Below are 144179 nucleotides of genomic sequence, written 5' to 3' on the forward strand. Positions count from 1 at the left end.
GTCAGAACTCTGTCTCCCCCTCTGGTCACCGGCACGAGCTTTCCCCAGAGTTCTAGCCGCACTGCAACTCCCAGCAACCCCCAGTGCACACGTCCTGAAAGCCGCACACCCGACTGTTATTCAATCAATCACAGCATACTTAAACACAATTCTGTCATCCTCACCAAGCATTATATTTGGACCTGATCTTCTGTTTCTTGACCTTGTTTCTGACTCTGTTTCCCTGCTGCCTGCCCTGACTGTCGCCTGGATTTGGACCCTGATTTAGCTTTGTGGACTTTTAGCTGAACTAATAAACCTGCTGGATTTGGTTCCAGCTGTTCTTGTGACAGTACCACCTGCAGGACAATGGTACGATCCGTTTTCATAACATCCCCTGAGGTGGCCGTATGGGCCTCAGGGGAACTGCATGACACACCTACACTACCCTTGAGATGATCTCTAAGATTATCCACAGGCCCGGACAGGGCTGCCCCCGTACAGGTGCATGTGACCAATCATCATTAGCTTTATAAAGGAGTGACTGCGCTGGGATGGAAGAGGATCCAAATTGGGGTAGGCAAGAACAACGTTTTAAGTCTGCATTATGAGGGGCCTAACTTCACCATTTTTTAAAAAGAGTTCCTCAAGAGCTCTAAAACATCACACAATTAGTGAACGTCTGTTTAAAGTTATGATATTTACCTTGCAGGCAGTGGTCAGCACTTGTTTCTCATTATACCGACCGAAAGGACAAAGATCTGGGTGGGGCTTTAAAAAGATACAAAAGGTCCTAGAAATCTTATCAGTGACTCTTTAGAACCAGCGAGAGGATGAGGCTGAAAAATAACAGATTGGTGAAATGTTTCACAAAGAATCCAAAGCAACAACAAAAAAGAAAGAATTCATGCATAAATAAACACAATTCCATAGATCAGTCAATTATACTGAGTTAAATATAAATACTCTCAAAAGGATAGATGAAGTGGCACACCAATTTTGAAGCCACATTTCTTTCTTCACACCATACTTACTCATCAGTTCAAGTTAATACTTAAACACCCGAAAGTTAATTTGAATAATTACAGACTTTAATTATGATGTAATTATTATTATTTAATTATAATTAGAATTACTGAAACTCTCTTGGATTGTCGAAAGATCTAAAATTTTGTTTCCAAATGCACTTTTTGCATTTTTTTATCGCAATTCCCCCGTAAATCCATCACAACATTTTTCAAATGTTTCTGCACAGAAACGTCAAACAAATGCCTCTGCTGGATGTCTAGAGTGTGTATTGATGTATTTATGTAGTCATGCACACACAAAGTTAAAGAAAGCTTTAGGTGTCTGTTGAAACTGAAGCTCAATTACCAGCTTTTCATAAGTGCTGATAGATTGCATCTACTTAAGCTTTTCACATATTTTCCAACATTAAACAAGCATTAACCTCATTCACCTGATGCTATGGAGACCTTTAATCTTAAACTGCGGATCTCAAGGGCATAATTGGCAACATAAAGCATCACATATGAAAATCTGTCCAAGGACACTGATTATTTGAGAAGCAAATGATACTTATACAGCTGCAGCAAGGTGTGAGGGAAAAGAATCCTTTACGTGGACGTTTTATTTTACAGACACACACTGTAGAAAAAACAATTTCTGTTGCAAAGTCATACTTATGTACTTGTCAGCTTTAGATACCAAGTTTATTTTGCCTACATACATTTATAGCAGGATTTTTTTCTTAAAATCTAATTTCTTAAAGATTATTTGGAAAAACAAAAGGAATACAACTATTGAATTTCAGAAATAGGCTTTGACTCTACACCTTTATATTCATAAATGCCAAATCAATCAATCATGTGACCTGAAAGCTCCTAAATGCATTTGAATGAGCTATTAAAAGACTATTCTCATCATACAAGGGTGCTGTGGGTGTTTTAATGAGACTGTGGCACAGAAATGACTTACTGGTACCTCCTTTTTGGCCTTGTGTGTCGCATTTGATGCAATCTGTCCTTGTCGTGTCTGACTTACTAAATTTCCTTCGTTTTCCTTTTCCACCTTTCCTTTACCATTCTATCTTTGAAGTAGTTGAGACGAGGCTGCATGGGAGGAAGCGCATCCTCCATCTTATCTGGTCGGGTAAAATTGACAGTGATCTTGTAATGAGATGAAAGAATTGTAAGAAGCCTTCCTCTTTTGCACAATTCAAAGAGACATTTCTCGCATCAGCTGATGCTGCTAACAATTTCCTGCCCCGTTACAGGAAGAGTCGATGATTATTTCATGTCTCCGCCGTCTTAACAAGGCTGCGCCCGTTAGTGGGCGGCAGGGAGGGTGCACTCTGCAACGCTTTGATATCCTACATTCAAGGCTGTGTCACACATTAATGACTTCTTTGAGCTGTGAAACGAGCATCATTATCTCTTTCCAAAAAAGGAAAAATGACAGATTTCAGATCTGTATGTAAAAAGACATGGGAGAGCCCTGGTCTGTCTGTGTGTATGTGTGCGAAAATGTGTAGCTGTGTGTTCATGAATGTGTGTCTGTGTATATTTATAAGTGCATTTATAGGTGTGTTTGAGTGTGTTTCCATGTGTGTGTGAACATGTGTGCAGGTGTTTATGTGCATTGTGTGTGTGTGTGCACGTTTTTGCATTTATGTGTGTACCCACACGTGTGAGTCTGTGAATGTGTGCTTTTGTGCATATTCATGTTTGTGAGTACCGCTTGTACACATGTATTTATGTTTGTGTGTACACACATGAGCATTTATGTCTGTGTGCGTGTGTCTGTGTTTGGGTGTGCCTCTGTTTCACTGTGTGTGTTTGTGTACGTGTACAGGTGTGAATGTGGATGTTAGTTAATGTTTACACATGTATCTGTGTGTATACATCTTTGTATGTGTTTGTGTGCTTCCTTGTTTGTGTGTCTGTGTGCGCACGTGTTTGCGTGTTTGTCAGTGGATGTGCCTGTGTTTCCGTGTGTGTGTGTTTGTGTAATGTGCATGTGTGGATGTGGTTGTTAGTTAATTTTACACATGTATTTGTGTGTATGCATGCTTGTATGTGTTTGTGTGCTTCCATTTGTGTGTGTAAGTGTGTGTGCGTGTTTGTCAGTGGATGTGCCTGTGTTTCCATGTGTGTGTGTTTCTGTAATGTGCATGTGTGGATATGGTTGTTAGTTAATTTTACACATGTATTTGTGTGTATGCATGCTTGTATGTGTTTGTGTGCTTCCATTTGTGTGTGTAAGTGTGTGTGCGTGTTTGTCAGTGGATGTGCCTGTGTTTCCATGTGTGCGTGTTTCTGTAATGTGCATGTGTGGATATGGTTGTTAGTTAATTTTACACATGTATTTGTGTGTATGCATGCTTGTATGTGTTTGTGTGCTTCCATTTGTGTGTGTATGTGTGTGTGTGTTTGTCAGTGGATGTGCCTGTGTTTCCGTGTGTGTGTGTTTGTGTAATGTGCATGTGTGGATATGGTTGTTAGTTAATTTTACACATGTATTTGTGTGTATGCATGCTTGTATGTGTATGTGTTTGTGTGCTTCCATTTGTGCGTGTTTGTGTCAGTGATCCAATACTTACGAGTCTGTGTTTGTGTATGTTTGTGTGCATTTGCACATACCAGTGTGTGCGTTTGCTCATTTGTGTGCCCAAGTATATGTTAGAACATGGACATGTGTTTTAAGGCAGGCGTGTGTGTGTGTGTGTGTGTGTGTGTGTGTGTGCACGTGTGAATAAAGTAATGAAGGGCCTTTGATCAGGTTTGCCTAACAGGAGAATCCAGTTTTTTCTTTCATCTGAAGTTCTGTTAAGGGCAGAAATGGACAGAATGTCAGTAGAAAGGATCTTTTCTTGGGCCTTTCTTCTTTACTAAACTGGATCTACTGGGTTTTCTTGTGAACAGCTTACACTCATTGTCCACCCACATTTATTGTCCTCCTCTGAGCCTGCATGGGGGAGCCTGGGTGGGGGCATGAGTTGTTCCTGGCCTTTCCTTTTTCACATTAAAACACAAGGCTGAGCAGAAAATGTTGTGTTGTAATAACCCAGCGTAAACCATCTTAGACATTCGCTTGGTAATAATTTATCAGCCATAACCGCTTTGACCCGGGAGCCTCGAGGGATCTTTTTTTTCCTCATCACGTTCAAACATTCAACTCTCACTGATCCATTTTCCTGAATTATCCTGTTTCCACAGTAGCCTGGAGCGGACCGGCGCGGCATGTATTTGTTGTTCTCTGCAGAATATTGATGATCTTTACATGTTTAGTTTTACCTTTTCTTTATCTGTCACATCCTTAAAGTGTGTATTTCTGTCCATCCAAGTGTATTCCTTTTTTCCTCCCACTTGTTGATTTAGTTGGTAAATATAACATTTGGTTTGAGTTAATGTCCTTAAAACAAGTTATAGTTTGTTGGACTGAACCTGAATTCATGTTCCATAAACAACTTTTCATAAAACTGGGAAAAACAATGAAAAATCTATTTAGCGAGCAGCAAATAAAAGATGGTTTAAAAAGACATATTTTTTTAATTGATCATTTTGTTGTCCAATTTGCTCACAAACCCACGGATAAAACTTCAAATACCTCTGTCAAGGTCCTCTGAAATTCAAGTGGTGGATTCATTTTTCACAAAGTACTTAAAAACATTTCAAAATAAAACAAAAGAACATCAACAGAGACGTGGCCTCCTTTGGTTTCTTGATCTTTTTTCATGCACTGCACGTTTTCTTTCCTTCTCTCCCAGATGCCAGAGTGTTTCATCCGTTTTTTTTTCCTTTTTAAAGAGAATTTTCATAGCCGTATCTATTCTCTCACTCCGCGGCCACATCCAAGAAAGGTTCGGAGGTTGCGGAAAAGTAGAGAGAGCTGGACCAATGAGAGGGTTGAAGTTCGTATGCAGAGTGGCGGATTTTCCATTCCCTAAGAAAACAGGAGCAGCCATTTGAGTGAAGGTCATGGACATTTCTTTGCATGCTGATGGAAAAGGGGGGGGGCATCAGAAGAGAGAAGCCTCTTAAAACCAAATGAACTAAAAGCTCTTGGTTTGAATGCTCTTCAGCTCAAATACAGCAGCATAGTCAGGTTTTTTTAAAGCTTTTAGGCTAACTCTCATTCCTACTTAAAATCAACTTTAGTTCCCATTTTTGAACAAGGCAAGACCTTTCTTTTTGCCCAGAAGGCTGTTTGTATTCAATTCATCTATATTAATGTTTTCTGTGAAGTGGATGATGATAATTTGTAAACTTGGTGAAAGAAATGCAAAAAAAGGTACTTCTTTTACAAGTCATATGGGAACTGCTGTGATTCCAGTCCAGTCATGTCTGTGTTGACTCATTTATTCATTTATTGTTTTTACAAATGAAAAATGTCAGTTAGATTAAAAGTGAAAGATAAAATACCTAAGACTTCTACTCAAACATAAAAAAGAAATGATGATTTGTTTTTCAAGCATTTAACAATTTTGATTTTTTCCTTGGATGTTTTTCAGATTTTTTTTCCTGAAACTATAAAGTTCTGTTGCTCATAAAAGCCAAAGAATGTGTGCAAAAACTGAATCTAAAAGATTTTTGTCTTGAAATAATAATCTTTTAATCTTACAATAAAAATAATTTTTTTTTTTAAAAGCAAAATACTATCAGCTTAAGAAAACATGACTATTGTTTTACAGATAACACATTTTCAGCTAATTTCTGGTAAATAAAAAATTGGAAAGAAGAAAAAATAATATTTTAGGTTGTAGATTTCTAAAGACAATATTGTTTTAATAATAATTTTACTTAAACTAATGGAAAGTCTCAAAAGCAGGTAGCATCTGCAAAGCCTTTCACTTTTTTTTTTTTTAATTTACGGTACAAGTATTTTAAACCAAAACGGAAACGTTTGACCTTCTGACACTTGAAAACTGTAAATACAAGCTACTGCTGATTCCACAATTCAGTGTAATACAATTCAGTGCAATACATCTAAAACCTCTTTAAGTCCTCCATTGACTGACATCTTTTGGTGGAGGTGTCATGATGGTGTGGGGCAGTAACATTCTCACAGGAAAAATGTAGTCCCTGGGGGTTTTATCAGCAGAACATGAAGACAAGCTTCTTCAACGTCAAAAACAAATCTCAAACTGGAGCTTGCTCCTATAGCAGGGATGGTTTCAAAATGTTTTATAACTACAGATGCTCAATTGACAAGGGAAGTGAACAGAAGAAGATTTATGGCCAAGGACTTTTATTACAACAGAGAAATCCTCTACAAAGCAATTTTTAGTTAAACTTTTAAATTCCAAGTTCAGTGATATAATGCACATTTCTGCTTTAAATGGTCCTAAATATTTTGTTTTTCTTCACACTTCTGTCAAATCTGTACAACAGAGTATTAGTGCAACCAATAAAAGAAAAAAAAGGGAATAAAGTTGTAAAATTATTAGAATTAAGTTGTCCTATTATGGTAAAATTTTAATTTGGCTTTAATTTTATTTTTTATTTTTTAACTTGTCCTGTCCAACAGCTGGGCAGACAGATGAGAGCTGAGGGCCTCTTGTGTTGGACATATTTTACTTTAACAAGAGGGGTTATTAATCTTCAGACAAACCAAAGGTATGTCTGAATAAACCCCTTTTGTAATTGAGGCCAAACTTTATTAATTTCAATCATGTCTGAAAATCTTTGGTGTTGGACCGGACGGAAAAGGAAAGAGGGGAAGAAGAGAGAGGGACGTTAGAGAGAGGGGGGGTAGGGGGTGATAATAGGAGGGGAAGGGGGATAAGACCATGAAGCAGCATAAAGCAACAAGTTTACTGGTTGTTAATCATTATGGTAAGGTTCAAATGTAGAAAAAATAAAATAAATAAATAATAAAAAAAAAAAAGGGTCGGAGCCTGTCCACACACACACTCAAATGTTATAAACACACCTGCTAGCTGCAAAAATGTCCACCTGTCGACATGTACACAAAACAGATAGTGTTCACACGCATACTTATGCCTTAAAACCAACTAGTGTGAAATATTTCAGTCATTCAGTCATGCAAACTGTTAGTGCAAAGGTGAGCTAACACCTGTGCTCAGGTGAGTGTTTATGTTCTTCTAAAATGGATGGTGGAACGTGAAAAGAAGGAGGGAGAGTGCCCAGCCATCCCCACCCCAAGACCCCCACCGCAGCAGCAGCGGCAGCCGGAATCCCCCCAACGCCACACGGGAACCGGCAGGGAACAACCGCTGCCCGGGCGACCAAGCCCGCCACCCAGGCCAGGGCCAGCAGGGCCGCCGCAAGGCCCCCAGAGCCAGAGGCCAGGGACGCACGGAGGGAAAGAGAGCGCCGCCCCAGCCCAACCAGGAGAGCAGCCCCCCCGCCGCGCCGGGAGAACCCAACGCAGGGCCCCACCGGAGAAGGACGCCCACAGCCCCAAACGAGCACCCCACCACCACCCAGGAGTTCCGGGCATCCCCCCGCCCCAACCCCAGGTACGAGCCAGGACCCCCCAAGGGAGACCCGCTCCGCACTCCAGGCAGCCACCCGCCCGGCCCACGGTTGGTCCAGGGAGGAGCGAGGCAGGGGCCCGCCGCCCCCGCCCAGGAGGGGGGAACCCCGGGGAAAAAAGAGGGCCCACAAGGGGTGTTGTAAATATGGCCCGACCAGGCTCGGCCACAGTTGGAAATTTGGCGGGGCCCAGCACTCAGGAGCAAGGACCAGAACCCACCCCCCAGGGACCAGACACCCCCGGCTCAGATGTAATGTGAACCCCCCTACCGCGCGGAGAGAGCACCGCCGGGCCCAGGAAGCCGGCACCCCGGGGACACGGCCGCCGCTGCAAAGGGGCCCGTACCCCCCACCAGGGAAGAGGCAGGGGACAGACGGACCCAGGTCCCACCTTCCTTGCAAAATGTGTGTGCGTGTATGTGTGTTTGAAAGGGTGTGTGTGTGCATGTGTGTGTGTTTATGTTGGGATGTATATATTGAGGGGGGAGGGGTGTGTGTACTAAGGGGGGTGCGGTTAAAATTGGCGTGTAGGGCACTAAAGGGACATCTCCTGATTACTCACAGTGACGTCCCACCACCCTCCCCACCAAGGGGCCCTAAATGTCTAAGGTGCGGTTAAAATCGGCGGGTAGGGTGCTAGGAGGACATCCGCTGCTTACTGGCAGTGATGTCCAAGCACCCCCCCTACCAAGGGCCCTACATGTCTAAGGTGCAAATAAAACCGAAAGAGGGGGGGCCCACTCCATACAGCAACCATAGGAGGGGGGCCACTGCTTAGTAACCCCCCCCCCCCCCCCCCAAGGCTCATCGCAGGCTAAGCCCCCCACCCCCTCACCCTATTATGAGGTTATATGAGGAAGGGGGTAAGTTGGGGACAGATGATAGACTGTCCCCCGGTGGTCAAACAGCTGTCCCCCCCCCCCCCCAGCAAGGGGGCCAGGCCCACCCAGCCCCGGGGCCCCACCCCCGGAGGCGCAGACACCCCAGGCCCAGCACCACCACCCCCACAGAGAGAGAGAGGAGCCAGAAAGCGCCGGCCCCCCCCGGAGCAAGCCCAGGCCCCCACACCCAAACGCCGGCCCTAGAAGAGCTCTGATCAGGCCTCGACGGGACCGAGGCAGATTTGGCTTTAATTTTAATTTGTGTGTTTAATTTTATTTCATTTAATTTGGTAAATATTTTTAAACCTTTTTTGTCATAATCGTTTAATTTTATTGCCTTTTGAATGTCTTTTTTATATACTCCATCATATAATAAATCTGTTAAAGACACAAATGACAGTATTTTTGTAAAGAGTGGTTTATAAATTGTACTTTTTATTATTATTAAACTTCTCTTGAATTTTCGATGCGCACCAGTCAACAGAAAGTTCGTGTATATGTCCAGCAGAGGGCAGCATAACAATTTTCTATATGAAACACTAACCATAGAAGAAAAAACTGCTAGGCTACCTAGCAAGCTAGCAGTTGCAAATTAAACGTTTTTATTGTTTCGAGAGGGAAAATGCTTCTGCAGTCTATTCGGCCGTGGCTGCTCCGCTATAGTGGGCTCCCCATGGGCTGCACAAGAACGTACTACGCCGACAGAGTCGCACGTCTCGGCTCTCAGCCCGACAAGCAGTCCTCTGACTATCAGGTAGGTTTGCTATTAGCTTAGCCTGCTAGCCAGACTGTGATGCAGAAAATCAGGTCGCTGCAAACGTTTATTTAGTTCGAGAAAAGAAAAACTCGCTTATGACGGACGAGCAGTCAGACACATGTTTGCAGATTCATGCTTCTAAGCTCAAAGTTAACAATTAATGTCGGAGCTCAGCCACAAAAAAGTTATGTCAGAGGTCAAAATTCCTCTATGTTGTGTTGGAATTGTCATACTTTTAATGTAAAAAAGAAAAAGAAAAATATGTTATTTGTGTTAAATAACCAGCATTAATTATTAGTTTTGACAGGTTCTCAACGAAAATAAAGCACATCAGTATTGAATTTGAATTATTAGCCATTAAATTAGCCAAAGTGCTAAATAAAACATACATTGAAATTAGAAAAATAATAATCTTTGTGTCTGGACACAAATAAATACTTCATAATTATGGTTAATCAATTTTACGTTAGATATGGACTCTCTTTAATTTACAAGAAAAAGAACATTGTAATACTTCAAAACACCAGTAGATGGCACTGTGGTCACACTGTCTTGCTGCTTAATATAAATATAAAACACACTGTACTTCGCACTTACTTTGATTTATTGCTAAATCCTTTACATTACATTACTCGTGATGCAGATTGCATTAGAATTGACTACTACTTTGATCAATTTTTATATTATAGCTTGTTTTATTGAACGATGAGGGAATGATATAGGCCTATATCACATTTGCATACGAAAGCAATTGGATTTTAAGTACCAGCTTATGCATCATCGGAAGCTCTCATAATTTGTTTCATGTTTCTGCATAATTAGTTGTCACATTATGGTTTGAGAAACTGCAACCCAGATCAAAGTATCTGAAATGTTTGTTTTATTTTATTCAGAATGGCCCCTTTTGCTCTGACTAACACAGAATCAGCCGAATCTAGTATATAAAAAAACAATTTGGATTAACAAAGCAATGTCAATCCACCCTCAATTTTTTCAGGAGAATTATGAGCGGATGAAGGCGCTCGTGGATGAACTGAAAAGCCGGACAGAGAAGATTAAATTGGGTAAGTGTGAGCATTTGAAAGATGAAAATCCATCCTGCAGTTTTCATTTCAGTCAGAGCTCAGGTAACCTCAGAGATTAGATTCAGTTTTTCTTTATAAAAGTTAGAGGTAAAACTATTCTAGGAGAAAATATTTCAAATTCTTTTGCTGTAAAAATACTTGGTTGTTATTTTGCCGTGAACTGTCCCTGAAAATCTGCTATCTGGGTGGAGTCTGGAGTATTTAGCAAGTTTGAGCTCCCACTGAGGCCGTCATGGGGGGCTGTAGCCAGACAAGTGTCCAACTCCCACTGAGGACGCCATGCTTACTGATGGGGGCCCTGGCCTCTGCGGGATGATATATCTCACAATGCTTCTGCTACTGCCAAGGGGCAGAGGGACAGGACTCAAAAAGCTGGTGGCATTTCAGGAGCTTTAATTAAAGCTTTGGGGAAGGGGGCAGCTTGTGACACTGCTTTAGCATTGGTTTGTGTGGGAGTGAACCGCCCCATTGGTTGCTGTTTTGACACTTTAAAATCCCACTCCGCTGATCTTTTGATCTAGTATCAAAGCGTTCCCAATGGCCTTATAATTATGATGGTGCTGCTTTTATCCATAATCAAAAAACGTGTCGTTTTCGAGGATACAGTTTCTATAGTGTGGCAGTAGTTGGCACGGAGCTACCCCCACCCCCCGTTCCCCTCCCCGTTGCTGAAAGTTCTGAGCGGGGAGGTCGTGGCCCACCCATCGTATTTTCTACGTCACAAATATGAACTTTTCCCAACGGCATTTTTTCCATCTGCTCCTGATTCACAACAATTTGAAAAAAGAAATAGTCAGAAATTCAATTTTAAGCTTAATTTCTGTATATATGCACGTTTACAAAAACACCCAAAACAGGATTTTCATTGGAGTGGGCCTTTAAACAGTCTTATTCTTGACCTTGTTGCTTCTTATACTCAGGTGGGGGAGAAAAAGCCAGAAGACTTCATACTTCTCGGGGGAAACTTTTACCTCGAGAGCGTATTGACAGACTCCTGGATCCAGGGTACGAACACGCCCTTCCTGCTTTGACAGAATCAGCATTGATGGTTGATTTCATTCAAATTTTGCACGAATTACTGAAACCTTTAGGTCAGATATGCACATGATAGAAAGCAGAAAATGATTTACCTGGGATTATCTTTCAGGACTCCTTTTTTAGAGTTCTCCCAGTTTGCAGCTTATGAGTTGTACGGAAAAGAAGAGGTCCCAGCAGGCGGGATCATTACTGGGATCGGACGGGTTTCAGGGTAAGACACACATTCACGATCTTACCATGTAAAGCTACTAGACCGTGTGTTATTTCAACCGTTTGATTTTACGTTTTCATCTTGACTTGCATCTCCAAAGGTGAAACATTTGAATTTGTTGCCTGATTCTGTTAAGATAAACCAACATTTTCTTCCTTAAACCAAGTTTCCTTCCTTTTTTTTTTTTAAAGGGTGGAATGTGTTGTAGTTGCAAATGACGCCACAGTCAAAGGAGGAACATACTACCCCGTGACGGTAAAGAAGCACCTTCGAGCCCAAGAAATAGCCCAGCAGAACCACCTACCTTGCATTTATTTGGGTGATTATTTCTATTTTTTTCCAGCAAAAGAGAAGTAGAGGAGTATAAAGGGGGAAAAAACTGTAATTGGCTGAACAGTAAATATAAATTTAGGTTTCAAGTTGTATAAAAATGTATTTTAGGGTTTTTGAAATTAGCCTCTGATGAGTTTGAAGGCTCCATTTGGGAGCAGCAGGCAGCAGTTCATGTAGGAGCGTAGATTTATTAGTGTCTGTTATGGCAGCCATGGGCCAAATGCTGATAATAACCAATTTGCTGATGTCTTGATGTCTCTCAGTGGACTCTGGAGGAGCTAATCTACCCAGACAGGCTGATGTCTTCCCAGACAGAGATCACTTCGGTCGCATTTTCTACAACCAGGCCAGGCTGTCTTCAGAGGCAATCGCACAGGTGATTTTCACAAAGCTTTTTTTGTCACGTTTACGACAAACAACATGCTGATTCTAGCAGACTTCCTTATAACAGGAACACTGCCCTGCTTTTAATATTCCACTACCCTGCTGTTATTTCAAATCTGCGAATAAAAGGAGTCCTTTAATAGTGCGTGTGTTTATAGCTAACTCTAGTTGTTTCCTCCGTCCTTGAGATTGCTGTGGTGATGGGCTCGTGCACCGCTGGAGGAGCGTACGTTCCCGCCATGGCCGATGAGAGCATCATTGTGCGGAAGCAAGGAACCATCTTCCTCGGAGGACCTCCTCTGGTCAGTGGATGTGACGGTTTGTTTAAGCAAGATGAGAGTTTGATAAAGCACGCATTAGTCTGAAGGCTTCATTTCACATAGGTCTTATTTTTAAAGTAGCATTTTTTTTTTGTTTGTTATGATTTTATTATAGCTCAGAAAAGAGCTAAGATGGAGCATGTTTTTCCCACAATGCATCTGCTGACATCTACAATGAAGTTAACTCAGTGGAGTTGTGAAAATTTACTGTTATTTGCCTTTTTTAAAAAAAAAAAAAAAATTTAAAAAAAGTATTCAGTCAGTCACCAATTGTGCAAGTTCTGCCACTCCAAAAGATGAGAGGCCTGTAATTTTCATCCTAGGTATGCATCAACTATGAGAGACAAAATGAGAATAAAAACCCAGTAAGTCACATTGTCTAATTTTTAAAGAATTTATGAATTATGGTGGAAAACGAGTACAGTGGTGATTAACAGAATTATTGATAGAATTAATGAAATAGGGCTGGACAAAAATGATGGTACCCATAACTTAATATTTATTGCACAACCTTTTGAGGCAATCACTGCAATGAAACAGTTTCTGTATTTGTCAATGAGCCTTCTGCAACTGTCGACAGGTATTTTGGCCCACTCCTCATGAGCAAACTGCTCCAGTTGTCTCAGGTTTGATGGGCGTCTTCTCCCCAAATTAGCATGTTTCAGCTCCTTCCACAGATGTTCAATGGGATTCAGATCTGGGCTCATAGAAGGCCACTTCAGAATAGTCCAACGCTTTTCTCTTAGCCATTCTTGGGGGTTTTTGGCTTCACTTTCTGTTTTCCATGATCAGTGTGGTTCACACCTTTTCACCAAACAGTAACGTGACTATTTGTCTCCCTTTAAATAGCCAGACTGACTGATTATGGGTTTCAAAACAGTTGTGATGTCAATTAAAGGACATACCTGAGTTCATCATGACCCCCTGGACTTTTATGGAGGTACCATCATTTTTGTCCAGCCCTATTTCATTAGTTTGTTTTTTTTAATTCTGTTAATCAACAACTCAAAAGTAATGGCTGCTTTTGATTATTTAATTTTCACTAAATTTTAATTTATTGTTACTTTTTAACGTTTCAAGTCATTTCAGTGAGCGTTGTGGACTTTCTTTCTTTAACTGAGGGGTACCAACAATTTTGTCTACCGCTGTATTTGGTCACTGACAAACAAGCAAGATTTCTGGCTCTCACATACCTGTAACTTCCGTCCTCCGTCCTCCCGGTTACCTGTATTGATGGCACCTGTTTGAACTTATTATCCATATAAAAGACACCTGTCCACAACCTCAAACAGTCACACTCCACACTCCACAAAAGAAAAGGAGGATAAGAGGATGATTATAGAAGGGAAGTAGATTCATAAGGCAACAAGTAACAATCTGCTGAACTTTTATAAACATTACTGTCAGGTGTAAATGTTATCTAAAAGAGGCGGGGCCTGTCCGTACAAACACTCGACTGTTACAAACATACCTGTTGGTTCCAAGGGGACAGAAGGTCCGAGGTCCCATTGTGGTGTGTGCGTGTTGGAGTGTTTATTGTTGTGGGGTAAAGGGTGTGTGTACTAAAGGGTGCAGTTCAGATTGGTGGGACGGGCACTGTGAGGACATCTCCTGATTGCTTCGCGATCATCTATTTCAAAAGCCCCTTCCGAGTGGAGTTAAGTGATGAAGGACTGTTTGTTTCCATCTGTCAGTGATTCTCTTGTCTGCAGGTCAAAGCTGCAACTGGAGAAGAAGTTTCAGCAGAAGATCTTGGTGGTGCTGATCTCCACTGCAAGTATGATCATCCAATCTGAGTCGTTTGTGTCTGAAATTAGCCTTAAAATCCTTAAACCATAGATGAGGCTCCAGTTTTTTATCGAGCTTTTGTCATTTTTGTCTACGTGGCGCAGGATATCAAAGCGTCAGAGCCACAGCTCCGTTTCTCTGATCACGATGCCACTTCCATTCAAATAGATTGAGCGGTGAGGCAGTGAAGTCGGAATGGAACTGCTCTTTTCTCCCAGGCCAGAATTCCTTCAGTGGGTTGTAAAGGAACTTATTCAGAAAATGATTTGCACTTACTGCTGTCAAAGGTGGCTCCTCAGATGCTGAGTCATGTTGGATCCAGTCACTGCTTCTGTAGTTTTTCTTCACTTTCAATTAAATAAATAGGATGTTATTTATCATGAATTCATATGATTACATTTAGGAGCACTTATGGGCCAGATATTCCTTTACAAGTCCACATTTTGGGGATTTAGGGTTTCATCTTTTCTTCTAGTTCAACTATATCAACTGATTTATGTACTGATGTATTTAGTTATAGGTGCTCCTTTCTGTTTTCATATCAATCTTTTTACTCATTCAGTTATATAATATAAATCCAGACAGATTTTACCTCACCTCCTTTAACTTACAACATTTCTTTTCTGGCTGCTTCCAGGAAAATGAAGACTGGAAGCTCATGACTGTGATTTTACAAGATGCTTTCTCCAGCAGCTTTTTACCTGGCTTGTTTTATTTTAAAAATAATATTCAAAGGCATGTATATGAAATTCTGCCAAGAGAGAAATGTTTAATTTAAGCCTTGATTTATTTATATTCAGTTGGTAAAGAAAAATGTTTTTGTCAGTCTCTGATTTTGCAAGATGTTTCACTTAAAAAGATGAGTCGAGTCTGGACCGTTTATTATAGAAACACTTCAACTGTTAGACAGAATGTAAAAACAAAACAAAACAGGAAATTAAATGTTATGATTCTTACACAAACTATTCATATAATAGAAAAACTGTGTATCTTCTACAAACAACCAAGAATTCTGTTCCTCACTGACCTGTTACTACTTCTTTAAGAAACTCTTCTATCCTCCACTGGTTACCTGTATTAATATCCCCTGTTTGATTAAGTTATATGTATAAAAGATGCCTGTCCACATCCTCAGTCAGACTGCAACCTCTCCACCGTGACCAAACCCAAAGAGCTGTCAGAGGACACCAGGAGCAACCTTGTAGACCTGAAATATGACTGAAATGAACAAGTCTAGAACAAGCAAACAGCTTAGAGAGGAGAGATCAACTGTTGGAGAACGATTACTAGAAAATGGAAGAAATAATAGATCCCTGACCATTTCCGTTCACCCGGAGCTCCATAAAAGTAGTTCTCACCGGGAGGGGAACAAATGATCTTGAGAAGGGTGAGGAAACCGCCCAGAACTACACAGGGAAACTGGTCAATGACCTGAAGAGAGCTGGGATCACAGTCAAAATGAAGCAGCAAAGGGTTAGCTATGTAAAAAAGCATTTCAAGGTTCTGGAGAGGTCTGCTAGCCTTTGGAGAGAAGTCTAATTGAGAATCTGTGGAGGGAGTTTAAAGTCCATGTTGGCTATCAACAGCCCCAAAGCATCACAACTCTTGAGAAGATCTGCATGGAAGAATGGACCAAAATAGTATGAAACCTTTAACCTCTGACATTGACAACTGGGTACATTTCAAAGTATTCAGGGGAACTTTTGTTTTCCCCAAATGCTTATTTTCTACTTGAGTCCATAATAACTACTTCATAATTTTTTTTAGGGTTAATATAATCTGAATATTGTAAAAAAATATATATTTTTGTGGAGATTTTTGTCTCTTTCATCCGTTGTTTGTTCAAAATTCCTGTAAAACTTTAAAATGTTTGTCTTAGCTTTTTTTAATTTGATCCTAAGTAATATTTCACTTTTCTAAGACACCAAATTTGTGCAGGATTGTAATTATTCTAATTCAAAACTAATCACCTCTTTGTGTAAAACTGAAACAATCAACAGATATGGACTTTTACAGGAAATCTGGAGTGACGGACCATTATGCCTTAGACGATAACCACGCTCTTCATTTAGCAAGAAAGGCCGTACGAAGCCTCAACTACAAGAAGGATGTGCAGGTACTTCACTGATCACCACCTTCCCGTTAGAGTGCACAGTCAGTTACCTCTGAATCTTTGGGGTTTCAGGTGACAGTGGAGCCCACAGAAGCCCCTCTTTACCCTGCCGATGAGCTCTACGGCATTGTGGGGGATAACTTGAAGCGTAACTTTGACGTCAGAGAGGTACTTTTGCTGCACATTTGTTTGTAGCTTCATTTTAAAATTCCACTCCGATCATTTTCTGATCTATTTTCAAAGCGTTACCAGTGTTCTTTTAGTTATGATTATGCTGTTTTGTTTAAGCCAAAATAGAAAATTCTGTAATTTTCCAGGACATATTTTCTGCATAGTTCATTAGAAATTTGCCTTTAAGTTGTGGGCGGGACCGTTGGCCCAAACAACCCCGCCCCGTTGCTGAGAGCTCTCTGTTAACACGCTGTCCTGCTAGCTTACAGCCCCCTCACACCCCCAACCTTGTCTGCTCTTGATTCTCAACGATTTTAATAAAGAAATACTCAGGCAGATTTGAGCTTAATTTCCTTTATACCTATCATCCAAAAAATCCCCCAAAAACATGTTAAGATCCTCAAAAGCATCGGTTTGGGTCTTTAAATGTTTCTGATGTTTCTCTGACGTGATGAAAATGTTCGAATGAGTGTGAGGTGACATTGTTGATTGATTTTCTCCTCATAGCTCAACTATTATTGGAAAAATGAACCTTCTTTTGACTCAGTGGTTTGCCCTGGATTTATAGGGAAATGCTGAAGCATCAGAAGGCTCTCAAAGGGAGTTCCACATGTCCGACTTTGAGTCAATAATGGCTGCTGGTGTCAGTCATTTTTCTTCCTTTTGATTGTTGATGTGAGAATTGCCGTCCGGTTGAGACATGCTGGAGTGTGTGCACAGGCAGCACCATCGGCTGTACGTTTAGGCAGAAACAGGTTTATTTTTGTTGTTTAAACCACCATGCATTAAAACGTTCAAAGAAAGTCTTTGTTGGATTTCAGGTGATCGCCAGAATTGTCGACGGCAGTAAATTCGATGAGTTCAAGGCTTTTTATGGAGACACGCTTATCACAGGTACGTGGACGGCTGATTTCTCTGAAATGTATTTTCTGTAGTTTTCTTTTTTCTAAATAGTGATTGGTTGTCTTTCTTTTCCTGTAAAACACGCAGGATTTTCAAGAATATTTGGCTACCCTGTGGGGATCATCGGTAACAACGGAGTTTTGTTTTCAGAGTCTGCGAAAAAGGTATTTATTCTTTCGACTCAAAGCTAAAGGTTTTGTACACTAGAAATCAATGCGCTCCCAGTTTGCTATTTAAAGCGGAGTCTGTCATTAAAGAGTAAATATTCTAACAGTCTGTGAAGATTTCGAACACAGTTCTGAAGCCGTGAACACCAGGAACGATTTGCTGTCTTCATCACTAAATAAAAGCAGGAGCTTCGGCTGCCTTGATGTTTGTGCTGCAACTTCTCACAGACTCGTCTGCAACACCTCAGAAGTACTCTGATTAGTTTAATTATAATAACATCACATTTAGCAACCACGGGTAAGGAGCAATCCCAGTTTTCTGTCTCTATAATTCACTTAATTTGCAAAGCAATTTGCCGTAAGTAGATGTGAACTTTGCACAGGCTTATTGAAGATGAAGAGCGGAATTTGTGATTAGAGACTTACGTTTTCAGAAACAGGCTCGGATTTTGATTATAAGCTTAACTTGGGGGGGAGAAAATATCTTCCCGCCATCCTTTCTCTGTGAGGTTTTCACATGACACTATAAGCTTGGGCTTTTGCAAGTAATTCGTGTTTAATTACCAGTAAATGCTGTCAGAAAACTATCACCCAGGCACCAAAGTGGAGGAGACTTTAATGGAGCATATTCAAGGAAATTCAATGCCGCACCTGCAGTTTAGCAGGCTTTTTGAGACGAGCACGGCTCCCTTTATAAGAGCTGTTTTAAAGCTTATGTTAAGGTGTTTGCTCTACTGCAAAAAGAGGAAATTCAGACAGAAGATGTTTTAAAGCTGCTTGTTATTTACCGGCCCCTGGTAACTTTGGCACCCAAGTTAATTAAGTTACTGTATTATTTCATCTTTTTTTTCTGCTTTGTTTTTCTGTTAAGTCATTTAATCAGGTTTATTTTGGCGTCAGAAAAGAAAAATAACAATTTTATCTTCAGGTCGTTTATATTGGTTTTTAAAATAAAGTTTTCTTTTCCTTCTTTTTCAGTTTAAGAACTTAAACCGACAGTAAAGGTTGAATTTGAAGTGGCTTTTTATTGTTGTAATGAGTTTCCTCCAAACTAAAGGCCATGTCACACAGCCACTACGTACATTTTGCGCATATTGCATGGATGAAAATAGTTCATACGTGAATATTCATGGAAAAAGGGAGAAAATTCGTGGACTTTATGTGTAATTTTCACAGATGTATCATGAATATGTCACGTTAAAACCACAGAAAAAGTACGGAGAAACCACGCAAAGAACACGTAAATCAACGGAAAACATGAACCGTGCATGATTGTTGAAATGCAATTTATTGGTGATTCGTGCATCAACTACGTAATTTTAGCGTGAAATGTGCACTTTATACGCAATATAAAAGTTTTACATCCGTGAGGTCTGTCAGTCACAAATTGTCGTATCCATCTCGCATAAATGTTGCACAATTGCATAAGATTTACGTAATAATTACGTATGAACTACGTAAAATACCTGTCAATCGTGTAATTCTCAAATGACCAAAAAAGGAAAAGGGCCTAATGAAAATCATAAACACGCACACACACATATATATATATATATATATATATATATATATATATATATATATATATATATTGTAATACAACAGGTTAATGCTAAAATCGATCTAAACATAATAAATTGACATATTGTCGTAGCGGTAATTTTAAGCAGAAGTGCAGTTATTCATATATTCTTCCCAAATGTCTGTGTGATGATGTCACACACAAAGAGCACATCTGTGTGCTGCAGCACATCTTCGTGATAAATCAACATAATATCAGGTAAAGATCCTAAATTTTCATCATCTCATAAAATCCCTTTCTCATCAAACATTTATCAAACTCATTGAAGCTTTTTGTTACTGCAGGGAATTCTTACCGTTATCGACTTTTAACAGAGCTGGAAAAAAAAAGACTTTCATAAATCTTCACCTAATTCAAAATGTTCTGATTGGAACCAGGAAGTTAAGTCCCTTTAATTACCGTTCAAAAACTTTATTTTATTTGCTCATAAATCCTTGCTGGCATCCAGGTGCAATGTAGCCTCCAAAGCAATGGATTCGGAGGAAGAGTAGACTGCAGCAGTTTGGTATTACCAAGAAAAAAACTATTCAAAAACATGAACTTTCATTGTATTCTAACCAATAAGCGGAACCAAATGCATGTCGTAGCACATGTAATCCTTTTTGTCCTTTAGCTAATTCAGGGCTCCAGACTAACTTTTTTCACTAGGAGCACTGTGGCCCCCAACTGAAAATTTTAGGGGCACAACCAGAAAATTTAGGGGCGCATACCGTAAATCAACATTCTAACCAGATCTACTAATTCTCACTGTATTACGAATAAATACTTTAATAATAGATGCAGAAATTACAATGTGCTGTTTCTAATTCAGTGTCACATTTTTTTCTGCACTTTTGAAGATGAAACAACGAGGTAAACTGACGGCACCATCGCTGTCATGACAGTACAAATAAGTAAACAAAATGCCATAAATTTAGAATTAAAAAAAGTTTTTAGTAACAAGTGATTACCGTAGTAACCTTTCGGTCATTTCACAGTTTCAAACAATACTTAAATGTATGTAAACATTAGGGGATGGAAATACATCTTCTGTCACTATTTTGTCTTCATGTTCTCACGCAAAAGACCAAGAGAAATACAAAATAAAAATAACTTGAAGCATTTTTGCAGCTGCTACTAAAATGTCAAACTCTGAAACAACATAGACATGATGGACCTCACCTCCGGCAGCTCTGTGCCAACGCAGTTCAATCTGCACGCCTGTAAATCACCCGCTTTTTATTTCATTGTAATGAAGGTTCCCGTTGTCAGGTTTTACCTCTTGGCAAGTTTTTCCAAGTCTGGAATATTCCGCACGTTGTGAATAATTGATTTTCTTTCCAGGGGACGCATTTCATTGAATTATGCTGCCAACGTAACATTCCACTTGTTTTCCTTCAGAACATCACAGGTTGGTGTCCATTTTTCTTCTTTATCTGGACCATCGAGTTCTTCCTTTTGGTGTTTGATAACCCTTGTGCTGTCTTGTGGGGTCATCTGGACCCCACAAGACAGCAGGCTGAACCTATTTTCTTTAATGATTTTTGATCTTCACTGGTGTCCATGGATGGACACCATGGATGCTTGGCTGTGGTGGAGCGGTCCCCGCCTGTGATGCTGCATTTGGCTGGTTATGCGGCTGTTCACAGAGAGGGACGTTCCATTTATTAGCGTTTACAACATCTTGTTTTTGTGCTCATCCTTTTTCTTATTGTCCTTCCCCATCAGTCAGGGGGTGGGAGGTGTGAAAGAAGTGGTGGGGTTGAGTAGGTTTCCGGGGATGGGGGCCCCTATTTTTAAATTTTGTATTTTTGTGCTTGTTTATTTTAGCTTTCATGCTTGTTTTTATATTATCTATTTTGTTTTGTTAATGTAAAGCACTTTGTTTTATACCTTTTATATGAAAAGTGCTTTATAAATAAAGTTTGATTTGATTTAGATTACATAAAATCCTCTCCACCTTTATCCCCCTTTGTCATGGTAGGGATAACGCATCAATGTAAGGGAGGGGTCATCTGGATCCCATAAGATAGCACAAGGGTTAAACACATGATTTCAAACTAATGCTGGGAAACAGAAAATTAAATAGTAACATCAGAGTTTAACTTTAAGATGATCACATGACACAAAACATAACTTCATTGTTCCAAAGAACACAATCTCAGAAATGAGATTTTTGTTGTTGTTCTTTTCTGTCATTTTGTCCTTCTTCATTTCAGGTTTTATGGTTGGGAGGGAGTATGAAGCTGGAGGGATCGCCAAAGATGGAGCCAAGATGGTTACCGCCGTTGCCTGTGCAAATGTGCCCAAAATCACAGTCATCATTGGAGGCTCATATGGAGCCGGCAACTATGGCATGTGTGGAAGAGCATACAGGTATGAAGCAGGGCGATTCATTTAAATTTGTTGTTTTAGACTATTTGTTTTTGGAAAAACTGAGATTTTATTTTCCCAGCTTTCTTGCACTTCTGTTGATCGGAGTGAAGTCTGTCCGCCAGTCTCTGGTAAAGTGCAGAAGTGAAAACAGCAGCAAACTAGCAAAGGGGAGCTTTTTCCTAACTTCTGCTAGTTTTCTCCGTGTAGCTTCAGTTTAATCCGACGAAGCAGCGAAACGTGAGGATTTAAACAACTGGACAATAAAGCTGTTGGACTTACAGCAGCTACAGAAAGTTTAAAAAAAGTATTGATTTGGAAACAGCTCTGTTGTTAGACACTGATGCTATGTTGCTATGCTAACGTAATGCTAAAAATAGCTGACCCCCCCCCCCCCCCCCCCCCCCCTTATGAGAGTGTTGCATCTTTACAGTCAATGGCAAGAATCCAAAACATGATTGTGTTTTTGTTATGATTTAATGTAAAACTGAATCAACTGGAGGCAAACTTAGAAAAAAGAATCTGCTCCTTTTTAGTAAATGTGTCCTTGTTTTCTCAGCAGGTTTGAATTTGACTTTACAGTTGGTTCAGACTACAGGTGACGGACTGAAACCCCTCCTCTCGTGGGGGCGTTTTTCAGCAAGAAAACACAAACCACTCATCTGTGATCGAAAATCAAACATTTCATAGACGGCAAAAGCAGAGAACAAAAGTTGATTATTAAATCAACACAGGAGTTCCTTAGAAAAAACTGTTGTTTTTATCTCTATAAGTGACCAGAAGACAGTTAAATAAATAAGTCATATCTATTAAAGATTGTTGGGATTCAACCTTATTCCAAGTTAATAATAATGTATTTGTTTTTCAGTCCTCGCTTCCTGTACATGTGGCCAAACTCCAGGATCTCAGTGATGGGGGGCGAGCAGGCAGCAACAGTCCTGGCCACCATCACTAAAGATCAGAGGGCACGCGAGGGAAAAGAGGTAACGCTTAACGGCGCTCTGCCCGCCCACACTGTGCCCTAAGCATAAACATAATGAAAAAGCCTTCTTTTAGCAAGCGTTTGGCTTGGCGGGGGTGAACCAGCATCAGTGCTGAGTGATGACTGCGATGACCTGCTCTGATTGAATGTCTGTCATAAAAGCGCCCGGGCTCCGCCGTTATGGGTTTATTAAGGGCGCAGTAACGCCTCCAGAATGACTCGTCACATCAGGACCCTGCAGACAGACTCTAACCGTGGGAACAAAGACCCAACATAAAAAAGAAAAAATCTAATTAAAGTTCAGGTTCTGAATATTATCTCTGGATGGTCTTTTCATTTTCTAGACTCATTTATCAGCCGTTTTTCAAAGTTAAACGTTAAAGTTAAACAAGTCTCTTATATTAAGTCACTGATATACATTCTAGTCTTTATTTAAAAAATACCCTATCATGCAGTTTCAGGACTATCGTTCTGAAAATATGTTATATGTTTATGTAAATATGCTATTTATTTTAGTTAGTGTGTTGTGAACAAGATAAAGGAAAGGTTTGTGGTTTTCAGAAAGTGCGTTAATGTGTAAAACCCCATTTCCCAGAAGTCTCTGCATCAAACCACAGTACATCAATGCTCATCTATACTGGCGAATGGGGGACAACAATGCATTGGGTCTGACAGATTGGCCCTAAGAAATTTAGTTGTAGTAGCAGCACCACAGAATAAGAGAAGAGACATGAATCTCACAAGTCAGTGATATGATGTGAATTTAATATTTTTAAATGCACTTTTTATAAATCATTTAGGTTTTTATCCTCAGAACACAGTATTTTAATAGATAGCCTTTTGTATTGTTTGTATTTATTAGGTTTTTACTTTTGCAAATGGGTGACGTGATAATTGCTGTTTATTTAAAAAAAAAAAAAAAAAAAGAAAATAGTCAGCATATGTCCAAATTACATCTGCATTCTGATAGCAGAGCAGCAGCGTCAGTCAAGCGACCTAAAGAGGCGGAAGAAGCTGTGAAAGAAGCCTGGTTCTGGTCTGGAGCTTCTGGAGATGATTGTTTCTAAGGAGGCGTTTTAAGTTGAAAACCATCAGGGAAACGTCTGAAGACCCACTTCATTACACAGTAACTCAGTAACGCTGGGTTCAGTCTGATTTTTAACTATTTTTGGACACAAAAATAAAATATAAGAATCATGTTCAGAATGATAAACAAATACTAAGTAACTTTAGGAGAAATAATTTCACAGTAGCACAGTAAATTGTTAAAAAAACAACAATAGAAAAAATAATTTCTATAGTTTATTGCTTTGTAGCAAACAGCTATAACACTTACAGACTCTGTTTACGTCCCTGCAGTTGATCCACTTTTAAAGACTTCAGCTTGATGGCAAACTCTACTATTGTTCAGAGGTTTTCTGTAAAATAAAAAAATAAACTGCATCCACTGCTGATTAGCAGAAATCCACTTTGGAAGGAAGAAATGAGTCAAAGGCAAAAAAATCTTAGAAAGCATGACATTACATGCATACGGACTCTGTGGTTTTATTTTATTCAAAGACATGAGCGGTTGAAATTACTTTTTGGAAGGAAATCTGTCAGTTCTGGAGGTTGGAGATCAGCAACTTGGGCAAAAAAGATAAGTGAGAGGAAGAAAGAGTGGTCAAAGTTTTGCTTTTCAAGACTTTTGTGATTTCCTAAAATTACTATAATAGACAGAAACCGACTAGAAAAGGTTAAGACCTCTTCAAAAATAAGAACGGACCATTGTTATATTTGCATTCAAATGTGTCATTAAGTGGTCATATTTACATCATATTCAAATATCAGTTGAAATACTTTTGAATTCATGTCAGAGCTGCCAGTTTTTCCCTCTGGAAACTCTTGAAAACATACATTTGAAACTTCAACAAGCATCCAGTCAATCACTCCGAAAGCATTCAGATGGAGACGTTCTGTGAAAGCAGACCCGATTCAATCAACAGGAGGGTGAAAATATTGTTTGTGCGGAGAAAAGCCTTGATTTTGTTGTCTGCATTTTCTCTCTGAGTTTCAGTGATCTGTAACACTGGGATGACTAAGAAGCAACACTGGAAAATAATTGTATAATTTGCCACACAGCAAGATGATCTTCATCAGGCACTATAAAAATGCGCCAGCACAATAATAAAATTCCTCAAAAATGGAAGTGTTTGTAAACCTTTTATAGCATTTTTTTTAACATTCATACAACTTTTTTGGTTTGGTAAATAATGAGTATCTTTATCATTTGAGACAATTGCCTGGACAGAAGTTTCAGTGACTTCCCTGTTTTTTTCCATTTTTTTTTTCCAAAAATCTGCTCTTCACGACAAACGAAGCGACTGTGTTTTCTCTGCTTCACATCTTTAATAATTCAGGCCACCATTAAAGCTTTCTGGCCTTATTCCTTTCTTCCAATTATTCATAGTTCACAGCGGAACAAGAGGCTGCCATGAAGGAGCCGATCGTGCGGCGGTTCGAAGAAGAGGGAAGTCCATACTTCTCCAGTGCCAGGTGAGATTCGTTTGGGTCGCATCTTCAGGCACTAAATCTTGGTGTTACTCAGAGAGAGTCGACTACGTAAGGCAGGAACAAATCATTCTCGTTCCCTTATTTACTCTGACATCCTCCACCGGTCTTCCTGTGATGCTGCAGCAGAACGGAGAAACAATAAGCCAGAATCTCAGCGTGGTAAGAGACGCTGCAGCGCAGCTGAAGTGTATTTGGTCTCCATTAGACGGCCTGCTGGTTTGTGTTTATTGGATTTTCATGTGATCATTATGTCTGTGAGCAGAGCACATATTAAGATGACTGGGTTGTTACAAAGATCATACGTGGAGAAAAGGCTTCTGCATTCCAAACATTTCTGGAAGGCATTGCAAAATGCAATTATTATGAAGTTTATTATGAAACTGAAGTGAGAAATGGAAATCACCTTTTTGCCAGGACCACTGCACTGCTTTAAGGACTCTTTGTGTTCTACTACAACTTCTTCAGAATACTTTGAAGTCCCACTCCGATCATCTTTTGATTTTCAAAGCGTTCATGGTGGTCTTTTAATTATGATTCACCAGTTTCAGCCAAAATCCAAAGACCTGTGTGGCTTTCTAGGACATATGTGTGAGCAATCCTGCTCTCTTTCACCTCCCTGTTGCTGAGAGCTCTCTGTTTACACGCTCTCTCGCTAGCTTACAGCCCTTCACACCCCCAATCTAACAGGACAGGTGCAACAAAGATGGCGAGCAGAAGTGGAACTATCTGCTCGTACAGTTTTGAGCCAGATGCCAGCTCAGGAAAACAAAGACGAATGCATCAGAATGGAGCAGAGCAGAGAGTTTGTGCCACACCCGGTCTATTTTCGACGTCACACATAAGCTCTCTGTCAAACGGCGTTTTTTGTCTCTGCTCCTGATTCCCAACGATTCGAATACACATAAAAGCAATTCAAGGCTTGATTTTTGTTGATATATGTCCTCCATCATGAGAAAAATGCCACAAGAACAGAAGTTTATCTTGCAGCATTCCGGTACATGGGTTCAGAAACTGTTGCCTCCTCTGAGAACATCCCAGAAATCCAGGTCTGCTGTGTCTGCTTCCTCAGACACGATGTCTGACTCATGCTGTCACACAAACCCCCTCACTCTGGGATGCCGTTGCAGCTGTCAGCTGCAGACATAAACTCCAGCACGAGGAAAACTAAAATTGCAGTGTTTTTGACTGATTATAGCCGTTCGTTCGTTGTCGGTAAATTAAATCAAATTAATTTCCCAGAGCTCATCCTAAAAATTCAAAACAATATTTAATGAGGTTTAGGAAATTGTATTCCTGCCATAAACCTTTGCATAGTTTTAGTGTGCAGGTGATTGAGTCGACCTTTAGTGTCTTCTCTGTGCAAAGGTCTCTCTGGGGTCACATAGTTTTAGCTCCTGTCAGCAGCCGGATCCGCAGACGCTGGGTTGCTTCTTACTTTGACAGATGTGATCAGTGTCAAAGACAAAGTTGTGTTGAATCAGCAAACTTTCCCTCTGATAGGTCATCATGTTTGAAAATGCATTTGCAGGACTTTAAAAATGTAAAATAAATCCACAGTACTTCTATACTTCAAAGTACTTCAAGTAATATCTTGTGGTGGGATGGCTGAAAATTCCAGCTAAACTATAAAAATCAATTTTATAGTGTTAGCATTAAATGAAAACTGTGGTTTGAAATTAAAAAGAGGAATTTGGGGGAAAAAATGATAAAGATTTTTAGAAAAGAAGAACTAAGATACAAATAAACCAGATAATAGTGAAAAAGACAGAAAGAAAGAAAACTATAGTAAAAAAGACAATAAATGATGGAACCAGTTGGTTGGAACTTGCATTTTAACTATATTTGACACATTTTAAATCATCTCATACAGCAAACTGTACTTAATTAAAAAAGACTTTACATATTTTACTGTTCTATCATTTGTTTTTTAGTTTTATAACATTCAATATGAGGAATATGCTAACAGGCCAAATATAGTAATGTTCTCGTAAAATGTTTCTTTTTTTTAAATTAAATGTTTTAGAGTCCTAACTGTTGATGCAAATATGCATCAAACCCATTTGGCTGCAAACTGGCCTAAATTTAGCATCGACATTAAAGCAAAATCGTGAGTCACATTCATTTTCTCATAGCTGGAAATAAATTCACTTTATAATTTATTGACTTCAATTAATGAATTATTGCATTCTAATTTATCCTCTAACTTTTTTTTCTTTACACATGAATGACCTTTTTTCTCAAATACACCTTCATGTTCAGACCTTTTTCATGAATGAATATGTGTTTAAATTGAACACAAATGACCTGACGGGTTATTCCCCTGTGGAATGGAAACTGCTGCATTTGTGTTGGAGCTGAAGCTCTTTGTGGTTCCCGCAGGCTGTGGGACGACGGCATCATCGATCCAGCCGACACCCGCCTGGTTTTAGGCCTGAGCCTCAGCGCCGCGCTCAACGCTCCCACCAAGAAGACTCACTTTGGAGTTTTCAGGATGTAGCTTTTTGTTCAGGTGTACAACTCTACTGTGTTTCTATCCATCTTTGTAGTTTGATTTGAGGTTCAGTTGAGCAAACCTTGGAGGAATAAGAAGATCAATCTCTAAACCATGAAAACCGGAGGATTTGGTCGTTGGACATTTCCACTATTAAAGCTGTGCCTTATCTGTCTGTCTCCTAAATCGGTTTACTTTTGCATATTTATTACAAGCTGTAAACTGAACTTTTTGTTTTAAGTCTGTGAGTCTAATAGTGTTTTTTTTTCATTAGAGGGCAGTGTTTAGTCAAAAATAAAAGCCTGTGCTCCGTGTGCTCAGATGCTGGTAGCAGTTCTGTCATTCTGATCCGATCCGCTGTTTCCTCTTCATATCTACAGCTATACAAACCTTTTTTTTTTTCTTTTTTTAAAACACTTGAATTAGACCTGTAATTTCATGGTGTGTGACAGAGCTCTGCCACTGAGTCATCAGCTGCCCTCTCATCCTCCTTCAGGTTTACCACATTTCCTAAAAATAAAAAAAAACCTCTTCTCACATCTTTGCGTAGACTTTCACCCTGATGACCAGCTTCATCTGCACTCCTCTGGACCCCCGGGGGGCAGAGATGTGATGCAGCTGAGGATTTACATGTTTGTCTGAAGCCAACTGCTTAAAGTGCTTAGCTGGAAGCCCTTCATGCTCCTGTGTGAATGACAGCGAGGCTGTGCAGCAGAGGCTCACCTCAGGGAGAGCAGAAATAACTCGGGGCATGATCTGCACCGAGGATGTGTGGTGTGTTTTTGCGCCGCCCACACATCTCCAACCAAAACAGCTCTGCTGGAAATGCCTGCATCCTCGTGCACCAGATGCCCCTATGAGAGCAACACCAAACACAGACATTCTGCTTTTTTATTTTATTTTAAATTGTAGTGAAGGAACCGAACTTTAAAAAAAAAAGACAAGATGCTTCCTAGATTCACGTTTAATGAGACACATCCACCAGGAAAATGTGGCCAAAATGGAGCACCTGTTTATTTAAAACGATTTTTTCTGCTCTTTGACATCTTGTTTTTGAATTTAAAAGCTGAGGTAACAAATTACCTTACCAAAATAAAAGCCTTGTGAAAAGTTTTGCCAGAAATTAGGCCAAAACAGAACAAAAACCAAATTCCACATGAGAGAGTCTGTTGGAGTCTGAAGGACTTCAATGAAAGTACATAATATAGTAAAAAAAACTATCTGATTTTATGTAGGAGGTTTTGTTTTTGTTAAATTCTCTTAGTTCCAGAAGAGAAGCACCTCTGCAGACACTTTATATATAAAAAAAAAAAACCTAGTTTACTCTTCAAACATTTACTGTGTGCGTTAGAGCTTTTGCTTCTTCTCAAAGCAAACCAATTCCTTGCATTTCTTTTCTAATTTTGTAAGTCCTAACTACCAGTTTTCGACCAGAAAAATTAGGAATTATTTGGTTTCAGATAATGCTTTTGGTTGACTAATTGATTTCCTTTTAAGTTCAAACACAAAATAACAGGGTTACATAAAAATAATAAACAGAAAAGGATAAAGTGCTCAAAAGAGAAGTGTGTCGAAGAAAATTTGTATTAATTTCTACTCTGTCTTACTATATAAAGACAGTAAGTTACTATATCGCATTCATTTTTACACATTAAACAAGACAAAGTGTTGAATTTGTTTCCCACAAAAACCGCAGAAGTTTCAGGAGCAGCAAATGCTTTGTCTAATAATTCTACTTCAAGATAATTGAAATAAAATATCTCTTTTACTCTTCCTTGTGTTTTTACAGGCTGATTGATTTTCTAATTTAAAGGAAAATGTCTACAAGTCTTGGTTTCCAACTTTAGTTGTGGATCACTCTCCTCCACTAGCAGATAGATGTTTTCATTTGATTTTCCCTTGTTCAAAAACAGCCTAAACTAAGTCCACCTAACTGTGAAGCATGTGACATCGTTGACACAAACCGATCCGGCATGAATACTTCTGATGAATCCCTACTGTGAGGCTTTTGTCTTCTTGGCAACTAAGTCAAATCTCGTGAAAACACATGCATTTCTAAAGAAACTCCAATTACATCACAGTTTTTTTTTTCCATACAGCTGCAATGGTTCAGTTAAATGCTCCATTCATGGCACATTAGAGGATCCAGGAGTTCATTCCCTCTTTGACAAATCAGTTATGACTCAGAACAGAATGTGCAACTGTACAAGGAGGGTCATCTGTCATGGGTTCATACAAATACTGATTGATTTCTTTTTTTTTTTTTTTTTCATTTGGAATCACTTACTGGAGACTAGATGAATAATTACAGCCCATGTTATTCTGACCTGTCTTTTATTGAGGAAAAACTTGTTTAACCATTGAAATTATCACTATAATCTTATTAATTTTGGATTTGCGCTGAAACCCCTTAATCCCTATGAATTCCTAAATTAAATTAAGATATTCTGAAAGTATATTTTCTAATGTTGCCGTTGATTCCAGCAGTTCTTGTAAAATAGGTCAATCTTAAGAAACACCTTTTTTGAAGATCCAAGTGGGACTTTTCCTGTTCTGACTTTGGAGTTTCTCCGTGATTTCCGGCGGGACGAGGACGTCTGATTCCGCCGCCCGCCTGTCCCGGCTCCCGGGGGAAGGAGGCCGCTGCCTCCGGGGGCATCTGCAGCCTCGGCGCGGCGCACCGGACGCGGAGTGACGGGGCTTCGTGCTGCATCCTGCGCGCGCACCGACGCTCGACTGACAGCGCGGGAGCTCCAATGAAAGCCGCCGACATATTGAGTCTGTCAAATCAAAGCCGGAGAGGAGGCGCTGTCCCGTCGTCGTCTGGGTGACGTCATGGCCAAACAGCTGGTCGTTGGCAAATATGTGAAAAAATGTAGAGCGGCGCAGACACTGCAAGCTACGGCCGGGCTCCAGCCCCTGACGGAACGCTCTGCTCGGAACGATGCGGCGGCCGGGGCGCCTGGGCTCGGGCTGCTGCCCCGCGGGGCTGCTCCTGCTGGTTTACACCTCTCTCTGCGCTGTTGGAGGTGAGTCTCCCCGTCCGCGCGCGCGCTCCGCTGTGATTCCCGGGGAGCTGTCCCCTTTGTCGGGGTGCTGAAATCCTCCCCGCTGTCGCTGCGGCGGAGGGTGCAGCGGCTCCGGGGTTTTGGATTCCTGACATCCTTCAGAGCCTTTAATCGGCGCAGACTGGCTTCAGTGAGTGTAGCACCAGGAAGGAGTCGCTGGGGGAGGTGGCACGAAACACTTCGGGGATGTTGCCAAAGGTTGCGGGTTGAAATTTTTGCTTATTGGACAGGATTCTTGCTCAAAGAAAACACAGGAGTTGCGGATCGGATAAATGGGCTGGACTCAGCCGGTCTGTTTCTGTAACTCACCAACTTTAGTGGGGATTAACACATTTAACTAGTAAATTATGTAGAATAACGCCCCATTGAAAACGTTCCAAAGGAATTGTTGTTTTGTGGTAAACAACATATAGAAATGACTGGTTTTCTCTGATGCTTCCATAAGGCAGGAATCCTCATTGCTGCATGTGGGACAATAGAACCTCTGGAACAGAAAGTCCTGGTTGTGGACATTTAGGACTATCAGGGTCAGCCGGATGATGCTGTAAACTTGTTGCTTCTTCTATTTGTTTTAACTTTTACCCTTTTCTTCTATTTGCTGCAGGAAGAACAAGTTAATTCTCTCTCCATGCGGTACCTGCACTCTCAGTTTGTCCACAATAAAAACAAATTCATGAACAGTTTTAGGTTGCAGTCATCTTCTGTGTTCATCAAACAGAGCATTTTGTAATTCTTGCTGAATCGAAGCTTGATGAAGCAGGGGATAGGGTGAGCAAAAAGGTGAACTTTGTCATCTGTCATTGTCAAAAGACGTTGCTTTTAATGGTTTTTTCTTAACCCAAATGGTTTGGATGCTGCATTTTTTCTGCTTAAAAAAGGAGAAAAAACAGTAAAAAGAGCCTTTTTTGCAGCTTCTGAAGGAAAGAAAGTTAAAAAAAAACAAGCAGTGTCAAGTATTCATGCATAAATCTCATGTTGAGATGACAAAAAGGGAGGATTATGTCTGTATTAAGCCTCCACCAGGGTAAAACAGTGGTAGGGAGGTGCTTATTGAAGAGATTACTGGATCCCGAATGGTGCTGTAAGAAAGCCTGTAAGTGCTCCGCTTCCTTTATCTTCCAATGAATGTCTTTATTTAGCTGGCAAAAAAACCAGGGTGTTTATATATTTTGCCATTTTTACAGCTCCACATTAAATGTGGCCTCTTTGTGTGGCTGCTGGATTACTTCTGAGATGGATTAAAATGTCTTGTGCTGAATCACAGGAGCAGGTTAAAAAATATGTTTTAGGCAGTTTATATTCAAAAATGTCCTCCATCTTCTGTTTATCCCAGAAACCTTAGGACCTTTATAGTGTATTTAAAAATAAAAAAGCAAACTAGAATACAACATCCGCTGAGCCTAATGAAGGTAGTTCCTTTGGTCATTTACAAGTTATGATGGAAAATAGCAGAAATAAAACGATGCACTGTTTGTTCTCTAGCGTGTCATTCAGATAACCCACTACATTAGGAAACACAATAGTTTTATTTGTCATTGTTGTTTCATTTTGACTGCAGGATGGAACTAAAGGTGTTCAGTTCGGACAAAACCGCTTAGCTAAAAGCCATTTTTGCACAAAACCCCTCAGTCCTGATGGACTCTGCCTGTTTTGAACAGCTCAGTCCTCAGCCACGAAGGGATCTCTGAGCATTTAGCCGTAGTTTGACCGAGTCTTCTATAAAGTTTTCCTGCTTTTTGAATAGATTAGCAAAACATATCCTATAGGAGTGCAGCCTATATCTTTCCCTCTAATATGATTTTGATACATGCTCCACGACTCGATACAAAAAAGATTTAACTAACTTTGTGGCGATTCAATACAGTCCAATACTTTTACATAAATGGATACAATCTATAAATTTGTTATTCCTTTATTCCATTAACAAGGAATGGAAGAATTGGATGATGTTTGAGAAATCAGGTTTATTTATTTTGAAGAGCTCTGCAAAAGCATCGCTTATCACGTCTCCATGTCATGATGGTGAGCTTCACCATCTACTGCAGAAGCGGCGCCTGAATGACGGACGCTTTCAGCTGTACTTCCGACTCTCTGTCACCCAGTTTGACGACTTGCTATCCTGCATTAGTCAGAGGACATTAAATATACAAGAAATAGAAAATCATAAAGTTTAGGAGGAGAACAATCAGATTCTCCATGTTGGTTTTGGACTCCACCCGCTGATCAGAATGAGCGGTGCTTCTTCTGCGTTGCTATCAGTAGCAAATACTTTAACCCACACCTACAGCTCCCTCTGGGTGTAAGTGGGAAAATAACCACCATTTGAGCCAATTTATTTTAAAAACAATCAAATATAAGTAACACCTCTGGCCAAACTATGCAAAAAACCACAACTTATAAAATTCTGTATTCACTTCCTGATCAATTTTATACCTTTTTACCAACATATTCTTGTTCATATTTATGATTGCTGCTTTTTATCTCAGCATTTAATACAGTCTTTGATATATATGTTTCCTCTATGTCGTCAATATCTTAGCTGATAGTGGTAATGAGTGAGTCAAACTCATTCATTTCAGTCTGGGAATTCCCAAATGTCCCTTTTATCTGTAAGTTGAAATCAAAAGAGGAAAAAAGATGTGGACAGGACTTCTATAGTACAGTCGGTGGTCAAGAGGAAAGCTGGAATTATAGTAGAGTAGTAGCTTTGGATGGGATTTGGCCACAAACATTTGCTTTTATTCTCCATTTCTGTGCCTTTAATAGTCAAGGTTGCTTTAGTACTGTATGTGAGAGCCAGCATGAGCTCCAGGAGCTGGTGTGAACGGGTGGGTGGAGCAGAAAGATTTTCTCCTTCCACACATTAGGAAATAGCATATTTATCTTTCAAAAACTCTTGTCAGCGAACAGAATCCTGTTCCTGAGAGCCAAAAACCCATTCAGCTTTGAATGACGGCATCTGCACAGACGTAGCTGTGGCTTTGGAGAGTAAATTGTTGATTTCCAATCAAAAGATTGACTGCTTATAACTCTTTAACAGACCACATTGTTATTCTGATCCGCCCTCAGAACACCGGTATTTTTTTTGTAGACACATTCTGCACAAATTGCTGGTGAGAAATATCACCCACAAACGTAGAGCTCAAATAAAGAGAGATGTCACTGCTGCCGCCGCCGCCGCTGCTGTTGCAGGCACAGACAGTAAGAGCAGTTGACATCCACAAAAACAACGAGAATGAGTTATAAATGGAAAACCGTCCCGCTCTGTGGAACATCAAGGTGCCTCCACAGTGTTCCCATGGAAATCTGTTGCCTCGCCTGTGTTTATAACACTTTTCCAGGAGATGTTGTACACTTTAGTGTGTCAGTTAAGTCACACGCAGTGTTTCCTGTGAATTTTGGCCACCTGCTGCTGCTTCTTGAAGCCAGCCCAGCTCGTGTGGCAGATTACACCTGCCACTTGTTCTGCTGATTTTTCATGTAGAAGCTCTGGTGGATTTAGTCCAACGATTTGATTTGATTTGATTTGATTTGATTTGATGCAGACTGAATGAGCACTCATTTGTCCATGGATTTCTCTCAGCTGCTTTAAAAAGCATTAAAGTCTTTGATCACATATTTAAATGATCTTCAAGCCATTTGCTGGGATCAAAGATGATCTTATCAGAGTGCAAACGAAACACCATTATGTTCTTGACTAGAATGATAGGGAAAGGGGGAAATGCCTGCACTGGCGCTTCGGCTTTTGCAAAAGAAATTACTATCAAAAAATATCCATGTCCATTTTGATGGGCGTCTTCTGCTGATTCATGCTCTGAACTTTTGATTTAGGATCAAATCTGTGGACGAGTCTTCAGTGGGTTGCCATGGCGCTCTGTTGTTGAGGTGCCTAAAAGTTCACAGCGTTCAGACTAATAAAAAGAGCTGCATCCAGAAGAGTGGACTTTCGGTAAACAGTAAAAACCTGCATGTTTTATAGAACCTGTATGTTTTATAGAAAATTGAACTGATAATACTTTTGACCATTTGTTCTTTCATATCTCATGCTATGCCTGCAAATGTGTAATGATTCACAGATCAAAATGTTTTAAAAAACACTGAAAAAACATCTATTCAAGCAAGATTTGTGAAGTGTTTCCATTTCCTGTAAAACACAGATGTATGTCAGTAATTTGAAGCACTGCAAAAAGATGAAGCCTAAAAATAGGAAAATAAAACACTAATCTTAAAAAGGAATTCACTGGAAAGTTGTAAAGTTATCTGTCCATAAAGCAAGTCATTTTTATTAGCAAGAAATCTTAAAATAAGATGTAAAAACTTGACATTTTCACTCAAAAAGGGAGAAGTAAGCTAAAAAAGCTAACTATTAGATAGAAATACTTCAAATTAAATGTTTTACCGCCCAATAGTAAGCATTTTTTTTGTTTTAAATAAATGGTTTGTATTATTTGTAGTTCAAGTGTAAAAAAAAAACTGTGTGATAAGTCAAAATGACTCAAGTTAAAAACAAACTGTTGTTTTTCTCATCAGTCTCACCAGGTCAAGGTTACTCATCTTCAGCTTTCTTCAATTAGTTAATTACCCTCAGTGTATTTAAGTGTCTGGCTCTTTTATTGCAAAACAATTATCTATCTTAAAATGAGCACAAAAAAAACCTACATCCAATTTTGGAGAATTCAGACTAACATCAGGTGAAATAATCTGCCGGTGCAGGAAGATATTTGAACTTAATAATATTTCTTAAAAATAGAAAGAAAATCTAAACTTTAGAATAGTAAGAAACATTCCAAGTCCATTATTAATCAAAATTAGTTTTACTGGGGCTTTAAGTGTTGTTTTCTTTATAAATTTAAAGGGAGACATTTTTCAAATAAGAGCAACTAAGCAAGAGGAATTTTTAATATTTAGAACTTTCACTATTAGGTTTTTTTTTCTTGAAATGAGAACGGACACATTTAATTATGCAAATTGACTCATAGCAGATTCAACCTTAATTTAGAATGCTCAAGCAAAAAAAAAACTAAATGCCTGAGAGCATGAATGTTTAACCCTTGTGCTATTCTAGGCACTTTAACGTTGAGAGTTGGGTCATCTAGACCCACTAGACAGTGCGCTGAACCTTTTTTCTTCAATGATTTTTGATCTTCACTGGTGTCCATGGATTTTTTTCTGATGTTGAGGAAAGCTTGAAAGGGTGTAGAGCAGAGAGAAGTAAAAAGAAACTTAACACCTGCAGCTATCTTGAAAGTCTAGAAAACAAGGTTTCAAATCTTTGCAAGTATCAAATGGTTTGCATTGCAGGAAGTGCTGTCACCAAAAGCAAAAATCCTCTACTGGCTGAGTAATAAACAGTACCTGGTTTTAGTTTGTTGTCTGAAAGAGAGTCAATACTGAAGCCGAAAGGTTCATGCTTGCTTTAACCAGATTACCATAATTTGGTTTGCACTAAATTTGGAAAAAAGGCTCCATGAATTTAATGTAATAATCTTAGTTTGCCACTTTATTCGTCTTTTTTCAAATCAGCTTAACTAAAATTTAAAACCTCTGGTACAATAATTTTAAAAATTTGAATTTTCAGTCCAGTGAGATTATTATAATCTAATCCATTTAAAATAAAATAATCATGATAAGTGTAAAGATTTTAGGGATTGAATTGAGCCGTTTGAATTCCCTTAACGGAAACTAAATTGGGCAAAAGATCAGTGAATGAATCTAACGATATTTATATGATTTGTCAGTAAAAAAACAAAAACAATAAGCGTGATAACTTTATTGTTTTGTTTCTTTTATTTTTGGTAGTTAATGGATTATTTAATCATAATAACCATTTCTGAGTGTTTCTCCACTGAATCAAAGTGACACATTTAAACTGATCCCAATAATAATTAACTTTTACAAAAAAACAGACAAATACACTGAATTAAACACAATATTTATGTGTCTTTAATTGGCACCATCAGTGTAAGTTAACAAAAGCTGTCATACTTAAGAAAACTTGATATTTAAATGCCCAACCTGATAAAAATTGTGCTTTTGGTGATTTATCATGTTCTTGTGGCATTTTTCAGGTGACAGAGGCTGTACTTACAGAAACTGAAGCTCACCATGACATTTCTGAGTATTTATTTATTCAAATCATTGTGAATCAGGAGCAGACTTTTAAAAGAGAGAGCCTCTTTGGGACGTAGAGGTTCTTTCTAAGGAATTTCTAAGGAACTCCGGCCGTGCCACAGAAACTATGTCCTAGAAAACGACACATGCTTTAGATCTTGGCATCATAATTAAAACACGACTGGGAACGCTTTGAAAAAATCTCAAGAGATCATCGGAGTGAATCTTTAAATGAGCAGAAAATGTATTTTGCAACCAAATAATCAATGAGGACAACCACTTTTGTCCCCACAGATTGCCTTTTTGTGACTGAATACTTCACCCGCACGCCTCGTAAGCTGAATGCTTTCAACTCCTTCGCCAGCGTGGAACTGTTCCACTTCAATGTGCCTGACGACACCATGATGGCCGTATGGAACCTCATCACCTTCAAGGAACAGGGGGGCACGTTTGGGGACAGCTGCCCCAACCGCAATGTGACAGTGTAAGACAGTGTTTGCTAAAATAATGCATCTCTGAGCGATTTGAAGATGTCCTGCCTTAAAAAACACATTATGCCTGTTTGGCTGAAGACTGGTATGTCAGAGGAGAAGTTACAGATAATAACGAGTCTCATAGCTGCGAAAAAATAGGCTTTAGCCGATGAGATTTGAGAAAAAGCTTATCATCCATATAGGATTTAATATTTATGTTTCACAGCAGTCCTGGACTGAAAGGACCAGATTGTTTTCTTCTCTCTTGCTGCGCCTTTGAGTGAACATTTCACCCCAGCCATATATACTCAAAACCTCATCAGAATTTGCACGCACCTAGTACCAGGTGAAAAAGAATTTTGGGCATAGGGAATGATATCACAGCGTGAGGAAAAGAAAAAAGAAAGGGGCCAAAATCTTACATGAGGCTGAAAAAAAAAAGTAAAACATTTAAAACCCACTAACAAAATCAAAAGAGAGATGGATATCCAAAGAAAGTTTCAAAATCATTAAAAGCCACAAGACCATTTTGTGTCAAACTTGATAACTTTACATTTTCAAACAATCTGGGGAAAAAAGCAAAAAACTTCCCAAAATTTCACAGACATGCAACCATAGCCGCAGTTTCGTTGACCTCTGGGAAAGGCTGCCAACTTAGAAGATGTTGCATTCAAACTTTGTAGATGTTGAACGGCGTTAGTGTGACGCAGAAGTGGTGGTCCCCTGTTGCTCGCACATGTTTTACCAGAATGTTGTGAAAATGTAAAACATGATTCATTGGCTCAATCTGAATAAAACTATATAACATAAGATATTAACATATTCTAAATGTGGATGTGGTTAAAAAAAAAAACAACTGAAAATTACCTTGACGTGTTCATCACCTCCAGGCGATCAAAAAATATAATGGTTGCTGAGGAGATAAAAACCAACAGCAAAGCAGTAATATTAATATATTACTTTCATCGTGTTTCTCTGTCATATGGTCTGCTGTGGTCCTATATTGGCCGTTCTGATTAAAGTGATAAACATTACTGGTCTTGCAGATTTTGAAACTTTAATTTTGTTGTCTGTTTTTATGTTGGGCTATGGCTATGGGTTATTTTTTTTTATTTAATTTATTGATTTAATTGATTTTATGCTGTTTGTTTTATATTTTTCCTGTGTTGTTTAGCATTTTTGGTCAGCTTCTGCTATTTTAAAAGCGCTTTATAAATAAAGTTAACTAGACTTGACTTGACTTGGGCAGAGATCTGCATGTTTTGATGAAAAGGCCTCATTTATTTATTTATTTATTTTGCCTAATAGGTATTTCAGGTCAGGCGCTCCTCCGGTAATCAATCCTCTGTACACCCGCTTCCCTCGGGATACGGTCGTCCCAGGGTCCTTCGCTCTGACTCTGACCTGGACGCTGCCAAACCGTACAACAGGCGCGTTCAACGTGACCAGCCCCCTCCCTGGAGACTGGTTCCTGGCGGCTCATTTACCCAAGGATGAAGGCAAGATCTCCGTCAAGGTGAGCGGGAATATTTATAACAACTAACGACCTCTTAGAGCTCCACCTGCAAACTCATCATGTGAATAAATCTGCCTTGATATTGACCCACTAGACCAATATTGCCATCTCTGCAGCTGTGCAGATAAACGCCAAAGAAAAAAACCAGAAGCCTTCCAGCATCGGCTGCATAAGGCAGCAAATTAAATGCCTGAGTTATTGCTATGATGTCCATCACTCACCGGTGGTGACTGGTAACATAGCTTTAATGGGATCTACTCCTTTATATATATATTTTTTGCATGGTTGCTTAATTCCTCGTTATGGATGGAAAAAAAAATCTAATAAATATGTTGTAAGTAGTTGCTGGGATTGGTATTCCAGCTCGCGCTGCAAAGCCTAAAGAGGCAGAACAGCGTCAGAGAGTTTTTCTTCATCTCATCATGTTCTCATATTTGGCTGCATAAACACCTGCTGATTTCCATTTCAGGCTATTTATTTGTGGCTGGCAACATGCTCTGTTGTGCTTCCTTTGTGGTTTTCACTGGCTGGCAAAAGTGCACCAAGAGTACACAACAATCAAGAATATCATCAGAAGTCGTCGTTGGCGTGGAGCGTGCAGAGGAATTGGGTTTTCTTTGTGGTGCCAGGAAAGGCTTCCACTCAATACATGGCAACAGCACATTCTTCTTCAAAAAGCAATTTCTTAGCAAATTAGAAGATTTTAGTTCAAGTGTTCAAGCGTGGCAGGCACGATGAGTAAGCAGTGAGATTCAGCAGCGGAAAAATAACAGATGGTTTGTAGTAAAATGTCTTCATTTGAGAGTTTGATGTTGATGTTTATATTTTTTTTTTCGCACAAAATACCATAAAAAAATATTCAACTTGAAGTTATTTTACCTAGTGAAAAGCATTCATTATTGCTTTGTGCAGTAAGCAAATACAAAATTGGTTTAATTGTTTAAAAAAAATATCTTAAATGTTTTTGCTCCCACATTTCTGCGTTCATATTTTTCCTGGAATATTTATAAAGAACAGGCAAATTGTTTCCTGTCAAGGTTTCAAGCAGGATTATAAAACAGTTTTTTTCCCTGAAGTGAAAAATGTGAAACATTTTAGAAATTGAGTCGCAGCTTAAAAAGTCAATTTAAGTCTTTAATTGTTTCCTTTGTATGTTGGAGGTCGTTTGTCCTTACCGTGCTGTCGTCTAAAACCTATTCGGTTGCACAAGCTGCAGCCAGATGGATGTTTTCACACTTTTATCGATTCACTTCCCATACTTATGTCCGCTTTTCAAGCACTGTTTGATACCAGTTTACAACACAAAACCCAAATTCTCAGAATCCAATAAAGCTGCACCTACCAAGGTTTCCTTTGTTGCTGTGCTGTTGCGACGGATTGCGTGATGTTCCTCAGATGCACCCAACAGACTGGAAACTGACGGCATACCCCAGAGTTGACCCTGAAAACGCTCAGCCTCGGTGGACATATAAGCAGCTAGTATAATGCAATTATTCAGGATTACTTTAGGGAATTTTTTACGGCTAATATGGAGTTTTAAAGGCTTTAATAACTCAACAAATCTGAGAGTAGACAGGAAATGAATGAAAGCTGTACTAGATATATGACTAAAACACACAAATAAAGTTTAATCCCAGCGTAATATCTTTAAAAAACAGACCACTTATCTTAAATTAAAATGTTATTTTAACTTTTCAGGGTCAGTTTTTTGCACAAAAACTTTGCACAGTTACTTTTAGGAAAGTACCTATAAAGGATTTGGATTATCGTTGATCGATTGATTGATTGGGTTTTATCAAGAAATTTTAAAATAAAGGAAAATAGACATTAAAAATTACAATAAAAAAAAGAAAACAATGCCATGTTCTTCACATATAATGACATATAATTCCTCTGAATCATTTACACCAACACAGTATGACATTGTTAGTACAACAGTATAACACTGAATTCACTAAGTGTCCTCAAAAAGAGAAATGATTGAAACAGAGTTGAAAGAAGTGATTTTTTAATCCCACTCCAATTTATTTCTTTTTTTTTTATGTTTGCTATTGTCGGATTCTTAAAGGACCTATTTCATGCAAAATCAACTTTTTGAGCTTTTAAGTGTATAATAATGTTAATTCCTCACAAAAACAACCCTAAAATGGCATCTTGCTCCATTCACGCATCTCTGAGCATTCCTCTAAAACCCTGTGCTCTGAGCACCATTTGTTGGATGAACATTATAAAACTATGGAAAGTATTTCCATCTAAATCACATGTGTTTATATTTCAATAAACATTTGTGTCAGGAGATCTGAATGCAATTTTGTTGGTGTAACATAAGGTGACACAAGGTGCAGATTTGAATAGATTATGGTAACACAGCCACATATAATCTCACATAATCTTGTTAAATCATCTCAACTAGAATTACAATAATAGATTTGAATTAATTGAATAGGGTTTTTCTCAAAATCAAAAGTAAAATAAACGAAACGATTTCAATTTTAAAAGTAGCTTTTGTAAATGTGAAAACGCAAAATACTTTAATAATGTGCTTGTGACCATTACTACCATACTTATTGATATTCAGTAATTTAAACATAAGTCCAATATTTAATTGGTTACGTAGTTACATGAACATATTTATTAACATATTTTTTGGAAATATGTTAATATAACAAACACTTGGTTTGATTATTTTGATTGCAGCTCTTCCCAATCCACGATAACAAGCAGGTTCTCAGATTGTGGTGTATACAAGTGAGGATCCGCCCCTTCCAGGAAGAGTCTGCATTGCTAGCCCCGCCCCCAGACTAACACACACACCCACTTTCTCCGCTGAGCTAGTGGTGATCGGCTAAACGCTTTTATTTTATATGCACAATATTCACATCCATCTCTGCAAATATTCAGATGCTGTGGGCAAAACGCAGACACGCTATTGAGGCAGACTCTAGGTTGACGTCATGAAATGGGCGGCACCTACAAAGAGCGAAAGGCGGAGCCTCAGAGATCGGGTCGTCGAAAATAACTCATATGTAATTAAAAACATTTGTTCTTTAGTGTGCCTAAGGTAATATCATGTATTGGGATATAGTTTATTCTGAATGGCTTAAGAAAAGCACGACATAGGCCTTACTTTTAACAAGAAAATACAATTTCAGTCCAAGTGCATATTATTTATCCAATAACAAAGATAACGTTTTTCTTGGTTATCATAAAAAAATATTAATACGTTATTCGTAAATCTGGGCACTGTATCATGTAACAAAGATGGCTTTCTTACTGATTATCATCACAAGATATTATTAGGGTTTTGCAGCAATCATTTTTAACTGTCATGCAACAAGAATTAGTGTTTGCGTTTCTGTGTTTTAGGAAGATTTAAAGACAAAGGATACATTTCTTCTTTATGAAGTGATCATATGTGATTTATCCAACCTCTGACCGGGATTAGATATGTAGCTCTTGTAGCTGAGATGACGTGCTCCATAAAAGACGTCTTGTTTTTGGACTGGAGTCAGACTCAGGGGTCGCTCGTAAAGAGGAAGTTAAACCTCCATATAGTAAAAAAGCAGCAGCCTTCAAAACCTATAACTAACAACTTTTAATTAAAACATAACTTGCTTGACACGACACTCGTCACAGCAAAAAGCTGTAATAAATCAAAGGGTCACCCTGGCAGCTCTCTGACTAATGACACGCCACTGTAATTGCTGCTCAATTGGGGTGGGGGGGGTGTCTACACATGGCCCGACAGGAATGAAGGACCTAATTTGGCTTTCACACCTGTCTTTCTGAATCAGGTGCTTATTTTCTCTTTACCAACACGTCGTACAGCAAACCATGTGTAGAAACAGCGCACGCTCCTCTGGCTTTGAAGCTTTTCTGGCGGCTTGGCTCATCTCACAGCATTAATGGTTAAGAGCATGAGTGAAATAGTGGCGACATGCAACCCTGAGAGAGGGCCAGAGCCGTATTAATCCAGCAGCCTGACAGGCTTTATGCACATTGTCCATTAGGAATTTTGCAGCCAGTCTGAAAGAAATCTCATATTTGCTTGCCCAGCCTTAAAGAAGTCTTGGTGAGTTAACTGGAAAAACAGAGTAAACGGGGCTGTGATTTCCTTTCAGGGTCTGTCGGAGGAATGCCAGTATCTGTTCCAACCTCAGCTCATTGTCCAGAGGCTTCACGGGATTTCTGTGCTTTATCCTGGATACTTCATTGACCAGATGATTCCGGTCCATAACAGATCGGCTCTCTACAAGTGAGGGAAAACAGGAATCACCAGCAGAACCTCAAAGACCCACTCCGATGAAAATGGTGTTTTTAGTGTTTCTAACACGTTCTTGTGGCTTTTTTTGGTGGTGGAGGACATATATAAAGAAAGTTAGGCTAAAAATTGCATTTCTAAGTAGAATTGTTGCTAATCAGTCCTAGACAAAAAACGTTGTTTGAAAAAGAGCTTATTTGTTAGGTAGAAAATACGCTGAGCGGGCCACAAGCTCCCTGCTCCGCTCCATTCCGATGCATCCATTTGCAGATAAACAGATCCATGTACGTCTTCGTTTTCCTCGTCTGAGCTGGTATCTGGCTCAAAACTGTAGGCTGGAGGGTAACTCCATTATTGCTCGCCCCTTTTTTGTCGCACTGCTAATGTTAGGCTGGGGGTGTGAGGGGCTATAAGCTAGATGGAGAGTAGGTAAACAGATGGATGACGGAAAGTAGGGGAGGCGTATGTTTGTGCCAACAGTCCTGCCCACAATTTAGCAGGGAATGTCTAATGAACTCTGCTGAATCTGTGTCCTAAAAAACAAAATAGAGCAAAATATGATCGGAGTGCGTCTTGTTTTGCTTTGATTCTTTAGATCATTCTTAGTTGTTTCAATGTTTGTTTCTTTCCTGAAATATTATGTAATTGTGCTTTAAAATCTTTTCATAGTTTACAAGAAAGCAAATCTAAAGTCTAATTCTTTAGAGAAAATAGAAGAATATAATTTAAGATGGTGAATTTGAAATTAAATATCAAATTTGAACCAACTCTGATTCTGAAATAAACTGTTTTTATTTATTAAGAAAGAATATTTATGAAACTGTAATAAATGCTGTGTTAATGTACATTTTGCTTATTCCTGTCGGTGTGTGTCTTTGTAGGGTGTTTATCCCCAATTATATATCAAAGGTGAAGGTCCAGCTGGTAAACTGCAGCACCAAGAACAAAAGTAGCGACAGCTGCCCTGTTGTGCTGAAGATAAGGGCGCGGGCGCCGCCAGTGCATAACTCAAGTGCGCTGGACTGCAGGGAATGGAGCCCCTGCGAATTAGTCTCCCATGTTCCTGCTTGGGAGCAATGGTACTACATCCTGGTGGAAAGATATCTCAGTAATTCAGACGTCTACTTTCGCATCGGAGTGCAAGTCACAGGTCAGCACGAGTGATTAACATTCTCTTTTCTTGCCTTTGGTCCTCGCTGAGGCTGTTTCTACTTTAAAACAGTGGTCAACAGAGTTTGCTCCATAATCTGGTTTTAATAAGAGCAAATGTGTTGTAAGTGAAGCCAGAAAACATTGTTTTTTAAATGTCAGCACTCAGGTTTTTTTGTTTTCTTTTTGTTTGTAAGAAAGTGAAACCTTGCAGAAAGGCAGATTTTGGAATCCCCTTGGACTGGTTTAGTCAGGGGGGAAAAAATTGTTTTTAAACATTGTTTCATTATCACATTTTCCTCACACAAAAGCTGCCACACTGATACCCAAATGATCATTCTTCCACCTCTGTGCTTGACAGAAGAACTCAACTGGAAATACTGATTGGTTTTTACCAAAAATGGTTCATAAACAATGATTGTCTGTGTTGTTTTTTGCAATGTTTTGGAAACAAACACTTGATACGCAGTTTCCATTTTAAATCTTATCAAAGTAGTTCGAGAACACACTATCATTCACATTTTTTATTTTTATTTAAAAGCAAAGAGGGGGAGGCTAGATTTTTTGTCCAACAGCTGAGCAAACAGATGAGAACTGAAGGCTTCTTGTGTTGGACATATTTAATGTTACAGTATGGGGTTATGACTCTACTGACACACAAGTGTATATTTGAACAAACCCCTTTTGTTATTTAGACTAAACCTTATGTATAATAATTATATTTGGATTGTAAAAAACGAGGGAGAGTGGTCAATCATCCCCACACAAAGGCCCCCGCCGCAGCAGCAGTGGCAACCAGGACCCCCAACACCTGCACAGTAGCAGATAAAGGAAAACCGCCCGCCGGCGAATCACCTGTGCCACTAAGGCCAAGGCCAACAGGACCGCCACAGGGGCCTCGTATGCCAGAAAGCAGAGATGCACAGGGGAACAGAGAGTGAAAGCTCCAGCCCGACCAGGAGAATAGCCCCCACGCAGCGCATGGGGGACAGAACATGGGGCCGCGCCCAGGCAGAGCACCCCCAGCCCCAGATGAGCAGCCCACCACTACCCAGGAGTTCTGAGCATCCCCCCACCCCAGCCCCAGGCATGAGCTTGGGTCCCCCAAGGGAGACCCAACCCCGCTCCAAAGCGTCTCCCCTGGGAGAGCGCCGGTCAGGAACCAACGGTACAGAGGCAGCCAATGCATTGGGGCAACCACCGATTGCCTCAGTGGAGACCCCAACCTGTCCCACCTCCAAGGTCCTGTACCGATAGTGGACCCAACCCCTCCCCAGACAGCCTCCCCAGGACAGGGCCAACCAGCCTGCCTAGCTGCATCCCTGTCCCATAGCCAGAGAAGGAGTGATCCCAGCCCAAGGTGCAGACGGGCAGCCAATCTGGCGCAGGCGGGGGGAAGGCTCGATTTTTGTATTTGCAAAACAATTCTTCAAAAAGAAAAATTAGGACAGTTTTATTCAAGAGTGATAAATTACTGTACTACATTATTTCTGTTCAGCAGTGAGAATGACGGCAATAAAGGGGAAATTTGGAAAATAAAGATCAGTCAGAAACATTTACTTTGAACAGAAAACAGCCAACAAAGCAGAAGAAAAGGCTTATGGGATATGAAAAGTGCACATTAGTGGAGGACGTTCACATTTGTAAAGACATCATTGATGCTTTTAGCCTACAAATGGAATTTTCTGCATCTGCATGGTTCCGTCATAAAAAATGGTATCTGCTATTAATATCATATACTGCTATTAAAGTAGATTTTTGACCTTCTTAACAAGTTTGACTCTTCACAAATAACAATGATGGCGGTGACGCTCAGAACTGTTGAGTGGCTTGATTCCCTTTTCAAGCGAGAATGGAAAAAACGTTCCAGTCTTTGCTTCAGCAGTTGATGCTCTGAGTTACTAAAACCTCCGGTGTTCAAGGAGGAGGTGACGCAACAGAGTAGTAAAGACCTGATAAAACCTTTTGAGTTATTATTTCACTGGTACAATAATCAAGAATGTTAAAATGTCTGAGTTAAAAGAATGGTTTCTTAGATTCCGTGATTTTTTTCAGCTAAAGATGCATTTTGTGTTCCGTTCTGTTTAAAATTGCATATAACTCAGCGTTTTTTAGCTATTCTGGCACCAATTGTTGTTGCCTTAGAAACAAATGTTTAAAAGTCTTTTCCACATCACAGCAAACAATTCCAGACGGCACTTAAAGGGGACACAGTGCTTTTAAAGGAAGTATTAGACAGGAATGGACTTTTCTGACATGTGTTTTGATGCGAAAGGCGGGCCCGTTACCGTTAAACTATTCAAAAGAGGCTTGTTTGAAGAAAAGCCCAAACTAAAGGGATTCATGAGGGATCTCTAAGAGGCCATGCAGTTATTCCACGCCTGAGTGCTACATGCTGTTTTTGGGTCGTGGACAGTGGAGATATTCTCTCGGTTCTCTCTACGGGAATGGCTCACAAATCTGTGGGAAGTTCTCTCCCATGTAGCAATCCTCTCCCTCTGTTCCACGCTGCACAGTGCACTTTGTCACCATGGCAACACAGACACTAATTATTCACACTCTGTCACTCCTTCTGCCTGCTAGGCAGATCTAACTTGACCTTTTGTGGATGTGAATTGAAGAACACCTCCAGTTCAGGAAGGAGACCATCTGAAGTTCTCACCTTTTCACGCTCACTTGATAACATTGGCTATTGTTGATATGAGCTGTCGGAGGAATGGAAGCGTGTGGCTTTATCTGAGTTCAGACCAACTTACAGTGTAGTGCATCGTAGCTCAGTTGCAGTTTATGAGTTGTTCTGTTTGTTTATGCAACCTTTTTGTTGCTGCTGCCTGTTTTATGCAATGGATCAAAGCGAAATTGAGACGTTTCTTAGAGTAGTCATATAAGGAAACATGTTTGCACAGACTCCCCTCACCCAGTCATCCATTTATATATGTGCTCTTGCACCTCCTACATTTTGCATACAAGTTGTAACGATTTTACACTTTCTTTACTTATTCAAAAGTCTCAAATGTGCAGTATTTTTGCTTCATGCGCCTGAAGACATTCCAAGATGTTTCCCGGTCTTTTGAAGGCAACCTTTTTCCAAATGAGGCTCAGCAAGAAAATCCAATGACGAGTAATTTTCCCCCGAGGATTGGTGGTATTTGATGGTACTCCGCGAGTTGCCATCAATGACCGTTTTGCACTGAGCTGGCCTTGTGCTGAGGGAAAGCGTACCATTTCCAATTACAGTGAATCTTTATCTCATTAAGAAGCTGTGTGTAGCTCAAAATCTGGCGGTGTTTGTTATGGAAACCGACTGAAGGTGAAGATATCTAACATGCTTGCTGAACATGGGTAAAAGGGAAATAAAATAATTTGTTTTAACCAGTTAGTTCGACTTTTTCATGGCTTGTTTAATTGCAGCATCCTGGCAGATGCATTTTTTGCATGTTGGAGAAGTTGGCTTGAACCTTTTCTTCTGATATCTGATCTTTTTTTTTTTTTGCATAAACAGATTGCTCCAGACCCAGTTTGTCGAAGGACCGAGCGCAGCCCAGCAGCTCCATGAACATGCCTCAGTCTTTTGGAACAGCGATGGGCTTCTCTCTGTCGGAGACGCTGCTGATGGCGGGCCTGCCGGACCTGTCACACAACACCAGTCACCTCCACACCTCGGAGGACAGCATCATTTACCTCGCCCCCACTGCAGACACTAATAAGTGCTGGCCCATCCGTCCGACGCTGCGCAATGAGCTGGACACTTTCTCTGTGCACTTCTACATCTTTTTTGGTCCGAATATATCAATTCCACCAGACAGAGCTGCAGTGTTTGCCATCAACCTGATGCCCGTTTTAGACAGTGGGGGAGTCCTTAACATGGAGCTCAAGCTGAACATGGTGAGTTCACATAAACTAACAACGGCTGGATGCTTTCAGGAATAAATGTCTGTATTTTATATTATTTCTGCATTTCATTTAAATAGACCTTTTTAGGTGCTTTAAACCAGTAGTCGCTAGTTGGTTCCGTGCCACAAAAAAAAAAAAAAATACAGCCTAACTATTTCTGTTTTATTTCTAATCTGATTCTGAAGGAAGTTTTATTTTGGAAAACTACTGAATTGTCCACCACATCCGACTCATTCAAGTCGTTCGGTCTCGTGTTGAAAACCCATCCACTAGTTCTTAAAGTGGCTGCTCCGAACACTGAATGGAAACCTCAGAGCTGGCAAATTTAACAAAAAACAAACACAGTTGGAACGTTTTTCTTGCAGAAGAGAGTCAGTGAGGAAATGGAGGAAGAACCTTTGACTTCAAAATAAAAGAAAGCTGCATTTAAGCGACAAAAACCAGGAATCTTTACTCCATATAGTTCTTTGTGACAATTGTTCCCTTACACCATAATAATGAGGCATCATTTTCAGCAACCAGCTGTCTAATGTTACAAGGATGTTGCTAATAAAGTTGCTCAAACTGTGGATTCATGTTTATTATTATATGTTAGAAAAATACAAGTTTTATGACCATTTGTCTTTGTGTGTAGCAGTATTAAGCAGCATCACATTTTACATGTCACATTTTAATGGTTCCTTGACTAAATCTGGAGAACAAATGAAGTTTATAGCAGCTGCAGAATTATTAACTAAAGATTAAACGTAACCCTCGAAAGTTAAGGGAAACTGGAGGCCAAAAAACAAAAAAAACTGATGCACACTTCAGCTTTTTTAAATGCAAGTCTGTGAAACTATGCGTTGGTTCAGAAACTTTTACAGTTACAAACTGAATCTCCTTTTTCCTATTGAGCATGAATAGTTTTGGGTGATGACCTTCTCTGTGTTGAATGCTCAACTGGAGTATTAGGACCAAGGCCAAATTTCTCACTTCTTTCTGTCTTTTAATTGGCGTTTGGTTTGGAAACCAGATCTCTCCATCCACAGAAACATTAATAAGAGGGGTGGGGAATTTAAGCATACAAAACCAGTGGGGTGCTTAAATGTTCTGCAGCTTCAGGTAAAGTAATTCTCTCTTTGTGAACCCTGTAAGCATATTTTCAGAAGAAAAAGTCTCTTTATTGCAGATTCGATGCAAAAAAATTGCCAGCAGCTGTTTGCTTTGGAGCTTAGATTTACTTCAAACATTTAAAACAATACAAAATAATCAATACAATGACCATCTTCAATGTTTAAGAAAAAAAATTGAGAAAATTGATGGCTCTTCCATTACAACCACAAATTCTGTTAAACAGGTTTTCAATGTTTAATCTTTGGATGATAATAAAAGTAGAACAGGACTGAAACAATAAGCACAAGTAAATACTGACCTCCACATCTGGAGCTTCAGTCCTAGAAAATTAATTGTTTCCACTTCTGCCCGGTATAAATACCCTAGAGGCAAGCTGTCCTTTACAGCTTATTAAAAGAAAATCTTAAAAAGTTCCTCTCATCAGCACAGCAGAAAGAATTACTAATTTCAGTCAGTGAATCCTGAGACGAGTGGCAATGTTTAGCGTCTGGAAGTGTTATTTCCAATCATTGTTTTAGGAAGGTGACTGTTGAGTGATTTGTTGTGACCATATAACACGAAAGCAAAGTATTCGTCTGAAAACCATGAAACGCCGCCTTTAAAGATAAACTGATGCAGGATGCTGGACATGATTGTGCTTTTCTCACTCTTTATGCACCGCATGCTCCTCCGCTGCATGAAATCAGATAGTAATCAGGGGAGTAAATATGGAGCAGTTTGTGAGGAGAAAATCCCCAGCTCACAGGGGTGATTAATTGGTCTCACAAACTGTCTGGCTCAGCTGCAGCCCACTGCTAAATATTAATGGACATATGGTCATGGACTTTTGCTCTGGGAAGCAGAAAAAAAGTTCACAACCAAACGAAGACCACTGTTTAGGCTACAGACCAGTGTCTCTGTTTGAGTTCAAGAGAAAAAAAGTGAGCATCAGGAAAGCGGGATTTGATAGTCTCCGTTCATCGGAGAGCCACGGCATTAGAAATGCACCTGCAGTCGCCCCAGAGGTCTGCGGGGAGCTGGGAAGCCACACGCTAACAGACAGGCTTTAAAACCTTTCAATTCTAATAGAAAATCAAGCCTGGAAGGGCTGAAATGAGACGAGGATGAAGCATTAGGAGAATATCTTTGACTCTTTAGTTCAAAAGAAAGTCCTGGCATTTAGGGAAGCATTTCCTCTTTGCAGGCTTTTAGAGAGTAAAGTCAGTTTTATCTCTGCATTCAGAAGACAAGCTGGTCAAAGCATCCCATCAGCCTGGCAGCATCAGAAAGAATATTACATTTATAAAGAAATGATAGCAATAAAAGGAATTGACTATTTTAGCCTTGTTTGTAAAGCTGACAGGTTTACGGTTGTTGACCTGCAACCTCCTCCATGCAGCCTCTGCCTGCCACAGGACTCCAAGATAAGCAGCATCCTTCATCTCTGCTCAATACAAAGACATGAAATAGATGATCAAACCCCTGTGTAGAAGGCAAAATGCCACACTTCCGGGAAATGTCACAGCAGAAATACACAAATTGTAGATGTTCGGATGGAAAAAAAAGCAATGTTATCAGTTTGTTTGCTGAATTATTGATTTTTACGTCCCATTTGCCCTTCTCCTTCCCCACCAGGCAGAATTTAATAATAATAATAATAATAATAATAATAATAATAATAATAATAATAATAATAATAATAATAATAATAATATTAAGAAGAATAAAAATGCTAATTATGATAATAATATCAATAATAATAATATCAATTCTAATTGAAAGCACCCTTCAAGAAACTGTACAAAGTATACAATAAAGGCACAATAAATAGCAGCTGACAGAAAAACACGGTGAATCAGAGAGAAAAACAAATGAGTTTGGAGTTTGATTTCAACGGCTGGTAGTGAGTCTTTGTTATGAAGGTCAGGAGGGAGAGAATTCCAGAGTTTTGGCAGCCGTGCGGCTGAAGGCTTGACTCCCCATGGCAACGAGCCGGGCCGGGCAAACAGGGAGCTGGACAAAACAAGAGGACCAGAGAGAACGGGAGGGAGTATTAAAATGGAGAAGGTCAAAAAGATAAGGAGGAGCCAGGTTAAGGAGGGCCTTAAAGGTAAACAGCAGGAGTGTGAATTGGATTCTGGAGGTCATTGGTAGCCAGTGCAGCTGCTGGAGAATGGGGGTGATGTGACCAAAGGAGGGGGGTTCTGGGGATGATGTGGGCAGCAGAGTAGGGGACCCATTGGAGTTTATTGAGGGTTTTGTGAGGGAGACCAGAGAAGAGTGAATTACAATAATCTAGATGGAAAGTGACCAGACTATAAACAAGAATAGAAGCAGAGAGGACAGGGAAGGCGATTAAAATGGGCAGACCACAATGTTATTGATATGGGATTGAAAAGATAATAAACTGTCCCCAAACTCGTAATTCTGCGGGGAAGGGAGGCTAAAGATGACTCAATGGAACGAGTTAAACTTGTAACATTCTAACCGACAAGACTTAGTTCAGTTTTATCACTACTGAGTTTCGGGATGTTTAAGGTAGACCAGTTTCTGATTTCAGACAGAGAGGAGCAGAGGGAGGAAGGTGGAAGAGAGAAGTTGACAAGATAAATGGAGCTGCGTTAAACAATGAAAATTGATATTACATTTTACAGAAAATATTGCCAAATACTGCCTATTATGAAAATAATAGGACCGGGGACAAAACCTTGGGGTACACCAGAAGTAGGGTTTGAATGGCACCTGTGATCTGTTCTCTGTTTGCATCTGCGTTTTCATCTACATCCCTGTTGGAACTATTTTCACATGGTCTACATTTTTAATTTTACTGTTCTTTGTTCCAAGAAAACAGCTGCAGCTCCCCTGAAAGCATAAAAATACAACCTTACACAAATTAAACCAGGATCAAATACGCAAAACTCACACATGAAACAGCAGGGGTCACAAATTGAGTTACCACAACAAGTGAATGTAGTTTATCTACTTCTAATTTCAGAAGAAATCACATTGAATTTTTCCTTCCATGAATGAAATGAAACCCCGTCACCTTTTCTTTCAGATCTCAGTGTGCCGGATTTATAAAGATTCACTGACACACACCGAGGGTTGCACATCTTTCCAACATTGTGCATGTGTGTGTGTGTACCATTTTCATGCACTAATCAGCTCTTATTGTCCTCACATCTGCATAATGCTTCACAGGCCATGCAGGGATCAGCTTCAGAGCCTCAGGCATCAAAGAGAAAATCCTTTAAATGACTAGTGTCCAAATATCCGAGCGCTCCTCTCACCTGTTTAACACAGCAGCCTGTAATCACAGTCACACCTCACTGCTGATACTTCGGCACATTTAACGGCCTTCGTTCCCTGTTTTAGTCAGAGGCAGACCGCTTTTTATTTAAAAAGTAGAATATGGTTGAAATAATAAAACAACCTTTTGTGGTCATACAAACAAAATAAGGTTTTTCGCTAGAAAAAAAGCATGCGAGCAAACAGAGTTCCTACTATTTTACTAAGCCGTTACCTAATCGAGAAAATGTTGTTTTTTAGAATTTGAAAGTTCAAAAAAAAGATTTTGAGGAATCTGTTATATACCTATTTTTAATGTGAGATTTTAAATTAGCTCATGGTATATCTTTTACTTATCATATTTTAATTGTGTTGCAATATGCCTTGAATACAACTTTTCTAATTATTTTTGAAAAAATGGTATAATAGTCACAAGGAACGGATCAGTAAGGGGAACAATTAAGGAATGTTTTCTGAATGATAATTACTCAGCTCATTAAATTTAACCAAAAACCAACAATAATAAACTGGTACTTCAAGGAGATTTGGTGAACAAAATTATTAACAAAGTCTTAAGGCTTTAGCTTTGACAAGGATGGGTTTATATTAAAAAAAAGCTGTGCAACTATGAAACAAAATTACCCAAACGTTCTTTTTTTAAATATTTTTTTTTGTCATCCCCTGTTACGTGTGTGAATGGCATGAAAAAAGAAAACATGATAAACAACAATTATAAGTTGACATATTTGGTTGGTAGCCAAACACTTAAGAGGTTTTTTTCTTTATGGACTAATATGATGCCGTTTTGACACGAATCGTTCCAACAACTCCTCTATGATCACACATTCCTTGTCTGTTGACGTCCAGTGGTCCTCTGTGATAATGAGCGGAGCTTCTAAGGCGGGCGATGTAAATTCGTCAGTGCATTGATAAACAAGCTGCTTCTCTCAGATTTAAAATCTGCAGAAGTCACAGAAAGTTCAGGTTGTGATGAAATCTGCAGTGTGTGATTGTTCCATACGCTGCAGGATGTATTCTTCAGAGAGACTGTCAGGGTATATTACAGCCTGACACCACCCCAGCTTCCCCCACCTCCGTGATGATCTGTCATTTGCTTGTCATGGGCAGCGCCGTATACTCATGTTGCCAGTGGGAGACTCTGGCAGATTTGCAAGCCTTCGGGAGACAAACGCCGGAGCTCCTCGTCTGCTTTTCATCATGCTTGTGCGGCGGTGTTTGAAGGTGACGCATGTGGCTTTTATTCCTGCATAAACCTCAGGTGGAAGTGTATGGATTTAATTGCTTCAGAGCCGTCTTTTAAAGGTCTCCCAAGACATGCCTTGTGCATAAAAATACTTTTTAATAATGTCATACTTTAGAATGTGATGTTGAGTTTTTATCAGTTTGCTTCTCTATCCTATAAGACACCAGGAATAGATACAAAACGTAATTTTTGATTTTAAAAGATGCATCAGTAAGTTTCTACATTTTGAGAAAATGACATGTTATGACTAATCACCTATTATCCACACACTTCAGACCTATGTTCAACTATGACAACAGTATACACACACAACTCATAATCAATATATATAAAACCATATTTAAATATCTAAACCCTTACTTTGCAGTGATTGGTTTAAGAATCTTTGGCAGCAATTAGGTTTTCGTTGATCCTCAAAGTTCTCCCAGCTTTTCTGTGAAGGTTTTTCTAATTCTTCCTGGCAGAAACATGTACGCTCAGCTCGGCCGGATTGGGAGTGTCAGTTAGCAGCCGATTCAGCTGTCAGAAATACTCGCTTCACGTTCAGGCTCTTTGTGGGTCACTCCAGGAGAGACGGTTCCTGATGATGCCCCTTTGTTACCTCTCTGTGAATCGTCATCCCTCTTCGGCTGAATGTAGGGCACTGCAATTCCAGTGTTTCAAGAAGCACAAAGAAGAGAAATGGGGATATTCTCCAAATTAGAAAGAATGTTTTTGCTGAGCGTAAACCTTTATTTTGGAAGTTATCCCTGGAAAATGACACATCGATGTCACAGAGTTTGAATGCTGCCAGACTCAGTCAACAATTCAGTTTCGGTTGATAGGAATAAACACAAAAGCTGTTTTTGAGACGCATTTGTTAACACAGCACAAATTATTCCAGCTTTTAAATTGAAATATAAACATTTAATGTTGCGCAGCATTTACTATTGATGCCTTTATATGGATTTTCTTTCAGCTTGGGCTGACTTTCAGCTTTCTTCTTACCTGGTTTCATCCACACTCGCTGCTGGGAATTGTGGTTGGAGAGTCCAATCTTTGTTTCATCAGATCAGAGGAGTTTGCCCAGCGGGCTGTCTCTTAGTGATGAATGGCTTCTGTCTGTCTAATCGAGCGTAAAGGTGTGACTGGTGGAGTGCTGAACTGATGTTGATCCTTCTGTAAGGGTCGCCCGCCTCCACAAAAGAACCCTGGATTTCTTCTATTGCGATCATTTGTTTCTTGGTTGCTTGTCTGATGAAGAGAAATCCTCCGTTTTTGGGTGTCTTGTGCCTTTCTCAGATACAAAATCCAACACGTTTGTTTCTGTCTAAATAGCTGAGTGTCATTTTCTGTAATAAAATCTAATGCTGTGCTGATGAACCTCTTTTATTCAATGACAAAACATCCAATTTTTGTTTTTTTTGTTTAGTTATTACTTTTCATTATAACTTCTGATTTTCACTTAACCCTTGTGCTATCCTATGGGGTCAAGAAGACCATCGACGTGTTCTCCCTACCATGACGAAGGTGGATAAAGGTGGAGAGGATTTCATGTAATCCATGGACACCAGTGAAGATCACAAATCATTGAAGAAAAAAGGTTAAAAAAAAAACGTTTAACAGAAAACGTGTCTTCTGTTAAAGTGCTGAGGATAGCACAAGGGTCAAATGCTTTGGTTAGGAATTTAAATTAAATGAATCAGGATATTTTACTGTTTTTGCGGTTGTTTTAAATCTCAGTAAAGCTTAAAAATAATAAAAAGGGCAAAAACTGAGATTGACACAGCGTTGGATCAAAAAATTGCAGGTTTTATTGTATTTTCATTCCGGTTTTCTGGCTAAGACAGCAGCACAGTCATTCAGATATCTGTGTTGACACTAAAAATAAGAACAAATTGATAACAGGTAATTTCAACAGGTAAAAAAAAAGAATTTAGTGCCCTAGTACTAGTAGTGTTCTTTCTCTGATTTTTATCTTGCTTTAACATTGTGAAGCAATTTTGTCAGTCGCTCTCTGAGAAAAGTGCTACTTACCGTAATTACTATTTACTACTCTACATAAGAAACGTACATTAAAAACATTACAAAACATATAAAGTAATGTAATGGTGGAGAAGAATAGCTAAAGATCACAGTGAAGCCAATTCTATAGCTGCTTAAGAATGATCAAGTGTCCTTTTTGACTTGATATTGAGTGGAAAAATAGTGACATTAACACTAGCAAGTAAAATAAAATAAAAAAAATTAAATTAGAGAAGTTAAAATACAAATACCTGCGAGCTTGTGTTCATGTAGGAGATTTTTGGACCTAAGATATCCAGATTGAAGCCATTTAAAATCCAAAAGTCATCAAAACAAGAAGAACCCAAAATTTTGTTCATTTGATGTGGCAACAATTGACACAAAAATATAATGAAATAAAATAAAATAAAAAACAGAAAATGATAAATAACACTTACATAAAAATTACAAAAATAAGACATTTTTAAAAAATGGCGTCCAAATCTGACCCCCATGGGTTTTTTCAGAGTTAAATCAAAATGATATCTGGTTCTTTAAGAACAATTGATCATAAAAAGGTGTTTTTGAATTGACTTTAGCATCCCTAAAACCTCCATGAATGACGTGGCATCAAATAAAACTCAACTGCATCATACTTATACAAATTATATCAAAATTATTATTTTTTTTATTTCAATGGATAAGAAAACTGAATTATTATAAAATACAATGCAATAAATTTCTAACACATTTTGAAAATGTTATGTTGATTTTTTTGGCATCATTATCCAGAAGAACCTTTTTGTTTATGGATGAACTCAATTTTTGCCACGTAGTACATGCAAATTTGACTTTCTCTTCCTTTAGCAAAAGTTGCACATCAAAACCAACCCAAAGACAACAACCACACAACACATCTTCTCTTGCTGATAATCAGCATTTTGTTCATAAATTGCAGCATAAACGTGAATCCCAATAAGATGAAGCAATTTCAGGATTCAGTCCTATTTGAGAGTTTGGGAACCAATATGTGCAGCTCTCGGAGCACATGTTGGCTTAGTGCATGTGGCTGCAGCAGATTGTGTTGTGTTTGTACGCCTTGATCATGTCAACATCATAACTCCTGGGAAATCTAGCAGAGCCACAGCCCCAGAAAACAGAAATGAACTGGCATTCATTTAAACTTTTTAATCTGGTCATAAATGGCTTTTCTTAGAATTGCTTTAGTGCTATTGTTATTCATGTCTTTAACTTTTATTTGCTTTTTTTATCGTAACTTCAAGATTCGAACAGGATCTAAATATTTTATAAAATAAGTTTAGCAAAGATCACAACAATGTTTTATAATCCAAGGTTTAGGAAATAAAAGAAAATGTTGTAGATCATTAAATCAACTTTTAATAGACCTTGAAGCAAAACAAGTAAAGTACCAGATATGTATAAAGAATGGAATAGAATAGAATAGAATAGAATAGAATAGAATAGAATAGAATAGAATAGAATAGTCACAGGTACAACGAAAAAAGTGCTTTCGGTTCCGGAAAATACTCCTACCTTAAGACAGTGTCACACTACTGACTCATACCATCTGTGGATTGTGCACTGTACATTGTTCAGTCTTCCGTGATAATTACGTGATATAGGTATAAGTGTTTCTTGTGTTCGTCAATTGTGGATGTGGGCAAATGTTGGTCAAGGGATTCAGCTGACGGGTCTGTACATGAATTCGGTTTTGGCCCGTTCAAATATTTTGGTCGGCTGCAGTTCATGCTTAAGTCTCTCGGGGGCGGTGTCCGGCGCCGTGCAGAAGGTGGGTCTGTAGCTGCGTGAAATTTTCAAAGATGTATCACGAAGGAACCACGTTAAAACAACAGTAGAAGTATGAATAAACCATGCAAAAAACACGTAAACCCGCACGTCATTGGATCCCTTCCCTTTGACACTCAGAGCACTGAGCAAAAATCATATCACAATCAGCACCATGGTCAGCTCCCGCCACAGGCCCTCGCGATGCTTTCTTTTAATTTAACAATTGGATTCCCCTGATCTGCTCCAGTTCTCCCACTGAGACGGGAGATCCCTGGCGGGAGCTGTAGCTGAGGAGATCCTGCTGTGTGTCCACAGTTGAATCCGCGCCTGTTGTAGGGACGGTTCATAACTGATTTGAAGTCGCTCGCGTCGTATTGGACCAGAATATCCCTGATTGATGGGAAGAGTGACACCTGCAACCCGAGACCGCGATGACGGAGCAAACTCTGTCCAGAGAAATGTCTTTTTAACACTAAAGATGATGAAAACCTAGCTGAAGAGGTTAAAGGAAAAACAGAACTTCACACACAAACAGAGGGAGGCAGTAAAAGCATGCAAGCAGATAGAAAATAGAGCAAGGTATTTTTCTTCTGCCTCTTTATTGCCTGCTTCTGTTTAGTGGACGAACACACAACTTCCTCCTCTGCCTTTCATGTGGCTACGCTTTGAAATAATCTTGCTTCCTTAATTTCTTGTTTCTTGGTAAACCAGGAAGTTCACACTAGATAAAAACAGAACAAGGAATTCCAAAATGCTCAATTTCCTATTGAGCTGCTTGTTGGTGCAGTGGTTAGCGCTTTCGCCTAACAGTCAGAAGGTTCAAATCCCAGATGGGACCTTTCTGTGTGGGGCTTCAATGCTCTTCCCATGCATGCATAGGTTTTCTCCGGGGACTCCGGCTTCCTCCCACCATCCAAAAACATGCTTCATAGGTTGATTGATTAGTCTAAATTGTCCCTTGGTATGACTGTGAGTGTTTGGCTGTGATTGGCGACCTGTCCTACTCCGCCTTTGCCCAACAGTAGTCAGGTTAGGTTCTGGTATCCCTGTGACCCCGAAAGGGATACAGTGGATTAAGAAAATGGATAAATGGTCTCTGTCAAGACAAAGTAGAAACAAATGCTTAGAATACAAACCCTCTGTAAAACATAGAACAGCCTAATCTTAAAGTGATGTCATCTAGATTAAAACAGATAATACATTTTTCTCCTACCATGTCGGTCACCCTCTGCATTTTTGATAAAACTGTACCTGAAAGAAAAAAACAAACAAACAAAAATTGTTCTAGACTATTCTCTTTACCCAAATAGAAATGTGGATCTGCCTTAAAGTTTTTATTTGTCTGATTGATTATATTTTACAGGAAAAAGTCCAATTTCTGTTTTACATGTTCATATTTAGGCTTAATCTTTTGTGCTTTAACAAAAATTGCTTTAGGAAATCTGGTTCAAGGTAACAAAGTAAATAAAATTAATACTCCATAATATAATATATTTTTTTATAAGAGTTTTTAAGAGTTAGTAATAAACACAGCAGATACAGATACAGGTCCCCTGAAGAAGAAAGAAGAAAATTACTTTGTAGCTCTTCAGTAATAAATCATGAACTAAATTGTTTTGAACTCTTGATCAAATGGTCTTGAAATAATTATGACAGTTAATGGTCCATTATAAACAGCAAATGATTAATTAATAATTAGGTAAAGTCTTTTTTTAGAATCTGAAAATGGAAATAATTCATCAAAGCTAATTACTGGTTAGCTAATGACAAACGCCTATTACATGATAATTAGTCCATAATGAAAATCTATTTTACTTTCAAATTGTTAGAGGAGAACTTTTGGGTTGAAAGTATTCAGCCTGTCAGGTGATGTTGTGTTTTCATTGTTAACCCTTTAACCTGCCCAATAGGTTTGGAAAAGTTCCAATAGTAAAAACAAGACATGTCTGTAACACAAAAAGGCATAGAACACTATGCTTTATTATTATTTCTATTCTTACAGCCCCTGTAATCAATAGTATTTTAGTGGAGGGAGTGTGATGGTATGGGCATCAGTACAGACTGTGTTTGATGAGCTTCTCTAAAAGTATCCATCTCAGATTTCTACTGAGAAATGTCACTATCTTTTAAATCTGGGAGTGGGGAGGATGGCCTGTTCCGCCAGCCAGCAGTCGTAACCTCATTAACACTGTGGAGGTCGGTTTGTGTGATCAACACAAACAATTTGGCTGACTTACAACAAATGCTGCTGGAAGAGTGAGGAGCCAGCTCACCTTGAGCAGGATGTCCAGGCTGTTTTCTCCGCATACGACACTTTCACAAACTTATCAGCCTTTTGTTGCTCTACCAATAAATGGTTACAGGGTCAACACGTTTGACTTCTTTGGAGCTAAATAACAAACCCACCAAAGAAAAGCAAACACAAGGTCATTTGAAAAGAAATTTGATTTATATAAGTAAGAAATATTTGGCAAAATGTGATCTTCACTGGTGTCCATGGATTACATGAAATCTTTCCACCTTTATCCACCTTTGTCATGGTAGGAATAACACGTCAATGCAAGGGTGGGGTCATCTAAAATAGCACAAGGGTTAAGTCCCTATGGCTTCTCCTTCAAAAAGCACTTTTGGACACCACTACAGCTCCAAATACCTCTACAATTGAAGCAGCAGGGAGGAGCCAGAGGGAAAGAATTCAGATTCGGCCTACTGTATGTCCTTTAACACGACAGAAAAAACCATAATCACAATTAATCAAAACCTCCGGGAAGGTTTTGAACTCCTTGATGCCTGAATTTATTTTCAGCTATGAAGAAAAAATTCACTTGTGTTTTTGCTTATAAGTTAATGCTAAACTGAGGTAAGTTTGCGGCAGAAATGGTTGATGCGTATTTGCATCAATGGGAGAATAAAGTTGCTCAAAAGACGATCGGAGTGGGTCTTTAAAACCTAATAGAAAGTAAACTCACACAATCTTAGTGATTGACCTTTAAAAGCTGTTAAAATGAAAAACAAAATGACACTTTAGAAACTTCTGATTCACACATACACGCTCCCTCTGTTTCTCACACATGAGTGCTCCTTCCTCAATCTTTCATCTTTAACTTGCCGGGATGAAAGCGGAGGAGGAACCGTTTCAAACTGCCGGTGGGTGTGATTTAGTCTATGAGAGCACAGGCCAGATGGTGAGTTTAGGAAGCCTAAAATCTCAGCACCTGGCAAAGCGCTCGTTAGTCATCCCATTAATCAACAACTTTGCAAACTCCCCGCATGTACGAGAGAAATCTTATTTATTCCAGAAATAATTGCCTAAAGTTGTTTGCTCCGATCAGGAGTATTTCCCCTTTGACAGAAAGTAAACGGTTTTGTTTTGCTGAGTCGTGGTTTGTGAAGTTTCTTCTTGAGATGGAGAGAGTAATTTTAAGTTCCCACAGCTGGATCACGTCTTCTGCAAACCTTTTAATATGTGAGCATGTTTATGCAAAATGGATGCTTCTTCATCTGTGTGCCTCTGGCAGACAGAGGAGAGCGGCTTCACTGCTTTGTCACTTTTAAAGTTTACTTTCTCGTACCAAAGCAGAGGCGAGGCCTGAGGACAGCTTGTTTGCTAATCCACAACAGCAGCAGATGGTTAATGATTTTACAGATGATTGATGTTTGCTTGTGTTTCTTCCTGCAGTCTACAGTGAAAGGAGCTAACCTCACCGTGTTCGGCTGCCTGAACCAAGGGATGCCCCTTTTCTTGCGAGAAAACGCATCTCTGAAATGTGAATCAGGTGTGTAAAAAGAAACAAATCTTTTAGTATTTTAGCACAAAAACCCTCACATTTGGCCACTGTTTGATGGTTTTGTTCTACTGTATTGTGAAGAGACTTTAGTCTTAATGTTATGTGGTTGTTTTTAGAATCAGCTGCTGGATTTTTCCTCTCTGTCAACGTTTCTGCTAATGTCACTAAACTGAGAATCCCCTACCCACAAACCGGCACCTGGTACCTCAGTCTGCGCTCTCTGTGTGCCACTGAACATGGGTAAGAGCCTCCATGGAGGCAGCTTCCTGCTACAGTACTTTTTAAGTTTTTGCAAAAAAAATTCTTGAAAAATTATATCTAATCCTAGAGAGCTACCTGTTTGAAATTTGGCTAGTGGTTTTTTAGTTTTAATATTCTTATTATTTTTTTCATTTCTAATCTTTGGCTGCTGTTAGTTTCTGCTACCCAAAATAAAGAACAAAAAATTGTTCTTTTGTTCCTTAGACAATCTTTTAAACGAAATTTTTTTTGCCAATGTTTATTGTTGCTACCCAAAATGAATAAACCAAAAAAATATCATCAAATTTGACCCTTTTCTCTTTCTTTAAATATATATTGTTATTAAAATTGTCTAATTTGGATGGGATTTTTTCATTTATTTATTTTTGGGTTTTTAAATACTTTTTAATTTCCTTTTTTAATTTTTTCATTTGTAATTCTTGGCCGTTGTAAATTACTGCCACACAAAATGAAAAAACAAAAAATGTTCATTTTGACCGTTATTATTTTTCTTTTACTACTTTTATTATTATTAATTTCTGCTACCACAAATGAATCAACAAATAAATGTGTCTAAAAAACTTCAAAAGTCAGAAAAAAAATAGTTTTTTTTTAGGGTTAATATATGTTTAGGAGCTTTTTGCAAAAATATCAGAATCTCCCTGACAACAGAAGACTGATTTCATCTTGGCGGGAGAGTAGCAGAGATTTCCCAAAACAACAACCTCTATTTTAAAGTAGAATGAACCTTAACAAAAAAAAAATCTGCCTTTTTTCTTTTCCAGTTTCTGAAAGCCATTTCTGAGAGATAACTGCCTGCATACAAGTGCACACATATTCAAACAGTAATCACGACTTTGTTAATCAAAATAAATAATTCAGCACTATAATGAAGAAAGTATGCTCCTGAAGCAGCATTTTCTCCATCTGTCGAGCAGCACATAAATCTGGCATTGCCTCATGAATATGTTTATGGAATCAAACAAACAGAGGGAGTGGAGTTGAAGGAAAATAGATCATCCATGTTTGCACACATCATGACGTTTGAATAAAAGAATCACAAAGACATTTATTTCTCTGCCCCCGAGAAACGTAAACATTAAGTAAAGTCATTTTATGAGATGTTTCCGACTGCTTTTATTGCTTTCACCCAACTGGAAATGTGAACAAAAAAATTTCCAAAACAAATTTTTTTTCCAGCTGGGCTCTTTCCGTGTTGAGCTTGCATGTTCTCTCCATGCATCCCTGGGTCTTGTCTTAGTTTTTCAATTAACTGGTGAAAAAACTAAAAAAAAACAACACCCCTCTCACCCTCAGCGGGTGGTTTCTCCTCCAAGCTCGGGTCCTCTACCAGAGGCCTGGGAGCTTGAGGGTCCTGCGCAGTATCTTAGCTGTTCCTAGCACTGTGCTTTTCTGGACTGAGAGGTCGGAGGTCTTTCCAGGTATCTGTTGTAGCCACTCCTCCAGCTTGGGGGTTACTGCCCCGAGTGCTCCAATTACCACAGGCACCACTGTTACCTTCACTTTCCATGCTTTTTCCAGTTCTTCTCTCAGTCTCTGGTATTTCTCCAGTTTCTCATGTTCCTTCTTCCTGATGTTCCCATCGCTTGGCACTGCCACATCCACCACAACAGCTTTCCTCTGTGCTTTTGCCACCCGTACAATGTCTGGTTGGTTCGCCATCACCATCCTATCAGTCTGGATCTGGAAGTCTCACAGGATCTTTGCCCTCTCATTTTCTACCACATTTGGAGGTGTTTCCCATTTTGACCTCGGGTTTTCCAGTCCATATTCTGCACACATGTTCCTGCTTCAGTGCTGTCCTGTAGGCCAGCCCTTTCTGGCCATTGGTAGAACTTCTTGATTTCAGCCACTTCAGTTATGGTCCGTTGGAACATCCCATACAGGGGTTTGTCCTCCAATGAGAATCTGTCCTCCAGCACTGTATCCTCTGCTCTCCATTGCCTGAGACATTCATTGAGCACACTGTCAGTTGGGGCCTTGAGCTTGATGTACTCATGCATCTTGGATGTTTCATCCTGGATAATGGCTTATACACTCACTAGTCCTCGGCCTCTTTCCTTGCGGCTAGCATACAGTGTCAGGGTGCTGGATTTGGGATGGAACCCTCCATGCATGGTGAGGAGCTTTCTTGTTTTAACATCCGTGGTCTGTATCTCTTCCTTTGCCCATCTTTTGTTCCTGCAGGGTATCTGATAACTGGCAGTGCGTACCTCATAGCTGGCCAACTCTGGTCCTCAAGAGCCACAACCCCATCTGGTTTCCAGCCCTCCTAGACTATCTTTCTGCTGATTGGCTGAATCAAGTGATTCCACATCCTGATTGACTGAACACACTTGGTTTAGGTAGTCAGCATCAAGAAGTCCAGGAAGAGTTGGAAACCAGGCAGGATTGAGGCTCTTGAGGACCTGGGGTTGGCTAGCTGTTTATTGCCCGGGTCTTATTTTTGCCATTGAGCTGGCTTCTCAGGACTTGCCTTACTCGTTGGAGGTATTTAGCTGTTGCAGCTTTCCTTGTTGCCTGCTCCAGGACACTTGTGCAAGTGTCTACACTCAAAATACTACAAATCCATATCTCTATTTGTATTTTGAGTCTAGTCTAAAATACTAAGTTTATGTAGTTATAACTTAAAAACAACACAGTAAGATTACACAAATCTTTGTGAAGAGATTGTTTTGTCGTGTGAGTAAATATAATTTTTGTGGTAATACATATTAAGAACAGATAAGGCTTTTTAATATGAAAACAGAAAGCAGAGACAATCGCATTTTATGCTCTGCTGTAAATCGTGGTACCGGGGGAGCATGACATTTCTAAAGCGGGGCTGGTTTTACCACTGCTGACCGAATGGCGGCCACTTTTCCGTGGGTAGCGCTCGAGAAGCGAATGGCAGGACTTGGCAGAATGGCTGGGTCAGACGGGGCGTCTCGGTCCCGCTCCATTTCGTGGAGGCACGTGGGGCCTCAGTACACGCTCCTACGGGCCAAACTGGTCCACCACCGGAGACCGGCGCGCATTGGGGCATGCTGCGGCTTTCCGATGGCAAAAAGAATTTGCGCTCAGAGTGACGTATGGATCAGGGGATGCTCAATTGGCCCTTCTGCATGAAATTCAGGTCTCGTACTTCCCGCTAAGGAAAATGATTCGTTTACGGACATAAAAAGAAAATATATGTATATATTTTAATGTCCCGTGATCTTCCCACATATCCTTCGCGATTGATCGATATAACGGGCACCCCTACTCTAAATTGTCCCTAGGTGTGAATGTGATTGTCAGTTTGTTTCGTAGTTACCCTAGACTGGGAGACTGTTCAGGGTGTTTAGCTGCTGGGTAGACTCCAGCATCCCCCCGCGACCGACCATCCATCCATCCATCCATCCATCCATCCATCCATCCATCCATCCATCCATCCATCCATCCATCCATCCATCCATCCATACATCCATCTTCCTCCGCTTATCCGGAACCAGGTCGCGGGGGCAGCAGACTGAGCAGAGATGCCCAGACTTCCCTCGCCCCAGCCACTGCCTCCAGCTCCTCTGGGGGGACCCCGAGCTGTTCCCAGGCCAGCCGAGAGATGTAGTCTCTCCAGCGTGTCCTGGGTCTTCCCCGGGGCCTCTGCCCAGTGGGACATGCCCGAAACACCTCTCCAGGGAGGCGTCCAGGAGGCATCCGGACTAGATGCCCGAGCCACCTCAACTGGCTCCTTTCGATGTGGAGGAGAAGCGGTTCTACTCCGAACTCTCCGCGGGTGGCCGAGCTTCTCACCCTATCTCTAAGGGAGCGCCCCACCACCCTACGGAGGAAGCTCATTTCAGCCGCTTGTATTCAGGACCTCGTTCTTTCGGTCATGACCCATAGCTCATGACCATAGGTGAGGATTGGAATGAAGATCGACCGGTAAATTGAGAGCTTTGCTTTTCGGCTCAGCTCTCTCTTCACCACAACAAACCGATACAGCGACCACATAATTAAAGACGCCGCTCCGATCCGCCTGTCGATCTCATGCTCCGGTCTTCCCTCACACATGAACAAGACCCCCAGATATTTAAACGCCTCCACCTGGGGCAGGGAGACTCCACCCACCGAGAGACCCCAAAGCCCCAAAAAGAAATTAGGCAGGTTTAGTCAACATATGGATGAAAGTGGAGGGCTCATTCCTGGTCCATTTCCTGGACCGGCAAGACCAGATCGGAGTGGGGATGTCCTTGTTGACCCTGCTGTGATGTCGTCCAGTTGAACTGCCATGTGTGAATGTGTCGCTGCCCCGAGAAGCTGTCAGGTGTAAGTACTTTATATATTAGAGGGTTCCCTTCAAAGACAGTGATGAAACTCCCACAAAGATCCACTCCATGATTATGGGTAGGGACCATTGGCGAGAAGCAAACCTTCCATCTTTCACTTTGTATTCAATTTGAACTCTTAGAACTTAGAACTCTTAGAACTGAGCTTTTGGCCTGCCCTTAAATGCAATCTCTTTTAAACTCAATGTTTTCATCTTGTCCTGATTCACAACAATTTGAATAAAGAAAAACACAGAAATGCAATTTTGGGCTTCTTCTTCCTTATCTATGACCATCATTATCAGCAAAATGCCACAAGAACATGTTAAAAGCACAATTTTCCATTTAACTGAAAATAAAGGTTTGGGAAAGACAAACTTGTGGTTCTCTCAAATTCTTTTTTTGTTTATTCGCCGTAAGATTGAAAGTACAACAGGGTGGAGTTTTCATCAAAAAAAGGAAGGAGTTTCTATAAATATGTCTCTTGAACAAAAAACAAATGTGTGGAAAGTCTGTGAAAATTTCTTAATATTTGTAGCCTAATTTTGCAGGTGTTCTGACCAACTCAATAATTCAGAATTTCCAGGAGAAATGTGTTAGTTTTGCACTTTTTGCTTTAGTATTGCGTGTTCATCAAGTTGCGAGTTGTTGCAGTCCGGCTTTCTAAAGATAAAGGCTTCTCCTGTCACTTCTAGTTTAAATACTTGACTTTCGGCTTTTGTGTCTTCAGACAGAAGCCTCCTTTCAAAATAATAATAAAAAAAACCTCATCAGTTGCAACATTATCTGATTAGTCAATTGCATGGCTGCCTTTTTGCCAGAAATTCAAACTGAGCATTAGAAGAAAGAATAAACGCAATTTAAATTATTTTTAATTTTAAATGTTGATTCCTGGCAGGAGGAATATCTTAGCTGTTCACAAGATTACAGTTGTATTACATATATTCACAGATCGGCTTAAAAAATGAACTCAGTGGTTGGGTTTATGGTCGAAGACACTGAAAAAAAAGTTTGTGTGAGCAGCTAAAAGTTATCCACTCTTGTGTTTTTCTGAATTGGTTGAGATTGAGTGGTTTTTCCAAAGCTTTGGTGACCTCAAAAAAGTAAACCTAATCACATTATGAAGATTATTTTTGGTCTTTGTGAGAGAAAATCAAATAAGAGATAGCAACAGATTGTTCGGGACGTGTACCTGTCGTCAAGCAAAAGCGTTCACATGGTGATGTGTTAGATTTCACACCTTTAGGCATGCTAAATCAGTCCAGTGTTAATGTAGAGAAGATATGCTGTGGTGAAAGACAGGTGCTCTGAAAAGCTACAGTTTTCCTGGTTGGTGAAGGTCGCAAAAAATAAGCAGATCAACAACTAAAAACCTGTTCTTTTTTCTGGAGTTTTACTCTCTAATTAACTTCAGAATCTTCTTGCCAAACAGTGTCAGAGATAAACAAATCATGAATAGATTCATGTGCAGTTGTTTGTGGGCTCCAGTCAACTGCATAGCAATAACCTCTGTCAGGCTGCGGTTTCATTTTGTTGGAAAATGCTCTCTGGAAATGTCAAACGTTGAGCAGGTTTCCATGGATCCAGTAGAAACAATGTGAACATTGTTCTATTCCGATTTATGAAAGACTCTGTGTTATAGAATTCCATCCGGGCACCAATAGGTATTTCTTCTTCATGATCAATTTTCAAATGGTTGGCACTAGCTTAAATTAAAAAAGATGTTACCCATACGTCTCTACCAAACCCGAGTCCCTGATTGGTGAAACTTCAGCTGGTTTAACTTTTAACGTGCGTTCACTGGCAACACATTTTGTATATACATCCCAAAAACAGTCGTAAAAACATGCGTAGCATTTCCACTTCCATGAAAGTGGTCGATTGAACATGCATTTCCCACATGCCTCAGGCATGTTTTGCACATTCAAGAACATGCTATACAAGTTTGTATGAATGCGTATTCACACCGGACCAGCACCGGACAAGCAGGGAGCGGCAGGGAGGGGTGTCTTCTTCTTTTGATTTTCTACTGTTTGCTGGTGAATGTCCGACACTTACAGTTGGGAGAGGCTTGGTATAAAATGTTGAAGTGGTGCAAATCTTGCTCCAGGCATTTTTTTTTTCAGAGCTCTATCCCAATATTTGAAAAGACTTGGTGTCACATAATTCTGGCCGGGCACAAATCGAAATGATACATTTTTTCCACCATGTTGATGTTTACGACCAGCTGGCACTTCCATGATTCAAAAAGGACGCCACTGCCAAATCTGAGGCCCTGACTTGTTAAAGTTCAGCTGTTTCAGGACTTAGCAGTCAGAAGTTTGACTGGTTGACCTTCCAGCATGTGATCAGTGGACGTCCAATTTATATGTAGAGTTTGAGGACAGACATCAAAACTTGCCAATGAGTTCTGAACACAGAGACCCAAAATGTACGTTAAATAGACTTTTCAGTGGAAGTGGCTGCTTGAACGCAAGTTGCTGCGGCCGGTGTGAATGTAGCCTTACAGCTAGAACTGTGCAAAGAACTCAAGATGATGAAAACGGAAAGATCACCTTTAATCCGGCATCTCATGTTTGGAACACAATGTTCTGCTCCCAGTTTTGGCTGCTTATAGGAAACACATAACAAGGAGGGGAGAGCTGTAGCGGGTGATCCTTCTAATTAAAACAAAAACGTTGTATCACTTTAATTAGGAGTCAATTCTCAAAAGCGAGACACCCCTTTTATTTGTGCCAGTGTTTATTTCTCTATTCTTCAGAAATGTTTAGGCCTGCATTCTTTCAGTTGCAATAACGATTAAAGTGTTTGTAATTATTATGTGAGCCGCCAATTAGCGTTTGGAGGATGTGACAGCCCCATCTCTAACTGCCTTTTCCCAGATTTGAGGCATGCCTCAATGTGACAGCGGAGGTGTACATGCGCGCGTATCTGACTCCATGCATCAATGACTGTGGGACGTATGGACAGTGCAAGCTCCTGCGCACCAACAACTACCTTTACGCCGCGTGTGAATGCAAAGCAGGTGAGCTATTTCTGTTGGATATCCGCCACTGTTTGTCGCATTGTTGTTGTACTTGTCAGGGTCTGAGTTGCTTTTCATCCGTCAAACTTTCGGTGAGGAAATGGGGTCGCCGCCACTGTAATAAATTTCTAATTTGTTGGAGAATACATCATGCAGAGTGACAAGAAAATGGAAGAGAGCCAGGTATGGTGGAGCAAGTCATTTTCCAGAAGTGTGCCGACAATGCTTTAATTAAATTCTGCGTCCAACCAGCCCTTGTGCTAATCTTCTAATATAAGTCTTTGTGATAAGACAGTTAAACATGCCTTTAATTATGAGCAGCTTTTAATTGGAGATAAGCTTGGGAATCGAAACAAAGCATGCCCTCTTTAAGCTTTCTTCCTTAAATCCTGCTGGCGATCGTCTTTCATTGCAGTCCGTTTCTTCTCAGCTGAGTTTATTGTTGTGCTTCACGTGCGTCTTGGCTTCCTGGCAGGCATCTGCATTCAGCACTTGCCCTCGGCACGTCTCGCACGGCAAAACCTCTGCTCAGCAGTGCTCACGAATATTTAATCTACACCGTCTGATCCAATCTGCCACTTGATAGGGATCCAAAGTGTGGCAAAGCAGGGGCGTGTTCAAACAGATGGAGCTCAGTCAAGGAGGCTTTATTGTGCCAAACAAACAACTTTACACAAATATACTTTTTTTTCTTTTCAGAAAAGGCTGATGCGTCTATATTTGTCTTAGGAGACATTCCATGAACTCAATGTTTGTATCTTTTCTTTAGGTTGGAATGGCTGGGGATGTACAGACAACTCCGAGGCCTACTCCTATAGTTTTCAGCTCCTGTCCACGCTTCTGCTCTGTCTCAGTAACCTGATGTTTGTCCCACCGGTCGCCATCGCCATCAGGAGCAATTATCTACTGGAGGCTTCGGTTTACATCTTCACCATGTTCTTCTCCACTGTAAGTGACTTTTAGAGGATTCTTGCAGCTACATTCACAATCAACACGATTGTGTAGCAGGAAAGTCCAGTTTCAATGTTATGTTATGTATGTGCATTGAGAGGTCCTGCTGCATGTTTGACTGCCAGGCTGGCTGAGTATTTTGGGCGTCGTGGCGCGATGTTTCCAGAGTTCAAATATCTCAACTGATCAAAAACTCAGCTTTGGCCTGTGTAGTATTGATGGCGTGATCAGTGGGCGGAGTCCTAAACAAACATTGATTGTTGCTGTTTGTTCTTCTCCCAAACTTTATGGGGCTCAAATTTATTCTTAAATTTCCTTTTTTCCGTCCTCTGACTAATGCGGGACAGCAATTCGTCAAAGTGGGTCACCGGGAGACAGAAGTACCGCTGAAAGCATTGGTCATTCAGACGCAACTATTTAACTGTTGCAATTAACATAATTCTAATGGATTCTGAAGCACAGAATCTTTGCATTAATATGCAACAATTTACAGTAGAGAAGAGCCGCTTTTCTCCGCCTCTGAATCTGGATTGCATTGCCAGTCAAAGAATTACGGTAGTTTGAAAAGCGTCTGTTAATATGCCGCCACTAGCGATGGTTCCAGTGTTAAAGTGTTATTTTCCTTATTATACTTAGATTTTATTTAAAAACTAAACATCTCTCAATAGTGTTATTTATCATTCATTCCTGCTCAGTGAAAATCGTTCTGTAAATTTTGTTAAACAAACCTTTTTTTCACAGAAGCTCAGATAAAGGCAAGAAGGACTTGATCTCCCTCATTCATAACAGAGACTAGTTCCTACAATAAAAGCGCTGAGCAGCATAAAGCAGCTTATTGCAGTTTGAAAGGTCTTCTTTCACGAGTCAGACTGAAATTCTGCTGCATATAAAGACCAAACATAGTCGTAATACTAGTCAATGTAAAGATTTAGACTGTGTTGAACTACTAAAAGCTTTGATCATAACCTTTAATGCACACAGGCTTTACTTTTATTTTGTTCATTTACTTTTATCTTGTGTCACTTTACTAGTCAGCCCAGTTTAAGATGAAATTCGGTAGTTACCTCTTTCAGCTGGGCTGGACTCCACAAGATGCCCTGAGAAGATTGGAATCATTCTTTTTTTTTTTCCTCGCATTTAATAATCATTCTCATTTTCCAGAAATTGACTTTAAATTGTTTGAAAATGGCCCGACAAATTGATGGCTAACAGCAGTTGCATCTCTTCTCTGAGATAATTGTTGACATCTTTCCTGAATTGTGTGAACACACACCTGAATGACCCAAATCAACAAACTGGCAAATAGGTTTTACAGAGGTCCCCACACTTGCTGCTTATTAATTAATCAAGCGTGTTTGATTAACAGCAGCTGCTGCCACTTATCCTCGGTTTTAAGTCGGTGCTTTGTCCAATTTTTGGCGTCTAATCGGTGTAATCCTCCATGTGCCGTTCATCACCTGAAGATGTATTTACCTCATTTAGGTGTGGTAAGGGCTAGCTTATTTATTTCTTTTCATTTCTAATTTTATTGTCCTTGTTTTGCAAGTATCCTAGAGCTCTAATGTGAGCTGCTGATAAACACACACAAGGAGATGTGCTAAACATCTGGTTAAATAAATTCAAAATTATTTACTGCTTGTTGTTTGCATACATTAAATACCTCATAAATTAAGATTAGAATGAGTTAACTGTACAATCCTGTTGTCTAATCTTAATTAGTAAATTTAAGGATCTCTTTCATTCATCTTCTTAACCGTTTATTCCCTTTCGGGGTCACGGGGTTGCCGGAGCCTATCCCGGCCACTTGGGCGTAGGCAAGGGATACCCTGGACTGGTCGCCAGTCTGTCGCAGGGTGGAATATCCTCAATCACACATCCATTCACTCTCACACTCACACCTATGGACAATTTAGAGTTGCCAATAAACCTATGTAGCGTGTTTTTGGACGGTGGGAGGAAGCCTGAGACCCCGGAGAAAACCCATGCATGCACGGGGAGAACATGCAAACTCCACACAGAAAGGTCCCCCATTGATGTTGTGTTTTTCATGTCCCCCAGCCGGGACTTGAACCGGGGGCCTTCTTGCTGTGAGGCAAGAGCGCTAACCACTGCGCCACCGTGCAGCCAATTTAAGGATCTCAAAATTTGAAATTAGAACTTTTGCTTGAATTTGCTAGCATCATTTAGATTGTTGTGGGGATGTCATTTAACATTAAATTTACATGCATAGACGCACAAACGAACAAATCTCCCATTTTTCTTAACGAGGCATAAATGGGTATGCCCCGTGGATAATTTGCTAGGCAGTTAGGCAGAAACCAGTGTATCCAGAATAGTATTTGATTGATTCATGGGGACAATGTTGTTTAAAACTGAGTTTTTGTCATATCTACTACTATTGTTGCTCTCTTTTGGAAATCCCCCAGTTCTACCACGCCTGTGACCAGCCGGGAATTGTGGTATTTTGCATCATGGAGTACGATGTCCTGCAGTTCTGTGACTTCCTCGGGTCGCTTATGTCTGTGTGGGTCACTGTCATCGCCATGGCGCGGCTCCAGTCCATCATCAAACAGGTGCGTTGATCTTTGTTAGTAACCTGTCATGAATAGTTTTTTTTGTAAAATTATGTATTTTCTGACTTTTCTAATTTGTCTTAAGGTTTTCTGTGGAAATGTAAGAAATGCAATTTGGAGCTTAAACCTTGTGCTATCTTAGATGACCCCACCCTTCCATTGACGTGTTCTCCCTACCATGACAAAGGCGGATAAAGGTGGAAAGATTTCATGTAATCCATGAACACCAGTGAAGATCACAAATCATTGAAGAAAAAAGGTTCAGAGCACTGTCTAGTGGGTCTAGATGACCCAACTCCCAATGTTAAAGTGCCTAGGATAGCACAAGGGTTACAACTACAAAATTGTTTGTTGTTGACAAATTAAAAAATGAACTCACTTGAATGATCTAAAATACAATGGCTTAATAAGAAATTTAAATGGGAAAACATTACTTTTTCAACTGTCCTCCTCTTCTCACAAGTTTGAAATTCTGTAATTGTTGGAGTTTGTTCTTTAAAAAAACAGATTTTATTCATAAGTATGCCAGTATAAACAAACGAAGAATAAAATAAATAGTAATAGGTAGGAGTATTATCTATAAAAATAAAGAAAATGATATCAATTGTAGTCTTTCCTTAACATTTGGATACTTGTTTCTGCATTTTTGTAATTTATACCTCACATAATGTTCCTTTCTTTAGCTCCTTTGGTTTTCCACCCTCTTAGGACCTTGTGTTAAATCTCAGAATAGAGAGATTTATGTTTTCCAGCTTTATAGATTTTATAGATAATTTGTGTTTGAATCATTAACAGTAAAATAAAACACCTTTGTGGTGGAATGAGTTGAGCGAGGCTCAAAAATAGTCTGTGGTTGTTGGCATATTGAGGAGCATAAACACTAACAGGTGCATGCTCTCCCTGGGTCGCCCTCTGGCTGTGTTCGTATACGGAGCGGTCTGAAGAAAAGTGTGTGTAAATCTGTGTAAGTGTGAATGCGTGACCCTGTCCATAAATGAGATGTGGGGGAGGGAGGGCGGACACGAGCATCTGCTGTCCTCCAGGGTTTTCATTTTTGCTTAGTGCTGCAGTATGTGGTCACTAATCAAATCGCACATGTCAGGACTGGCAAGGGGAAGTGTTTGTGTGTGTGGCTATGATAATGTCTGCAGCCATTGGTGCAGTAGAGGGTAAAGACCCCCCCGCTCCATATAGTGTGTGCGGTTTGCACACACATGTGACTTTTAAACCCACAAAGCCCCCAAATCCCACAGAAATGTCTGCAAAAGGACATTTATGACGAGGTCTGTATGTAAAAAAACTTCCCCTCGTCTGTCTCAACTTGATAAAGGTCATTGTGTACATTTTAACTATAAATATAAGCAACAAAGCTAGATAAATGTGTTTTATGGTTAATTTGCTGAAAGCTCTTACTACTTATTGCTTATAGCCTAAATAATAAGTTAGCACTGTGTTTTAATACCCTAAATCTGCTAAATGATATTGAAAATGCTAACATAAAGCTTGAACCATCAAAGGTCTTTAAAAATAAAAGCTTAAGAAAAAGGGAATTTTAACATTTGCAGAAGGTCAATTTAAAAGCATTGTTGAAATAAATTAATGGTATTCCATAATAATCAGTTAAAAAGTAGACAAATCTAAAAATGTGAAGCTAAAAATCTGTGAATGGTTAAAGAGGGATGAATTACGCTAATCAGGCATGTATCACAAAAGACCAAAATGATGTGCGTGGAAAATACGTAAAATGTATGTAGTGGCTGCGTGACCCAGCCTTAAGGGTGAATGCTAAATTAGTTAAAACATGCACACTAAAATTCCAGTTTAGATAAAGCCATTAAATAAATGAACTCCTAACTGAACAAATTGTAAGCTACACGTAACATTTGGCTAAAACTGTGAATCATATTGAAAAAATGTAAGCTGTTCAAAATAGTTGTTTGAAAATAGTCAATTATACATTGCATTAAAGTGTATTGCATTAAAAAACAACAGGTGACCTTAGTTTTAATTTTTTCGTAATTCCTGTGTAAATAGGATCCGCCTGATCTGAGCTTAAGGTTTGCTTTGACATTGCTGCTTGTGAAGCTGCAGAGCCAGGCAGGGACCGTCAATAAAGTACACAAAAACGCCCCAGACAAACCTTATGAATTTCTAAGCAACTCATCCTAAATAATCTCAAAAACATCACAAGAACTCATTATTGATGAAACAAACTCCACATAAACTCCTAAAATCATTACTCTGAGTTATTACTATTTGAAACATATTTTTTCTATCATTACTATTTGAGTAATGCATGTTGTAGACTCGTCCTTATCTTATCACTTTTGACTAAAACGGTCATAGTCCTTAGAAAATTATAACGAAAACAGAAAAATATTTGAGCACATAAGGGGGTGGAAAATATTGCGAAAAATTAGGAAAAAAAATCTCTAAAACAAAAAAAATTACTTAAAGAAATCATTACAAATCTCGATGAGCACATAGAACAGACATGGATCATGTCTACGACATGGACACATTGTGCCTTATAAACTTGTAACTGCAGGTCATCTTATATTTGTAACTTTAAATAAGAAAATCTAGAATGAAAATCATGGAAAAGCTGTAAAACAAAAGAAAAACACCACCATTTTATTGATTTATTTATTTGAATTAAAATGAAGATCATCCTTTTTTTTTAATTAAAGGCAATACACTTCCAATAAAAAAATCAATTAAAAAAATTTAAGACCTCCAACTTAAAGACAAAAAAACTCTAATTTATTTAATCAATATGTAAAAAAAATAAATTAGTTAAAACTGAATAGGAACATCAATCCTCAATTGCTTACAAATTCTTTAGTCTAATATAAAAGCTAATCTCTGAGTAATTTCGGTTAAAAAAATAAATAAATAAATTGGAATTAATCAAATATATTGTGAAACACCGTTAAAAATACTAAATGTTACATGAGTGAAAATAAGGTCTTTTTAAAGTTTATTTAACCCTATCCTATGCTATCCTAGGCACTTTAACGTTGGGAGTTAGGTCATCTAGACCCACTAGACCAGGGGTCGGGAACTTTTTTGGCCAAGAGAGCCATAAATGCCACATATTTTGAAATGTAATTTCGAAAGAGCCATACAATAATGTAGTGTCCCTTCCCCACACTGAGGCACGGAGACTTAACCTCTTTTAAAGTTCTTTATTCCGATTACTGCAGACCGCAACAAACGCCGTTCAATTAATTCAGCAACTCCTGAATCTCTCCCGCCGAGACGAGAGCGCTTCTCCCAACTTTATATTCACCTGCTCCCGCGTCAGCCCTCCCATTTCCCTTATTCGGCCCATAGCTGAACCCCATTGGTCCAAACTACCTAACAACAGGCTGAGCGACAGAACTGAGAGCCAATCAGATCTCTGCTTGACGCGTTCAATGAACTCCAGAACTTTTAACGCGGCCCAACAGCCATCCAACTCAGTCCGCGACAATTTGTTTAAAACTAAATATACAAATGAATGTGTGCATTTGATTTAATTTCAACATTTTTAAAGTACAATAAGTCTGTGGATTCTTTTTAATAACATTGTTATTCTGTTGCTAATAAATGATGAGTATTTCTCGTGGTAGTTTTGCTGATGGTCAGGGGCCTCATTTATAAACGTTGCGTACGCACAAAAGAAGGCGTACGCCACTCTCTACGCAATAGTTGAGATTTATAAAAAGCAAACTTGACGGGAAAATGTGCGGTCCTCCACGCAAGCTCTGACCCAGGCGTACGCACAAAAACGGGTGAAATGAGAAACGGCGACACCGTCGGCAGATCGAAGAAACACGTGAAAGTGACAGTGTGTGCCAAATCGTGCCGGCATGTGCTGTGCTACACAATGTGGCACAGCTTAAAAACGTGCCTCTACCCCCTGGCGCTGATTGCTGTGTTGGCCCCGACCCTGAACCCCATCCCCACGCATTTGAGCCATTTGCTGCTGCTGTGCGCCAGCGTTTGGAAGTGATGCGTCGCTTGTAAAGAAAAAGAGGTGTGGAAAATATTATTTATTTAAGAATTCCCTCATCGTGCAGTTTATTTCAGTCAGGGCGATCTTGATTTCGCCCAACTCCTTGGCCACCTCTCTGAGTGAACTAAGGACTTCCCTCTGCATTTCAAGGACTGCATCGGTGAGGACACGCCCACTGCTGGAGGGTTGAGAGCCGCGTGCCGTGGAGACGCTGGGGCCAGACGGCTGCTCAGCTGCAGCATCGTAACCACTGGCCCCGCTGGAACACCCAGCAACTAAAATAAAATTGTTCTATATTAATAATCTGTAATTGTGTAGCCTGCATACATGTGACTTGACTGCATTCATTTGAATTATTTCTCTTACCTGTGTCACCCTGACCCTGGCGCGTCGGCGTCCCCTCCGTCTCAGTCAGGTGACTGAGGCGGAGGAGGACGCCGATAAGGGGGACTTAATAGGGATTCCCCAATAATAGCGGCCAGTTTCTCATCAAGAGGGGTCAGCTCCGGTCCCCCCCCCGTGGCGGACACACTCTGCCGATGCAGCGCTAGACGTTTTTTTGCCTCGACTTTGATGTCCGATCATTTCTTTCATTTCTTTTTTATTTCGGCCACGGTCCGAGGTTGTGAGGCTACAGCATTTACGGCGTCTGCCACCGTTTGCCGCTCACGTGCCTTTTCGGCATTAGTAATGCCCACACTGTGCCCCAAACAACACTTTTCTCCTCTTTTCCACCTCGCCAACGATAACTTCTACTTCACATTGAGTGAAGTTACGTTTTTTTGATTTCCCCTCTGTGTTTGCCATGATTTAGCAAGCCATGAATATTAATTTGTGGGCGTTTCACGGACTATTTATGGGCAACTATGGGCGTGTCATGTAGCCGCAAAAGCTGCGCTGCATTTAGAATCGGTTGTGATTTATAAAGGGAAAGATGCGTAGGATGTGCGTGCGCACGGTTTTATAAATCCGAATATTTCTGTGCGTACGCACGTCCTATGTTTCATCCGTACGCCACTTCTGACGCAAATCCTACGCAAAGTTTTATAAATGAGGCCCCTGGTCTGGTTGATACGTGGTGAGTTTCTGCTTCGTGCAGGCGTTGAGACTTTAAACGTGATCGTAGGTCTGAATGTTCTGTAGATGTGAGAAAGACTGATCACATGCAGACGGGGAGCCAAACATATACTCACACGCCGCAGTGGGTGACAGGCAGTGGGTTTTACGTTTTTATAATCCCTGCGCGATTCACCTGCTGTCCCCACAACCCCTCACCCCCACCCTCTGCTTTCTCCCTCACACATCCCGTCCCCGCATCTGCGCGCTCTGTCTCAGAGACGGGAGCGCGCAGTTTTAGGCACGTCAATTCAAAGGTTTCCAGCTGGTACAAACTCTGTGAAATAATAGATAATAGTAACTGATAGCGCTGGCGTAGATTTCTCTCTCTAAGCACTGCTACTACTGCGCGCCTCTGGCATCGCATCCCGCCCGAGAAGGACTGGTCTAATGAAAAAAAAAACTATAATTAAAGATTTGTCTGCGAGCCACATGTGACCATCAAAAGAGCCATATATGGCTCGCGAGCCATAGGTTCCCGACCCCTGCACTAGACAGTGCGCTGAACCTTTTTTCTTCAATGATTTGTGATCCTCACTGGTGTCCATGGATTACATGAAATCCTTCCACCTTTATCCACCTTTGTCATGGTAGAGGAGAACATGTCAATGTAAGGGTGGGGTCATCTAAAATAGCACAAGGGTTAAATGATTTAAGTGTCAAATTTAAATAGGTTAAATCATTTATAACCTAACATTATATGACCAATGCCTGAGATTGCTAACGGTTTGTTAAGCAAAATGCAGGTAAATTATCGTTTTTAGGAAATCCTTAAAATACTTTGTTAGTCTTTGTATTTCACCTGCTACAGAATAAGCGCTAAACATCTCCTTAATAGTCAGACTGACTGTGAAATATAAACAGTGTGTAATATTTGTACCGTGGGATGCCGTGTCTTTTACTTTATGACTTTTGCTGCAAAATTAGCCTCAGTTTGGAGGCAAAAAGCTTTCTGCTGCAATAATAATTTTGTAATTTTGTTTCATTCTTTCCAACGTCTGCCTAACAAAGAGCTTAATAAATAAAAGGGTGCAGTGGCATAAACCTTTATTAACCACCTTTATGTTGCATGAAACTCAAGGTTATTAGCACTCTTACCAGCAGCCAATAACGGAAGTAGATCTTAACAGCATAAAGACCAATAAAATCAGCGCAACGACCTATAAAAGTTTGTGGTACTAAAGGAACACATAGGGCTTCAGCATGATTAAATTCTTAATAAGCTCTATGGTCCATTTAATGAATGACTTTGAGATTAGCTTGAAAGGTTGGATGTTCATATTAATTAAATCTTCTGTGGCTTCAGATGTGTTTGTCCCTTTGAGACAGCAGGCGCGATACGATGCATTTCACACATCCACAAGACTGCTCCGCCCTGTGCCACACTGTGAGCATGTAAATATGTGTGTCTGATAAAAATAGAGTTGCACCAGGATTTTTATAACCTTGTCTGTCACTGTGCAGAAGGCAGGCGTGTTTGGGTGCCTCTGTGTGATCCGGCAGCGCAGTATGACCGATGACTGTGCCTGCACACAGTCCTCGGGCCGCTTCACGCTGCTCCTTTTCTCCCTACTCTCTGCCAATTAGTCCTATTCTTCCACAGACAGGTTATTTCTCCCTGCTCAGAAATTCCCAGCTCTTTCTCACTTTGCTCATCCGACAGCAGACTGCAGACCTCAGACATCCTAAAGTCCTGCCAAAGCATATACAGATTATTAATTCTGTTTTTGTTTCCAACTTTTCATATTCTCTGGCTTTGTCTCACTGAGTATGAATAAAATAGCACAATGTTAACTAAACGCTACAATTACCTAAATTGTGGCTTAATAAAGCCTCAGGAAAATCGTGTTTTTAACAAGTTCTTGTAGCGTTTTATCTCATGGTGGAGGAAATCTATACAAAAAAATAATATAAAAACATTTCTGGAAATGTCTTTATTTAGATCATTATAAATAACGAGCAGATGAAAAAATGCCGTTGGAAAAAAATATTTCTTGTTACGTGGCGGGCCACAAGCTCCATGCTCCGCTCCATTTTGATGGATCCACTTGGAGGCAAATAGATCCCTGGATGTCTTTGTTTTCCTTATTTGAGCTGGCATCTGGCGCAAAACTTTACTGGTGGATAGCTTCAATATTCCTTGACATTATTGTACTTGTCATGGTAAGTTGGGGTTTCGAGGGGCTGTGAGCTAGCGGAAGGGCGTATGAACAAAGAGATGATGGGAAATAAGGGTGGCCTAACCCTGCGCCAACGATCCCGCCCACAACTTAGAGGTACATTTTAATGAACTACAGAAATTATATCATAGAAGAGCACTTTTTTGGTTTTGGCTAAAAATGACGTAATCATAACAAAATGACCACTGGGAACGCTTTTGCAATATTGCACCTATTGATCTATTTTCAAAGTATTTTCAAAGTATTCCATGTGGTCTATTAATTACTATTATTCTGGGGGGGGGGGGGGGGGGGGGTTCGCCAAAAAAAAGGTGTCATTTTCTAGGAGTTGTGACTTTTGTCAGGGGGCATCCCGCCCCCAATGGAGAGCTCAGAGCAGGCAGTTTGTGGCCCGCTCTGCAGTTTTGTGTCACAACAAAGCTTTTTTTTGCCCTACATTTTTTTTTGTCTGCAACTGATTCAAAAACAATTTTTAAAAGAAATACTCAGAAATGTAATTTTGAGCTAAATTTTCATAATTTATGTGCTCCGCCATCCGAAAAATGCCACAGGAATATGTTAAAAATCACAACTTTCCTTGGAAAGTACATAACATTAGGTATGGTACAACCTTAAACTGCAAATTATGTGAAAATACCTATGTTGTCTGGTTGAAGCACACCAGCCATCTCTTTCCTAATTTTAAGGGGTTCCCTATCACAAATCTGTTAAGACAACAAAAATTTTCAAAGCACCAAATTACCAAAGCCTTTTTTTGTTTATTTTTAACCAAGGACTGCACACCTGTTCATCATTAATTCATCAAGGGTTGATCATTAGCTGCACCTGCCTGCAACTTACCCTCCTAAATCCTCTGGGCTGCTGCACCTCTGCTCTGGCTCAGTAATTCATAAATAAATGTAGCTGGGATTTCCCAATAGAATACATAAAGCCTTTGCTATTATTTATCTGAGCTTGTATTTACCTAATTTTACTTGACTTCAATTGATTTTTTAATAATTAAAAGGGTTTTGAAGAGGAATTTTTTATAAGTGTGCGTAATTTGAAAAGTGTGTGTTTAGCTTGTAGTTTTTGCTCTGAGAGATGGAAAAAAAAAACTTCAAATACTCTGATATTAAAATACATTAAGATAAAGAGAGTTTACTTCTATTCCACTGTGAGTTTATAATCTAATTAAAAAAGGAAACGTATATTCTTCCAGACTGCTTTTAATTTGATAGAAAATCTGTCTGCAAATACTTTTTCTCACTATTACTGCATGATCGCTCAATCATCTTCCTCCTCTGGTGATTTAGTGACTGTCGGAGTTAATGACAGGTGTGCATTGACCCATGTGGCTCTTGTGCAGGTGCTGTATCTGCTGGGAGCCATGTCGCTGTCGATGGCTCTGCAGCTGGACCGCCACGGTCTCTGGAACCTGCTGGGACCCAGTCTGTTTGCTCTGGGCATCATGGCTGTGGCATGGGTACGTGTAATTCCCCTTTTTCCTCAGCTGCGGAGAAACATTTTTTTATAAATTGAAAATGTTTTATTTGTCACGATACTTCTGGGAAAGATAGATTGGAAGTATTGATGGCCGCTGAAGACAAAAGTACAACGAACGTGGTTGACTGTTGAAGCTTGTTTTGTTGCTCTTTCTGCCAGTAACACATTTCTAATCTGCGTTAAACTAACAGAACACCAGATTTCCCTTTAAAACTGTGACTTTCTGCCTGAAGATGCTATTTGACGTGAGCGTACGGTGAGTGGGGATTTGAAAGTTTTCCAGCTCATAGGTATTAGTCATGGGTTGTAGTTCCATTATAACTGCTTGTACTTTCACTGACTCGTCTATCCATAATGTGTTCCCTCAACTGAGAAGATAAAAATAATAAGTCTTTCAGGCAAAGTTTAAGGCCTTGGTGAAACATTTGAACGAAGGAATTTCTTTTTTATTTTATCTTATTTTTTGCTTTTGACAGTTTTGCCTCTGTTATTTGGAACATCCTGAAGTTTTAATGCAAAAGACAATATATTTACAGCTTAAAGACCCAGTCCAATGATCTTTTGACCTATTGTAAAAACGTATTCAGTGGTCTTTTAATTATAATTATGCAGCACCATAGGCACAGAGTAAGCCTGCCCTCATTTCCCATCCTCACTTTGTTTACACGCTCTCCTGCTAGCTTACAGCGCCTCACATTGATTCCAGCTCAGACAAGAAAAATGAAGAGATACACGGATCTATTTGTCTGCAAGTAGACGCATCAGAATGGAGCAGAGCAGGGAGCCCTGCATATTATGCACTTGGCGATTATGCTCTTTTTCAAATAAGCATTTTGTCATCCGCTCCTGAAACACAAGAAGTGAGGAAAAGAAATACTCAAAAATGCAATTTTGAGCTTAATAAAATTAAAAAAAAGTCCTATCATCAGAAAAATGCCACGAGAACATATTAAACAACAATTTTTATTGTTTTTAAACGTAATCAATATTGGTGCAAAATGATTATGCAATATGAAACAAAACAACCTATGCTCAAAAATATAAATGGAATTATAATTATGCAGATTTGTGTTCATTTTGACATTTCCTGAATGGAAATATTTTTACTATTGATTTCTAATACTGCAATAACAACTTGAACCACAAACAAGCATTTTGCGAGACTGTGGCAGCTTTTGAAGGTAAACCTGGGCTCATGCTTTGATTACACCACATTTAAATATTTATGAGCGGTTCAACAGAGTACAGCTGCTTTCTAACAGTTCTCCAGCGCTGCGCCTCTCAGTTTGAGTGCCACGCGCTTTCGACAAGAAGCCTTTTATTTCAGCTTGTCATGTTCCTGCGCAGCTTGGCATTCTGAATGTTCCAGACACAATGGAATTAGCTCACTGAAGCGAAGGGCGCAGCGCGTCTGCTGCTGTGGAGGGGCATCATCACCCACCAAAAAAATAAAAAGGAGTTTGGATCTGTCTAGGCCAAAAAACCCTAAATAACCCAAACTAAACGAGTGAGTGTGGAAAAACCATCTTGATCAGGTATGATTTGCTTTGAAAAGAAGCAGCTCAAATGTTTCATTAAGTTTTATTAAAATTATCAGATCTAAAGTAGATCTTATAGGAAAGTAATTACATCCACTATTCTGGAAGAAAATGTCACATTATATTTCCCATTTTGTGATAGATCCCCTGACAAATTTGGGATTTTTCTTTACTAAAATATTGTAGGAAAAATCCATTTCTATTTGAGTGAAAAGCTGAATATGGATTTTGTTTGTGCTGTGCTCTCAGAGCCCCATTAGGGACAGATCGAGCATATTCTCCTTGATGGCAGACATCAAATTTAGTCGTGGCCAAAGCTGATATGAGAATAAAAGACAAAGTAGATAGAGTAGCCTCACCAGTAAACGGCTCATAAGTTATTTAGTATCACTTTAAACTTGTCCAACAGACTTGTTTAACCCCTTGTGCTATCCCAGGCACTTTAACATTAGGAGTTGGGTCATCTAGACCCACTAGACAGTGCTCTGAACCTTTTTTCTTCAATGATTTGTGATCTTAACTGGTGTCCATGGACTACATGAAATCTTTCCACCTTCATCCACCTTTGTCATGGTAGGGAGAACACTTCAATGGAAGGGTGGGGTCATCTAAGATAGTACAAGGGTTACAGGTAAAGGTAGATGTTTAAAGATTTGAGAGAATAGGCAAGAGAAAAGACCCTTTTGTCTTTTAGTAATATACATATTTATTTCTATTAACTTCAAACATGTGTTCCTGCAAAGTGGGAAAATTCTTATGATTGGGTTTTTTTAATTTTATTTTAACAATTGATGATAAAAGAAAAAATAGTTTTTACATGAAAATAACATAGAATACACGGTTTAAATAATGTCTAAATAAATATTTGAAGGTTCTATATTCTAAGTGTATATGTATATATATATATATATATATATACTATATATATAATGTATGTATGTGTGTATTCATTAATTAATAAACAATCCCAAAGCGGTATTTTTATCCATTCACGTGTTTCCCCACTCTCTGAGCACCAACCCCCTCTCTATCCATGAAAACAATCAGGGCTTCACGTTGTGATGTCACAAAGTGAGGAACAGCCCCTTCAAGGAAGAGTCTGCACTGCCATCGGGCTAACGCACACACCCACAGTAGCGGTTTTAGAAAAAGTATGATAAAGAAAGAAAAGTATGGTGTGGGCCCTGTAAAAGAAACGTGTTGAAACTGAGTCAAAAATTGGTACAACATTTACACACTTTAATTAAATAACAAAGGAATGAAGTGTGTTTCCATTACATACAGAAATATAATTAAAAAAAACATTAGCGTATGTCTAAGTACATACTTGTTTGTAAATTTTTACATCACTTTTTTTTTTTTAGAAACCACAGCCATAAAACAAAAAATATGTCACATAAATGACCTACACACTTGTTTTAATCATACTATACTTCAAAAATGTTAGAAAATTTATAGCTATAACTTATTTTTGTGTAAGATAATGTAAATACTTTAACTCCATATCCAGACTGTTCCACAGTTTTACATCCCTCATCAAAGAAAAAATAGATCAAATAAAAAAAAAAAAAACATTTTTTTCTTGGTGGTTCATATGCTGCTAATCTTAAAATAAAAGGTTCTTCTTAAATTATGACCTTTTTATTTCTAAATCCTATACAAGTGGGTCTATTTTTTCAGTTTTTACGTATGTACACATACACATTCTATCAAAACATTTTTGTGAATTAAAATAATTAAGTATTGTGTTCATAATAGAATATCACAATGATTTGTATTCATTTATTTGTATTCAAACTACAGGACATATTTAACAAAAGTTTTTATTGTTGGAAACTCCTAAATGAAATGTGTCCTCTGTCAGAAAAGTGCATTTTGAAAATGCATACCTGCTCACTTAAAGCCCTTAAGATGGGGATTTTTATCATAACTAATTTTGTCATTTTTAAGACTCTTTTATCTGTGTTGATTATACTTTTTATTCATTTTTCTTTTGTATTTCTGTCTCCTTCAGCTGTTTTTATGTTTGCCTGGTTGCATTGAACCCAGCTGCTGCTTGTTGTCTTGATGAACCCTCAGTCTCATTAAAAAGCTCTGTGGTTCAGACTCAGATCTTTGTCTTGTCTTGGTGCTCCTCATGATTTGTTTAGTGTTGCACATACAGAGTCTTGATTTTTCTCAATCTCTGTCTATTGGATAATTTGACATTTCTGTAAACCTGCCTCCTGTCTCCTTGATTGCGTTCTTAAAACATTTCATTTAATGCTGCAGGTTTTTTAATGCCTTTAGTTCAGTCATCCACGTCTCAAATCAAATTCTGCAGCCAGATTGCTCCCCATCATGCTGGCGTAACAGTATAAACATTTGGCACATGTTCTATATTGATACTAATTGAACGTCTTTACATCATGGATTGAATTTTAAGTGATTTAGAAATACCAAACTGCAAAACGTATTGGGGCCAAAAATATGTAAGTGTAAATATTAGCGTAAATGTTGCACAAACATGTAATCTTATTTAAAATTGTTCGCCGAAAGATCTTTATTTGTTCCATTCTAAATCCATTCAGAAAATGAGACCATATTGTTTTCTTAGCTGAAAATGTGAACTTCTTCATTTCTGGAACGGAGAAAGTCGTTCTGAAAATAGACTTTCTTGTTTGTCTTGACACTTCAATTATGAATGCTCTCGTAATTCATCCGTGTTCTGGAAAATTGTAGGTTTTATGATGACACATAATTTAGAGAATGGAAAAAACAAACAGCTGCCCATCAATCGCTGACTGTGTCACAATAAATCTGTCCAGGTGGTCGTGTGTCATTTCAGGTCAGCTGTGAGATTCTTAAAGCACCATGAAACTTGAGCGCAAGATCGTCTTTCTATACAGAAATGGGGAAAAACACAATAAAAAAACATACTGCTTGAAAGGCTGCTTATGTTTGTCATGATTTCTGGATCAACTGCTGGAAAACTTTTTTTTAACTTTATTTTATTAAAAAAAAAAAGCCCATCTAAGGACAAATGCTGCAAATTCGCTTCTGCTAAAAGGATTGCAATTTGAGCATGGGACTGCTGTATTATTTCTGTTTTTATATCAGTCCTTATTCAATACACAACATCAATTTAATTGAATCTACCAGTATCTGCCAGGTTTAGGGAAACCAATTTTTCCCCCTCATTATTGTGGTTTATTTAACCAATTTGAACACAGTAGTTGCAGTTGGCTTTGGTGGTTCTCACATTGAACCGTGTGCAAAGTTCCTGCCACATGGTGTACAGCCCCCTTGATGATTTTCAAATATCTTCTCTAAACATCAAAAAGCATAATGTAAAGTGACCTGGTAAACAGATTGCATCTAAATATTTTAATTTCTTGTACCCATGTATGAAGGGACAGTGGAGAAAATAAATCAGTCCTCAGCAGATTGAGTAAAGACGGCCTGCTTTGATCATATGATATTGGTGAGAATAAAAGAGACAAACATTGTAACATCGACTCAATCAAACAAGAAAGACAAAAATTTGGTGCCTGACTGGCATAAACCGCATATTCATGGAGACTAAAGAGAGCAGAGTGGAATTTTTCTGCAAAAATGTCACCTTTTTTTGTTAACTTTATCAAAAAGAGATGTCAAGCCATGAGGGCAGATCGTTGGCATTCTTGGACACAAAAAGAGTCTACCGTCAAGACAAGATAAAATGTCCTTTTTTATTTTGGGTTCATCTTCTGGATTGTCCAGCCTTGTTTGTATTTAAAGCAAAGGCTTATTTTGTCTATTCCTTATATTTGAGACGCATTAGCTGCTTTGCAACTCTTCTGGTCTTTACTGCAGCCACAAGGGGGCAAAATTTATTTTTTTCATGTGCTGGTCTGAAGTTCGGGTGAATTCCGAGGGTGGTATCAGGAAGGGCATCAGATATAAAACTAAAGCTAAATCTATCATGCCAATTACAAACAGAACTTTGATACCCAATTGGTTGTCATTTGAGTTAGCAAGATAAGATAAGATAAGATATTCCTTTATTAGTCCCACAATGGGGAAATTTCCAACAGCCCAGCAACAGTTTTAGAGCACCATTGGTAATTGGAATATTGTTGGTTAAAGCATAGGACTTAGACCAGTGCTTTTTGAGTTTTTTTTTGTTTATTTTTTTTTTTTTTTGAGACGTGTTTATTTATAAATCCCAAGCACATTCCAACGAGACATGTGTATATACATTGAATTTCTTTAGGGTATATATATGTATGTATATATGTATGTATATGTATGTATATTAACAATATACAGTAATTCTTATCCAAGAGTATTGAATGAGAGGAGAACAAAATGGTCTTTAATAAATATTTGAAATTACGCTAATTGTTAAAACAGTTGACGAGTTATAGCGCTAAAGATCTGATAATCAGGGGTTAATCTGTTCAACAGTTTGAACAAACAAAGACCTCACTAGCAGCAGCAAATGATAAACTGCATCCACTGCTATCTGGGGGAAAAAAATGAAAGTGCAAAACAGCTGTTCTGCCTTTCACTGATAAAACACACTTTTTAAGTAGTTTGAGAAAAATAAATGAGAAATCAAAATGTTTGTCATTCTGAGCAGCAAAGCACTCATGCAGTTGCCTGAGTGGTTGCTGAGACATCTTACCCTGCAACATACTGTAGCAACTCATCACAGTATTTCCTTAAACTATGGATTTTAATTGGTCTCTGAAAGAAATTAAAACAAAGTATGTTTGGTGGGGGTGTAAGGGATACAGATATGTAGCGAACAATTGATTAGGGAGTATCGCTTGAAAACCATAAGTCCAATAAAGATTATGTTGATAAAACGTTATAAAAGTAAATGGGAAGTAAATAATCAAATCTAGTAAACTTTGTCAGTTTTTCTTCCTATTATGTGTCTCTGCTGTGTTTTTATGTACCGTGATGCAAACAAAAAGACGTCCAATCAGAAGCCAGCTCCTACCAAGTTGGGTCAATTATAATTGGCTGAAGGTGACCCACAGCGAGGGATGTGTGTTGTGTGCACTAAACATATGAGAAAACCCTTTTTTTCCACAGAATAATGTGTCCAAGACTGTCCAAATGAGGATAATTAGACCCCGTTGTATTGCCACAAAATTAGTTGAATCTTTTGTGTATCAATTTGAGGACGATGTATCAAGATTGGCATTGATTTGTGATGTGTGTTTGAGTTTGATAGCTGTTGCAAAGGCATAATCAGAGACAGCAAATTCACCTTTTAAACCACGTTCGTGGTAAATGTAGAACACTGTAGCAGAGAAAAACATTCTTGTTGTACTGTGTCCTTTCAGACTGTGCGCACCATCCGACGTAGGCGTTGCTACCCACCCACCTGGAAGCGCTGGGTGTTCTTCCTCTTCCCGGGCACAATGATCGCGACATCAGCTGTGGCGCTTTACGCCTTTGTGGAGACAGAGGAGAACTACTTCTACATCCACAGCATATGGCACATGCTGATCGCGGGGAGTGTGGGCTTCCTGCTGCCACCTCGCGCCAAGCCCGATTCTAAGGTGACCCCGCTGAAGCGCAAGCGGGGCTGCGGCTATCAGCTGTGTGTGAACGAGCACGAGGAATTGGGCCTGGTGGACCCAGCCATCATTTCCATCAACAGCATCTGTAAGAGCTGATAAACTTTTCACCCAGAGACACTTCATTGCCTTCTTTTAGTCGGTAAATTCACACATGGGAATTTAAGCCACAGAACTTGAAGAAAAAAAAAGGAAAAACCATGTAAATATTTAAATCCCAATGTGACACACGGGAATTCTTGTTTTTCTTTTTTGTTGTAATAGATCATCAGTATGTAATTATTATCCATAGCTGAAGTTCTGATGAATTGTGGGCGTACAGTGGCACACTGTTGTTTGTGAATATGTATTTAAAGTCAAAGTTGAACCACTGCTGCTATTTGACGGTGACTGTAAAACTGCTTCAAATGGTTCTTTTCTGTTTGTAAGCTGGCGACTTACTTTACTGTTTGAACAATGATGAACAAGGAACACGGTCCAGGCGATTCACCAAGGGCACGGCTTTTCCTGAAATTTTTTTGTGATCTATCTTTTGCACTGAGACACAAAAAAATGTTATTCTGTACATTTTTATAATCTAAACAGTGGGCACACCAATGTAAAACCTAGCTGTAATGTGGAATGTTAGACTGTCTTTTGCAAATGAAATGTATCACTTTTACACGAATGTGCTGATGCTTCACGGAGGGGAGGCAGGGGGACTCCAGAGACCTCAAGACCAACTCACCTCCCTGCTCTTTTATGACAGGACCTCTGTGACTCCGCATTCATGAACAATAAATGTTTTCTTTCTTGGCCTCGGTATCACTTTGCTGCTCCAGAAGCTTTTAAATGTTGCTGTTGCGATTTTTCACAAAGGCATCACATAGCAACCCCTTTGGCCCTAATGGAAGCTGCTGATCCTCACACGGTGAGACCAGAGACTGTCAACAGAATCCAGCCCAAAATAGAGAAAAAGATAAATAATTCTTGTGCCCAGCAGCAGCTGCATTAAAGCACCTTGAGAGCACGCTGTCGATGCGTAGACTTTCCCTTCTTATGGAAGAAAACGCAGAGCTGTGAGAGTTTTATGTCTCTGCTATATTTCTTTTAGGTGTGATCCATCTCTCCTTTTGTACTCTGGGTCTTTATTATGAGATGATTTCAGAGGATCAAATAATTTATCATTTTGCCAAATGCACATGTTTTAGTGCAAGGTGAGAGGTGATTGCAGCTGGACCACTGGCAGGAATTATTACAGCTCTTAAGAACAGTATAAGGTAGTTTGCCATTTTGGGACTCGCTCTCTTTGCTCAGTGACGGTCTTTGTGCCAAAACGTCTGTCCAGAATCTGTTGACTGAGAACAAGAAAAAAAATATGTTAGAATAAATGTTAATCTTATAAGTGTTGGGGTTTCTTTACTTTCAGATTTCATTGAGAGATGGATCTGGTCACAATTCAATTTCCAGTCGATTCCTCCAAGAATATTGAAGTCCCTCTCAAATCATCCTTCTAAGCTTCTTATTTGGCTTATGTGCTGCAAACAAGTCCTGGAGTTACTGTGTACGCAGTTAAAGTGTGACTCACTGGCCTTATCTCTGACTCTATTGTGTCGCTTGTAACGTTCTGTGCGCCTTATATATAACGTCATTTCAAAAATAGCCCGCTCGTTGATCGTGGGCCCTAAAGTGTGGAAAATATGGTTCTCAGAAATGCAACTTTGAGCCTCATTTTCTTTAAATGTGTCCTCCGTCATCAGAAAAATGCCATAAGAACATGTTAAAAACACAATTTTTATGGGAGTGGGTCTTTAAAGAGCTTGAATCTGCAGTCTGCTATTGTTTGAGTGTATATATGTAGGTCAGCATTGTTTAGTGCTACTGATTAAGCCGCTAACAACACATATCCAGAAAAGAATTCAAACCTTTTCTTTTGCACACCAAGCATTTATTTACAGGCTGAGGCCGGGGAGCCTCCCAAGCCCCCGCCGATGCAGATAATTATGCCGCACTTTTTCTAACCCAGATTGTGTCTGTTCAGCTTTGAAAATGTGATGGAACGAGGCCGGAGGAGAGCAAAGGAAATGTGAGATTCTCTGGTTAAATCTTTGTTCAGAAGGTCTTACAAATACAGAGTCTGTGTTGTGCTGCGTTGATGCTGTTTTTCTCCATAGCAAATGGAGGCAATACGACAAACAAAAGCTTTAGAGATTCTCTCTGTAATGCCTCTGTTGAATCATACATTGGTCTCCATGAGGGATCATAGATCAAAGTGAATAAGGTGCATGCCACTCAGCCCACATAGTCTTTTTTGTCACTTAGCTAATCAAAAAGAAACCTAAATTTGCTGTTTTTTTTTTACACATGAGCACAAAAGACGCTTGTGGTTTTATTCTGAAAGGATCTTAAAAAAGGAATAAATACTTGAAAATGTGTGTTTTTTTTCAATTACTCTAATTTGCAAGATGTATTATAAATACAGCCCATATACTTTGATGATTTTTTATGATTTTTTATGATTTTTATGATTACTTTTATGATTTCTTACCTTAAGAATACATACTCTTAAAGGGTTTGATCCTAACTAAATGCACAAATGTGCTTGATAAGACAACTTAGGTTAAGTTTTAGATATTGAAATAACTGGCACACTTAAAATCAAAGCAAACCTCCTTTTTTTTGCATTTATGAATTTTATACTAACATAAGAGGATTGATACTGTGAAAACACCGTGGCAGGAGCTCTAAGTAAAGAGTAGCTGACATTTGCTGCATTTTGGTCCTTTAGAATTGTTTTAGAAGACCAGTTCTTTAATTTTTTTAAAGAACTAGACGCTGCTCCTCCCAAAAATACTATTCTGTAACACTGACACATATGATGGTATGAAAATTTGCAAAGTGTTAGTTAAAGTTATTTATTTATTTGGTGTAAAAAAAAATTGAGTTCTTTAACATTTTGCCAAGAGATTCATGATTCTGGACACGCTTTTGAGCAATTTAGCCGTGACGCGTCATTAAAGAAATTAATAATTGTAATCTAAAGTGATTAAAACCTTTTATGAAAATTTGCTGCTTCATTAAGAAGGTTAAATGGGTCAAAAAGGGGTTTAATCAAAGAAAAGATGGGAAACAAAACAGCCTGCAATACTTAAAAATGAATCCGTCACGTCTTGACATTAAAGTTAGATGTTAGTAACAAAAAAAGGTTGACATCGCCTTAAGAAAATACTATACGATTTTTAACTTGGCCCTTTGAGGTCTAAAAGAGATGAATGAGGGTGAAATGAGACACAAAAAGAAGCAGAGTTTTGAGGCTGAAGTTGCTGTTTCAGCAGAAACTAGTGCTACAGTGATCAATAACTGTCGTGAATTGTGGAAAACAATATTGATTGAATATCTCTGTATCAGATAATGCAGAAATGGTTTGAAAAAAGAAAAAAAGAAGATTTCAAGACTGATTTAGTTAATAAACCTGAACATGAACGCATGCATGAATGTACCGGTGTTTATTCATTTGTTGTTTTAGGCAACCTCTGTTTGAAATAGAACATTAAAAGTTTTCGTTGCGGTTAAAAACAATTTGCCTGATAACTGGGGCTGTCACGCAAAACGTAACTACACAGTTCTCTAAATGTATTTTCAGTTTTAAACAATATAAAAGGGTAAACAGGAGATGGAATGCTTTTTTGCAAAAAAGTTTGGCCTCAGCTTTACTGTGTTGAAACTTTCAGCCAGGCACAATCTGCAGTTCTTAATAATTTCTCCACCACGATCAATTTTAAATTGACGGCACCATGAATTAAAAAGGACGCCATCCATGCGTCACTACCAAATCCTAGAACCCTGATTGGTCAAAGTTCGCCCTGGTTTAACTTGCAACGCGTGTTCAATGGTTTTGTACCTAGAGCCCGTAAACAGTTGTAGCAACTTGCGTAGCTACACGTGAACGCGCATTTGCATCAACCTTTTATTGGAAGTGATGGTTTGAACGGGCATTGCCAAGGGTGGTGTGAACGTAGCTTCACATCGAGAAGGCCCTGGTTCAAATCCCGGCTGGGAGCCATCCTTTCCTCATTCATGCGTGGGTTTTCTCCTGACACTCCGGCCTCCTCCCACATTTTCAAAACATGACTCTTTGTTTGGTGATGGATGGGATTTTGGGTGTTCTACCCACAGCTCCTTCCTTCTGATGTTTGCCACAGTGTACAGTACTTTTATTTGCTGTGATTGCACATTTCGCTCTTGGACATCAAAGACTTGGTCTTATTGCAGAGTTGTGCCACAACTTGTCATTTTCTGAAGTAAAAAATGTCTCGGTTTCGGTTCACCTAAAACATGTCTGTGAATATACGAAAGCTGTAATTGAAAAAAACGTTTTGTTTTGTTAAATCTATTTTATCCAGATTGGTGTAAAGCACTCATCCAGTGGGAGTAATCAAAACCACTGTTTTATTCTATTTGATTGCTTAGGATCCAAGAAACATGAGGATTTATTATCTGATCAGATGCACTTCAGAGTACATGTGTTTGTTTAATTAAGTTTTTGTTTCAATTGATGTAATTTCAGCCTGTTACATCTTGGGGAAGACAAATTCAATTACAGAAAAAAAAAGAGTTCATCGAGGTTTTTTCTCTCTTTATGCTGCTGTTAGCTTTTCCTCAGAGATGTCAAAACTCAGACTCCACTGCCATTGAGGAGCAAAACATCGACATTTTACTCCATGTAATAATTGTTCATTTAAACTGAACTTTAAATAGTAACAGGTCCCATTTGCCCTGTGAGGGCATGAAGTTGTGATCTAAATATTAATGAGATTAGCAAATGGTCCACCAGGGACACCAGGAGTTGGGAAAAGAGGAACAAACCCGGTAATGAATTTGTTACAGTTTCCATTGTTTGCCAGGTTGCAGAATGCATGAAACTCCCCTTCGAGGGGAAATGGAAACAGTTTAGAGAGCGACGAGAAAAAAGTAAAGTCTTATCTTGCAGCTGCAGGTTAAACGCCGTAAAGAACAGCAAGTGAACATCAAGTTTGATCTGAGAAAGAGTCTGGTGACATTCAAACCCCTCAGAGAAACAACATTTTGAGTGTCTCCATCCTCCCTTTAAGCTGGCTGGTTTGCCCTCAGGGCATAAAAAGTCAGTATCACATATGGAAATTCTCAAACCTAATTGTAAATTTTGTTTTTTTTGTTCACCTGCATTCTACATAATGCTGTTAACAGCCTGCTGCAGTGAACCTTTCACGCTTGAAAATGAACATGTAGCTTTACGCCATGCCAACAGCACAGCTGTAGGATTGGCATGTTAATGTGTTGGCTAAAAAAATTCACACCTTGAGGTAATTTATCAAAATAATGTGAACGTTTCCCTTAACTGTGAGTTTTCATGGTGAGCACCATCACAACTGTCCTCACGGGTGGATATGCGCTGTCTGCAGGCGAAAAATGGGCAAACGTGTGTGTGGCACGCAGGAAATATCAAGGTCATAGACCGCTCTGTGAACCCTTAAAGCCAAAATGTTCATGCACATTGTTTTCTTAGGGCATGCTATGAGTTGCATGAACGCTTAAAAAAAACATAAGTAGGTAAATCCTACAGATTTCCATTCTTTTCAACACCCCCACCCCTTGTATCCGGCCGACTGCTTAAGGAGCCCGTTAGTGTTCATGTGATTAGTGCAAGCTCTTTAAGATGCAGCCACTCCTCTCTGTGACCCTCCACGGGTCCAGACAACCCAGCACCTGTACAGATCAACCCTCCATTGACCAGTACAAGTCACCACATCCCATGATGATGCTCTTGATTTCAGTTCACACCTAGCCAGAACTTTCAAATGATGAAAGTATCGTTGTGCCAAAACAAATATCTAAACCATGAGTCATCCATCCATCCATCCATCCATCCATCCATCCATCCATCCATCCATCCATCCATCCATCCATCCATCCATCTTCCTCCGCTTATCCTGGACCGGGTCGCGGGGGGAGCAGTCTAAGCAGAGATGACCAGACTTCCTTCACCCTGGCCACTTCCTCCAGCTCCTCTGGGGGGACCCCGAGGCGTTCCCAGGCCAGACGAGAGACATAGTCTCTCCAGCACGTCCTGGGTCTGGCCTCCGCCCAGTGGGACATGCCCGGAACACCTCCCTCATGAGTTATCGTCAAGGAAAACCAAAACTATGGCTTATTTTAATCTTTTCCCCAAGGAAAAGCTGGTTTCTTCAAGAAAGGTTCAGGCGTTAATGGATAAAAACAAAATACCACAGTTGTTCATATTTTATTCTGCATGTTCTGCATTTCATTCCCAACCAGCATGTTTGCTGCTGACATTAATAATTCAGATGACTTATGAATGTGGAAATTCAACTACAAACAGCCACTTGCCACATTCAAAACAGAGTTACATTTGTGTCAAACATTTTTATTACACGGAAAGTCACTAATAGACGACAGCTTAAGGCTCTGCAGAGGACATTTGTAGAAAGAAGGATGAGATCGGTAATAAATCACAAGGCATGGGTCATTTTAGGAACATTTTTATTAGACTTACAAATAAGACACAAAGGTTACAAAATTAAATATTTACTATTACTATGGCTGGTCTAGGAATAAATCCACACATTGGCATGGAAAATACTCATTTGCATTAAACTGTTTACAAATAATGGGACTTTTGCTGGACAAATATCAGAATGATGTATCAGCAAAAAGTAAAATCTTAAATTTAACATGTTCAGGAAAGTTGGTCCAGTTATTTTTGTTTTACAAACTGCAGCACTTAAGAAGAAATTCAGGTTTTCTTTTTCAGCTGTGAGATCAAACACGAGTACGCTTAAGGGAAATCTTATGTTAGATATTTTGGAGATAAATCCAAAGAATTCAGATTTACACATGTTCAGAGAATGGAAAGTAAATATGTCAATGAAATGATGTTAAGGCAGTATGATACAGGTTGTGGGTTCCAGTATAAACCCAAAGATCACATTTATAGATGTTGTAGAAGCACATGAAGATAGATTTTGTGAGAGAAGAGGATTCTGAGAAAAGGAGTATTTGAAAGGGATTTGACCCTGAAGGCAGCAGCAATAGAGAAGTTCAGCATCTGAGATAAAAATGAAAAAAAAGCTAAGAAGCCTCTACGTTCTACACAAGTCCCTGTCAGCTGTGGTTGTCACAATTGGAACGACAGGCATTTATTAAACCAAAAACTGTTTTGTTTTCAAAAGGTAATATTATAAAGTTTTAAACCTGGTGTCTTGAATGTCAAAACAACAGCACTGATGTTGTGCTGCATTAAAATTTTTAGGTAAACTGTTTGATCATTTTAGTTCCGTCCATGTCTGTAATGAGCTGTTCATAGGTGATTAGCCATCCCACCTGGCTAAAGGTTTTTCCTAATTGGTTGAGTTCTCATGGCATCGTGTGATGGCTGTTTTTTGGAATTGGAATTTTGAAATGCTGTATTTCAAGCAATCAAAACTAACAAGAAAAAATGAAAAAAGTAAACAAAAGAAATATGTATCTATATATATGGTATATATTCAACACAGTATATCTGTTCATGAATTGATTAAAAAATAAGTATAGCCAAGAGTTTGGGGAACCACCTCATTGTTATTTCCATTCACAGAAACACAGACTGGCAGAATGAGATATCCATAAAAAGCTTAATAGGGATTTATTTAGGAGTAAACGTTTATTTAAAAACATTTAATTAATTCATTCATCTTCTTCCGTTTATTCCCTTTCTGGGTCATGGGGCTGCTGGACCCTATTCCGGCCACTTGTGGGCGAAGGCAGGGGGCGCCCTGAACAGGTTGCCATTCTGTCGCAGGGTAGAGTGTCCACAATCACACACTCACGCATTCTCACATTCACACCTAGGGACAATTTAGATTAACCAATTAATCTATGTAGCATGTTTTTGGACGGTGGGAGGAAGCCGGAGTAACCGGAGAAAACCCACGCATGCACGGGGAGAACATGCAAACTTCACAGAGAAAGGTCCCCCACTGATGTCCTGGTTCAGGTCCCCCAGCCGGGACTTGAAACGGGGGCCTTCTTGCTGCGAACCACTGCGCCACCGTGCAGCCACATTGATTCATTTTGAGTAATTAACAGAAAGAAACAACAAAGAAAACAAAATCAAAAGAAAAGAATCAGCAAAGAAAAGAAGGTAAACAAAAACAGGATAAAAAAGAGAAAAGAAAGAAGCAGTAGCCACAAAAAAGCAAGCTTTTACTGTGAAGCTCTGTTCTGCTTCACAGTTCTGTTCTGCAAGTAACAGTGAGAATATTTGCAATTACTACTGGCATCTGTTTAAATACATGCAGAACTAATTATAGTAAGAAGAAGAAAAAAAAAGGCCCCACCTGGTAAACTTCACAAAGATGTTCAGCCATTTCGGCCACGGAACCTCCCATTCATGTCCTGTTTTTTTAAAATTCCTCTCACATGAAATATATGCTGTTTAGACATCAAAATACAACTTAACAGCTACTTTGTAGTTTTGCCAGAGTATAGAAAGGTATTTCAACTCTTTCTACTCTGTATTTTGGTCATGTTATATGATGAAAGTGAGGGTTCTTCTAAAATCATCCTGACGAGCCTCAAGAGTGCTATACAACACTATGGGATACTTTAAAAGTGATGAGTATTCGATGATTTTAATGCCACTTGAAATTCAAAGCTGTGGAGTTACAAGGACGTCTGAAAAGAAGAAGTTTTGAAGATGGAAAAAAAAGCTGTCAAATCAGGGTGGACTTGAATAAGTGGCCTCACATCTTTGATTTGGTGCCGCTCCGCTCCTCTTTCAGATTCCTGTCAGCTCCTACCAGACCCAAACACATCAAGCAGACAGCTGGGCTGTCTGATGAGACCAGAAAAGGTCATGCTATATTTAAGATGCTGTGTAGAGAGGGATCAGCTGAATGTTGCAGCTGCAAGATGCAAGATTTATTAAAGTCTGTCGTGGTTATCTGCAACATGTACCCCCACGCAGATATCTGTCACCCACGACAAAATGATGAGAGGCTTCTCACACAGTAAAGGCTGGGAGCTGGCAGAGTGCTAATCAGGCTCTCAATTTAAGATGCAATTATGTTGTGAGCTGTGAACCAAAGACACCCATCCTTGTACTGCAGACTCCTTTTGCAGAGGGATTAGTGTTTTAATAATCACTGTTCAATGCCAACACTAGCAGCTGGTGAAATGCCAAGACTTTTTGTGTGTTTCAGAAAGTTTTCTACAAGTTGGCTATAAGCTAACCGATAAGTGACAATTGCACTGCAGTTCGGTGTTATAAGGGACACTTTATTTTTATCTGTTGTGTCTTAAGTCACATGCACCCATACTGGGATCGGCCCATAAGGGTGCTACAGGTTTGTGGGTTGGCTGGGTCCGTTGGGGGAAGCAACTGCATCGTCTTGCAGTTCCCTTGAGGCTCGTACGGCTACCTCAAGGGAGGTCATGAAAGTGGAACATACTACTATCATGTGTGTGGTAAGTGCATCATGAAGTATTTGTAATGCTATTGGATCTCACACCCACTTATATAGTACAGGGGATGCTGTGTGCAGGGTCATTACTATCACTTTCTTTACCTTGTGCAAGGTCCATAAGTGCCAATAGCATGCCCTTAGGATGCACACAATACGCTCTAAGAGTCAGGCTGCATGCATGAAGTGCACACCTAGCTTCTGAAAAGGACTAACAAATTCCTTGTGCAGTCTGCAGGATTTGGAGGGGCTTTTAAAAAAAAATTCCGTACAATACACCTGCGTCTCACCTACTTCACCCTTTGCTATCCTTGTGTGTTTCCTAAAAATGTTCACTACAACCTGTTGGCTGCAGATGCCCTTATAAAAAAGGTGCATGAACACCTGCACACCATGTACAGTTGCCCATGTTTTGCTAGCAGACACTCCATATCCACCCTTATCCACACTTATGCGATATGTAAAGTGAGACGCAGACGTTTCGTAGAGATTTTTTGCTTTTTTAAACCCTCCAAACTGCACACTGTGCAGGAACCCCATTAGTGCTGCTCAAATGAAAAGTGTGCACTCCTTTCATACAGCTTTACTGTAAGAAATTAGGCAATTGGACAATCTGAGCATAGTTTGTGTTTCACGTGCACACGGCTTGTGTGCAGTATTAGCGCACAGTCAGTAACTCACCAGCGCGTCCACCCTACCAACGACTAGAGTGTGGAGTAAGGGCACCATGTGACAACTTTACGCATACGTCATAGGTGCGTGCAACATACATTACCCTTAAAATACTTAGTAATACACTCACAATCATACGTTCCATTGTCATGACGTCTCTTAAGGTGATAGCACGAGCCTCAAGGGAATTACAAAACCCACGGCACCTGTATGGGTCAACCCCATAGCCAAACTTTCAGAGGCTTCTTTCTCTAATTCATAGCTGCAGACTCTAAAGCAAATAAGCTAAATAAGTGTTGTGCACAAAATGGTTTTTGATCTCCTGGATCGCCCTTCTGCACTCAGACTGTAGATGAATTGCTCCAAGTTCATATGCAAGCGAAGGAGGATTCAGATTCAACAACTTAAGTGGACAATCCAAGGAAAGCAATGCTTGAGTGGACCAAATAGCCCCGCTGTGAAAGCCTCTGTGCTTACCTTTGACATGAACTAGTGATCTGTCGAAGGAGCATTGCTCTTTTTTTTGGATAGCTGTGGCATACGATCCAGCCTCCTAACCTGATGACCCTGAACAAGATTAAGTGTAATTAGAAAATGTACAGAAGTACAGGAGGTATGACATCCTTCAGAAGCAGTCGTAGAAACGGTGTGCTGCAGAGCCACAAAAGCAAATACAAACGGGAGGGTGTGTGAAGACGTGGATTCATGGAATAAAATGGCGAAACAAAGTAATTTGTTTTCAAAGTTGAATACATTTTTAACCAACATTTCTTTTTTTTTTTAAAGGGCCAATTTCGAAGTTAAAACAAAACACACCCACATTGATTATCAGCATCAGGCCCCTGTCCTGGAACTCTGCACGTTATTGTTGTTTGTATTACTAACAATCAGTGCTTTACATGGTTTAAAAGCCTCCAAAAAAGAAACGGTAGAGAAGCTGCTTGCTGGACCAGGATTTAAAAAAATCCAAATATGTTACATATTTTCTTTAAATAATTCAAACTTAGATTTTTAATTTATTTTATTTTTTACATTGAGGAGATTTCAAAGAGCCCTGTCAAGAAAATTGATCTAAAGATAAAAACTTCGTTTTTGGATGAGCATCGCTTCAGCTGTTAAACTGAGCTGCATATATAATCAGAGAAAACTTTGAACACGTTCCAACTGGACGCGCTTTAACAATGTTGAACGAAAACTGGCCTTTACTTAATAAATAAAAAAAGGAATATTTTTGTGTTTAAATATGATTAATGGAGAGGAGCAAAAAAACGGTATATGTAACTTTTGAAACAAAGTTTTCTTTTTCTGTCAAACTTAAAAAACCATATACTTATTTTTGGAGCATGAAGCCCATAATGTCTGCATATCTTGATACTTACATCACATGATTAGAGACACATAGGCTTCATGTTGCCTTCAGGGACATTTAGCATTTTGCAGAGTAGTCACACCTATCAGTGCCCAACATGCAGACTTGCACCAGCTGTCGTCTGACACGTAATTATGAAAATCAATCTAAATCAGATGATCATCAATAAATTTTTGACAACTTTTTGCACCTATGCTGTTGCCATCCAAAAAGTAAAAGTTTGTTAAACCTTAAACTGAAAAAATCATTGAAGACCTGTAACTATGTTTTTTTTAAAACTCCAATGATAAATGTCTTTTTCTGTATGCCCTTTATGAAATTATATAACCTCCAAAGTTTTGTTCATTTTTCTGATTTTAACGTGTTCTTTTCTGTCTGTCCATATTTCCTGTCCACTTTGGGACTTTTAGTTGTGATCCGTGCTGTAGTGTGTCAGTGTATCACTATTATTCTTATGAGCCAGTAGGCATAATTTATATTTTTTCTGTGAATGAAAACGTAAGCTGAGTTAAAAAACAAACAAACAAAAAAAAACACACTTATCATCTTTGACCTAATTAAAAGCTTTGAATTTCCTAGAACATAGTTTCTACAGAAACTACGCAGTTTTCTTTGTAGTGGATCTTTTAATAACAAGTCCAATAATAAGATGTTTTTAATTGTGTTTTGTGTTCAGCATCATTTTATGTAATGCAACTGAAGTGTTTTCGGAGCAGAAGTTTGGTCACAGCGAGACAGAGAAGGAAAGGGAACTGAGAGTAACTGAAGATATCAGTGCAGCTGGGTACAGTAGAAATGTGTCTGAGATAACAGGCAAAAGTGAAACAACGTAGATTAACAGATTAAGACGACGTTGACTTTTTTAATGAGGTGAAGTGAAATCATAGAAGGAAGCTACATGTGGATCTGTGGGAGAACCACAAAGATTTTTGTAGGAGGTAATGAAGAACATGCATGTAGTGGGTGTAAATGAAAGACCCCTGAGAAAAAATGGAATATTATTCAAATCCCAAAGACAATTGCTGAAAAAGAAAAAAAGCCACATTAAACGAATGACTTTTTTTCTTTTTTTGTTGTTAGATCCAATTGTTTTGAATTATGCAGTTCAGGTTATTGATGTGGCGTCTTAGTGAACTCAACTGTCTATCTATCAAAATTCAGCACTTAACATTGGAAACACCAGAGGAAAACCAGTCAAGACATGAGTCAGTCTGACCTCTGGCCTATCAGGTAGCAAAGTGTCTGTGAGAGATTTCATAAATATGTCAACACATGTACGCCGGTCTGTCACACACAGTTTGCTCTTGAGCTTTCTGCACATCAGTTCAGAGCTGCTGAGAGCAGGACTCACTGCAGAAGGGAAGCCAATGCTGATTCACTGACCTTCTGGGTAAACTGCAGCATTAAAAACAATGACAGTGGAGACATTTTCTATCTTTATCAGCAATTTATCAGATTTTACGTATGGTTTACCTCCATTTACTCTTTTACTGTGGTTAAAAATCTCTTTTGATTAGTTATGTCTTCTAATCGGTTCTTGACAGAGGTTACCACAATATGAGACACAAAAATGCTTAAAACACCAAACTGGACAAAATTAGATGCAATTTCTCCTTTTTCTTATCCCAAATTTCTACAACATTGTAACCTGACTCAGTCCAAATGGTTCCCATAAGCTTAATTCTCTCTAAAGTGATTACACACCTATTACTCCCACTGTAAATTCTGTGTTATAGTTAGGCTTTTTTTATTGTTGTTTTTGGTCAATTTATGAGTTACGCTTTGTCAATCATGACCCAGAGCTGTCTTCATTTCCATTAATTACCCTCATTCTATTTAAGTGCCTGGTTTTCAGGTCATCTGTGCTGCTGTATCACATTTTTGTTTAGCCCTGGGTTTTGCCTTGTTCAAGTTTTTTTATTAAATGTTTGGGTTTCCGCCGCCAAGCCAAGTCTCCTGCATTTTGGATCACCACTGGTTACTGACACCTGCACAAAAACCACAGTTAAAGTTGTCGTTCACTCATGTCAAAGGGGACAGAATTGATGCTTTCTTAAAAATGTATAGTTGTGCTGCCATTGTGTTCTCTTGGAAACTGCAGTAACACAATTCTTAATGACACACTGCTATGAGAATTGTGTTTTTAACATAAACAAGCTTTGAACAAGCCTGAGCTGACGTGGCTCAAAACTGCACGGCTGGATAGCTCTATCATTGGTCGCCATTTTGTGTCATCTAGGGACTGGCCAGAATTAAATAGAGAAATCTTAGCAACAGGGAAGGGGGCGGAGTTGCTTTGTGCCAATTGCCTTGCCTACAACTCAGAAGTGAATTTCAGATAAACTACTGCCACTTCACAGAAACAATATCCTAGAAAACGACACAGGCTTTTGATTTTGGCTAAAATGGGACCACAGAGAACACTTAGAAACGGATCTATAGGTGATTTTTGTGGGTATATAAAGCTAGGAGGTACATGGCACTTATTTACTGGAAGGGCATCAGTTTAAACCGATTTTCATTATGCTTGACTTGCTTCTTTTGTGTTATTCCTGCCTCGGTAGATCCAGATTCAAACTATTTTGGGTCTTTTGGCATGCTATTTTTTTTTTTTTTTTTAATTAGTCTTACTATCTCTGAGTTTAATGAACATTTAGTGAAAAGCCTTTTTCATTTTCAAATGTTTCCATTTGACTGATGCCGTTTCCCTCCTAAAACATAAACATTAGCTGTGGAATGGTTGGAAAAAAAAATGCAACAGTAATGTTTCTTCAGTTGTTCCTAACCCCAGCTGCTCATGTGAAAGTGCTGTAAGTGACTTATGCTCCACATCCCTCTGGGTTTGACTGTGGACTTTGTTGCCTTAATGGTGAAAAGGGAGAAAAATGGCAGCCAACTGAAGTGGAAAAATAATGTCCTCCAAACTGTGCATTCCCTCACAGTTTTGGAACATTTCGTGAGGTTAATACATTTCTGCACCATGGACCTGCAAACAGTTGCCATAAATCATTTCATTGAGAGATTGTAGTGAGTGTATCCATATTTGAAGGATTGCTGGTGCCATTTCACTTCACTCCCTTTTGTTGTCTCATTGTAGATGTAACAGCTCTGGTTTTTAAAAAGCTATTTTGCAAAGTTTCAACGTTAATTCTCTCGACAGGAGAAACGATTCACCATTTTATGCACTTTCCTGAGATGTGCCTGGCAACATTTCTTCTGCTGCAGAGCACAGTGCTTTTCTAATGGCAGCCAGGCATTTGGTGATTTCAGCATGTCTGCTTGTGTGCTCCAGCTGCAATGTCGCTAGTAGCTATAGGCCTTAACAAGCTCCAGAGCCAGCATGCAGTTCCACTCCTGTGGAGAGGAAGCCATCATGATTGGCTCATCCTTTTCCTGTAAATCCACAGACTTCACAATTAGGGGAACAGCATATTGCTGTGGGAGGTGTGGGACAGGAAGCCCAGGGGGTTGGGTCAATCATCCTGTTTGTAGCTGTTGTTGCAGACACTCGAATGGAGAAGGTGTGTGTTGTCATTTCAGTGGACAAGTGTAGGGATTTCTAAAGTGTAACCCATCTTTTTGGCTGTTGAGAGCGGTTTTTTTTTTAAAGCTGATGCTCTCCCTGGTAATATTTTTTTTTCGAAAGACTGTTGTCACTACTCAAGTAGAAAATTGGAGACGATTATCTTTTTTCAGTCTGGATTTTTGCTCAGGGTGAGACCTTACTAGGATGAACAGATGTTGAAGCAAATACATAAAAAAAGAAGAACAAGTCTTGTTCATTAGCAAGGTGTAAACTGAGGTGACACTGTTGCAGGTGACAGAAACTTTGTGAAGATTTTTTACATGCTCGATTACACACTGATGCTCCATCCTCCGTAAATCATTGGAGATCTTTCCTAACGGGTGAACTGCTCATTATCAGCTTCTCTAAATAAAACAATAAAAGGAGGGGTTTCTGACTGTAATGTGATTTTATATTTTAATTATTGCTCCAGCACAGACTGTAAAAAATAAAGAACCACTTTGAAACCTTGAAAATATACAAACCTCTTCAGTCTTTTCAAATGCGTCCTCTGATTGCATTTACCGCTGACCCTGAAAATCAGTTGTTTTTTTAATTTTGTACACATTGGCTGTTTGATAACTGGAATGAGTCGCTCCTCCCCTTTGGCGTTCCAAACAGGAAGTGGCCAAAAAGCCAAAATCCCATAGACTTATGTTGAGATATAAACAGCTTATTACTCAGTCTTTCTACTTGTTAGAATAATCCTCCTTGCTCTGCTACTTTTTTAACATGTTTTTGACAATCCTAATTTGTTTTTCAAGATACCCTTTTTTTTTCAGTTCAAGCTTTAAACTGGCCAATCAGATGCCTGATTGGCCTGATTTCAGCCATTTGAAGCATTTGACAGATTTTGTGAAGCCGGCTTTCAGTGGTGGGGGTGTGGCCTTCCAACAAGCTTATTCCTGATTGGCAAGGGTGGGTCCCATAGAGATCTTGACTGAGACCAATCCAATCACCGTTTACTGACGTCATATGGCTCCAACATGGCGGCATCCATATCGCAAAAAAAGGCAACAGAATTTATTTGGTTGGAGCCAAAAGTAAACAATTTTCAATCTCTTGTACAGTCAAGATCATACCCCAGGTTTTGCCTCCGGTGGGTGTTGGATCATTTGATTAATGATGGGTGGAGATTGAAGGTCGCTAAAAAGTTCACTTATTTTGGCTCTGGGAAAATCTTTGGTCATTTTGCAGAGATTGGGATCAGCATCTAATTGGTTATCCATAAAAGAACTGGACTGAGCGGGTGTGACATCACCCATAGAAAATGCATGTTAGAGCCAGACAACAGTTACTGGTCCAAGTTGGTCTGAGTCAATGTTTCTATGGCAACTACTGTCACCACTCATGAGTAAGGTTGGTAAAAAAAGCTATCAGAGAAAGAATGGTTATTCTGACATATACAATGACTGAGTAATAGCTGTTTATTTCTCTGTAGAAGTCTATGGGATTTTGGCTTCTTGGATGCAGTGCAGAGGCAGAGGCTTATTTGGAACATGAGGGGGAGGGTCGCTCAGTACAGTTCTCTTATACATTCAATGAGCTGAACTTTGTCATTGAACAAACAAATTCCTGAACCCCTTTTATAGAGGTGTCTTAGAACAAGCATCAGTGGCAACACTTTGTCTACAACAATGACCTTCCCCATTAAAAGAAAAAGACATAAATACCTTCCAGTGTTGGTATCTGTTAATGAAGGTGAGGTTTTCTCGGTCCCATTTGTGGTGTATTGTAATAGGCAGCAGCCAATCCCAACGCCACCAATAGCTGGTAGAAATGACATGTTGGACGTAAATGAGTTGGGGAATAAAAGAAGAGATTCATCTCACTCCAAGAACCTGGTCCTTGTCATCTGTCCTCATTAAGAGTTCACTTGTTTTATTTTCTGTTTTTTTAATCTATGCATTTTGTCATTTCTGTGATGAGTTGATAAATCTGTGTAAATTCTTTATTGCTTTGACTACAATGCTTGAAATACATCAATAAATTAACTTGACAACAACCCACGCTAAGGTAACACGATACAACACCAACTAGTTACAAGGTTATTGCTGTTTCCAAATCAAACAAATCAAATATTTGAGTCAACAATTGACAATCTTAATAGGAAGGCAAACAGCTAAATAATGATATCCAAATTGGAGTCTTGATGACAAATTTTAGTTGGAATTGGATCATAATGATGGCCATTAATGGATGGATACTGTACTTTCATTGTAACAGAACAAAAATTCAAGTGCTACCAGTGCATCATTCCTTCATTAAAACAAATAATTTGCAACCAATGAAAGTGTTAAAATTATTAAAACAAGACTAAATATACCAAAAAACATGACCTCACACACAATCAGTACACCAAAAACATCCCACAATGCACAGTTCCAACTGCTTTTGGACATCAGCATGGAGTTACAGCGGCTCAGTGAAGGATGAAGCCCTCACTCTCAATAAGACTAACTGCTACACAAACAGAAGCAAAGTCTAAGTGAGTTTGCATCTGAATGAAAAAGGCTACGGCCTTGGATTAGATGATTTCCCCCAAAATAGAAAAGGTTGAGATGAGTGGGAACTCTGCCTGAGCAACAAACTGTTACTATTCAGAAATACTGGACATTTCTTCTAAACTTTGAAATAAGTTCATTGTCTTGTTCTTACCTCCAAGGTTTGCATTCTATGCTAAAATGATCGTTTGTGGAGTTTTGTCATTCAGTCAAGCAGCAATATTAACCAGTTTGGCAGAACATAACATGTATTTCCTTTGACTGAGTCTATAATATGTAATTTGACTTATGTTACCTAACTTCAGTCCAACTGGATTTGTCTGAATCTCGTTGTTTTGTAATGGATCATGGGTGTTGTTTTAAAATTCATATTTCCTAAGTAGCTTAAACAAAAAATCATAAATTAGCTATCCCAGTTGAAAATTAAAAAAAATGTAGCAATTTCACATTAAAAGCTCAAAAAAGGTCCACAGTGTAAGCGGAATTAGGAAGCTGATTTCGGCCAGTCACCTTGAGAAAATTCGGAGTAGAGTCGCTGCTCCTCACCCGGAGAAAGTTCGGAGTAGAGTCGCTGCTACTCCACATCAAGAGAAGCCAGTTGAGATTACCCAGGCATCTGAACTAGATGCCTCCTGGACGCCTCCCTGGGGAGGTATTTGGGGCATGTCTGTGTGAAGACACAAGGGAAGATCCAGGACACGCTGGAAGCGCTTCGTCTCAGGACTGGCCGAGGAACGCCTCCGAAATCCCGGAGGATTCCACTAATCCAGACCCAGGTGAGCTGAAGATGACAAATGGATGGAAGTTCAATAAATGCTTCAACATTTGATTTAGTTTCTTAAATTTCCTTTTGCTTCTGTGTAAAAATGCTGTTTTGAAACTGAGTTTGTAATAAAAACAGGTTGATCAGACTCAAATTTCTTTGTTGTGACTCCAAAATTCTTCCAAGACAAGAGTGACAATCTTACAAAGAAAATAAAAAACATGTTAGTTTTATTTATTGTAGAAAGCTCAAACCGGTGCGAACCCATAAACCCCAAACTCTGATATGTAATCATCTCCTCTGAAAAGGCGAGACGGCCACTGGCTTCACCTGTCGGCCACATATGGTGCAGTCTGACATACCTGTTCTGGAGTGTGAACACCTTGATCCCTGTGAAGGTCCTTTGGAAATAAAGACCTTATCAGTAATGTTTTTATTTTTAGAAATGTGAGTTATTTGTGACACTGTTTTAAGAAGATTTATTGAGGAATAATTTTTCAACATCCAATATTTGAATTATTAACACCTTGTAGATTCCTAAATTCCCAAACGTCCAACTTACCAAACAAAGCTATATAAAAGGTCAAATCTACAACAAACGATTTTATAGTTAGCTTGTTTATGTGAGAATCAGCCAGAACATCACAGCAGGCAAAGACTTTGCTGCCCTTTAATGCAAAAAACAAAAAACAAGACGGAGGAAAGAAATGTATAAATTCCCTTTATTCTGCAGCAATAATGAATGCAAGAGCACTCCAGAGGTGCAGCCTTACTTCACTGTTCTACATTCACATTTCACTCATGACTGCATTGCTAAATATGATAGACCGCACCATTAAATTTTCAAGCAGCAACACTGATAGTGGAAATGCAGGGTAATGGCGAGTCTTTCTCTAACAGAGGAGTTTGTGTGAGTCGCTGAGTGGTGAACGAGAAAGAAAAAAACAAATAAAAGCAATCAATTTTGGTTTACTGAAAAACAGCAAGAGCACCATTAGAGTCAGCGGAATGTGCACAAAAAGTGATTTTTTTTCCCCCCAAATATCTTAGGACCCCCATATGCTGTCATTGTTAAACCACAGATTTATTCAGCCTTAACCAAAACACAGCCAGTCTATCGGTAGATTTCTAATTTGTGGGATACTCATAACACTGACTTCTGGGGTGTGATGCTTCTTGACAGGTTGTTAAAACAACACATTTAACAGCTGTGATACACACTCCCCATCTGTGGATGCCATCTAAACACCGTGGTATGCAGATGCAAAACCAACAGGACGATGAGACGATCTCATCACTTGTTATGGTAAGATCTACACAAACTTAAGAGCTTAAAACTCTTTAATAAATTAAACCTTTTTTTTGTATCCACGCAAACCAGTGTTTTTACTTTGCTAGTTAATTAAATCAACAGACATATTAAAATCATCCATTTTTTCATGTCTTTTGTCGTTTTTATTTTATAACTGAAAATAGATTCTAAAGGTTAAAGTGTGTCTTCTGGTTTTTAGAAAAATGGAAAATACACCAAATGCCATCTTAAAAAAAAAAAAGTTTTACTTTATTTATCCCACAATGGAAAAAATTCTTCTCCGCATTTGACCCATCACCTGGGGGAGCGATGAGCAGCAGACAAGCCGCGCTCGAGAGACAGCAGCTGGCTGGGGAGAGCGGGGATTGAACTACCAACCCTTTGGTTATTGGACAACCTGCTCTAACGCCTGTGCCACTAACCTAATCTTGCAAAAATGGATTGATTTTCAATTATCTTCTCATTAAATTATGTTCAAAATGTTTATGTTCAGAGTTCACTCCAACTCATGTAATGAAGTTCTGCAAGAACTTTAACAGCTTTTTAACGATTTATAAATGATAAACGTCTACAAAAATATTTAAGTAATTTCATGCTTCCCCACCACTTCACACATCCTGATATTATCTCTTTATTATTCATAGATTTTACTGAAAAACCATTGATAACCTTAAATCAGAATGTGTCAAAGATTTCTTTTATTTAACCTGTTTTTTATTCAATGACAAAAAAATTGTGGTAAATTTTAATTTTTGAAAGACTGAAAGACCGAGACCTATTTGCACTTATTTATATGAGACTAGGTACAAACACTGATGGAAATTCATGTTGGTCACACGTAATCTGTGTGACCAAAATGCACATTGCTGCAGTGCCCGCGCGTATTTTAACTGTAACCTCCCTGCAGGGTAACCTGAAACAGTGCACCAATGGGGGACCTTTCTCTGTGTTCATGTTCTCGCTGTGCATGCGTGGGTTTTCTCCGGGGACTCCGGACTCCTCCCACCGTCCAAAAACATGCTTCATAGGTTAATTGGTTACTCCAAATTGTCTCTACAGGTGTAAATGCGAGTGTGTATGGGTGTGTGATTTGTGTGGCCCTGCGACAGACTGGCGACCTGTCCAGGGTGTCCCCTGCCTTTGCCCACAAGTGGGCGGGATAGGCTCCGGCAACCCTGTGACCCCAAAAGGGACACAACGGATTTAGAATATGAATGAATGAATGAATGAATGAATGAATGGATTAATGACTGAATGAATGATCTATTTTCATCTCTGCTACTGTGAACAACAGATTTTTTTTTACAAGTTATAAAGAATAATAAAATAATCAACAATCTGTAGAAATGGGTAATTTTTTTGGGTGTTTTTAATATGATCCTGTGGCATTTTTCTGATGACGGAAGACAGGCCTAAAATTGCTTTTCTTAGTTTTTTTTCTTCATTCAAATGAATGTTAATCAGGCACAGACAAAAATATGCAGTTTGAAAAAGTTTGTATTTGTGATGTAGAAAACACGCTTGGCGCGCCACAAACAAGCTTCCAACGGTCCATTCTAATGTATCCACTTGCAGAGAAACAGATGTTTTGTTTTCTTCATACAAGCTGGCATCTGGCTCAAAACTGTACAACTGGATAACTGTAATGTTGCTAACCATTTTTGTTGCACCAGTAATGATACGGACAGTAAGCTAGCGGGAGAACGTATAAACGGAGAGCTCTCAGCAACAGAAAAAGGGACAAAGTTGCCAACAGTTCTGCCCACAGCTCGGACGCAAATTGTTAATGAACTCCTGCCGCTCTGCAGAAACTATGTCCAAGAAAACAACACATTTTGTTTGATTTTGCCTAAAAACGGTATTATCCTAATTAAAAGACCACTGGGAACACATTTAAAACAGATTAAAAGATAATTGGAATGGGATTTTAAGGTGTAATGCAAGTAAAACTCAAATTCAGGTCTTAATAATGGTTTCTGCTGACTGTCCAGATTCACTTTGCACGTCTCTGAAATTTTTTCCACCTCAGGAACTGAGTTGATTGTACAACCTGAGCCATGGTCAGCTTGTGTCATGTAATACTTCTTGTAGTCAGTTCAATAATGAGCTCAGATAGACTCCACTGCCCCGGCAAGGCTGCGCACAAGAAGCACAAAAAGCTCAGACAAAATCCAAAATGAGAATCCGTCCCACAATTACACATTAAGAGATCTTTAATTATCAATAAAGGGTAAATCTGTGTTGTGCCAGGACACATTACAGGAATGTAATGAGTCTGAACAGCAGATTTAGTCTGTCAATTATGCTGAAAACATTATCTATCTTGTATTTGTTAGATAACAAAGCTCATTTTGGTTTAGAGGCAAGCAGGAGCTGTGGCTGCAAAATGTGAAATATTGTATGTTTCACAGGGGATTGCTCTAAATCAGTGTGATTGAGTCAAATCAAGCTACTGTGGTACTGCAGCTTGTCATAAATAAATGGATGAAAGCCCATAATCCTCTCCTGTGGAGCCTGACTTCTAAATTGCTGCACATAACCACTTACAGCTTGACAGCTCTGAAGGAAGACTGGAATAAAGTCTGCAGTGTTTTTAATATTGGATAATTACATACATTTCCCTCTATAGTCAAACCAAAGGAGTCCTGGGAACATGAAAAGCGTAGGAATTCATCTTTGCTGGGTTTTGCAAACACAGACTAGTAAAATACAGCAGGCCAAAAAAGGGTGTTGGTCACCAATTCTGCAAGTTGCTCAAAAGACGCTGTGTGTAAAAATGAAGTCAAAAGAGGTCTGTCCTTCATAAATGCACTTCAACATTGGGACACAGAATGTAAAAATAGAATCTAGGAAATCACATTGTTTGATTTTTAGAGAATCTATTTGTAAAATGTATTTGTCAACAGCTAAAGTTCACATTGATACTTTGTAATGTCATCCTGGTTTCAGTCACAGTGGGTCTTTAGCCGGTTTGAACACACTTTAGTTGTTCATGCTATTTTGGTCCATTCTTTCAGACAGATCTTCTCAAGAGCTGTGAAGCTTGGGGGCTGTTGCTGGGCAACACAGGCTTTTAACTCCCTTCACAGATTTTCTATTGGATTGAGATTCTGAGACTTAAATACTCCATAACCATGAAATGTGTTTTACGTAGCCACTCCTTTGTTGCATGGGTGGCATGTTTATCATTCGTTCTCCCAATTCTCTGCTAAATCATTCAGAGGTTCTCCGGAAAATTTTAAATGGGCCTGGACATGTGCTGGAGACCGCAGAACGCTCCAACAGTAATCTTTGTTGCTCTGGTCCCAGATTCAGACAATCAGTTCAAATAAGCAGATGAAGATAGAAGAGTTTTTTAAGGTCTCACTCCAACAGTATTTTTATCTATTGTTAAAGCATTTCTGGTGGTCTTTTAAATATGATTAAGCAGTTTTTAGCTAAAATCAAAAAGGCTGTGGCATTGTCTAGGACATCGTTTCTGCAGAGCGACAGTAGTTCATTAGAAATTCACCTCTGAGATGTGGGAAGAACTGTTGGTGCAGAAGTGACCGTGTGTCTTGCTACGCGGCAAGCGCCCAGCTCTGCTGTGACGACACCCTCGTACAATAGTTTCCTCATAAGAATTCTGTTAAAATAACGCCATAACACAATGAGACACACTGAAATGTAATTGGAGGAATGCTCATTAAACAAATTTTAACGTGATGCAAATTGCACTCTTTCCCTGACCATCTAGATGTCATAAACATTTATCAATCTTCTTAGCCGTCTTCCTGCCAGTAACCGCCCTGCAGCATGCCTCCACAGGGCTGCAAAGCGTAGGAGTTCCATTATTCTTTCGCTGTTTGCTTTGCCCCGACCTTGTAATTCCTGACCAATGAGTGAAGAGATCTTTCATCATCTGGTTTTGTTAACAAGCTTTAGTCTGGAACAGGAAAGTCCCCTTGATGGGTGTCTGAATACAGACCAAACACAAGATTCAGGACTCGATCTGGACAAAATTAAGTGGACTGAGTCCGGGCCTACAGAGTTTTCTGGTCTGAATACACCCTTAAATTCTTATAAATGTGTCCTCTATCATAAAAAAATGCTACTAGAACATGTTAAAAACACCCAAAATGTGATTTTCATTGTGGGTCTTTAAAGGTGAAGCAACAAGTCGGTGAGGGACCGACCTCTTGCTTGTTTTTAGATCCTAGTTTCAAATTTTATGCACCATTCAATAAACACATTCTCGGATTATTAATTTACACAAACTTAGAGTGTATGATTAGCATTATAGACCTCGCTTTTCTTTTAAAATTGGGAAAACCTACAGAATCAGACTGACAAAAACCTCTTTGCCTACTTGGGTTCCTTGAAATGGAAGACTCCTCATAGTTTTTTCTATTAACTCTATGATGTTTTCCCCATGTTGCAAGAAGCAATGACCTACTTTTCAGGGATTTGTCTTTGACGTTTTGGCTCGCCCTTTAGCTGGTCAGGGCAGATGGTCACCCACCTTGAGTTAAGTTCTGCTGGGAATGCTTTCCCATTTAACGGATGTGAGTTCTGTGTCTTTCACCCATTGTTTTGTTTAGTTATATTATTTAGTTATATTTTTGACATATTTATTATTGCAGTTATGTTTTTATTTATAAAGTGTTAAATATTTTGAAGCTGTGATAAACTTTTATTTACTGTTTCGTGTTTGTTTGTGACTGAGGAGAGGTGTTTATTTGGTCCTTGGGCACTCGGGAGATGCAGGTTTTTGCTCCAAATCAGACAAAACAATGAAGAGAGTAGACTTTCCCAAGAAGAAAAAACAGCAGAGGAGCAAATTCACAATTCTTGTAACCTAAAAATATATTTTTTTAAACAAGACAGTTGCAGTTTTGAAAAAGCAAAAGTATCCCCTCTGATGCTCCAGCTTCCAAATTGGCAGCAAATTCCAACTTTTAGTGCAACTAACTTGTAAATGTGTGCAAAGACAGATAGAAAATGTTGGATTGACAAGACTTTCTAGGTCAAGGAATATGAATCTCTGCAAAGCATTTACCTTAAGCAGGATGTTCTCCTTATCTTCAGTTGCCAAAGCTTTAATCGCATTGTCACTCTTCAAGGCTGCCGTATATGAACACTTCATTTCAAATAAGGCAAACATTACAGCACCAAGTAAAGCGTCCAGGCACTAAAGCAAACCAGGCCATTAACCTTGTTACCAGATACATTTTTGGAGATAAATATAATTTCTTGAAAGCTCATAAATGGCCGTAAAATAAAATGATGAGACTGCAGCTATTTTTGGGGCATTTGCCTGGATTTTTACCCAGTTTCTCTGAACACTTTTTGGATTTTGTCCAAAGGAATAACAGAAGCTTGTAGCGGATAAGTCATTTTGTTCAACAGTGAGAGTTTGAATCATTCTGTCGTGGCCCTGTTTTTTTTTTTTAATCTGGAGCCCTGCCCGGTGTATTTTTGGAGATTCTTCAGCTCCCCACAAACACGCAAGACTATGAATAATTTACTGCATTGGAAGATTTACCAATATCAATCTTTGACAGCCATCTTCTATTTTCAGTCTCTGATTCACTTTTTATCTCACTTTGTAATGAAATGCCAAAATGGCCGCAGTATTTTAGCATTTATTTACACATCCCTCCATTCTTAAATTTCTGAAAAATGCCCTTTTTTTATCAGCGGCAGTTCCATATTTCCCTTCAGTGGGTTGAGTAGTTGAGGTCAAGCAGGTTTCAGAAAATAACTGCGGTGAGGTCACAGCATGTGACTAAAGAACAAAGAATGCTGTTCAACAAAAAAAGGTCAGTGTGAAGTTTTAAGAACTTTTGACGTATTTCTCGGGGTCTGTTTTTGCAGTGTTGAAGGCCCAGTTTATAAATCCTCATGTCCAGGTCAAACATTTGAACGATTTGCTGAACAATAAGTTTCCTAATTCAACTTTTCAGGGTTTTCTGTTCATCTCTGAAAGTCCAATTTTAAATCAAATGTTGTTGGTTTGTGAAAAATAGATTCCTACAAAATAATCACTTCCTTAGTCATCATTTTCCAGTTTTCTGGTTTTCCTTTTGTGTTCATGCAATTGTTTTTTCTTCTATTCATCCACCAGCCAAGCGCTTGATTTTTCTTTTCAGCCACAATCAAACTTGACTAAAGGTTAGTGTTGGTGCCTGCATTCATCAGCTGGCATGTTTGTGACTGTTTGCTGACTAAAGTGGTGCTCAGGGGTGGAAAAACTATCGCAAGATTTTCAGCAGGTAAATGTTTGAATCTGAATTTATAAAATGATAGTGGTAGCATTCTAAACAATCATTTCCAGTCACTGCTGATTAAAAACAACACCAAACACTGGCCTGAATTTCCTTTTTCTGTGTGTCATACGTTTCACAATATTGTTGTAAACAAGTCGCTGCAGCCTCACAAGCCTAATCTGTGCTAGTGCTTCATTGTTTACAATGCAAATAGTATTTAGTGAAAACATTTGGCTTCTATATTCACAAAGATCCATAGACTGACGTATGAGATCCCTCTGGTTGAGTCAAAAAGTTTACATGCAGTTTTGTGTAAAACTTGAGCATTAAAAGCATCGCTGCAGTCAGAATTTAGCACAGAGGTTATTTTTCCACCTGTTTCCCAAAAGCAGATGTTAAAATTGTCCACCTAAAAAACGAAACGCAAGAACAAAAATATCAATAAAAAGGATATGCTTGTTTTAATACATATACTAACACTGAATACTATTACCAGAGCAAAAATACCTAAATATGAGTATTTTTAGCTAATTTTTAGATTGAAATGTTGTCTTTAAAAGTGCAGGACATCAAAACTTATTTTAATAAATCCTACTAAACATATTCTACAATGGCACATTTAAAAAAAAACATCTTGTTTTCTAAATTTTCTAACTTGAGAATTTTTCTTTTCAGAAACAAAGCAACTGTTTTTTGAAGTTTAAATCAGATCCTCTATGGTAAACACAGATTTAAAGTTAGAAAATCCCAAGTAAAGTTTATCAGCCATGGATGTAACGTACTGTTTCGCAGGATAGCAACCCGTTTTAACATCTCTATCATTTTTTTAAAGTCTTGACCAAGTCGAGCTTTTACTAAAAAGACCTTTTCAGTCTTTAAAAGTCTGTCAGAGTAAATCAACTATTTGAATTTTCAAAGATCCTGTCAGGAAGATTTTTCTGGTCCTTGCAAGAAAAACACAAAGCACTCAGCAAGTGTTCTTGGAGTGCTCAGCAGCAGAGTTAAATGGACAACCTGTAACCTTCTGCTTTATTGGATTCGGTGAGTGCCTGTGCCACGCATTAGACTAAACAACTTCACTTTCCCCCCAAACTCTCCAATCACGCTCAAAGACCTCTGTCTGCCAGAGGTCAGTGCCTGTCAAAGACAATGGCTGTTAAATTAGAAACATGCCATTTTTTTGATTCGCCTGTCTGCGTGTGGTGCAGGTCCCATCAGGTATATTAGCCCAGATACAGGGACAGAGCATGTCCCTCAAAAGCAGATGAGTTCCTAATAGCATTTTGCCCCTCATACATCAGAGGCCGACTGTGGACAAAGATTCTGACCTTGAAGTCCAAGGGAGCTTGACATATAAAGAGAATTTATATCAGGAAAAATTTGGTGTTGTCAACATCAGTTAGACCCGGTGAAAAATGTAATTTTTTATACTTATCATCTGACATTGAAGGTTCATACAGTGGGGCGCTCCATGATTCCAACAAAGAGAGAAAAAAAAAGTCTCAAAATGAGAAATGGAGGACTGCATTTCCTATCAGTGCGAGTGATGATTATATGTTCCAGGAAATGGCTGAAAGCAGAAGGTTAAAGGGAAGGTGAGACTGAAGGGTTGATTTGAGGCAGTGAGGAAATGCAATTTTCCCACAGGTGTGTCTATCGCTGGGATAAAGACTTTTGCTTTTGGACTGATATTTATAAAGTGGATCAGGAGAGAAATTCATTCTGGCTTCTAAATATAAAACAACTTCAAGATGCACACATGGAAGTAATTGAAAAAGCTGAGCTTCAATTTATCACCTGCAAGTCCTTTCCATCACAAGCTGCCAAAGTTCTACACAAAACCAATCCTTACTGATAACATGGTAAAACTACCTAAACAACATGATTTGAAATAATAATAAATGTGGAAAAAATACTTATATTCGTAATTGGGGTGCAAAAAGTTGAAATTGTTTTCTATTATAAACACAAATGTTATCTTTTTCATTGAAGGAACTGAATAGGTCACATTTAGAGCAGGAGTGACCAGGTTCAATGTTAAGTCAATGTGCAAAAATGATCAGAGGTCCTGCGGCACGATTTGAGCGTTAGGCGCTTAAAATCTGACTAAGGATAAATATGAGTTACTTCCCTTCAGTTATTTCTCTAAGTGGAAAGATATGGAAAAACAAGGTCTTCCAATTCGGACGTTTCTACCGCTCGATGACTTCATCAATAGCCGCTGGTCATCGCATGAGCATGTAGCTGCCAGTGCTCAGAAAATACGTAACATCTACTTTATAACTTTTAAAAAGTTCCTCAAAAACTCAATACTTACATTTCTTCTGTGCCTTGGTGTATGGGTATGCTCTGTGAAGATGTGAAGAAATGCAATTTTCCTCAGTGTCACAGCGAAACGCGGATACCGGCAGAGCCAGGTCTGAGCCGCTAGGGCTCCTCCTTAAAAATAACGTTTTCGGACACCACCACAGCTCAAAACGGATCGCATCCAGCCAAAATATTTGCTTCGCAAGTTCAAATATGAACTTCGCCGAATAATTTGCATCACGTCAATGATATATTCAGGAACTTGACATGATCTTTTCTTCCAGGGTTTGCCGGCTTGGTCGGTGGTTGTTGCTGCAGTTGTCGCCCTTGCTGGGGCAGCTGGAGTTTAACTTTGCAGCTTCACGGCTGTGAAGTGGACCCCAGTGCTGTCCCAGTCTGGGTGGGCGCTGTAGCGATGGTCCCGTGGCCAAGCTGGCTCCTGTTATGAAGATATTCCCATATACCGTTTCCTCACAGCAGAGCCAAGCCTTACTTGTTTGTTTGTTTATTCATCTATTTATTTACAGTTACATAGTCATTATTCTTTGTATGTGGGGGTCATATGTTTTAACGGAGGGGAGTGGGAAGGGTGAAGGGTGGGTTGGGTTTCTACTGTAATATTGTGTGTTTTCTGTTTTTAATGTTAAAGCGCTTCGAGCTGCGCAACTGCATGAAAAGCGCTATTTTATAAATAAAGTTTGATTGACTGATTGATTGATTGATTGATTCCAAACAAATCTGGATTGGATTGGATTGATTGATCAGTGGGTGGAGTCCAAAACCGACATGGAGGAGTAACTAATCGTTCTTGTCCTGAACTTTATTATATTTTTCTTACTTCCAATGTGATGATGATAAAAAGGTTTTCCAATTTTATTCCTATTTTTATTCTTTTCCTCCTTGGACTAATGTGGGACTGACTGCAAGTCGTCACACTGGGTATCAGAGAAACAGAAGTACCGCTGAAAGCAGCCATCATTTGGATGATGAACCTCACCGTACTGGGAGAATCTCTGAATGATTTGATGAACCCCGACACAGAGACGTGTTTACTAATGCTCTTATAAACCTCTTCAAGATAAATAACTCTGATCTTTTTATATCTTCCTTGTCTTCCATGGATTGTATGTGAGATATGCAGTCAATGCTTCAAAGTAGCGATGAGGCTTATAAAACTTTGGAAAGAAGCTCCTCCCACATGCAGCGGGAGATTCAAGTTAACATTTTTATGGACGGGTTTGGTTTGAATGCAGTTGAATAGCAGTTGTGTATAAAAATGAAAACAGTATGTTAACTCAAGACACTTTTTTTAATATAATAAACATTAACTACCACATCGTTGGGTCATTTCATGTAATCCATGGACACCAGTGAAGATCAAAAATAATTGAAGAAAAAAGGTTCAGCGCACTGTCTTGTGGGGTCTAGATGACCCAACTCCCCATGTTAAAGTGCCTAGGATAGCACAAGGGTTACATATTAGTATTAATCATTATCTTATAACATGGTTTACTGTTTCCTCCCTGTGCTTGTTCTACATAGTCCTCCTGGGCTACCTCATTGGAAGTCTAAGACAACAGTCAGAATTAGTTCTTTTTTACACTTATTTTATGTAACAACAAATGTTTTCCGTTTTAATGTATAGCAATTTAAAGACCCACTCTGATGAAATGATGTATTTTTTTTATAGTTTAAATAAATCTGCAGTTCATTTTATTTGATTAATATTGTACCTACAAGTTTTTCCCTGATGGTCTTAAATTTCATTTTCAGTGTACCATATGCATGTGTCATGTCAAAATGTGGCACCAAAATGCTACAGAAGTTTTTTTTTTTTTAGTCAGAGCTAATTGAATGCAGCATTTTCGTCTGTAGCAGCAGATTTTCTATAAACACCACACAGTTATGCTGACAGCAACGATGAAACCATTTCCCCATTGATGTTAAGCATAAATCAGGTGGCTTTGCATTTCTTTCAAACTGCTGCTGTAAATGAAAAAAAACACACATTTTCTGTGGATCAAGCAGTAGCTGGAGTCATAATAAAGGCAAAAAAGTAGAATTGTGGAAGTTGTTTCAGACACAACTTTCAGAGCAGGGAAATTTTTGTGTTTTCCTCAAGCAGGGAGCAGATAAAAAGAGCGAAACAGTTAAGACAACCTACTGTAGCCAAACAGGAAATAGAAAAAAAAAATAAAGTTGGCAAAAGAAAATGTTGAGTCAGGGCAGACAGACCCAACACCCCTGGATGACAGTAATGTTCCTCACCGTCATTTCAGCCCACAAATGTAGAGATAAAAAGAGCCCATTATTGTCGTGATGGTTTCACTAAAAGCATGAAAAGTGGATGTGTGTGGTCTGTAGCAAAAGCAACAAAAAAAAACAGGACCAAATCGATAGATGATGCTATTTAACATATGACCTATGAGAGTTGATGTTGGAATTATAAATTTGATTTTAGCGGCGGCCACGGAAAAAGTTCACCTGTAGAAAGTGCCCCTCTTATAGAACTATCAAAGTTCCGAGCGATTGGAGCCGAACTTGAAAAGACTCGTTACATAAAGGTGTTCTTTGATCTTAGGTGACTGACGAACACTTTAGCAGACACCCGTCTGACACGAGCGGAAAGCTCAGAGGTTCTTTGTTATTCTGCTAGAAGAAGTGTGTTGCCCACAGGGAGAAGTCTCCCAGACTGTTTAATCAGCCATATTATTCATACATTATTTATTACAATTACAAAAGCTGCTCTCCAAGGCAATGGCCCTTGAAGACATGCAGCATGAAAACGAGTGAATAGATTAAACGAAGCCTTTGGCACTTCTCTCAGAACAAAACGTGTCGTTCAGCACTGAGAGAAGACATCTTTCTATCAATCTGAGATGGTGTCACTTTCAGAAGCACAGATAAATGACACATTACTGTCAGCAATGCTCTGAAATGCTGCACCTGTGTCAGTGCTTTAAGACGCCACATTATAGCTCTCGACATTAAACCAGATGTTTGACAGATAGAGAAGCAGCTGGGATGGGAATCAGCACCTTCAGGTCTTAGGGCAGGGTTCTCAGTCAAAGATGGAAAGCCCCTTTTGGATCAGGTATGAAGCACTCAGTGAGGTGTGGCAGCTTCAGTGTCTGGTATTTTGTTTAAGGGAATGATGGGGCATGAGGATGACTGAGGGTTTTAGGAAGAAATTGTTTTGGACATCTTGTAAGAGTACCATCGTCCTGTAGAAGCCTTAATCCTTAAACTCCAGAGATGTCTCCAGCAACACTTACAACACAGGTTCTTTATCATAACGCAAATTATTGACCATTTATACGATCAGTGTGAATCAGCTGATTCACGTGGAATGCAAAATCACTTCACTACAGTAAGGTTTTGCATATCAGTGCTGCGTTTCTTCGCTTCTGAATCCACTGGAATCAGGTGAATTACATAAACAGTTGAAGAGTTACAGTAGTTGAAAAAACATCAACACTGGAGCTAAAGCTCCGGTGTTTAAGGGTTAAAGACATATCCGACCTGGAGGAGAACCTGCCACAAAAACCAGGACACGATGAAGAAAAATAATTCACCTGACTGTCTTGGAAACACTTTGGTATCCTTCTAGAAAAGCTGGAAGAGGTGGTAAAGAAAGGGAAGTCGGGGCATATTTTTAGAGAAGGCTGCAAACACCAGACAAGTTGAAGATAATGGATGGATGTCAAGACTTGTCATGCCTGTAGCTCTGCTAAAATAAGATTTTTCTCTCATGTTTTATCTCAGTTTACTTCTTGGGTTCAGCCCACAATCAATCTTCACACATTGGCAACAATAAGCATAGCTTATTGGAAAAGAATCTGGTGTTTTTTTTCTTTTTCTTTTTAAACTTGATCCAATGTTAACTGAAGTTTAAGTATGAGATTTTTTTAATATAAATTTGAAATTTCGTGATGTAAACATCTTCAAAATCTGCTAAAAGTAAACTTTTATGGCACCAATATGACAAAAAGAAAGTACTGTCAGAAAATGGCAGGAGTATTCAAACAACTATGAGGACAGTCTGATTTTTTTTTCCCCCAACAGTGAATGTGGTCCAGAAACATTATGGAGAACAGTTTATTTCCACGGGAATTTAATTTGTTTAGTAGTTTAATCTGAAGTCACAGAAACACCATCACAGAAGACATTAGTTTGGATTTAGGTTGATTTAACTCTTTTCAAAATAAAGAACACAATAGTCTTGACTGGAGAAAGGTAGTTTGCCCCCTCTCTGGGTGGGTGGAGTGCTCCTCCCCCAGGTGGAGAAGTGGAGACGTATGTTGTTCACGAGTGAGGGAAGATCAGAGATCGACAGGTGGATTGGTGAAGAGAGAGAGAAAGAGCCAGAAAGCAAAGCTCTCAATTTACTGCCTGATTTTCGTTCCAATACTCACCTATGGTCATGAGCTCTGGGTCAAGACCAAAAGAATGAGGTCTCAAATACAATCGACTGAAATGATCTTCCTCCATAGGGTGACTGGCTGGGCGCTCCCTTAGAGAAAGGGTGAGAAGCTCCCTCACCCAGAGAGAGCTCTGAGTAGAGCCACACCTCCCCATTGAGAGGAGCCAGTTGAGGTGGCACTAGTCTGGATGGCTCCTGGACGCCTCCCTGGGGAGGTTTTTCCGGGCATGTCCCACTGGGTGGAGGCCACTGGGAAGATCCAGGACACACTTCGTCTGGCCTGGTAACGCCTTGGGGTCCCCCCAGAGAAACTGGAGGAAGTGGCCGGGGCGGGGGAAGTCTGGGCATCTCTGCTTAGGTTGCTGCGGTCCTGGATGAGAGGAAGAAGATGAGAGGATGGATAGATAGTCTGTAAAAACCAGAATGGTCAAGTTGTCAAAAATAAAATGTTATCATACAGAGAAAAAAATGTTTTTGAACCTATGCTGTAATTATGATTTTTTTTTCTGTTGTAAAGTCTGAGAATTTCACTTTCGGGGACATTCTTGTGTACTGTGGGTAACAAGCCCCTAGTGGTTACTTGGAGTACTGTGCGCAGCTGCAGTTATTTTTGGTTTTTAACAAGCTTCATCCCAGAAGCCAAAATTTTGCCCCTTGCTGATTTCCAGTCTTTCAGTGTAAAAAAAACCCATCTGTCAGTTTGTGCCAAAAATCTGCAAAAATTGAAAAAATTTTGAGTAGCAAGTTTCCAATATGATGTAGAAGAAAAAAACAAAACGATTAATTAAAGACAGTTGGTGAAAAAATATTTTCCTGTTCAGACTTTAGGTTCTAAAGTTGTTGTCAGGGGAGACACAGCACAAGGCTTGACAGTGAGGAAAGAAAAAGCATGCAGGTATTAAGGGTGAGTGAATGCAGCATGCGAGGTTGTGTCCATGGATTTAGAGCACAAAAGCTTAAACACGTTCTAACAAAAGCTCAGATATGGATGCATCTCAGTGATAGAGAGGAACAAACAACCTTCCATTCATTACTGTGACTCTCCTTGGCACCACAGTAAATGCACAGGTTACTTCCCTGCAGGCAACACAGTCAAAAGATAGAAGATGTAGAAAAGGATGCAGATGTTATCCTTCACCCCTGCATTTCTGCTTAAAAACATGTACTTCTGCTTAGTGTTAGTTGACGTCTCTGAGTGGGACTCGTTTGCTCTTTTTTCCTACTCAATACAAAAAGGCATTTTTAAGTATTACAATCCCAGCATGTTTTTTGTTCATTTGCTGCTTTATTTTTAGTCAAAATTCCTGACACAGCCGCACTCCTACGTTCATATTCTATGTTCCTAAATGACGGCGGGATGAATAATTAGGTAGGAAATATTGTAAGAAAATCGTCCTTATCAGTTTCTTGGTTGTGCACCATGTTTTCTGAAGATGTGCATCCCCTTTGGCAGACACAAAGCATGGCATAGAGCTTGTCGTTACAGGTATTCCTCCAGGCCATCCATCATCTTGCCACAGCAGTGCTGAGGTATGCTTAGGTGAGCCTGATTAAAGCCAAGAATGCCTCCCGACCTGCTTCTAAAGAAATAGTGGCGGGGATGAGGACTCCCGCACCATCCATCTCCCTTCTGCTTTATTCATTGGCTATGTGGTTCACTGGCTTTTGCTCTGTGTTCTCTCTCTATTACTTGGACTCTACAGCAGGTGCCGGTGAATCGTACACATCTCATTATATGTCCCACAATGCCTTCCTCACTGCTCTTTTGTGTATGGATGAATGTGCTGGGAGGTATTATTATGATCATCTGTTCACAGGACCTACCTCTTGACATAATGAGACAAGAATTAACTGCAGATGTTTGATACTTTTTCTGCATCTCTTCACAAAAGACACCGGCATAGATCCATTATCTAATGGGAGGAGCAGACATTTAACCCTTTCGAATATTTCTTCAGAAATAACAAACAAAACTGTGGGATTACATTAGATATTTTTTTCCAGTGAATAATACCCAATCAATTTTTCATCAAGTTGGAAAAGAAGAGATTTAGACAAGTTTTGGATAAAAGAAACCAAGCAATGTAGATTTGATTTCTAAGATTTGTGTCCGCAAATAAAATACTTCTACTTTACCTTTCAGTTGGTCCCTTTAGTGGTGACCACAGCAAATCATCCTCCTCCATTTAATACTCTCCTCTGTATCCTCCTCGCTAGCACCTAAATGTGTCTCCTTATTTACTACATTCATGGACCTCCTCTTCGGTCTTCCTCTAGAATCCTTTCCTTGTAGCTCCAACCTCAGCATCCTTTGACCAACATCCTCAGTCCTTCCTTCTGTTGTTCAGTATTTCTGTCCTGAACACCAAGTTTACACATAACTTCCTCATCACTTCTGTTTTGTCCAACCAGACGTTTGATAAATTCTCTCCCCTCAGGAATACCCTGCACCACCTCATCCATCTCCCTCCATAAATTCATCTTCTTCTCTAGCTTACAGCTTACCTTGGGGGCAAACCCACTGACATTCAGTGCCACACCTTTAACTGTCAGCTTCAGAATTGTCTCCTTATCTGACACTCCCTTTTTTTTTCTTTTTAGCATACTTCTTCAGGATCATTCCTCCTCTGCTCCTCTTTCCATCCACACTGTGAGGTAAAACAGTTTGAACCTGCTCCCAATCTATAAGCCTTGCTCCCTTTCCATCAGGTCTGTTGAACACACAGGGCCCCACCTTCCGTTCTTACTTGTTTCCATCATGTTGGCCAACTCCAAATTTGGGGACTTTTATGAAAAAAAATAAAAGTCCCACACTCCTGCTTTTCTTTTTTTCCTCTCTGCCAGCGGAACCAGCGTTAGTGGTTGTTGTTAACCAAGGCCACGAGCGATCCGGTATAAAAATTCTGCTTGTAATTTGGTTTTGGTTTTTGCCGCAGATGTGCTTCATGATACAAGCCCCTGCATTTACCCGCCACACAAAAGCACTGGATTGTGCCCCTTATGGCTGTATTGGCCTTAAATCCCACCAAGTCAGATTTACATTGAAATTCAATATACTTTACCTATGTATGTATAACGTAGGATAAATACGTAATAAAAGGTGACATTTTATTCCAGAGAGTTTGCTCACTTATTGAATTGTATTTTGTTCTTTTTTTTGTTTATTTTATTCTTTATTCTTATTAGTTTATTGTTACTTATTTTCCTATTTTAAGGCTCTTTGCTTTTTTATTTACTGTGGGATATCAAATTTAATCAAAACGTTTAAAAGAAAAAAAATTAATAAATGCTTTTATTGCTTGTTCTGCCTTTGTTAGAACTTCTTCATGATCATAGGTCAGAACGATTCTCATAGTCAATTTTGAAATTCAGTTACTGACACCCAGTAGAGTTTGAATGAAGGTTTTAAAATACAAACTGTTTAAAATGAGCTCCAACGCTAAACCTACCCATGCAGCCAAAGTAATCAGTCCAAATTTGAATCTATTTTAAATGCCTAAACCGCACAGAAATGTCGGAATAAAAAAGAAAATGCAATTATGGCTGTCTTTACCAATCATTATCCGGGGTGCAGCATGCTTTGTAATTGCAAGAGACTTGATGACAAAGTAGAACCAGTTTCACAAAATTAAATGTTAGATTTTGTTTTGTACAAGGGTTGGTTTGTAAAAACCTTAGAAAATGTTCCTCAGTGACATTTCTGATTGACATCATTATTTTTCTTAACACCTGAAGATGCACTCCAGCTTGTGACTTAAGTACACGTAAGAAAACATTCATTCATTCATATACATTTGCTTCGTCCTCAATAATTCAAAACATATGTTAGGAACTCTTATTGAGCTTTTTTGTGTCTCTCATTGTTGTTGTGTTGTTTCTCTTTCGGCTTTTCCCATCAGGGGTCGCCACAGCGAACAAGTCGCCACAGCGAACGAGTCGCATGGTAAACTTGGCAATGTTTTACGCCGGATGCCCTTCCTGACGCAACCTTCTCAAACCGGGCTTGGGACCAGCACAGAGGTAGAGAAGGGAACAGGGAGCAGCCTGGAGTCGAACCCGGGTTTCACGAACGGAAGGCGCCGCAAACCAGCACGAGCTAAACCGGCTCCTTTTTTGTGTCTCTCATTACAAACTGAATATTGTGAGCTGAGCCTCCAGCTACATCAAAAGAAAATTGAAGTACAGAGAAGATCTGGCAATGGATATTTGCATTTCAGTGTTTTCATAGAGAGGGTATGCCTGTCAGAGCTAAATGTAAAGCATGCTCAGAAGCTTTCATTAGTCTGCAAAGATCAGGGAGCTCTTCTTCATTCAAATAAGATGTAAAGCTAAACACAGCTGCATGCTTGGAGTCTGGAGGTGGGAACGTGGACAGAGCTCATGGGTAGTGACACGAGCTGCTGGCTGCCATTACCTGCAGCTTTTTGTAAAATTGAAGCATCATCTGAGAGCCAGCTGGCTGGAGGTACTCCATTCTTTCAAACAACATATGATTGACAGTCTACACCATAGCTGCTGGATTGCAAACTAAAAAGAGGAACCAGAGTGGTCTCAAAAAGGATTAAATCATGTCTGAAACCACAAGTCTCATAAGCACAGATACGACCGGTTCAGTCATTGATCTCAAAGGTTTTCTTTGATGAGCTTAAGTACATGCTAATGGTACGACTATAAGATCAGTTAAATGTTTTGTCTTTGATGTCAGCCCATAGAATTGAGATGGTGCATTAAGTTCTGTCATTCAAGGACATGAGCAGAACTTTTAAACCCTGTCTGCTTTCAAAAATAGAAGGCTGGATGTGACTTGTATAAAAAGAAAGATCTATATTTCACCTCTAAAAGCAAGACAAGATCCTCACTGCAATAAAAAACAAGTTATTTCTCTGGGAAAACTTTTTATTTCATTTTTACACCAAAATGTAAAAGACATTGAAGTAAAGACCCACTCTGCTGGTGTCTTTGGTCTTTTTGGCATGTTCTTGTGGCATTTTTTCTGAAAATAGGGTACATATATAAAGAAAATTAAGCTCAAAATTGCAATTCTGAGTTGTTTTTTTATCAAAATGGTTGCTCTGCGCCAATGGAGCGCACTATAACCTTTAGCGTGCTATAGGTAATATATTATCATATATATGGATATAGTTTACTCTGAAGGGCTTAGGAATAACATGATATAGGCCGTTTAAGGTTCAATACTAAGGTTTGATTATTCAGTAAAGTAGACACAGGACAAGCAGCACATTATGTTGTTTTGCAGTCATATTTTTTTTAGTTTCTAACTCAGAGACAATGTTGACTTTTCTTAGCGAGAGGCATTTAAACAGAGCTGATCTCGTCTTACTTGAGAAATGTGACGCACATTTTCGAGCGATATCCAAGTTGCACTTGACCCATTACATTCGTTTAGCGGAAAAAGAACAAAATTCTGCTTCTGCTTAAGAATCTGTGTACTCTCAGTTTTTTTCCCTCTAATTTAGTTAAAGTAAAATGAGAACTTGTGCGATGAATGCAGCCTATCCACATGGATCACCAAGCGAATAGATGAGAAGATGGCTCAGTCAAAGAGTTTTTTGTTTTGTTTTGTCCTATTTTCTTGTTTTCAATGAATACATTATTTTTTAAATACTTACCCCATTGCTGGATTTTAACAGTGTAATGTTGAGGTTTTTTTTTTATTCATTTACCAAGGTGGCAATATATTCCGGAGAAAATGTGTGAAGGTGTTTCTATCTCTGCCATAGGTACATTTTCAGGGACCAAACTGCTGTGGAAAATAATTAGTGAAGGTCTTGGAAAATATCACGATTCCTGTTGCCTGTCAGGGAAAACATCCTCATATTCACCAATCCATAATGAGATTTTTGTTTCTGGGTGAGCTGGTTCTCTGGCTTCATCAGAATTCTCCTCACAGAGGCGGAGGACATAAAGTGTAATCTTCTAATGACAGTCAGGCCTGGCTTTGCTTCCATTCTGCTGTGAAGGTAGCTACAGGAGATCCTGTTAACTTCAATTTGCTCACTGCTGCTGAGCCAGCAGACTGAACTAAATGATAAGGGACCAAAGATTCAAGTCTAATCCTCCTTTCATCCTCCGTTCGCACTAACCTCGACCAGTTCATTTGCCATCACAGCAGTCATAAAAGGAAAAACATTGATATTGTTTTTCTTTCATGTCAAATGATTTGTTTTTCAAACTCAAAAGAAAAAAAAATGAAGGTTTTTGGGTCTGTCCATGTTTGAACAGCCTTTAGTATCTCCAGGGGAGTTGACATGTAACCCAGAGAAATGTATCCTCATATTTTATGCAAAAATGTTTAATTTATTTATTAAGTCAGTCACATGCTTTTACGCAGTCAGACAGAAAATCATGCATCTGCAGATGTTGCAACAAAAATCTGCAATTCAGTTTATCTGATGTCTTTATATAGAACTGAATTGGAAAGCGTCTCTTTAAAATGATCTACTTTGAAGACAACTTTATATATTGTAATATTTTAGGATGAATATATAAATAAATATTTTTATTTAACTGCTGTCACAGTTGATTCATGTGCAAAACATTTGGAATGGAACTCAAAGCGAGAGCTGCAGTCTGAACCAGAAGCTCCACTCAAAACGGAAATACAGTCGACCCAGAAACAGACCTGTCTGTGTGTGTGTGTGTGTAGGTGTGTGTGTGTGTAGGCATGCACGTGTGTCATTATAGAACAATAGTTTTTGCTTGCAAAAGCTATAACGCTTCAAGGAAACTATCAGGTGGTGACATGCATCATCTTTTACAATCTGTTTCATCTTAATAATGGAAATGCCTCACAGAAAACTGGAAATAATATGCAGTCTGTGCATGTTTTTCACGGGTAATCCACAACAAAAAATGATCAAAATTACAGCTTGTGTCTGTGAATTTGAAATAATTTTATTTTATAGGTAAGAAATGCAACACCAACATGAGTTTGCTTCAAATTAAGTTTCAAGATTTGAAAAAGACAAACTAAAACACGTTAACACTTTTACGCAGTGTCTCACTAATTCAAAACATGCCATTTAATCTGAAAATCCACTAAATTTAGCATCAACTATAGAAAAAGCACTAAAAAATGTAGGTTTGTACAATTGAAAATAAATTAAGGAATGGAGAGGTTATCACATAATAAAGATTTTATTGGTTTAAAAAATATTTAGAGATAAAAATATTTATATTTATATTTATGAAATGCTAGAGATGCATACAAAAGTCCTTTATTGCAAGTTCATGTCTAGTCTCAGGCCTCTTGTGACTTATCTAAGTCAAGTCTCAAGTCTTAGGCTGTAGTTTAATGGTTAAATAAATATTTTTCTAGCATAAATGTTGATCATTTCTAGGGACACAAAAAAGAAGAGTTTGTGAGCTGACAAAAAATTAAGAATTTTCAAATCAAATCCTTAATGAAAAGTGTAATCTAATTTATATTAGACTGCATTAAATTTATATTATTGAATCAAGAGTGACATTAAATTGAAGACGAGCTTTCATAATTGTTTTCAGGCCTTTTGTGAAAGACACAAGCCAGGGTCTTTTAATTACTTCACACACTTTCAAAATATTTCTGCAATCCTCTAAAAATGTAATATGCTTTGGCCAAATAGTCAGGAGAATCATGTGCAGTGTTGTGATTATTTTTAATGAATGAAACAAACAAAAAAATTTAAATCAAATGCAAAGTGTGCAAAGACTAGAACTTTCTTCTTCTAAACTAAAAAATTTGGCTCATTTAAAAATGTGTTTTGGTTTATTGCAGTGCATCATCTAGATTCAAACCTGCTCCATTGCTTTTAACCATTTCAATGACTTTCCATAATCCCTATTTCAAGGCGAACATGTTGAAAATGATGCTGCCTTGCTGTAAGACATTGTAGTGATAAGCACTGTTGTGTCACAGCTGTTCTCGCCTGAATCTCTGAGATGACCTTTCAGTTAGAGATTTTTCTTAAATAAGCCAACATCATGTGTGTTTCTTGTTGGAGAATACAGCCACCCCAAACCTTGAACAAGAAAATAACAGAATAATTGCATTTGAATTGAGCTGTACACAGAAACACAATGCCTTTTGTAGACAAAGCACAACTTTTGTATTCTGTTTATTTCTTGGACGCTATTTTGAGGTCCCGCTTTGATCATCTTTTGGTGTGTATTTCTTTATTTTTATTATGATTATGCAGTTTTTTTGCAAAAATCCCTAAACCTGTGTCGTTTCATAGAACATAGTTTCTGCAATTCTACATTTCACCTCTAACTTGTGGGCGGGACCATTGGCAGCCCCTGATTGATTGCGGGTTCTATTACCGCCACGTCCACCCATGTGTCGATGTGTCCCTGGGCAAGACACTGACCCACATTGCCTCTGGTGGCAAATACAGGCTGGCGCCAGTATTTGGTAGCCGAGCCGCCATGAAAGGGTGAATGGTGAATGCAATTTTGAGATTAATTTTCTAAATATATGTCATATGTCCCTAGAAAAGGGGCACAAGAACATGTTCAAAACACCAAAAACACAATTTTTATCGGGGTGGGTCTTTTAATAACTTGATTAAAAAAGGTATTTTGGTAAAAGGTATTAAGTGCATGGACAAAACAAGTGATTACAAACTAAAGTCTTTAACCAAAACAGAAATGGGTGTGCTGACTGGCACCTATGAGACCAAGAAAACGCAGCCCAATGTCTTTTTCTACACTCTTTTTTTTTTTTTTTTTTTTTTTTTTTTTTTTTGACGGTCATTATCACTGTACATGGAAGAGAGTCTGAGAAGTGGGCCAGACCACAGATCAATAGATTACATTTTGAGGCTGTTGCATGAACTCTCCTGAGACTTGCTTTGGGAAGAGCAGAATAAATAACGCATTTAAAGCACTCCATTTAAATGGAGTCAACTGACGGATCTTCTGGTTAAGTTCTAAACTAAAGAAGCAGCTTTACTCTCTCTGATGAACGGAATGGGGCTGAGGAAAAACGGGTTTATGTGCAGGGATGAGTGTTTGGATTTTTCTGTGGGGAAGAGTTGGAGGGGGAGCCTGGGGAGCACTATACTTCCTCATAATGAATTTTGCGGCAGATGGTTGGGTTTTCAGTGAGCAGATTGCCCTCGTCTCTTACCTGGTGTCATCTTTTTTGCACAATGGAGGCCAGATGAAGGACAGTGATAATTCACACTGCAGCAAAAACCCTGCAGCTTATTTGGACCTTTTACTCGCTGATTTGTAGTCTTGTGTGGATGTGAAAAGTCGCTGAGTCTCGTTAGGAGCTCTGAATTCAGTCAGAGCTCGTAGACATCTTTGATTGGCTGCCACTGCTCACGATTTTACATCACAAGTTTACAGCTTACTTTGTTTATTCTACACTAAGATAAGGTCGAATGAAGTCGCTTTAAACCAGAATCTCTCACATTTCTGATTTAGCTCCAGTGACTACATTCCCCAGTATTTTTTTTGTACTAAAACAATAGCTGGAAACAATGACTTCATATCGCTTGTTTGAAAAGAATAAAATATTTATAACGCTTTTGGACCAAATCCCATCGTGTATCCGCTTCTTTGACTGTGAGGCAAAATGAGAGAGGCAGGAACTCCTGGCTGCTTTCTCCAGAGATGCCTGTAGACACATTCTTTCTGTTGCAAGACTTCAGTGAGTGAGATGATAATGTCAAAAGCTCCACTGTGGGGGTGTGCGTGTGAACTGCAAGCCAAAAACAGCATCTGAAACTTTACTGTAGTCGTTACGGATCCTGCAAAGTTTCTCCACTGACGCCTCATGGCTGCACATTCAACAAATGAAGGACGCACTCCTTGGAAAACAGTGTTTTTGACATTTGCAGGACATGTATTATGGAGAATTAGGATTAAAACTGCATCTCTGAGTATTTCTTTTTTCAAATCGCGATGAATCCAGAGCAGATGAAAAAAGTGCTCTTTGGCAAAGCTTGTAATCATTACGTGAAAACTACAATCGGAAGGCCACACACAATCAAAACTAAAAGACCTCTGGGAACACCTGTAAAATGGATCAAAGGATGATTGAAGTGGGACTTTAAAATTTTTGTCTGGGTGTGGCAAATAAAACTTGATAAAGGTTTCTGAAATAAACCCACTTTGAAGTCATCTTTTTTATGTCTTTTGTAAACTTCCATCTAAACAATTTTACTTTTCTTACACTGTGTTATGCTTTCAGGTGGTGTTTTATTGATGGACATAAGGCGTTTCTCTTGTTTCCAGGTTTTAGAACTAACTATTAAAGGACTTTTTCAGAAAGACAATTGAAATAATCAAAAATTTAGCTCAAAAACAATATGTTGCTAAACAACGATTATTAGGAAAATTGATCAACTTTCATCAAACTGAATGGAGAAGCCAGACTGTTCAAAGCCTTAGGCACAGCCATGAAAGAGAGCATGCGGTCTGACTTTTCAAGTGCGTGAAGGTTAATTATTCAAGACTTCACTCGCCCCACAACGAGCAATGAAGAGATGGAGAACGCAGTGGGCTGCAGCTTCTTTATTCCCTCAGAGAGTGCCACAAGTTGAAAACCAGTGTTCTGATTTAATTGAGATGCACAAGTTGTCTGAAGTCTGGCTCCTTCTCGCACGGTATGAGAGGATATATGGGGCACGCATGACCTCAGATACTCTCTTCAGCAAGTAGAGCAATCAGAGATTCTAATCAGCTGCAAGACTAATCTGGTGTTTGTGTTACTGATGGATCCTGAGTGGGACTTATGAATGTCTGAAACTCAGGATGTTGCTGGTTCAGTTAATTACACAGCAGTTTTTCACCTGTAATTAGCCTTGGATTATTTTCTTTGTAGTGTTATTTTTTACTTTGTTTACCATTTTAACTACTATTTTTTTTTATCTTACTAATATCTATTTTTTTATGGGAAGCACATTAAGATTCTCTGTAGCATGAAAAGTGCTGTACAAATAAAGTTGAATTGAATTGAATTGGATGAAAAATTGGTATACTTTTATTTTTAGGTGAATTTTTCAATTAAGTACTTTAATATTTTTATTGACTATGTATGTATGGAAATATATTTCATACAGCACTTTCATATGTCAGTTTAATTACAAAAAAGCTACAGTTTGACCCAAACCCTGACACGGAGCCTCCAGCATTTCACTCCATAAACTACTTAGCAACATCGTTCACTGACATTTCTCACAATCTACTGTGTCAACATCCACATGTTGCATCCATTGCACATATTTCAAGACACACAAGCGCACACCCACTCACATAGGAAAAATGGCTGGAGGGAGATGTAGCTGTAACTCTCCAACAAGCTCTGTACTGCAGTGGCTTTGTTCTGTTAAAAACAACATCTATAGGGTTTTCATCTAGTGCAGACTACTTGTGCAGAAGCTTTACAACATGAATACATGTAGCAGCTGTCACTTCAGCTACCCACAAGCTTTATGTTGGCAGCTTACATACAGTGGAGGAAGTGTTAGATCTGATTTTGCAGGTTTGCTCACCTAAAAAGAAACTGACAGTCTGTAATCTGAATGGTTGGTTCATTTGAACGGGAAGAGAAAATAAATCAAGAAATTGGCTTCAAAGAATTTATATAATTTTATTGCATTTCATTGATGGAAATATTTGAACCCCTAGTAACCACCGAGTTCTGGTTCACACAGAACAGTTTGATTCTCTTAAACAAAGTGTCACCTGAATTGAAGACACCTGTTCTAACTAATCACCTTTAGAAAAGACACCTGTCCACCGAATCAGTCAGTCAGGCTCCAAACTCTCCAACATGGGAAAGACTAAAGAGCTTTCAGCGCGTTTAAGGGAGAATATAATGCAGATCTGCACAATAATAGAATGGTCTGAAAAATCATCAGCAAAAATCTGAGTGTTAAGGTGAAAACTGTTCCAAAATACAAGAGCATGACCATTAATCCACCTGTTGGTGGAGCTCCACAGGTCTGGGGCTCCAAACTAGAGCTCACCTGGTGGGGTTTCCATGATGAAGAGAACAGTGAGAAATAGACCTGAAACAACACAGCAGGAGTTGGTTGATGATCTGGGACCACAGTCACCAAGAAAAACATAGGTAACACTTTACGTTGCAATGGTTTAACATCTTACATTGCTCATGAAGTACCCCTGTTTAATGCTTAAGAAGACATGTGCAGGATTTTGAGTGATTGGGAAAAGGTGCTGTGGTCAGATGAGACCAAAACTCAGCTCTTTGGCATCAACTCAACCTGTCATGATTGAAGAACAAGAAATGCTGCCCGTGACCCCAAGAATATCATTCCCACTGCCAAGCATGGAGGTGGAAACATCATGCTTTACATCATGCTTTTTTTCTGCACAAGGTTTCTACACTGTGTTGATGGGAGGATGGGCAGAGCTATGTACAGTCAAATACACAGTGAGAACCTTCAATCAGAAGGCTTCTAATGGGTCATGCATTGGTCTTCCAACAGATGACCCAAAATATATAGCCAAGGCAATCAAGAAATGGCTGAAGAAGCAGCATGACCTTGATATGCAGCTAGTCTCTGGACCTCAATCCTATAGAATAACTATGGAGAGAGCTGAGGCTCAGAGTTGCCGAGCAACAGTCACAAAGTCTTAATGATATAGAAGTCAAGAGTGGACCAGAAATCCTCCTCATCTGTGCAGATACCTGCTTATCAACTGCAAGAAACATCTGACCTCTTTGCTTGCTAATAAGGGTTTTGCCAAGAAGCACTAAGTCTTTCCTGCAAGAGGGTGCAAATACTTATTTCCATCAATGAAATAAAAAACAAAAGCTTAAATTCTCTAAACTCTATAAAGTCAACCTACAAAATTCAGCAAGGGATCAAATACTTCTTTCCTCCAATGTAGTTCCTCCTGTGTTTCAAAATTATGCATAAAAGGTGAAATGCGATCAAACTCTGCTCCCTGGCCAAATATATAGAGAACTATTGCTATCCATCCTTCATTACCAATACTGTCTCTCATCCTAACGATGAATATATTATCCTAAAAATTTGGATGCCCAAAAAGAAGGTCAGTTCAGACGAAATTGGTGTCGAGTCACATTTGTTGCCTCCTTGAGTCCGTCACTCTCATCCTCCCAGCACCATCTCTCTTTGATTTTTATTCTAATAAAATGACAGAAAAACAATAAACAGCAGATTATTAGGAAAAAAGGCAACCTCTTCTCTTTTCTTTTTGTATTAACATCAACATCAAAGGCTTGGATGATAACAGTAGTGCAATAAGTCAGCGCACTGTACTTTTTTCTGCATTTCCTCTGTAGGTTATTCCCTTCTGTTTTACCATGTTGACTACGATAGCACTTTTTTATTGATTAGTCTTAACATGAGGGCCATTATCAGGCCAGTAAGTCACTGCACTCACAGTGTCAGTCTCATTAACATGATGACGAATCCTTGATAAATGTTCACCTCGGCTCAATATGTTACAGCTATTAGTTAATTGGCCGCATAACCTGCTAATTTCTATAAGAGTTTAGAGTTAATAACCATTATGAAATGGGGTATATGTTATGTAATGTTCGTTTACAATAAAATTTTAACAGGATCATCAAGGTAAGACTACTGTGATTGTGAAACAGCAATAATGATTCCAAATAGAGAAATGCAAATGCATGTGTTGCCAAAAGCTGCACAGGGGTTTGCGTTCAATAAATAGTTAACTATTTATAGAAATCTTAATTTTTTTTGATAACGCTTTCTTTTACAGTACAGTACTTACAGTGTACTTAAGTGGCATTTACATGGTACTTATTGTGTAACTACTGGGTACTTTCAGTGTATTTACATGGTACTTTTTATGGGACTTACTGGGTAATTACATGGTACTTTTTGTGTCTACTCTGTACTTACATGGAAGTTACTGTGTATTTATGTGGTACTATTTGGTTCATACCTATGTAGTAGATACTGGGTATTTATAATACACTTACTGGAGTTTAACCCTTGTGCTATCCTAGGCACTTTAACATTGGGAGTTGGGTCATCTAGACCCACTAGACCAGGGGTCGGGAACCTTTTTGGCCAAGAGAGCCATAAACGCCACATATTTTTAAATGTAATTTCGAAAGAGCCATACAATAATGTAGCGTCCCTTTCCCACACTGAGGCACGGAGACTTAACCTCTTTTAAGGTTCTTAATTCTGGTTACTGCAGACCGCAACAAACGCCGTACAATTAATTCAGCAGCTCCTGAATCTCTCCCGCTGAGATGAGAGCGCTTCTACCAACTTTATATTCTCTCACTGCCGCGTCAGCCCTCCCATTTCCCTTATTCGGCCCATAGCTGAACCCCATTGGTCCAAACTACCTAACAACAGGCTGAGCGACAGAACTGAGAGCCAATCAGATCTCTGCTTGATGCGGTCAATGAACTCCAGAACTTTTAACGCGGCCCAACAGCAAAGTTAAACTCAGTCCGCGACAATATGTTTAAAACTAAATATACAAGTGAATGTGTGCATTTGATTTAATTTCAAAATTTTTAAAGTACAATAAGTCTGTGGATTCTTTTTAATAACATTGTTATGCTATTGCTAATAAATGATGAGTATTTCTCGTGGTAGTTTTGCTGATGGTCTAGTCTGGTTGATACGTGGTGAGTTTCTGCTTCATGCAGGCGTTGAGACTTTAACGTGATCTTAGGTCTGAATGTTCTGTAGATGTGACAAAGACTGATCACATGCAGACGGGGAGCCAAACACACACTCACACGCCGCAGTGAGTGACGGGCAGCGGGTTTTACGTTTTTACAATCCCTGCGCGATTCACCTGCTGCCTGTCCCCACAACACCTCAGCCCCACCCCCCTGCTTTCTTCCTCACACTCCCATCCCCGCAACTGCGCGCTCTTTCTCAGAGACGGGAGCGCGCACTTTTAGGCACGGCAATTCACAGGTTTCCAGTTGGTACAAACTCTGTGAAATTATAGATAATTGTAAACTTATAGCGCTGGCGCAGATTTTTCTCTCCAAGCACCGCTACTACTGCGCGCCTCTGGCATCGCATCGCGCCCGAGAAGGACTGGTCTAATGAAAAAAAAAGTATAATTAAAGATTTGTCTGCGAGCCACATGTGACCATCAAAAGAGCCATATATGGCTCGCGAGCCATAGGTTCCCGACCCCTGCACTAGACAGTGCTCTGAACCTTTTTTCTTCAGTGATTTGTGATCTTCACTGGTGTCCATGGATTACATGAAATCTTTCCACCTTTATCCACCTTTGTCATGGTAGGGAGAACACATCAAAGTAAGGCTGGGGTCATCTAAGATACCACAAGGGTTAAGCTCTTCTTTCATTTGCTGTAGTTTCAAGCCGAGGTCCAACTTGTTCTTGTGATGGGCCTGTTTTGCCATCTGAAGCCGTTGGTCTTCTTGCTGCAGCTTTTCCTTCAAGCTGACTTCAGATTTGCTGATGATGGCATCTTTTTCTCTTATTTATGCATGGCCATATCATTATTGGAGAGCTGTTCCAAAAAGTTTTTTTTTCAGTTTGGTATCATGCTGTCTTGTCCTCCTTACAAATTCTTCTTAATTCAGCCATTTCTTTCACAAGGTAGTCTTTTTCTCTCTTCCGTCCTTCTCTTTCTTTAGCCAGCTTACCTTTCTCCCTTTCAAAGTTTCTGGTAAGGTCCTAACCTTCCTCTTGTATCTGCCTTTTTGGGAACTCATTCTGTTTTTGGAGCCGGACGACATTTTTCTTGGAGAATTCTCTGGAATCGATCATCTCGGTCTGCATTTCATTCAGATTGGACACAACCTTCTTATGTAAGAGGACTCTTCTTTTTTCCATTGCTGTCTTTCTCGGCTCATCTGTTCTTCAAGCTGAGCAGCTTTCTGAGCAGCTTCGCGCAGCGCAGCATAGCATCTTTCTTCTGTTGATCCAGTTTTAGGTCTTCACTCTGACCCTCTAGTTCTGCGATCCTTGTCCTGGACGCCTTAACCTCCTCAAAAGGTTTTCTTAATTCAGCCATTTCCTGCTGGAGGGAGGTGATTTGACTCTGCCAGTTTTCTCTTTCTTTAGCCAGCTGATTCTGGGTTTCTGTTAATGCCAGTTGATGGTCATTTAAAAGAAGCTCTTGCTGCATTTTTTCTTTGTCCATCTGACAGAGTAGTCGGACGATCTTTCTCTTTTTCTTGAAGACTCTTCTGGCATTGGTCACCTCAGCCTCTTTCTGAGCTTCCTTTAGCTGAGCGATTTCTTGCAAAACACACAATTAAACAACCTAAAAAGGATTTGAATCCTGATGTTGATGGCCAGCTGAAGCTTCAAGAGAGAAAGGGAGGTCAACTCCAAATTCTTATTATGTTAACAAATATTTCAAATGTAATTTAGTTTAATTTTTCATTGATTTGCACATTTACATTTTAGAGAGGGTGTTTCCTTTTTTTCCGTAGCCCCCTCTTGAGTGTTCTATCGGGATTGCTTCAGTGTCAGATGTAAAATTTTTAGTCTACAGGAAATTTAACAAACCAATTTTTTATAGCTTGCTTGCGACATATGAAAGACTTGGTGTCATAAAATTCCAGACAGGCACAGAACACAACTATTAATTCCTCCTCCATGATCAATTTTTCAAATGGCTTGCACCTCTGTGGCAAACATACGTTACTACAAAATCCAAGTCCCTGATTGATGAAAGTGAAACTGGTTTAATTCTCAAGGCTTGTTAAGTGGCAGCTCTTAACAAGCGGCAGGCTCTACAATCATGCGTTGTAGAGCCTGAAAACGGTCTGAAATGTGAGTTTTTAATGCAAAAGGCCAACACGCGAGTTTACATTGACCAGGGCAGGGCAAGTTACAGCGTCCCATCAAACTAATTAATCTGGCCCACCAAATTGGAATAAATTGTATTGGTAAACCTTATCAATGCTATATTTTCCATTTTATTCTGGTGTCTCCTAATAGATGGTGCACGACAAATACATAATGATCTTTGTTAAGGTAAAAAAAGATATTCCGCATTCATAGTGTTGGAATACTTGTGTTGTTTTTTTTAAATATATCAGCAAATGCACAAAAGACCCCCCTCCCCCCCAGTGTTGAAGAAAATAAAAGCATTGTGTCCATTAGATTGGTCAATAAACTGCTAGAACGCCAAACGTAGAAGTTAGGCTGCAGCAAGTGAAGAAGTGGTTGCTAATGGCAACAGAAAATAACGGCTCCTAGCAGAAAATTCAGCTTCAGACCTCCATTTACCCCTGCCTATTTTTTTTAATTCCTGACAAATTGCATTAACTTTAAACAAGCCCAGAGTGATTATAACTATAAAACATTGACTCCAGAGCAGTGAGTCCTGCGTGCAAGGTGGACATAAAAATTAGCTGGTGCCAAATCATTAAAAAGTTCACCTAAATCATCAAAAAAATTCTATTACGATCAATACTTTTCTATTACTATCTTTATTCCCTCTGACTCACATGCCTGTTAGGCAGCTGCACATGTTGTCTTATTCAAAAAAAAAAAAAGAAGAAAAAGTAAAAATGACTTTTTTATAGGCTGACATGTATTGTTGCCATCTGCTAGCATGAATTAGGAGAGACCCTTCATGGGGAAATCAGATGTCTTTTAGGAGACTCAAGCACAATACACATTTGTGGCTGGACCAGAAAAAGAAACATGCTAAAAAAAATAACATCCACACAGATAATCAGACTGCAAAATGAGGTAGCCTAAAAATAGGAAAAGATCATTCATCTGAAGAAGAAAATCACTAGGAAATGTCTATGCAGCAATTCATTTTTACATTTATTTAAAATCACTTATTCTTAAAACATATATCAAATATTTGTTTCCAAAGTAGTGGTATTGAATACCAGTCTAACCTGTCAATCAAAAATTTTAGTGCTTCTTATAACCATAACAAAAAGAAAAAAAGACACATTTAGATGTTTTATGAAAATATATTAGATCAAGAAATTTGAGTTTAATAATAATTTCCTTTTGTCTAGATCTTATAATGAGATAAACATTTTCTTGATTGTGCTGATTTTGAGAAAAGCTTGGAAAGGTATAAAAGCAAAGAGAAGTTTAAACAACATCGAACCTGATCAAATATCTTAAAAGTCTAAAAATGAGGTTTTAACCCCATTTAAGCCTATTGATGTAAATAATATGCATCAAACTGCTTCAAACCTACAGTAATGTTTTCTGTATGAAGGCAAATACACAAGTACTTTTTTTTTGTAGTCGTGTCATGCTATCATGCCTGACCTCCAGCCTATTAGGTCAGTACTACACTCGCTCTTCTCCTCATCACCTTCACCTGTTTTAAACTGCATATCTGCTTCACTTTGCTTCCCTGCCAGTTCGTTGTAACTTGTGCCGCGTTCAGGCCTTGTTCTCATGTAGACTGTTGCCTCTTTGGTGCTGACCTGTTTCGTATTTGGACCTGGAGCTGCCTGTGGAGTTATCAAGCTTTTTGATATTTGTTTACAGATCTGGATTACTCTTTGGATTGTGTCCTGGATTCACCCCACCACCAACCTAATCTCCACTGTTCATCATACTGCCCAGATCTGAACATTCACTCTTTTGAACTCTCTGCCACTTCCTCAACCATTTTCAAATGAACTGCTCCCAAGTCTCTGCTTTTATGGGTTGTCTGTCCTAAAACATTACAAGTCGGAGGTAATTCAGGTGTCAAAGAGTCAAATCTTTGCAAGTTTCAAATGGTTTGCAGAAAAACTGTGATCTCTTCCGTGAGCCTCTCCTGACCATCATCCAAAGTTAGGAAAAATAACAAATCATTCTTTTCTGTGTTCTAATAGCAACAGAAAACCTGCAGTTCTAACAGTTTAAGTTGGAAGATTGAAGTAAAACGTAGTGGTACATCTCAGTGGTGCAGTTTTATGCTCATAAATGCTTCCAAAACAAAAGGCATCTGGTTATAGGAAACATTTTCTTTCTTTTTTGTTAGTCTGTTTACCTTATAAGTGCTTTTAAGAGATTTAATTGCAAAAAAAAGAACAATTTTCAATTTGATGCATTATTTTAATAAAAGCATATTGTGTACACATGGGCTAGAAGATCTCAGATGTCACTCAAAAGATTCTAAATGACAAAATTCAAACCTAAAGACGCCATATCTGCCCACCTTCATGGGTTGTTGGGAAAGTGAAAGTGAGAATTGCATCTGTAATGGGTCCACCCACTTGACAAACAGAAAGATACACCTGTAAAAATGCACAAAGTTAAGCTCTAAAAAAAAGAAAAGAAGCTGATGTGGAGGAATAAGACAAAAAGACATAAAAATTGCATAGATTTTTGAAACTGGGAATTTTTTACTGTTTACAAAACCTGATCGTTTTAACATGGGAGTCAGTAAGAAACTGCCTCTTAACCCTTTTAACAATTGAGATGTTGCCAGTGTTACCACTATGCCATCAATGTGAATCAGCTGATTCTGATGCAGAGAGAAGCAGTTTCTCATATCTGCTTTGTACTTTTGCAGCACATTACAGACATAAAGTGTTGCAAAGCAGAGCAAAGCCACTTTTATCTGTGACAGAATTGGCTGATTTACGTTGAAAATGTAAACACCTCACTATCAGTGCCAGGCTGTTTTTCTCTTCAACAGACGGAAGAGTTTTGACAGTCGTAAGAATGTCAACACTGGAGCAGAAACTTATCGAGGAGACTCCAGTGGTCCTATGAGGAACTGCATTACTGGCATCAGTTTAATAAAGCTCAGGGGCGAGGGGTTTTTGATTTATCAATGACAGGACCCATGGGCGGACAAAACAAAGCTTCAAACTTTTTATTTCCAACACAATGGCCTTTTTCCTGATGTTAAGTTGGGCTGAGCAGACTTCATGTATCCTTTCCTCTTCTGGCTTTATTTTCACTATACAGAACCCAAAGGGTGACATCAGAAAGTACAATAAAAATAAATAAATAATAATAAAATTGTGTTTTTTTTGTTTGGTTTTTATTAAGCAGGTGTCAACAAACACAGTGAGCCCTGGGAAATATAGAGGAGCCTACAGGAGTTGACCCTTCTTTTAACGATGCATTTTGTTCACCATCCTGATTGGTTGTTGATCTCCGCACTCGATCTCTTCCATTTCATGTCTTTTGTACTTAGTTACATAAATCTTCTTCGCAATTGGATCTTTGTTTTTGTTTCATAAAATTGAACTTACTTTTCTACAAAGGTATGAACTTTGAAAGTTGAAACAAAAGAGAAAAGTGTGAAAATGTTCATGTCTGTCTAAGAAAAGTGTAAAAGGCAGTGAGGGGTTTTTACAGTCTTAAAACATCTGAGTTCCTACTTCTCGGATTTCACCTATTGCAGGTTATTTATGGAACGTATTCGCTGCGATAAACAAGGGAACACTTTCTAACATTTTAGTTGCATCTGGAACAATTTAAAATTGCTGTTAAATAGCAAAGTACTTTTTTTTTTTTACAAACTCTAAAAAAGCTGCAATATTCCCCGTGTTTTTCTATGAATTCCCTTCTTGTTCAGTGTTTTACGTATCAGTGAAAGTGCTAGCACGTGCCAAAGATTTCTGAAACTATTTATGTTAAACTTTGGGATTTTTTTCTCACCTCACTGAGTTTTCTGCCGTGCTCTTGCAGTTATCTTGACAGGACAACCATGTCTATAGCAGAGCAAAAACCTTCTGCATTTGCAGACAGACTGTCTACAGACTGTAGACACATGAACATCCAAATACTTTTGCAGCCCTTTCTATCTTCACACAAGGCAACAATTCTTCATCTTAGATCCTGTAAGAACTCTTCTGTGCAGTTTATGATCACATCAGGTCACAACTGTCAGGCTCATGTGGGCTGAAAGATTCCTTACCCTAGTGCAGGGGTCGGGAACCTTTTTGGCCGAGAGAGCCATAAACGCCAATATTTCTAAATATAATTTCGAAAGAGCCATACAATAATTTAGCGCTCCTTTTCCACACAGAGGCACGGAGACCTAACCTCTTTTAATGTTCTTTATTCTGGTTTGTGCAGACCGTAACAAACAACGTACAACTTGTTGAGCAACTCCTGAATCTCTCCCACCGAGAGCGCTTCTCCACAACTTTTTATTCTCTCGCTGCCTGCCACATCAGCCCTCCCATTTCCCTTATTTGGCCCATAGCTGAACCCCATTGGTCCAACCCCCCCCAATGACAAGCTGAGCGACACAACTAAGGGCCAATCAGAATGAACTCCTGAACTTAGAACGCGACCCAACAACAGTCAAACTCAGTCCGCTACAATATGTTTAAAACTAAAAATACAAGTGAATGTGTGCATTTGATGTATTTTCAACATTTTTAAATTATAATAAGTCTGTGGATTCTTTTCAATAACACTGCTATGCTGTTGCTAGTAAATGATGAGCATTTCTTATCATTAATGCGACTTCTGATGCTGCATTGTTTTGCTGATGCTCTTGTAGTCTGGCTGATAAGATGTGAGATTGAGCTTCATGCAGGCGTTGAGACTTCCGTCGGTTAGACGAGATCGTACATTGGTCTTAATGTTCTTAAGATGTGAAAAGGACTGCTCACATGCGTACGTGGAGCCAAACATCGTCAATACAGCAACACTCACACGCTGCAGTGTGAAGAATGTGACAGGCAGCGCGTTCCAAGTTTTGAGAATCAGCTGGTCTGCGGGTTGAAGTTTTTTTATTTCTTCCCACTTGTGTTGGCTCGCCAGCTCCGCTTTCTGTCGTTCAAGTCTTTCCAGATCTTCATTCAGTGACTTGAACTTATTCACCCACAAGTCTGAGGCCTTCAGGTCAGCAGCTTGTAGCTCAAAATCTCTGACAGAGACACCGGGGATGTAACTCAAGTCCGTGATGTCCACAGCGCACTCATGTGGATGGGTGATGAACTTAAAAAGAGGAGTGCGCTCGCGAAATTCTCCAAAGCGCGCTTTGAATGACTGCAGGAGATTAGATGTGAAGCCTGCTAGCTGCTGAAGATGAAGATGTCGATCAGGGTCACTTGCTATGCATGCATCTTTAAATTCTGCCAGTTTTTCAAAGTGCAGTAAACGACCCGTTTCAATGTCGGCGATGAAGAGTTCCAGCCTGTTTTCAAATGCAAACACTGCTTGTTGCAGGGAAAAGATTGTATTTCCAACGCCTTGCATTTTTACATTGAGGTGGTTTAAATGTCCAGTCATGTCCACGAGATAATAGAACTTCAGGAGCCACTCCGTGTCAGCTAACTCAGGATGCTCGACATTTTTCCTTTCAAGAAAAGTCCGGATTTCGCTCAGACAAGCCGCAAAACGGCTGAGCACCTTCCCCCTTGACAACCAACGCACGTTGCTGTGCAGAAGCAGACCAGGATAACTGTTCCCAACTTCCTCCAGCAGAGCTTTAAACTGGCGATCATTTAAAGCTCGGGCAACAATAAAGTTGACCACCCGAACGACCAGTGACATCACCTCGCCAAGCTGCTCGCCACACATCTGAGCACAAAGCGCCTCCTGATGTAGGATGCAGTGAAAACTTAGGATGCGTCTCTTTTCATGTTCACGAAGAAGCGCAACAAATCCTCTGTTTTTCCCCACCATGCACGGAGCACCATCAGTGCACACCGAAACAAGTTTGTCCATCGGTAGATTCTTTTCTTTAGCAAACTCATTGAAGGATTTAAATAAATCCTCCCCTCTTGTTGTCCCTTTCAGTGGCAAAACAGCAAGACTTTCCTCACGTATTGTGTCACCAGCAACATACCTTGCAATCACGCTGAACTGGGATAAATTGCTCACGTCTGTTGACTCATCCAGAGCGAGAGAAAAAAACTGTGCCGCATTTAGGTCCTTCACTTGTGTCGCCTCAATTTGATTTGACATCATGATGGTCCGATCGTGAACAGTTCTTGCAGACAGAGGCATGTCTTTTATCTGTTTTATTATCTTGTCTTTATCCGAAAAGTTGGCATAAAGTTCATTGGCAACATCAAGCATGAAAGATTTGGCAAACTCCCCATCTGTAAATGGCTTTCCGTTTTTTACAATTGCCAAAGCAGCAGCAAAACTAGCCGAATTCCCGTCACCTTGTTGGGTCCAAACACGTAGTTGCTGCTGGCTAGCTTCCACTCTGGACAGTAGCTCTTGACATGCTTTTTTTCTGCTGTCGCCCGCAGGATATTTCGATGCAAATGCAGCATGACGTGTGTCGAAGTGTCGTTTGATATTTGACCTTTTCATTGATGCAATTTTATCACTGCATATAAGGCACATTGCAGAACCTGCTCTCTCCACAAAGGCAAATTCATCTGTCCAATCCTGCT

General features: G+C 39.3%; 2 protein-coding genes across 2 annotated transcripts; both read left to right on the forward strand.

Annotated features, from left to right (window-relative positions):
* The first annotated feature begins 8829 nt into the window (after positions 1–8829).
* Positions 8830–27909, forward strand: mccc2 (methylcrotonyl-CoA carboxylase subunit 2). The gene is made up of 17 exons (XM_023958934.2): positions 8830–9113; positions 10114–10180; positions 11122–11206; positions 11349–11450; positions 11642–11769; positions 12047–12159; positions 12356–12469; positions 14200–14264; positions 16292–16391; positions 16461–16556; positions 17381–17453; positions 17550–17626; positions 20535–20601; positions 21410–21566; positions 22432–22546; positions 24995–25080; positions 27478–27909. The coding sequence occupies exons 1-17, from the start codon at positions 8982–8984 to the stop codon at positions 27593–27595; spliced, it is 1695 nt and encodes a 564-aa protein (XP_023814702.1). The 5' UTR covers positions 8830–8981; the 3' UTR covers positions 27596–27909.
* A 2488-nt stretch (positions 27910–30397) lies between these two features.
* tmem8b (transmembrane protein 8B) lies at positions 30398–89052 on the forward strand. Its single transcript, XM_023958927.2, has 13 exons — positions 30398–30618; positions 37063–37252; positions 38550–38757; positions 42879–43012; positions 43900–44168; positions 47670–48052; positions 61177–61273; positions 61402–61525; positions 68715–68857; positions 69627–69805; positions 72235–72381; positions 81026–81142; positions 88019–89052. Exons 1-13 carry the CDS (start codon positions 30534–30536, stop codon positions 88352–88354), a joined length of 2412 nt encoding a protein of 803 aa, XP_023814695.1. The 5' UTR covers positions 30398–30533; the 3' UTR covers positions 88355–89052.
* The last annotated feature ends 55127 nt before the right edge of the window (positions 89053–144179 follow it).

This window comes from Oryzias latipes, chromosome 9 (assembly GCF_053564925.1).
Source record: "Oryzias latipes strain Hd-rR chromosome 9, Olatipes_Hd-rR_3.1".
Lineage (NCBI taxonomy): Eukaryota > Metazoa > Chordata > Actinopteri > Beloniformes > Adrianichthyidae > Oryzias > Oryzias latipes.

Bases quoted from the DNA above. Each gene is read 5' to 3' on its own strand.
- mccc2 (XM_023958934.2), top strand. From the start codon at position 8,982: ATGCTTCTGCAGTCTATTCGGCCGTGGCTGCTCCGCTATAGTGGGCTC. The intron at 11,207-11,348 runs GTACGAACACGC...ATTATCTTTCAG, and splicing joins GACAGACTCCTGGATCCAGG to GACTCCTTTTTTAGAGTTCT. The intron at 11,451-11,641 runs GTAAGACACACA...TTTTTTTTAAAG, and splicing joins GGGATCGGACGGGTTTCAGG to GGTGGAATGTGTTGTAGTTG.
- tmem8b (XM_023958927.2), top strand. From the start codon at position 30,534: ATGCGGCGGCCGGGGCGCCTGGGCTCGGGCTGCTGCCCCGCGGGGCTG. The intron at 38,758-42,878 runs GTGAGCGGGAAT...ATTTCCTTTCAG, and splicing joins AAGGCAAGATCTCCGTCAAG to GGTCTGTCGGAGGAATGCCA. The intron at 61,274-61,401 runs GTGTGTAAAAAG...GGTTGTTTTTAG, and splicing joins ATCTCTGAAATGTGAATCAG to AATCAGCTGCTGGATTTTTC.